General features: G+C 44.4%; 1 protein-coding gene across 4 annotated transcripts; it reads right to left on the bottom strand.

Annotated features, from left to right (window-relative positions):
- Positions 1-24,627: 24,627 nt before the first annotated feature.
- LOC137370309 (urea transporter 2-like) lies at positions 24,628-143,051 on the bottom strand. Of its 4 annotated transcripts, none has more exons than XM_068032691.1 (10): positions 142,884-143,051; positions 130,927-131,034; positions 120,908-121,052; positions 94,689-94,878; positions 91,491-91,619; positions 65,001-65,193; positions 57,407-57,554; positions 56,556-56,690; positions 49,496-49,545; positions 24,628-28,117 (listed from the first exon to the last, which is right to left on the bottom strand). In XM_068032691.1, exons 1-10 carry the CDS (start codon positions 142,887-142,889, stop codon positions 27,950-27,952), a joined length of 1,272 nt encoding a protein of 423 aa, XP_067888792.1. In that variant the 5' UTR covers positions 142,890-143,051; the 3' UTR covers positions 24,628-27,949. The 4 variants fall into 4 exon arrangements, with proteins under 4 accessions (XP_067888792.1, XP_067888796.1, XP_067888797.1 ...); XM_068032695.1 differs by having other exon boundaries at positions 120,908-121,046; XM_068032696.1 differs by lacking the exon at positions 142,884-143,051 and adding an exon at positions 121,241-121,298 and having other exon boundaries at positions 130,927-130,997.
- Positions 143,052-144,179: the final 1,128 nt, after the last annotated feature.

The following is a 144,179-nucleotide window of genomic DNA, read 5'->3' as shown; positions in this document are numbered from 1 at the left end:
GTATCCTGGTGGCAGGGTCTTGACATCCGGAGAAACCGACGCCGAGATCCTCGCGTTGCCTCTTCTACGAAAGGTACACCAAATTTAGTATCAATCATGTACTTAAGTAGACAGTGGGATCAAGGACCCTGTTGCCGGAAGTCCTCTTCTTGCAGAGCTACCAGCCAAACAGAAACCGGCAGCTGCAGCACTACCGGGGAAGCGGTAGCTGCTGCTCCAGGTGCACCTACTGGAGGCTGATGAACGTTGCTGGAACCAGGCCTCAGGTAGGTCAGGGTGGGAGGGTTCTCGCAGGGGTGGGGGCGGGGACAAGGCGGTCAGCAGCAAGAGCAGCGGGGTGGCCCTCAGCAGGCCCACCCCTTCCCAATGGCTGGTCCCTTGTTCAGGCACAAAGTGCATTTTAATGAGGGACACCCCACAACATGGAGCCAGGAAGCAGCCCACACTGTTTTCCATGCCGTGCTGTGACAGGGCCACCCACCGCACGTCTAATTGCGGCTGCGGTGGGAAGAGGCCCTTAATTGGGGATCAATTGCCCAGCAAAAGTCCTCATTTGGTGACGGGGTAGGAAGGCTGTTCACAGGCCTTCCCTTCCGGACTAATTTTTGGTGGAGGCGGGATGGTGGTGGGAACACCTCGCCACCATCCCATCCAATTTTATGCTGTCTCCGTCTCCAAACCCGCCACGGGGTAGAGCATAAAAGTACCCCCCCCACCCCCGAATGTCAGATGCCACAGAATTATTAAGCATAGACTAATTAAACATAGATTAACATCAGTAGTTAAGACAAAATCTTGAAGCCCTGGAAAAGGTCCAAAGGATGGCTATCATAATGATACCTATTTTTATGGCTGTTAGCTCTGAGGAGCAGGGTTTTTTTGAACTTGATAAGCATTGACTTTAAGATGACATGATTAAGATTTTAAAAATGCAATGGGGAACAGACCATGTTGAGATCGTTAGCTTATTTGAGATCACTTGGTAAAACATGTGTCATCAGTATAATATTACCAGCCCCTAGAGGTACCTTTTTTAGGCCTTGACTCAGCCTGAAGCCTAAACTGAATTGCCTCCATATCTCCTTACAGTGCTTCTGCTCACTTTAAGTAGACTCCTTCCTTTTGTGAACCACCTCAACTTCCTCCCCCAAGAGCAGCTGCAGGCCCCTCTTGCTGGTGGGGATCCTACTTGGAACTTTTTCTGCCTAGATAATCAGCCATGACATTGAAAAATGGGTAGGAGTCACAGAGGGGTTAATGTAGCGAGTGAAAATCCCAGCCTGACCCTCTTCTGGTGGTGAAACTGTCCTAGAGCAAATTTTACGCAGGGACATCTTGTCAGCCCCTGTTGTGTGCCTCCACTGTAATTAGATCTGGTTAGTGTGCTTAGATCCCTTTAACCGTCATATTTGTCTTTATGAATACTGAGAGCCAAACTTCCAGAGTGCCTGTTCTGTGGAGAAGGTGCTTGCAGCTACTGATGCTGTTTCTATCCTAAGTTTCAGTGACGGTACACATTAATACATTCAGGGCAGGAGCATTACATCTATAAGGGTGCATTGGTGGTGTTCATTCTGATGAAGAACCGAAATGTCGGGCTAGCTCAGAGCTATTCTGGTGTAGCAGGTAAGGTTTTAAAATAAAACAGCTGCAAATGTCTTCAGATTGCAAAAGAGCTGCTGGTCATCCATATGGGGGCTGGTTCTCTTTTCCATTAACCATTATGGGATCTTTACAGGGCCCATAATGAAACCTGTGACTGCTTGAGGAGATTGTTAATGGGCCGGGGAGGACGAGAAGGCAATTTTCAAAGCTGAGATCACTGCACCCGAGCAGTCTAGTGTACATGTGTCAGCTTCAGAGTGGGCAGAGGTTAAAGTTTTTTATTGATGTTGAAGAATTTCGGGAGCTGGGGGATCTTACCCCAGATCATGCACTTTACCTTCCATATGGATGTTGGTCATGTTTGTGCTCATTGAGGCAGTTGGCCCTCCGAGGTGCTGCCTGCTCTCTTCTGCCAGGCAGCGGCAGGCCCATCATCCCATCATGGCTGCTGTCTGCCTTTGCCACTCACGCTCTGCAGGCAGCTCCCGCCTCTCAAGTGCCACTAATTGGGTGCCGAGCTCACCTCCAGCCCAATTAGAGCATTTACATTCAAAGATAGTGTCGCGTGAGTGACGCAGTTGCAGTGCGGGGTTGGGACCCGAAAATGATCCAGGCGTCAGATTCCCAAACCCGTTTTGAAAATCAAGCCCCGGGTATAATTCTGATAAATTTACAGTGCACTGCCTCCAAGGTCAATATTTCCTTTCTAAGGTGTGGTGCCCAGAACTGTTCACAGTACTCCAGATGTGGTCTAAACAGGGCTCTGTATAACGAATGTCAAGAAAATATGATTTGCCAAATGAGAAATATTAATTCATCGGTTGGAAACTTACATTAGACTTTTAATGGAGAAAATCCTACAGTTAACTTTTAAAAAAACTGGCAGCCAAGATGGCCACTGTTACTAGGGGACATAGGTTTAGGGTGAGAGGGGCAAAGTTTAGAGGGGATGTGTGAGGCAAGTTCTTTACACAGAGGGTGGTGAGTGCCTGGAACCTGCTGCCAGGAGAGGTGGTGCAAGCAGGTACGATAATGACGTTTAAGAGGCATCTTGACAAATACATGAATAGGATGGGAATAGAGGGATATGGTCCCCGGAAGTGCAGAAGGTTTTAGTTTAGGCAGGCATCAAGATCGGCGCAAGCTTGGAGGGCCAAATGGCCTGTTCCTGTGCTGTACTGTTCTTTGCTCTTTGTAATTTGCATCTGAAATACCTCACATTCCAGAATATCGAAGTGGCGACAAAAGTCTAACAAGAAGCCCAGCCAGGACAATGCTTTGGCTAACTGAGTAGATTATCCAGATCACCCTCGTTAGCGGGATATTCAAAGCCATCTTGAGGCATTCATGACTGGAGACGTCCCTCCAGGGGATAAACACTGACAATACCACCTGAGAGAGGTTTTGGGCTTTTAGACTTTGGACTTCTTTAAAATAAAAGGATTGAGAGAACCATGTGACCGTCTCCCCAGCTGTGTAAAACTGGGAATTTTGTTACACACAAAGCGACAAGCAGTATCTGAGACTGCAGCAGCAGAGAAAGCTGTGTGCCTCCCTTTCTCTCTTTCTCCAGAAAACATTAGATTTGAAAACCGTCTGTGACTGTGGACCCTCCAAGCCTACAGATTGCTACAGAGACCAGGGGAAGAGACCCACCTACAAGATTGCCTCCAAGAAAACCCTGAGCCAAGTAGGCCAACCACAAAGTGCACTTTGACCGAGCAAAGACTTCAAGAATACAACTTCAGCCGGAAGACCACTAAATCATCCAACCTCAGACGGTGTATTTAACTTTCATTTATTCTAGACTTTAATCCAACCAAAAAACATACTTTCCACTTTGTAATCTATTCGTGTGTGTGTGATCCTCATGTGAATGTGTGCGTGAATGGGTAGCTTTTTTTTTATTATTTCAGAGAGGGTTTAGCTTGTTGAATACAATAAACGTACCTTTTTCTTGTTTAAACTACAAAAACCTTTCTGATTCGTTCTTTCATGAACGCACAAAGTTAACATGCAGGTGCGCCAGGCTCTTAGGAAGGCTAATGTCATGTTGGCCTTTATTGCAAGAGGATTAGAGTACAGGAATAAAGAAGTCTTACTAAAATTGTACAGGGCTTTGGTGAGACCGCACCTGGAATACCGTGTGCAGTTTTGGTCTCCACACTTAAGAAAAGATATACTTGCACTAGAGGCAGTGCAACGAAGATTTATTAAATTGGTCCCTGGGATGAAGGGGTTGACCTATGATGAGAGGCTGAGTAAATTGGACCGATATTCTCTGCTGTTTAGAAGAATGTGAGACAATCTAATTGAGACATACAAGATTCTGAAAGGGCTTGTTAGGGTAGCAGTTGAGAGATTGTTCCCACTGGTCAGGGAATCTAGAACATGGGGACACAGTCTCAGGATAAGGGTCAATCATTCAGGACTGAGATGAGGAGAAATTACTACACTCAAAGGATTGTGAATCTTTGGAATTCTCTACCCCAGAGGGTTGTGGATGCTCCAAAATTGAATACATTTAAGGCTGGATAGATAGATTTTTGGTTTTACAGGGAATCAAGGGATATGGGGAGCAGGCAAGAAAGTGTAATTGAAGCCCAAGATCAGCCATGATCATATTGAATGGCAAAGCAGGTTCGATGGGCCACATGGTCTACTTCTGCTCCAATTTCTTGTGTTCTAGTGTTCTTATGATCATATTAAAGGAAAAAAGGTAAAACACTCACTGAGGTGGTAAATACAACCACTGTTTAAAAAAAGAATAAACCCTGTTGTGGTCAAATAAGAGGAAGGGCAAGTGGGGCAACTGTGACCCCCTCTTCACCTGGCTGGAACACAAAGTATGACTTCTACCCCTTGTATTCTATTCTTCTGGATATAGGGGCCAACATTTCATTTGGAGAATATTACAATGACGGAGAGAGAGGATGTCTTGGAGGGGTCAACTCTATTTGGTTAGAGTGCAGACAATGTTCTAATAGCATCTTGCAGATCTTTAAATGTAAGTAACTCGATACAATGAGTTAATACTAATTTGCCTCCATTATTTTCACAGTAAACCAAGTACCCAGCTATTCAAATAGGTAAACAAATATAAAAGGAGCACAAACTTTAAAACCTACTGAATAATGAAACATAAAATTATCCATTTACTTTGTTTTTTTTACTTTTGTTGTCTTATATTACAATATGAACTTTCATGAACCTCTGTTTAAGAGACACAAATTGGAAATACACGAAACCTGAAAATTTTAAACAAGGCTTAAAAGTTAAAGATATAAAGTTTTTAATGTTGGTTTAGGATAGTTTCCCAGTCAGAAAGATCATGGATTAAAGAGATAAAAATCTTCATTTAAAACTGAAATAATAAAGTAAAAGTGAATTTAAATAACCAATAAAATTAACATCAACTAGCGTCCTCATACAAAAAAATCAACTTCGAGCGTGAGTCCCAAAGGCAGTGTTGCCTGCCCAGTGCCAGGGTTAAGAACATCTCCTCAGGGCTGGAGAGCAACTTGGTGTGGGATGGGAAGGATCCAGATGTCATGGTCCACGTAGGTACCAACAACACGTAGGACTTAGAAAGTGGTTTTGCTAAGGGAGTATGAGCAGCTAGGAGCTAAATTAAAAAGAAGAATCACAAAGGTAACAAATTCTGGATTAGAACAAAGAACAAAGAACAAAGAAAATTACAGCACAGGAACAGGCCCTTCGGCCCTCCAAGCCTACGCCGATCCAAATCCTCTATCTAAACCTGTCGCCTATTTTCTAAGGGTCTGTATCTCTTTACTTCCTGCCCATTCATGTATCTGTCTAGATACATCTTAAAAGACACTATCGTGCCCGCGTCTACCACCTCCGCTGGCAACGCGTTCCAGGCACCCACCACCCTCTGCGTAAAGAACTTTCCATGCATATCCCCCCTAAGCTTTTCCCCTTTCACTTTGAACTCGTGTCCCCTTGTAATTGAATCCCCCACTCTGGGAAAAAGCTTCTTGCTATCCACCCTGTCTATACCTCTCATGATTTTGTACACCTCAATCAGGTCCCCCCTCAACCTCCGTCTTTCTAATGAAAATAATCCTAATCTACTCAACCTCTCTTCATAGCTAGCGCCCTCCATACCAGGCAACATCCTGGTGAACCTCCTCTGCACCCTCTCCAAAGCATCCACATCCTTTTGGTAATGTGGCGACCAGAACTGCATGCAGTATTCCAAATGTGGCCGAACCAAAGTCCTATGCAACTGTAACATGACCTGCCAACTCTTGTACTCAATACCCCGTCCGATGAAGGAAAGCATGCCGTATGCCTTCTGGACCACTCTATTGACCTGCGTTGCCACCTTCAGGGAACAATGGACCTGAACACCCAAATCTCTCTGTACATCAATTTTCCCCAGGACTTTTCCATTTACTGTATAGTTCACTCTTGAATTGGATCTTCCAAAATGCATCACCTCGCATTTGCCCTGATTGAACTTCATCTGCCATTTCTCCGTCCAACTCTCCAGTCTATCTATATTCTGCTGTATTCTCTGACAGTCCCCTTCACTATCTGCTACTCCACCAATCTTAGTGTCGTCTGCAAACTTGCTAATCAGAACACCTATACTTTCCTCCAAATCATTTATGTATATCACAAACAACAGTGATCCCAGCACAGATCCCTGTGGAACATCACTGGTCACACGTCTCCATTTTGAGAAACTCCCTTCCACTGCTACTCTCTGTCTCCTGTTGCCCAGCCAGTTCTTTATCCATCTAGCTAGTACACCTTGGACCCCATGCGCCTTCACTTTCTCCATCAGCCTACCATGGGGAACCTTATCAAACGCCTTACTGATGTCCATGTATATGACATCTACAGCCCTGCCCTCATCAATCAACTTTGTCACTTCCTCAAAGAATTCTATTAAGTTGGTAAGACATGACCTTCCCTGCACAAAACCATGTTGCCTGTCACTGATAAGCCCATTTTCTTCCAAATGGGAATAGATCCTATCCCTCAGCATCTTCTCCAGCAGCTTCCCTACCACTGACGTCAGGCTCACCGGTCTATAATTACCTGGATTATCCCTGCTACCCTTCTTAAACAAGGGGACAACATTAGCAATTCTCCAGTCCTCCGGGACCTCACCCGTGTTTAAGGATGTTGCAAAGATATCTGTTAAGGCCCCAGCTATTTCCTCTCTCGCTTCCCACAGTAACCTGGGATAGATCCCATCCGGACCTGGGGACCTGTCCACCTTAATGCCTTTTAGAATACCCAACACTTCCTCCCTCCTTATGCCGACTTGACCGAGAGTAATCAAACATCTGTCCCTAACCTCAACATCCGTCATGTCCCTCTCCTCGGTGAATACCGATGCTAAGTACTCGTTTAGAATCTCACCCATTTTCTCTGACTCCATGCATAACTTTCCTCCTTTGTCCTTGAGTGGGCCAATCCTTTCTCTAGTTACCCTCTTGCTCCTTATATATGAATAAAAGGCTTTGGGATTTTCCTTAACCCTGTTTGCTAAAGATATTTCATGACCCCTTTTAGCCCTCTTAATTCCTCGTTTCAGATTGCGCCTACAATCCCGATATTCTTTCAAAGCTTTGTCTTTCTTCAGCCGCCTAGACCTTATGTATGCTTCCTTTTTCCTCTTAGCTAGTCTCACAATTTCACCTGTCATCCATGGTTCCCTAATCTTGCCATTTCTACCCCTCATTTTCACAGGAACATGTCTCTCCTGCACGCTAATCAACCTCTCTTTAAAAGCCTCCCACATACCAAATGTGGATTTACCTTCAAACAGCTGCTCCCAATCTACACCTCAGCCATGAGCAAACTGGACTCGGGTTTGTTACATGTTTGGTTCTGCCACCGTATAGAGTCTAGCCAGAGAGGTTCTTAGACTGTAGTATTTAAACATTAATATTTATTTCATAACAACTATATACACTCCACACTGGGCCTGTGTGACTCCTTCAAAAGCCAGCTTTGTCTATTCTTGAGTCACTCCCACATGATCGCTTACATCATCATGGTGGGCGGTATTCTTTACACTCTTTCAAGATTATCCCTTTTAGACCCTTATGCTACATCTCCCCACAAAGTCTTTATCCAAATATTTATTTACATACATTCACCTTTTTATTACATACTACCCCATCTCCCCATCGATTCAATCTATCAGGAGGCTTCACAATTCTCCCTGATCTTGTTTTCGTCAGATGTGGAAGATTGGTAATCTTTCTCTGAACTCTTGTGTCTTGACTTGGACGGCCTTGGTTGAGGTTTGCAGTATTCGGTGCTTTCTGAATTTCCAGTTCAACATCTGATTTGTTTAAATGTATGACTGATCGATGTCTTTGCTGTCAAGGAATAAGATTTCTTCTATTTCTTCTTATAGAACTGCCTTGAGTTCATAGTATATAAGGTCGCTGCTGATTTTCCTCTTTCTGGAGACTTGCTCCTTCTCTGTTTTGGTCCCGTACCCATACCTTTTGCCCTTCTGACAACTTCGGTAGGTTTCTGGTATGGTATTTCCTATTATAATTATGGGTTTGTTTCTTTCGATATGACTTTTCTTTGTCTTGTACTCTCTGATGATCCTTGCTTTTTAATCCTGGAAGTAATCGCTTGGGTAGAATTGGAAGTTGCGTTCAAAGTTTCCTTCCCATTAAGAGTTCGAATGGTACGAATCTGCACAATAATGGAATAGTCCTATCGGTCAGAAATGCTAACTGGAAGTCTTGGTTTTTCTTCAATATAGTTTTAATAGTTCTGACTGTTTGCTCAGCTTCTCTATTTGATTGTAGATACTTAGGAGAACTTATTAGATGAAAAAACCCACATTTTTCTGCAAAATGCATGAAGTAATCATTTGCAAATTGTGGTCCATTATCGGATACTATCTGATCATGTATACCATCTGTTGCAAAAACTTCTTGTAGAACGCCAATGACTGCTTCAATTGTTGTTGTGTCCATCTGTTTAACCTCGATCCATCTTGAGAAGTAATCAACTATAAGAAGATAGGCTCTCTCATCAAAGAAGAATAGATCCAGTGTCGACTGGTCAAGTTGGAATTGGGTTGAAATTAGAGGTTCTGTCTTATCCTGTCTGTGAACTGCACATAAGACACAATTCGAAATAAGTTCTTCAATATCCTTCAGGATTCCTGGCCACCACACGGATGCCTGGGCCTACATTTAGTTATGCCCGTGTGTCCCTGGTGTATTTTGTCCAAGATTCTCCTCTGAGTGACTCTGGAATCACCAGTCTCTTCTCATATTCAAATAAATCATCCAATATGGTAAACAGCCTTCTGTATTCGAAGAAAATTTTGATCCTCTTATCATTAGGACTCTGTTGTGGCCAACGTTGCTTGCAATTTTGGCGGACATAGATGCATTCTTCATCTTGTCTCGGCATCTGATGAATTTGTTGGACTTGCTTCTTCCTGAGTTATCTATCCATGTAGAATTCTTGCAGGAACTTACTGCATTTTTCTTTTTAGCTCTGGTAATCTTTGAGCGGCATTGCCAGGCTGTGCTGTGCTATGTGAGTTCACTGTCCGTTGGGCAGGCTGTCTGGCAGAATCTGGACTCTCTTCAGTGCTCAGGTTGGGGTGGGGTCTCTACCTAGACCAGTGAACAATTTCGAGAATTCCTCTTAAAAAAGACTCCTGGATTCTGTCGTTTAACTTCTTCTACTTTCTCTATAAGATGAAGATCAATACAAACTCTTCAACTTATGAGTGAAAACGTCTGATTTCTTCGGACAAACTGTGTTTCTAATATCTGCTTTCCCTTGTACTGAAGTGTTGCTTGTAACTTCTCCTTTACTTCAAGTTCAACCCCTCCTGGGCCATATAATTGAATTTTGTTGGTTGCAGAATGTGTGTGGAAAGCCACAGCTCTTTGTCCGTTAAGACACTTGCTCTGGTGTCGAGTTTGAAATTAGTGATATGTCCATTGACATATATGTCTGCTGACCAAAATGCTTGATTCGGAACATTGATCACGCTAAGAAAAGGTTTGGATTGGTTTGCTGCAGAAGGTTGTTTAACTTCATTAACCTCTCTGTTCTTAAATGCTTTTCCTTTAGAGCTTGAGGTAGTTGAGATTTTATTTTGACACATCTTACAGAAATGCCCTATTTTTCTGCAATAAAAGCATTCTGCTCTATTGGCAGGATATGGTTCGCACCTGTGGGTACTTTTGGTGCCACATCGCTGGCAGGGTTTAATGACGTCTTTTGCTCCTCCACCCCCACCCCCCCCCCCCCCCCCACCACCCCCACCAGTGTACCTTTTCTCCTGGTGCCTCTTTTTCAGTCCTCTGGTGAAGGAACAGAACCGTTGCAGGAGGTGTCCTGAACCAAGGTCTTGCTTCACCTTACAGGATTGGTCTGTTTTTCCTCCTGTCCTCAGCTTGCCTCACCAGCTGAATAGTTTTGTCCTGGGTGAGGTCTTCTTTAGACTGTAGAAGGTCTGATATGGAATAATCCACAACACCCACAACAATACCATCTCTTATCAATTCATCTTTAAGGTCACCATACTTACATTCCTCTGCATGCCTGTGAAGGTCATTGATAAAAGTATCAACCCTGTTGTCCTTTTGTTGAATTTTGTTCTTTCAAAAATCTTATTACTCTGTAAGTTGAAGTAGGAATCTCAAGCTTTTGAAAGGTCATCAAATTTGGCAGTTGTTTCATTAAGACCTTGTCTTGCAATTACGTCATCAGCTATAGCACCAACTGAATATAATAGTGTATTCACCTGTTCTGCTTCAGACTTGCTGTCTAATTTAGGTGCAATTCTATATCTGAGAAACCTTTTTATCTATAATGCCCTGTTTTGAATCTGATTGGGTCCTCGTGACTTTTGAAACTCTCCACGTTGTTCTTTTTTATAGACTTTTTTTTTTAGAGTGTTCCCCTTTAAGAACCTCTGTTTTCTTTTTATTCATGCTAGCTTGCTTTAATGGAGTGTAGCAGGTGCTTTTGAGTGGCCCCTGCTGTTTTTAAATAGGTGGTTCAAGGGTTTTTTCCATTTGCTTGAGCACTTCGCTTTATTTGTTTACGCAGCTTGCCTAATGGAGTTGACATAGCTGTTTGAGTGTTTCCTGCTGTTTTTAATAGATTGTTCTAGGGTTTTCCCCTTTCTATGAGAGCTGCAGGTTATTTGTTTTTCTTCTTCAGGCTTGGCTGTGTTAATGGAGTCTCCCTGCTGTGTTCGAAAGTTTCTTTTACTTTTCAGCAGTTCCTACGCTTTTTAGGGGTTTCCCACTCTTTGCCCTTGTGTTCAGCCTGAGTGAAGGATTTTGTTTTTCCCCTTTTTTCTCTAGCCCGATGCCTTCAGAAAATTACTTTAAGCTCTTCAAAGGCTTTTCTCCCCGCGATTCCATGATCGACAGCACTATAACTCACCCGATCAATGGAATCGGTTTTCAGACAGCCACACTTCCATTCTATGGAGCTTCTCTCAGCCTCTTAAACTCTGTAGGATTTTTTTCCCTTTTCAGCTAGTTGTTTTAAATTTTTTCTTCTGGCTGAAGGATGGTGGTTGTTTCAAACTTTTTCTTCTGGAACCCATCTCTGATCACCACCCCATCACTGTTCACCATATTATTTGTTTGGCTCTGTATGCTGCCACTGTATTGCGTCTAGCTTGAGAGGTTCTTAGACTGTAGTGTTTAAACATTAATATTTATTTCATAACAATAACATACACTCCACACTAGCCTCTGTGACTCCTTCAAAAGCCACAGCCACTCCCACATGATCTCTTACATCATCATAGTGGGTGGTATTCTTTACACTCTCCCAAGATTAACCCATTCAGACCCTTATTCTACATTGGTGTGGGAGAAATTGTTTTGATTCATGGGGCATTGGCACCAGTACTGGGGAAAGAGGGAGCAGTACCATTGGGACGGGCTTCACTTGAACCAGTGTCCTGGCGAATTGTATAACTAGGTATGTAGAGAGGGCTTTAAGCTAAATAGTGGGATGGGGGAGGTTCATGTGAGGGGAGATTTAGAAAGTTAATGAGAAAGGACAATGCAATAATATAGGGTAGCGGTGTGGGTAACGGTAACCAGAGTGTGACAGGAAGGAACAGAGCGTAAAATTATAAGAGTGCATCAGCAAATAAGGTCAGAGTAGGGAAAAATAATAAAAAGACAGAATTAAAGGCTCTTTTTTTGAATGTACACAGCACTTGTAACAAGATGCATGAACTGATTGCACAAATAGAAATATATGGGTATGATATGATAGCCATTACATAGATGTGGTTACAAAGGGATCAAGGCAGGGAATTGAATATTCAAGGGTAGTTGACATTTTGGATCGATAGGAAGAAAGGAACAGGTGGTGGCATAGCTCTGTTAATAAAGGATGAGATCAGTACAGGAGTGAGAAATGATCTTGGCTTGGAAAATCAAGATATAATCAGTTTGGGTGGAGATAAGAAATAGCAACGGAAAGAAGTCACTGGTGGGAGTAATTCACAGGCCACCTAACAGTAGCTACACTGTAGGACAGAGTATAAGTCAAGAAATAATGGGGCCTTGTAAGAAAGGTACTGCAATAATTGTGGGCGATGTTAATCTTCATATCGATTGGCAAAGCAAATTGGCAAATGTAGCCTTGAGAATGAGTTCACAGAGTGTATTCAGGACAGTTTATTAGAACAACACATCCTGGAACCAACCAGGGAGCAGGCTACTTTAGACCTGGTAATGTGTAATGAGACAGGATTAATTAACAATCTCATAGTAAAGGATCCTCTAGGGAAGCGTGATCACAATATGATAGAATTTCACTTTTAGTTTGAAGATGAGAAACTTGGGTCTGAAACAAGTATCTTAAACTTAAGTAAAGGCAATTACAAAGGTATGAAGACAGAAAGGTATGAGTTGGCTGCAGCAGACTGGGTAAATAGGTTAAAATGTAAGATGGTAGATAAACAGTGGCAGACATTAAAGGAGATATTTCATAACTCTCAACAAAGACATATTTCTTTTCAAAAGAAAGATTCTACGAGAAGGATGTACCATCCATGGCTAACTAAGAAAGGTAAGGATGGTATCAAATTGAAAGAAAAGGCGTACAATGTTGCAAAGATTATTGGTAGGCTGGAAGATGGGGAAAAGTTTAGAAATCTGTAAAGAATGTCCATAAAAAGAGGGAGAGATTAGAATATGAGAGTAAACTAGAAAGAAATATAAAAAACCAGACAATAAGAGCTTTTACAAGTATATGAAAACAAAGAGATTAGCTAAAGTAAATGCTGGTCCCTTAGAGGATGAGACTGGGGAATTAATAGTGGGAAACAAGGAGTTGGCAGACACTTTGAAAAAATATTTTGTATCAGTATTCATGGAAGATGGCAGACAAAGGCTGGATTCTATGAGCCTGCCACCGATCTTGGAGGCGAGCTCAAAAAACAAAGAGCCGCTGCGATCTTAAGCAGGCACCTCATTTAAATAGTTGGGGCAGCTTGCCCTCCCAATCATGTGGAGGGGACGGGCTGTCTGTCCCCAGCAATGGCGAGAGGTGCCTATGCGCAGGCGCTGGCGACGTTTTAAAAGGGCAGTCAGCCCTGTCGGCTTATTTAAATAAATATGCACCAAAATTCAATAAATACATTTATTTTGCCCGTTTCCCACTCCCCAATAACAACAATGATAACTATTTGCCCTTCTCCCCAAATTACTTAACTTTTACATCTGACCTTTCCCCCCCGCAAACTGCACAAAGATTAAGGATCAACCCTTCCCACCATCCCCTGCACCTATTATGTGTACTGGACCCTGTTTTCATCCCTCGCACTGACAAACTTACCTTCCCCCTCCTCACCAATGTTGCCCCTCGTTTCCCCAGACGGGGATCTGAAGGCGCAGGAGTGCCGGCCGTCACACCAAAGATCGTGGCGGGCCTGCAAGATCTAAGGTAAGTCATAGAGTCATAGAGTCATACAGCACAGAAACAGGCCCTTCGGCCCATCGTGTCTGTGCCGACCATCAAGCACCTACCTATTCTAATCCCATTTTCCAGCACTTGGCCCATAGCCTTGGATGCTGTGGTGTTTCAAGTGCTCATCTAAATACTTCTTAAATGTTGTGATGGTTCCTGCCTCTTCAGGCAGTGCGTTCCAGATTCCAACCACTCTCTGGGCGAAATGTTTTTTCCTCAAATCCCCGCTAAACCTCCTACCCTTTACCTTAAATCTATGCCCCCTGCTTATTGACACCTCCGCAAAGGGAAAAAGTTTCTTCCTATCTAATCTACCAATGCCCCTCATAATTTTGTATACCTCAATCATGTCCCCCCTCAGCCTTCTCTGCTCTAAGGAAAATGACCCCAGCCTTTTCAGTCTCTCTTCATAGTTGCAATGCTCCAGCCCAGGCAACATCCTGGCAAATCTCCTCTGCACCCTCTCCAGTGCAATCACATCCTTCCTACAGTGTGGTGTCCAGAACTGTACACAGTACTCCAGCTGTGGTCTAACTAGCATTTTATACAGCTCCATCATAACCTCCCTGCTCTTATATTCTATGCCTCGGCTAATAAAGGCAAGTATCTCATATGCCTTCTTAACCACCTTATCTACCTGTGCTGCTGCCTTCAGTGATCTATGAACAAGTACACCAAGGTCCCTCTGACCCTCTGTACTTCGTAGGGTCCTACCAGCCATTGTATATTCCCTTGCCTTCTTAGTCCTCCCAAAATGCATCACCTCACACTTCTCAGGATTAAATTCCATTTGCCACAGCTCGGCCCATCTTATCAGCCCATCTATATCGTCCTGTAATCTAAGGCTTTCCTCCTCACTATTTACAACGCCACCAATTTTCATGTCATCCGCGAACTTACTGATCATACCTCCTATATTCACGTCTAAATCATTAATGTAGACTAGAAATAGGGTCCCAGCGCTGATCCCTGCGGTACACCACTGGTCACAGGCTTCCACTCACAGAAACAACCCTCGACCATCACCCTCTGCCTTCTGCCACTAAGCCAATTTTGGATCCAATTTGCCAAATGCTCTGGATCCCATGAGTTCTTACCTTCTTAACCAATCTCCCATGCAAGGCCTTGTCAAAAGCAGTTGTGGGGTGTCCAGGAGTCACAACTGCAATGGTTTCACCAGAGAGCACTGCAAATGAGTCCATGGCAGCAATGCAGGCAGGGCTGGTTGGGCTTTAAATATGGCACCAGCACCTGCTCCAGAGTCATCCAATGCTGTGTTCGTTAGCTCACATCCTGGCCCCACCTTGTGATTGGTCGGGCCCTTCACCTCCATTATTATAATTGGCCACCTGCTCTGTGATTGCGATGGGCAGGCCACATGCATGTGCTTGGGGACAACACCCATTTCCTGGTCTGCTGCTGGGACCTGCTCATTAAATTCAGCCCAATAATTGGGGACAAAATTAACAGTCACTTGGACATGTGTCATATACATGGTCTTCTGTAAGGCGTTTGATAAGGTTCCCCATGGTAGGTTGATGGAGAAAGTGAAGTCGCATGGGGTCCAGGGTGTTCTAGCTAGATGGATAAAGAACTGGCTGGGCAACAGGAGTCAGAGTAGCAGTGGAAGGGAGTTTCTCAAAATGGAGACGTGTGACCAGTGGTGTTCCACTGGGATCCGTTCTGGGACCACTGTTGTTTGTGATATACATAAATGATTTGGAGGAAAGTATAGGTGGTCTGATTAGCAAGTTTTCAGATGACACTAAGATTGGTGGAGTAGCAGATAGTGAAGGGGACTGTCAGAGAATACAGCAGAATATAGATAGATTGGAGAGTTGGGCAGAGAAATGGCAGATGGAGTTCAATCCGGCAAATGCGAGGTGATGCATTTTGGAAGATCCAATTCAAGAGTGAACTATACAATAAATGGAAAAGTCCTGGGGAAAATTGATGTACAGAGAGATTTGGGTGTTCAGGTCCATTGTTCCCTGAAGGTGGCAACGCAGGTCAATAGAGTGGTCAAGAAGGCATACGGCATGCTTTCCTTCATCAGACGGGGTATTGAGTACAAGAGTTGGCAGGTCATGTTACAGTTGTATAGGACATTTGGAATACTGCGTGCAGTTCTGGTCGCCACATTACCAAAAGGATGTAGATGCTTTGGAGAGGGTGCAGAGGATGTTCACCAGGATGTTGCCTGGTATGGAGGGCGCTAGCTATGAAGAGAGGTTGAGAAGATTAGGATTATTTTCATTAGAAAGACAGAGGTTGAGGGAGGACCTGATTGAGGTGTACAAAATCATGAGAGGTATAGACAGGGTGGATAGCAAGAAGCTTTTTCCCAGAGTGGGGGATTCAATTACTAGGGGTCACGAGTTCAAAGTGAGAGGGGAAAAGTTTAGGGGGGATATGCGTGGAAAGTTCTTTACGCAGAGGGTGGTGGGTGCCTGGAACGCGTTGCCAGTGGAGGTGGTAGACGCGGGCACGATAGCATGTTTTAAGATGTATCTAGACAGATACATGAATGGGCAGGAAGCAAAGGGATACAGACCCTTAGAAAATAGACGACAGGTTTAGATAGAGGATCTGGATCGGCGCAGGCTTGGAGGGCTGAAGGGCCTGTTCCTGTGCTGTAATTTTCTTTGTTCTTTGTTCTTTGTTCTTAATTAAGGAGAACCCACATTTATTTGTAAAAGGCAAATCATGCTCAACTAACTTGATTGTTTTTTTTTGCTGAGGCAACAGATAGGCTAATTTGATGAGGCTAATAACAGTTGATGTGGTGTATATGAACTTCCAAAAGTCATTTGATAAAGTGCTACATAATAGGCTTGTCAGCAAAATTGAAGCCTGTGGAATAAGAGTCAGTGGAATAATGGCAGCATGGATACAAAGTTGGCTGAGTGACAGAAATTAGAGAGTACTGGTGAATGGTTGCTTCTCAGACTGCAGGAAGGTATATAGTCGGGTTCCTTGGAGATTGGTAATAGGACTACTGCCTTTCGTGATCTATAGTAATGACTCAGACTTGGGCGAACAGAGTACAATTTTAAAATTAGCAGATGACAAAACTTGAACTGTGAAGAGGATAGTGATAGACTTCAAGATGAAATAAACATGCTGGTGGAATGTGGCAAATGCAATTTAATACAGAGAAATGTGAAGTGACAAATTTTGGTAGAAACAACAAAAAGGCAATATAAAATAAAAAGTACAATTCTAAAGGGGGTGCAGGAGCAGAAAGACCTGGGTGTATATGTGCACAAAGCGTTGTAGGTGACAGAGCAGGTTTAGAAAGTGATTCAAAAGGCATACAGGATCCTGAGCTTTATAGATAGAGACATAGAGTACAAAAGCAAGGAAGAACATTACCATTACACCACCATACCCCCCCACCTCTATTAAATCTCCTCTTAACTTTCTCTGTTCTATGGAGAATAATCCCAGTCTTTCTTGTATCTGCACATAACTTAAGTCTTTCATTCAGGTTCCATTCTAGCAAATCTCCTTTGCACCCTCTCCAAGGCCTTGACATACTTGGATACAATACATCAGTTGAGGCCTAACCAGTGATTTGTAAAGATTTAGCATAACTTCATTACTTTGATACTGTACACCACTCTTTAGAAAGTCAAAGATCCTGTCTACATTTTATTAATAGCCTTATCAACCTGTCCTGCTAACCTCAAAGATTTGTCGAAATACACCTGCAGGTCTCTCTGTCCCTGCACCTCTTTAAAAACTGTACCATTAGTTTATACTGCCTCTTCTCATTTTTCCTTCCAAAATGACTTCCTTCACACTTCTCTGCATTAAATTTCATCTGCCATGTGTCTGCCCATTCCACCAGTCTGCATTCTCTTGCAGTTTGCTACTATCCTTCTCCCGTTCCCTACATTTCTGAGTTTTGTATCATCTGCAAAATTTTGACCTGTGTCCCCAAGTTAAAGTCATTATCAAAAAGAGTAATGACCTTAGTACCAACCCCTGGAGGACATCGCTGTATACTTCCCTCCAGTCTTAAAAACAACCGTTCACTAGTACGTACTGCTTTCTGTCCCATTGCAAATTTCATATCCACACTGCTGCTGCCCCTTTAATTCCATAGATTTAATTTTGCTAACTTGTCTATTAAATGGTGCTTTATCAAATTCTTTTCAAAGTCCTTATGCACAACATCACCAGCCCACCCATTATCAACTCCCTGTGTTACTTCATCTTTAACAAATCTGCCAGTTACATGAGCTACATTGATCTCAATTACCATTATGCTACTAATCACATCTGCAGGCCATGCCACACCTGATTGTTTGCGAACAAAGACATCTGCCTTTATAGGCTCAAACCAGGAGAAATTAAGTTGTAGAGCTTTTCCATCTGCTGCAAGGACAGATGTAGCCAACTTGCAACATAGGCATGGCACTGCCACTGGCAGTCAATGTCACTACTGCCCTCAACATTTTTGCTGCTAGCTCATTCCAGGAGAGTATTGTTTTATCAGCTAATGTGCTGACCACATGTATCAAGCAGATGACAGAAGCGATGATTACTATGGCTGCCATTTTCCTTTTCTTTCCTACTAATGATGCTTTGAATTTAAAATTCTTATCCTTGTGTTTATCTGTGGACTTGCCATTCAGAGAAAACCTGGCATGTTGTAAATTTGTTGCAATTAGTTTTTAACCGGATCTTACCATTTATGGAAATGTTTAACAGTTACAAATGAATAATCACAATTTAAAGTTAGTGTGTCTAGCAATTGCCTTGATCTTGAAGGCTATTATAGATTATTTGCCCTAGTTGGTAATTGCCAACTTGAGGGGGTATCACCAAAAGATTGAAGTGAGTGCTTAGGAGATTTTCTTTTCCGCAAAGTATTGTTAGGGCACGGCATGTCCTACAAGAGACAATGAAGAGGAATGCATATTGGCTTTTTAAAGGAGATGTGAATAAACACTTTAAAAGAGAAATTTAGAAGAGTGTACAGAAAGGGCAGAAGAATGGAATTAATTGGATAGTGATTAGAAAGCTGGCATAAACAAAATTCTAAGATTGTATCCATAAAAAGAGAATTAAGTTGAGTTTGGGTAGTCCCACACCAAAAAACAAACCTTAATTGTCACGAAATTGCAAACCTCATCAAAGAAAACTGGTGCGGGAAATTAATCAAGGTTACATTTTTATAGTGCACCTGTAGGGGTGGTGCTGAGATGAATCTTTTGCGTTACAGTAGCGGGAGATTTACTCTGCATTTAATTGAATCATACCTGAATTCACGATGCCCCGTGCTTACACTGGGTGCCTGAATTAGAAAGTGTGACATTGCACAACACTCATACCCCTTAACTTGGGGAGTACGAAATCCAAGAAAAAAAAGAGAAGGAATTTAACTAATGAGAAAAAGCTTTGTTTCGTCACCAGCTTTTGAAATGACATTTTTTTCATGCAATTCTTACTGTAGTATTCCCTAGGACCTGTTTAAACCTGAAACTTACCCCCAGAAATATAGAAATATCAATGATGTCCTGCAGATGGAAGACAGTGTGCATGATGAAATTTTACATTTTTACTATATCCTTTTGTAAGCAAGTGAAACCAACCATGTTAAAGGGCACAGTCTCCTTTCATACTTGATTTCAAAAATCACAATTAAACATATTTATGTGTCACTCGTATGTGTATCATGCTGAAAAGTGATGCTGTCTCTTCCAGTGCTTGCAAAAAAGGCCACTTTTTCATGACGATATTATGGCCCACGTAGTGGTGCAGTCTGATGTCAGTACTGATATGTGCCTGGTGGGAACCTCTGTTGTTGTCCTTGATGGGGTTTTTGGGATCAGGGGAGGTTCCCTACTTTGAATTGCAATGGCTCGCATCCAAATGAAGAAGTAGGTATTATTGGTGGAGATTGTTGGTTCTGGAATGTATATGGGGCCCTGAGAAGAAGTAATCGTTGCCAACAGTGGCCCCCTTTTTTAAAAAAAAATTACCTCAGGTGGGCCTCACTTCTGCCAATTGTCAGCAAGGAATGTCTGCCCACTCTGGAGGTGAGAAAAATGAGATCTCCCAAATGGGGTGAGTAACCAGCCCCAAACCCTTCACATTGTTGGCCTAGTTCAGGGTGCATGGAAGCTCTGCCCTAAGAAGACCATTCTGGAAACTATGGTGCAAGGCCAGGATCCAATGTATCTGGGTCCCAGCCTTTCTGGCTTTTCTGGCAGATTCTCTCCAAAGTTACAGCAGGAATGCACAGAGGTATTGCTGGTTTTTAGGGCCTGTGCCTTTAAATTTTATATTGTACCTTATACAGTTTTAAAGCCATAAGTGTAAATTGTTACTGCCAACATTTTTATATCAGTACAAATAAAACAGTATTGTATACAAGAACTTTTCATGATATGATGTAAAATGTCAGGATATTTTTTCTTTAATAAAATTTATGGATTATCTGGTACATTTGTGCCATCTACTGGTATAACAGAAGAACTGAAATTCTCGGTAGGAGTGATTTTTATAAGTTAGCACTCTTGATTTTTTGTCATTAAAATGATTAAGTGGAAAATTGGGTTGGCTGCAAATCAGGTGCAATGTCCTCTGTGCCCGGTTGACCAATCTGCCATCCTGTTGAGCGAGACTGAGTTGGGCACGCTATCTTGTTGGATTTGTCTGTATATCTTAAATAACGATATAAAATGCCACAAATGTTTCTCATATTGGGAATGTGTTAAAGTCCTGTTATACTCTTATTTCTCTGATTCATGTAGGGATACCTTATATCCTGTATGCAACAATTAGATTAGTGATTGCATTGTAAGTGTAAAGACCCATAATTTACACTTGCTTTTTTGCATAGAAAAGCCACACAGGTTGATGATGAAAAGAACTGAAAGAGTTCAAATTTGATCTTTTCTGGATATTTCATGAACTCTGTCGCTGAGAGAAACAGGGAGTAGAATACATTCAGCAGCTGCATCCATTTCTGCCTCTACCACAGATATCCCTTAGGTTTGCCACTCTTTCTGGCATTGAAGACAGTTTTGAATGCTTGGCTGGGACATCTTTAACCTATTTCTTAAAAATATAGGAAGCGCCAAAAATAAAGAGCAGGTTGGTAACCAGTCTTTCAAATGCTGATCATGCAGTACACATGGCATTTTCCATTTTTAGTGTTCATGGTTTTCTTTTAACCTTTATACTTTGTTATGTTTGATAAGAAATTAGAGCTATTGGGCTGGACTTTGGGACCTCGACGTCAGCACCAAATGGAGGACCCGAGCCTGCACGTGCCAGCAGCAAGACCGACTCAGCAATATTCCTGGAGGCGGCTTCCCAATTGGCCGCCTCTGCACTCGCTGTCCTATTAAGGAAAGCAGGCAGGATGTAGATGCTGCCGGCCCGATCAGAGAGCTGGCTGTTCTGAAGCCTCACCAGCCCCACCAAGAGCGGTGGATACTGCTGAGGCTGTTCGGAGAAAGTGAGGGCACCTCAAAATGGAGGTGCCCATGGAAGGGAAATTTTAATTTAAATATTCCAGATGACTGAGAGTCCAAGGCCCTGCGGGAAGGAAGGGAAACCCCTCCAGATGGAGTATCGGGACCGTGGGGGAGGGATGCCTTTCATCCCTGCAACCCCTTTTTTTGGGGCATGGAGACTCCTGCTGCAGTGGCCCCCTGGGCAGGCACAGGGAAGGCTGCCTCTATGAAGCTGGTGGCCTCCACACGCAACAGGGAACCATCCTGCTGCCAGGTGTCTTGACAAAATCGCCCCAATAGCGGAATTAATTATTTAAATTGGCTGCGTATCTCCATGTGGCAGGCAACCGATCTGGCTCCCAGCCCACTGCTGGGAAACATCCCCAGTGGTGGGAATATGTTGGGGAACCGTCCTGACACGGATCCCTGTGATTTATTGGCCCCTCCGCCTTTCAGCCCATCATCCTGGGGATAGTAAAAATTCTGCTCATTAGGCCCAATTTTTACAAAATTGACCTTCTGCTGTGGAACCTCATCTGCCAGGAGTGCACACTGGAAATGTGGGTGCATAGTCGCCATCATTTTCTGCTTATTGAAATGGATAAAGCTCCCTGATGCAAATGTAATTCATAAAACCAGATTTACTGTTTAACGTGGTTTAAAGTCCAGATAATGAACTGTTTATTAAAGAAACTGCAAGGTTGAGGTTATAATACAAATCAGTCCTGGTTGACCAATCTAACCTCAATGTCATGGACAGTAAGCATTGCCCAGAAAATAATGCAATTATCAATCAATCCTTCTCGACTGAGTTTATCATTCAGAACATGTGAACCGTGCTTTGATATCATGGAATTGTAGAGTCATACAGAAGGAGGCTATTTGGCATATTGTGCCTGAGCCGGTCTCCATACAGTCAGGTACACTGCTGTTGAGACGCAGACCAGAAGTACAAGCCTGGAAATGAATGCAATTCTAATGGACGCATGTGGAATAGATTCATATAATACCCCTCTCTCTGGTTCTTCAGTGGAGACATTAGGAACATAGGACCAAAATAGTCCATTTAGCCCCTTCAGCCTATTCCACCTCTCAATTAGATATGTATCTTAACTCCCTTTACTTGCCTGCTCCATAACTCTTGATACCCTTAACAAAGATATGTTGATCTCAGTTTTGAAAATTTCAGCTGACCCAGTATCCGTAGCCTTTTGCGGGGTAGGGATGGTTTTAGATTTTCACTGCACTGCTGACAACTTAGCTCATTTGAATTAAATATCTAAAACAGTGAACATATGAATGTCCTACGAATGCATTGAGGGCGGAATTTTCTCAACTTAGTCCCTGCCTAAATGACAGGACCATTAGTGGGTTGTGAACCTGTTGGAATCTCCAGAAGCCTTTTCTGAGGCTCTTTAACTGAGCCACGGCAGTAGCATCCCACTTCTGGGTTCCCGACCAATCGGGGTTGGGGGGGAGTAGGCGGGTGGAGCGGGCAAGATCACTCACCGGAACCGTCAAAGGAAGAATTTCTAATCAAAGGGACCCTGGCATGGGTTACAATGCCTCATCAGCACATGGATTTTGAAGCTGCAGCAACCACAGGAATGGAAAGGAGACCTGGGAAGGCTGCACCCGGAAATTCACTCTTACCTGGAGGCCCTATGCAGGAATTTATCAAGTGGCTTAGCACTATCCCCACTTCTGGAGAAAAGCTGCGGGATGTTTATATTTCTTTTGGGATGTGGGCAACCCAATAAATGTAATGCTTATTTGAGGGCCATTGTGTCAACTATATATTGTGGAATTGGAGTCACAGATATTCTGGACCACGTAGGGATGGCAGACTCCCTTCCCTGAAGGATATTATTGCACCAGTTGGAACTTACATGGTAATTTTCTGGTGCTAGTTGTTACGACCGAGGTGGAAAGAGTGCTTTGTCTTTTTTAGTTCCACTTCTCCACAGATCACAACATATATTTAAATGTTTACCCAGTTACCGATGCGTTCAATCATATGCTCTACTCTTTATCCCAGAATAAACAACAAAATTATCAATTATAAAACAAGATGTATCCATTAACACACAGATTGAAATATGAAAGTTCTCTTTTAAAATCCCTCCAACACAAACTCACACACATACTGAAAAAAATAAAGAAATTCTCTCTGCAGAGCTCTGTTACAAAAAGAAGACAAAAAAAGAATACTTTTGGCAAAATACTTGCTAATTCTTGAAGAAAAAAGAAGATTTTGAAGGGTATCAGTTGTCCCTTTTGATCTGGCATCTGGGTATATGGTGACGGATCACCATGATCTTTCCAGAAGCAGTTCGTTCTGGAGACGTCGAGAAATAGTATGGTCAGCTTTCCAGGAGAAATGCAGTATCAAAGGCTTCTGCTATCACACTCTGGTTTCACAGGGTTTTCTCCAAAGACAGAAGGAAAGAGGAGCTGACACAATGGCCCTCTCAGTGTCTCTTAGAGAGGTGCAGGAAAGAAGAGATGGGGTTTTTTTCTTGGAAGGTTGAGCTTCAACAACTTTTCAAACACGGTCCACACCCCAAATGAACCAAAACTATATCTCAGAAGTGAAACCAAACTGTAGGTCAGAACCTCCTGACCACTCATAAATCTTGACATGTCACTTCACTGTAAACAGCTTCTCCAGGTCAACAAGGTTTCTGTTGTTTATATATCGTTAAGACATGTGACATTCAGCAAAGTTTGTTTTCAAACATATCTCAATGTCCTTTCAGTGAACTGTCAACAACAAGACAAAGTCCAGCATCTATGAAATCTTCAGCCTTCCAAAATTGAATCCATTTCCACCATTTAAATCTGAGTCCTCAAAAAATTTAACAAAAAGTGGAGGCACTTTCATAACATAGTCCACTGCCGATACTGCAAGAGACCCAGGACTAGGAGCAGCCATGGAGTCCTGGACTGCAATTAAGTGGGGATGGGCTCACTGGGGAAGGGTTGGTTGTTGAGGGCAGGGGGTTGGTGTTGGTACAGGAGTGGCTTTTGCTGCTGGGGGCTTTCTGTGGACAACAGATTGCACAAGTAGGAGGACCCCCCCACTTATCACACCCCAGCCCACAGGGAGGCCACCTGGTTTTACTGGGCGGCCTGCACATGTGGGAGATGACCTCCTCCACCGCTGGTAAAATTAATTGGCCACTTAAGGGCCTCAATTGGCCACTGGGCAGGAAGGCTGTCCTCAGCCTTCCCCACCCCTGACAAAACTAAATTGCGCAGGAAAGTGACGGGTACTCCACCTCCCTCCCCGCCTTCCCTTGGTATTTTATGGCTATGCACCCCCCCCCACCTCCCTGCCCGTCCCTGGAGGACTGATAAAATTCAGACCAATGTGTGCAGTTTTACAATTTGCCATGGTGGAGTTTGAACTCACAGCATTTACTTTAATCGTCCAGTACCATAATTACTTGGCAGTTCCACCCAATAACGAAAAGAATGCCATCTTTAGTTCAGGGATAGAGTACACCTGAATTCCTGACACAAACTTCCAACAGGTGAAGACAAAAACATTACCCCGCTATTAATAGTGATTGTAATATTTTTAATGCAATGTGGATCCACTGCAGTCATACATTTGATTAGAACTGATGAAAAGGTACAGAAGATTTGTTTTCTTTCTCCAGTTTTCTCACCTGCTCTCCTGAAGGCACTGACTCACGCTGCAATTTGGTCTGGTCGGTGAGAGCAGCCATCTGGTATTTCACCCCATTGGTTGATAAGTTAAGATCCAGCAGTAAATCAACAAAGCTCAGAATGAAAGGAGTTAATCCATTCCAGCAAATCATCAAGCTTTCTTTAGAGCAACCACATTAGTTTCAAATTTCACAGCTTCCCTATCTTGGCTTACTATTTTGATGCACTTTCAACCTTGATTAGTTTGCAATTGTATAACTTTCAGCTTTATTCTATCTTACGCATTTTGGGACAGGATTCCCTCTGCTTCTCTATCTCCCATTCCTGTTTGAAGGCCCTCCCTAAAACTCAGCTCTTTGAACAAGCCTTCCTAATAACCCCTGCTTTGCCTTCTGACCCATTTTGTCTGCTTATGCCTCTGTGAAGTGCCTTGGGAAATTTTGTATGTTAAATGCAAGTTGTGATATTGCTGGATATATAATTTCTTTCGTTGCCTAATGTTGTTAAGGATCAGTCAATTTGGGTCTTGCATACACATTTACTCCAAATATATGCCATCCAATTTACTTTCCAACTTCAATAGATAGAACAGGAGCAGTTCATAAGAACTAGGAGCAGGAGTAGGCCGTCTGGCTCCTCGAGCCTGCTCCGCCATTCAATAAGATCATGGCTGATCTTTTCGTGGACCTTCCTAATTACTTGCTGTACCTGCAGACCAACCTTCTGCGATTCATGCACAAGGACACCTAGGTCCCTCCGCATAGCAGCATGCTGCAACTTTTTACCATTCAAGTAATAATCCTTTTTCCTGTTACTCCTACCGAAATGAATGACTTCACATTTATTAACATTGTATTCCATCTGCCAGACCTTTGCCCACTCACTCAATGTATCTATGTTCCTCTGCAAAGTTTCACAGTCATCTGCACACTTTGCTCTGCCACTCATCTTAGTGTCATCTGCAAACTTTGACACCCTACACGTGGTCCCCAACTCCAAATCATCTATATAAATTGTAAATAATTGCGGTTCCAACACCGATCCCTGAGGCACACCACTAGTGACTGATTGCCAACCAGAATAGCACTCATTTATCCCCACTCTCTGCTTCCTGTTAGTCAACCAATCCTCTATCCATGCTAATACTTTACCCCTGACGCCATGCATCCTTATCTTATGCAGCAGCCTCTTGTGCGGCACCTTGTCGAAGGCCTTTTGGAAATCTAGGTACACCACATCCATTGGGTCCCCATTGTCTACCTTGCTCGTAATGTCATCATAGAGTTCCAAAAGATTTGTCAAGCATGACCTGCCCTTCATGAACCCATGCTGCGTCTGCCCAACGGGACAATTTCTATCGAGATGCCCTGCTATTTCTTCCTTGATAATAGATTCAAGCATTTTCCCCACTACAGAGGTTAAGCTAATCGGTCTATAATTCCCCATCTTTTGTCTACCTCCCTTTTTAAACAGTGGCGTCACATCTGCTGTTTTCCAATCAACTGGGACTACCCCAGAGTCCAGCGAATTTTGGAAAATTACCGTCAGTGTGCACCTGCGATTTCTCCCGCCATCTCTTTTAGTACCCTGGGATGCATTCCATCAGGGCCAGGAGACTTATCAATCCTTAGCTCCATTAGCTTGCCCAACACTACCTCTTCCGTAATAATGATTGTTCCCAGGTCCTCACCTACGTTCGGCTCTTTGTCAATTACTGGCATGTTATTAATGTCCTCCACTGAGAAGACCGATACAAAATACCTGTTCAATGCCTTGGCCATTTCATCATATCCCATAACTAAATTCCCCTTCTCATCCTCTAAAGGACCAACGTTTACTTTAGCCACTCTTTTTCGTTTTATATATTTATAGAAACTTTTGCTATCTGTCTTTATATTCTGTGCTAGTTTTTTCTCATGTTCCATCTTACTTTTCTTTATGGCTCTTTTTGTAGCTTTCTGTTGACCTTTAAAGTTTTCCCAATCTTCTAGTTTCATGCTGCTTTTGGCCACTTTGTATGCCTTCTTTTTCAATTTGATAGCCTCCCTTATTTCCTTAGACACCCATGGCAGAATACCCCTTTTCTTCCAGTCCTTCCTTTTCACTGGAATATACTTTTGCTGAGCACTTTGAAAAATTGCTTTGTAAGTCCTCCACCGCTCGTCAACTGTCCCACCGTAAAATCTTTGTTTCCAGTCCACTTTAGCCAAGTCCTCCCTCATTCTATTGTAGTCCCCCTTGTTCAAGCACAGGACCCTGGTATTGGATTTTATCTTCACACTCTCCATCTGTATTCTAAATTCAACCATACTGTGATCACTCCTTCCAAGAGGATCCCTAACCATGAGGTCATTAATTATTCCTGTCTCATTACACAGGACTAGATCTAGGATAGCTTGCTCCCTCGTCGGTTCCATTACATACTGTTCAAGAAAACTATCACGGATACACTCAACGAATTCCTCCTCAAGGCTATCCTGACTGAGCTGGTTCGACCAATCTACATGTAGATTAAAATCCCCCATGATAATTGCCGTACCATTTTTACAGGCATTAGTTATTTCTTTGTTTATTGCCCGCCCCAATGTGATGTTATTATTTGGTGGCCTATAGACTACGCCTATCAATGACTTTTTCTTCTTAGAGTTTCTAATTTCCACCCAAATGGATTCAACCTCATTCTCCATAGAACCTATATCATCTCTCAGCAGCGCCCTGATGTCATCATTGAGTATCAGAGCTACACCACCTCCCTTACCTTCCTGTCTGTCCTTCTGAATAGTCTGGTACCCCTGGATATTTAACTCCCAGTCGTGACCAACCTGCAACCATGTCTCCGTAATGGCTACCAAATCATATTTATTCGCGATGATTTGTGCCGTTAACTCATCAACCTTGTTACGAATGCTACGAGCATTCAGGTAAAGTGCATTTATGCTAGCTTTCTTACCCTCATGATTCCCAACATCTCTAATAATAACAGTTCAAATACATGGGCAAGGATATGTGCAACATAATTTCAAGAATATTAACGTATTCTTTTAGAAGGGACACATTACATCTGTGGGGAAAAAAATAGGGCATTTGAGACATATATACAATATGTAGGTTATATAATTAACAATATGTGATTAAGAGGGAAATGTTGCATGTATATATATTGTATACACAGTTGTACTTTTCATGAAGATTTTTGTACCATGCTCTTTTCATTTACTTTGTTCAATTTTCTTCATTTCCTGGTAAATCCTTCTGTTCTCCTCAGGGTAGGTTACTTCACATAGAACTAATTTATAGATGGCTTTATTATTGGTGGTCATCAGCAGAAATAGAATTGTGGAAAGGCAGAAAGGCCAAGTGCATGCAGGTAATCCAAACTAGAAAACAACACAAAATGAAATAGTTACACAGCAACATCAGTTCTGGTTCAACAAAAACCTTTGAGGTAAGTAAGGCTGGGTTTATACTGAATGCTTTGGTAGGAGATATCCTCCTGGAGCGGATCTTGCAATTCAGCAGTTTAGTGTATTTTCTAGTCTCAAAATTACACTGTCATTTTTGTATTGATGTGCACTTGAAACCAGTTTGCATCAACAAGTCAAGTGTCAGTATAAATACAGCTTAACACACAGTGAAAATGCAAAGTTAATATCTCTTTATTCAACTTAGAACAGAAGAACAGAAGAAATAGGAGTAGGAGTCTGCTCCACCATTCAATTAGATTATGTCTGATAGATTGTGGCCTTAACTCCAATGAATATACACACAACCTGCTCAACCTTCACTCATAAGACAACCCCTTCATCTCAGGAATAAGCCCAGTGAACCTTTTCTGAACTGCGTCCAATACAAGTATATCCCTCCTTAAGTAAGGAGACCAAAACTGGACACAGGTGCGGTCTCACCAATGCCCTGTACAGTTATAGCAAGTCGTTCCTATTTTTATACTCCACCCCCCTTGCAAAAAATGCCGACATTCCATTTGCCTTCCTAATAATATAATGTACCTCCATGCTAACTTTTTGTGATTCATATACAAGGACACCCAGATCCCTCTGTACTGCAGCATTCTGCAGTCTCTCTCCATTTAAATAATGTTCTGATTTTCTATTCTTCCTGTCAAAGTGGACATCCTCCAAATTCCTCACATGATACTCCATCTGCCAAATCTTTGCCCACTCACTTAACCTGATCTCTTTGCAGACACTTTCTGTCCTCCTCACAACAGTGGCGCAGTGGTTAGCATTACAGCCTCACAGCTCCAGGGACCCGGGTTCGATTCTGGGTACTGCCTATGTGGAGTTTGCAGGTTCTCCCTGTGTCTGCGTGGGTTTTCTCCGGGTGCTCCGGTTTCCTCCCACAAGCCAAAAGACTTGCAGGTTGGTAGGTAAATTGGCCATTATAAATTGTCACTAGTATAGGTAGGTGGTAGGGAAATATAGGGACAGGTGGGGATGTTTGGTAGGAATATGGGATTAGTGTAGGATTAGTATAAATGGGTGGTTGATGGTCGGCACAGACTCGGTGGGCCGGAGGGCCTGTTTCAGTGCCGTATCTCTAATCTAATCTAACTTGCTTTCCTACCTATCTTTGTATTGTCTGCAAGTTTGGCAACAATATATGTGGTCTCTTCATCCTAGTCATTATTATAGACTGTAAATGGTTGAGGCCCCAGCACTGACCATGTGGCACTCCACTAGTTACAGTTTGCCAACCTGAAAATGGCCCATTTATCCTGACTCTCTGTTTCCTATTAGTTAGCCAATCCTCTATATAAGCTAATGCATTACCTTCAACACCATGAGCTCTTATCTGTGTCGGAAACTTTTATGTGGCACCTTATCTAATGCCTTTTGGCAATCCAAATACACTAGATCAACTGGTTCCCCTTTATCCACCCTGCTTGTTACATCCTCAAAGAACTCCAATAAATTTTTCAAACATGATATCCTTTTCATAAAACCATGTTGAGTCTGCCTGATTGCATTATGATTTTCTAAATGTCCTGCTACTACTTTCTTAATAATGGATTCTAGAATTTTTCCAACTATAGGCTAACTGGCCTATAGCTTCCTGCTTTCTGTTACCAACCACCACCACCACCCCCACCCTCCACCCCACAACCCCCGACCCACCCCTTTTCTTGAATAGAGGTGTTACATTTTTGGTTTTCCAATCCACTGGGACTTTTCCAGAATCTAGGGAATTTTGGGAGATTACACCAATGTATCTACTATCTCTGCTGCCACTTCTTTTAAGACCCAAGGATGGAGGCCATCAGGTCCAGGGGACTTGTCAACCTTTAGTCCCAATAGTTTTCCTTGTACTTTTTCTCTACCGATTGTGATTGTTTTAAGTTCCTCCCTCCCTTTTGCCTCTTGATTTTCTGGTATTCTTGAGATGCTTTTTATGTCTTCTACTGTGAAGGCAGATACAAAATACTTGTTCAAAGTCTCTGACATCCTTGTTTCCCATTATTAATTCCAGTCTCATTCTCTAAGGGATCAACACTTACTTTAAGCTACTCTCTTCCTTTTTATATACTTGCAGAAGCTTTTATTGTCTGTTTTTATATTTCTTGCTAGTTTACTGTCATACTTTAATTTTTCCCTCTTTATTTGTTTTAGTCATTCTTTGCAGGTTTCTAAAATATCCCCAATCTGCTGGCCTACGACTAATTTTTGCAGCATTGTATGCCTTTTCTTTCAATTTGACACCATCCTTAACTTCGTTAGTTAATCATGGATGCTGCATTCTTCTCATAGTCTTTCTTTCTGAGTGGAATATATCGTTGTTGAGAGTTATGAAATATCTTCTTAAATGTCTGTCACTGCTTCTCTACCTTCTTACCTTTTAATTTATTTCCCCAGTCCACTGTAGCTAACTCTTCATATGCTTGTAATTACCTTTATTTAAGTTTAAGACACTAGTTTCAAGTCCAGACTTCTCACTCTCAAACTGAATGTGAAATTCTATCATGTTATGATCACTCTTGACTAGAGGATCTTTTACTCTGAGATCATTAATTAATCCTGTCTCATAAGACATTCCCAGGTCTAAAACAACGTGCTCCCAGATTGGCTCCAGAATGTGTTCTAAGAAACTGTCCCAAATACACTCTATGAGCTCATCCTCGAGGCTATCTTTGCCAATTTGATTAGTCCAATCTACATGAAGATTAAAATCACCCATGATTATTGCAGTACTTTTCCCACAAGTTCCCATTATTTCTTAGAACCATAGAAAAATTACAGCACAGAAGGAGGCCATTCAGCCCATTGTGTCCGTGCCAGCTGAACAAACTAGCCGCCCAATCTAATCCCACCTTGCAGCACCTTGTCCATAGCCTTGCAGGTTACAGCACTTCTGGTGCATGTCCAGGTACCTTTTAAAAGAATTAAGGGTTTCTGCCTCCACCACCATTCCTGGCAGTGAATTCCAGGATATTCTCTTCTTGATTTATATTCTGTCCTACGTGTAGCTACTGCTAAGGGGCTTATAAACTACTCCCACCAATGATTTCTTTCCTTTGCTATTTCTTATCTCCACCCAAACTGATTCCACATCTTGATCTTCTGAGCCAAGATTATTTCTCACTACTGTACTGATCTCATCCTTTATTAACAGAACTACCCCACCTCCTTTTCCTTTCTTCCTATCCTTCCACAGGGCTACAGGGAATTTGAGCATTCTTGTCAGTTTTTGCTCTTTGTACTATGCATACATAACATAATTCTAGTCAAAATCACTTAAAAATGCTTTTGTTTCTTTCCACTTAAAGAAAATAATTTTTATGACACTGTAAAATGGATAATGTTACTGAGCGTCTTCACTGTGGGAAGGGAGCTCTGTGCATGTATCCATGTTATGGCTGTGAATTGGTAATATAATCCCGGACTATGTAGGTACCAGCATCTTTTTTTTAATCAGCATTAACCAGGAACTGTAGCATGACAGTAACCATTAATGTAAATTGACACTGTCATTATATGGCCTCTTTAACATTACAAAGTGATTCATGACAACGCTTGCCAGCACTGACGTCATCAGGCTGCGCCGCAGTGCGCACATGCGCAGACGGTCTCCTGCTCTCTGCGCATGCGCTGCGGTCTGGCTTGCCAGGACCAGTTTGCGCATGCACAGATGACGTCATCGCGTAACGTCGTCTTCCTCGGGCAACACGCCAGGTTGGCCTCTGTGCATGCGCTTCTTGCAATCTTCCGATATTCACGCATACATCAATCTTCCGATATTCACGCATGCGTCAATCTTCCGATATTCACGCATGCGTTAAAGCTTCGGCGCGAGTTTTTGAAAGTGGAAGGAGGAGAGGTTTCATCGGGCATTTTCTCGCATTTTATCTCAATTATTTAGTCGTTTTGGAGATTTGCTTCATTTTTATTAGACAGAGGAGATTGTTCCAAGGTAAGTTGCTCTGAAAATATTTCCATTGGCTGGGGCACTGCATGTGCTCCAGTCCCTGTTGTAAGTTGCTGTGTGCAGGCAGTACATGTGCTGCAGCCCAGCGAACAACCTTCCATCTAAACGGTCACTTTAGTTTTTGTAACGTTTCAATGGAGTGCATTTTGTATTTCTTATCTCATCTCATGTGTCCCGTGTGGTCCCTTAATAGCCTTCCTGAACTTCCTAAACATATGCCTGCCTGTTCAAAGCTCCACTTCCCCCACCTGCGGTACCCTCTCCTTGCTGTTCAGTTACACAGTCACCTGTTCCTGCACCCATCCGAGCAGTGCACATGGACACACAGCCACCTCATGCCGTGTCCAGTGGTAGCACAAATGTGAATGCTCTTGCTGCGTACTCAACTGGTGAGGTGGGAATGCAGCCACACCATTCTCCATCCTCAGTGTTGCTTTAAGGCAAATGTAGGTAAGAGTGAAAGAAATGGAAGGTGATGCTGATAGTAGTAGGCAGGATTAAATGGGAATGGATGGGAAGACGCACGAGTAGCATAACCACTAGCAGGGAACAGCTGGGCTAAATGCTCTGCTTTATGTTCATAGTCCAAAAGAAATGTGCTTCTTTTTCCAGCACCCTCACATCATTCATGTTTTCCCTGAGAGCAGCATTGGACCATCACGAGATAGGGGCAGTTACATCATCCTGACTCCTACAGCTGAGGTGGGTACTAAGTAATTCATTGGCGGTGTTATCAGTACATGCCTATACTGCAGAGCATAAAGCATGTGCAACAGTAATTTCATTGGAGGGAGAGAAGCTCTGACACTGATGTTCTTTCCTTATTTCCTTTCATGTAAAACGTGCCCTTGAGAAAACAATCCTTGACACTTAAGGACGGCATTCAAGCAAAGGAGGCAGTGCAGGAGAGGACGCAAGGATGTGCTGATCCCTGCATCTGAGGTGTCTAATAAGTGCTTCATTGGCGACGTTATCAATTGGTGCCTTCACTGCAGAACTTAAAAAGGTGTGCACAACAGTAATTTCAGTGGATGGAGGGAGGCAAGCTCTGACTCTGATTTGCTTTATTTCTTTTCATGTAAAACATGCCGTCGAGAAAACAATCCTTGAGACTTAAGGTCAGCATTCAAGCAACGAAGGCAACTGGATCATGCTGCGGAGCTCGTCACAATGTGGAAAGGAACACTGCATTTATAGATGAATGGGAGCGCACATTGGGATGCGCTTGGGGAACATTCACCAAGAATTGACTGAGCTCAGACTCTTGTGACTTTGCCTTCTTCACATGGACAATACAGTAGTGGAATAGAGAGCCAAGCGTTCATTCACCACAAGGCTCTCCAGGAACAATCTCATTAGCTGTGCATAGCAGAGACTCGGCCTGTCTGTCTCACGGGAATGCTGGACACAACACTCATGTATCCATGCACAGCAGTTCCTCAGATGTTTAATGAACTTAATAAAACTTCTCAATAATTAAACCCAGAATTGTTGAGGTTTTGTTTTGTATGCTATTTCCCCGACTTTGCAACTGCACTTCAGATATTCAACTGTGGTGGAGGGGGTGGATGTAGGGGGGTAGAGGGAGGGGTGGAGGTAGGGGGGTGGAGGTAGGGGGGTAGAAGAGGGGGATAGAGGGGTGGGTGAAGAGGGGGGAGGGAGGGGTGGGTGAAGAGGGGGAGGTGAAGATGGAGAGGGGGGACGGGTGGGGAGAGCAGGGAGGGGTGGGGAGAGGGAGCATGCAAAATGCAGGGACCAGACAGTTGCAATGCCTGAAGTACTGTGGAGAAGTAGGGGAGAAAGCAACTGGGTAGGGGAGAAAGCAACTGGATTGGGCATCCGCAGCTGGAGGGAACAGCTGAATGGAGAGGGCCGGAAGCGAGAGGCTGGAGAGAGCTGCGGGGAGCGAGCGTGAGAAGACCTTGGTGTCGCCGGGTCAAGGGACTGGCTGGTAAGTCTTTTGCTGTTGTGTTTATGGCGCATGCACAGAAAAAGGCACTCCTCTTCCGCTCCGCTGCTCCCCCCCCCACTCTCCCCCACCCTCCCCCACCCCACTCTCTCCCTCTCCCCCCCTCCCCCCCACTCTCTCCCCTCCCCTCGAATTCCTCCCTCTACCTCCCCTCCTCCCTCTCCCCCTCCTCCCCCAGCTCTCCCCCCCTCCTCCCCCAGCTCTCCCCCCCTTCCCCCAGCTCTCCCCCCTTCTCCCAGCTCTCCCCCTCCCTCCCTCTTCCCCCCTCTCCCTCCCTCTTTCCCCCCTCTCCCTCCATCTTTCCCCCCTCTCCCTCCCTCTTCCCCCCCCCTTTTGAACCCCTCCCTCTTTCCCCCTCCCTCTTTCCCCCCTCCCTCTTTCCCCTCCCTCTTCCCCCCCTCCCTCCCTCTTTCCCCCCTCCCTCTTTCACCCCCTCTCCCTCCCTCTTCCCCCTCCCTCCCTCTCTCCCCCTCTCCATCCCTCTTTCCCTCCCCTCTCCCTCTTTCCCCCCTCCCTCTTCCCCCCTCCCTCTTCCCCCCCTCCCTCTTACCCCCCTCTCCCTCCCGCTTTCCCCCACCCTCTCCCTCCCTCTTCCCCCTCCCTCTTTCCCCCCTCCCTCTTTCCCCCCTCTCCCTCTTTCCCCCCCTCCCTCCCCCTCTTCCCCACCCTCCCTCCCTCTTTCCCCCCCTCTTCCCCACCTCCCTCCCTCCCTCCCTCTTTCCCCCCTCCCCCCCTCTTCCCCCCTCCCTCTTTCCTCCCCCCCTCCCTCCCTCTTTCCTCCTCCCCCTCTTTCCTCCCCCCTCCCTCCCTCTTTCCTCCCCCCTCCCTCTTTCCTCCCACCCTCTCCCTCTTTCCTCCCCCGCTCTTTCCCCTCCCTCTTTTCCCCGCCGCCGCCGCCGTCACCGCTGCTCTCCCCGGCCCGCGCTGCTCTCTCACTCCGGCCATTGTATGCTGCCACATGTTTGTTAGGTTTCATCTGTGTGGTTCTTTGAGCAGCGCCATCTTTAATCCTGGCAGCTGCTACAATCGCAAGCTGTGACGTTTTAGTGGCACATGCTGTATTTGCGCATGTGCCAAAACAGCGCCACCTACCGATCGCGTTGTCAACAATTGCAGTCTTAACATTAATGTGAAGTACTCAGCATGTCCGTTAACGTGATTGCAATCATTTAACTTTGGAGTCAGCTTGTCTGTTGGAATTACTTTCAATTTTATTTTATACCTTATGGAGTCATTATATAATTTGTCTGGAACCTTATTGTTAGGGGAACACCCATGCTGCTGCTGGCTTCCTTCCAGCATCAAAATTTACTCCCCTGGAAACAAAGTTTTGTAGATGTATCTAAGCACTGATCGCATTAAAATTTGTCGTGAGGTGAGACTAGCAGTGCAAATTGGGTTTGTCGGCTATTTCTCGCACATAAATAGATGGAAGATCGTGGGCAGCACAAATCTGTATTTTCAATATTGGTGCTGGAGGATAAAGTTACCCTTCATTAGCCAAGCTTGTAAAATTCTATCTTTTATGGTCGGACGTCTATGGTTTAACAGATTCTATGTTGTTAATACCACTCCTTTCTCCCTGATTTACTTTGCCTTGTTGCACATTAATAAGTTTGTACAAATTCTAGCTTGATCTATAAACTCATAGGGCATGCAAGGGCAGTGGAGCAGTAAAGTATCCATAAACTTGATCTCATGTAAAACTCTGCTGCCCACATCCTAACTCACATCAAGTCCCATTCACTCACCACCCTGTGCTTGCTGACCTATATTAGTGCCCTGTTCACCAATGTTTCAAATTTAAAATTCTAATCCTTGGTGGGAATTTTATGCTGGCGGCGGGAGTCTCGACATCAGGGGAAACCGACGCCGAGATCCCCACGTCACCTCTTTTCTGGAAGGTCCGCTGAATTTAATGCCAATCAGCACTTAAGTGGACAGTGGTGGGCCTTCCATAGGATTTAGAACCCCATTGCCGGAGTGCTGCTGGCCAATCAGAGGACGGCAGCTGCAGTGCCACTGTGGAGGCGGTGGCTGCTGCTCAAGGTGACTGTTCTGGAGTCTGAGGGTCATCACTGGATCCAGGCCTCAGGTAGGTCAGGGCGGGTGGGGTCTTGCGGGGTGGAGGCCGTGGGAGAGGAGGGGAGGGGTGGTGGGGGTCGGCAGCAAGGGTAGCAGGTTGCCTTCAGCGGGCCCCACCTTTCCGATGCTGAGTCCCTTGTTGAGGCACTAAGTGCCTTTGAATGAGGGAACCCCCCTGCCCCCACCCCCCCGGATCCGGGAAGCAGCCTGCATGGTTTTTCATGCAGTGTTTCCAATGCAGCGACAGGCTCGCTCGCCACACAGGTAATTGTGGCTGCAACAGAAAGAGGCCTTTAATTGGGGGTTAATTACCCAGTTAAGGGCTTCAATTGGTGCAGGGTGGGAAGGCTGGTCACAGGCATTCCTGCTCAGGACTAAATTTCAGCAGAAATGGGAAGGTTGTGGGAACTGCCTCCCCCACCACCGCCCCATCCAATCAGATTTTATGCTCTCCCTACCTCCAAACCCGCCGTGGGGGAAAGCACAAAATTCCACCCCTTGTGTTCAAATCCCTTCATGATTTCACTCCTCTCTATCTCTGTAATCCCCAGCCCTACAACTCTCCAAAAGTTATGCTTTCCTTCAATGCTGGCTTCTTGTATATCCTCGATTTCCTTGGCCCTATCATTGGCAATAGTGCTGTCAAGGGCCTAAGCTCTCGAATTCCCTCCCTAAATCTCTTCACCCTTCTCTCCTTTAATATACCTGTTAAATTCTACCTCTTTCACCAAGCTTTTAGTCACCTATCCTAATGTTTCCTTCTTTAACACAGTATTAATTTATTTGTCTTATTATGCTTATGTGAAACATCTTGGGATGCTTTGCTATGCTAAAGGCACTATATAAATGCAAGTTGTTGTTATAGTGTACACTTTTAATGGTGCTGAATTGGGCAGGCTATGTAACAGTGGTAGGATCCTCAGTATACATACTGCTAAAACTGATAAAGATATCACCATTCCTGGGAGAAACCTCATACTGATCATTGTACAGATTCACTACATAAACACTTTTCTGATCATGTCAAAGCAGCATTTCCTAAATGCCAGTGAGATTCATACTTCAGACCAGAACAACAGTAGAAATATATCATTTAGGTCAGTGAAGTCTTGAAAGTTTGCAGCTTTGACAAGACACGGTACAGTCAGGATTGTTAAATTTCAATAAGTCATTCATTTGTTAGGATTTTAACCGTGTGGAATCTGTATGAAAGAAGGGAAGCGGCAACAGTCAGATTTACTTTCTTCTGAGTGCTCCTCGTTCTTCCAAAAACCTTTGGAAAATGCTTGTAAAATTTGAGAGCTGCAAAATACTTTCAGAAAATACTCATAGAATCATAGAAATGTAGCATGATACAGGACTGAAGAAGTCTGGTTGACCAATCTCTGCCTGATGGACTCGCTCACAGCTGCGGGGCCAGCACTGAGTTGAGAACCCAATAATTCATGGAGCGGGCTTTGCCATGGCTGTTTAACTCAGCCACGGCATTAGCATCCCTCTGCAGGCTTCCCGACCAGAGAGTACAGGCGTGATGACGACTATTTAAATGGACTCTGGCAAAGGTCAGAATGGCTCCATTGCAGATCTGTCACAGGGCAAGCATTAGAATGGAAGTGCAACCCCCCACATCCCACCCCCACCTCCGGTTCTCTGATGCTTCTTATGCTGCGGGCTGTGCGTGCCCAAAGAGAATTATTCTTCCTCTTGGATGAAAGGAAGAGGCTAGCCTCGCAAACAAAACAGGCGTGACTCAAGGTTGCTGAGGAAGTGAGCAGCAGGAGTCTTTTTTTTATTGGTTCATGGGATGTGGGCATCACTGACTAGGCCAGCATTAATTGCCCTTGAGAAGGCGGTGGTGAGCTGCCATCTTGAACCGTTGCAGTCCATGTGGGAAAGATACACCAACTGTGCTGTGAGGGAGTTCCAGGATTTTGACCCAGCGACAGTGAAGGAACGGCGATATAGTTCCAGGTCAGGATGGTATGTGGCTTGGAAGGGAACTTGCAGGTGGTGGTGGTGTTCCCATGCATGTGCTGCCCTTGTCCTTCTAGGTGGTAGAGGTCGCAGGTTTGGAAGGTGCTGTCGAAGGAGCCTTGATGTGTTGCTGCAGTGCATCTTTTTTTTAAATTTGTTTGTGGGATGTGGGCATCACTGGTAGGTCCAGCATTTATTGCCCATCCCCAATTGCCCTTAAACTGAATGGCTTGCCAGGCCATTTCAGAGGGCATTTTAAGAGTCAACCACATTGCTGTGGGTTTGGAGTCACATGCAGGCCTGCACTCTTCATTGAAACAGGGTTGGTCCCCCAGCTTGATGGTAATGGTAGAATGGGGATATGCCGGGCCATGAGGTTACAGATTGTGGTTGAATACAATTCTGCTGCTGCTGATGGCCCACAGTGCCTCATGAATGCCCAGTTTTGAGTTGCTAGATCTGTTTGAAATTTATCCCATTTAGCACAGTGCTGGTGCCACACAACATGATAGTGGGTACCCTCAGTGTGAAGACGGGACTTTGTTTCCAGAAGGACTGTGCGATGGTCACTCCCTATCAATACTGTCATGGACAGATGCATCTGCGACAGATTGGTGAGGACGAAGTCAAGTATGTTTTTCCTTCTTGTTGGTTCCCTCAGCACCTGCCGCAGACTCAGTTTGGCAGCTATGTCCTTTAGGACACGACCAGTAGTGGTGCTACCGAGCCACTCTTGGGAATGGAGATTGAAGTCCCCTACCCAGAGTACATTTTGTGCCTTTGCTACCCTTAGTGCTTCTTCCAGTTGGTGTTCAACATGGCAATGCACTGATTCATCAGCCAATGGGGGGCAGTAGGTGGTAATCAGCAGGAGGCTTCCTTGCCCATGTTTGACCTGATGCCATGAGAGTTCATAGGGTCTGGAATCAATGTTGTGGACTCCCAGGGCAACTCCCTCCTGACTGTATACCACTGTGCCGCCACCTCTGGTGGGTCTGTCCTGCTGGTGGGACTGGTCGTATCCAGAGATGCTGATGTCTGGGACATTGCAAGGTATGATTCCGTGCGTATGACTATGCCAGGCTGTTGCTTGACTAGTCTGTGGGACAGCTCTCCTAATTTTGGCACAAGTCCACAGATGTTAGTAAGGAGGACTTTGCAGGGTCGACAGGGCCGAGTTTTCTGTTGTCATTTCCGATGGCTTGGTCAATGCCGCGTGGTCTGTCCAGTTTCATTCCTTTTCTTGGATTATATAGCAGTTTGATACAACTGAGTTGCTTGCTATGCCATTTCAGAGGGCATTTAAGAGTCAACCACATTGCTGAGGTTCTGGAGTCACATGTAGGCCAGACCACATAAGGACAGCAGATTTCATTCCCTAAAGGACATTAGTGAACCAGATGGGTTTTTACAACAATCAGCAATGGCTTCATGGCCACCACTAGACTAGCTTTTAATTCCAGATTTTTATTAATTGAATTCAAATTCCACTATCTACCATGGTGGGATTTGAAACTATGTCCCCAGAGCATCATCCTGGGTCTCTGGGTTACTAGTCCAGTGGCATTATCACTATGCCACTGCCTCCCCAGACTTCAGTGGGGACTCCAAGGGAGATAGGTAGGTTGTCACATGTTGAGGTGCATATTACTATAAGTGAGCAGGAGCAGGTTCTGGAAACAGGGACAGCAGTGGAGAGCCCCCAGTGGAGGGTGCAGGACACTCCAAACTTTGCTCAGCTGGACCCTCAAGGGTCATCCACAAAGTGGACAATCCTGGGAAAGCAACAGAAGATGTGTGAGATTCTGTCAGAATTTCCAGAGGTACCTTGCACCCTTGGAGAGAGATTAGAAAAGTTCATCTCCAGCATTAATGTCATGACAGCTCAGGCCTTTGCGCTGATGTCCATCTTCATGGAAAGAGTGGCCATCTGCATGGGGAGTCAGATGCGGCAGGCAACCAAACGCATGCTGGCCCTGATCAATGGCCTTCAGTCTGCCTCTTTATGCAGGATGGAAGAAAGCCTAGCCTTGGCCATTCAGTGCTTCACTGAAGTGCAACAAAATTCTCTCCGGCTCTTGGCCAGCAGTGACTTGAAGATGGGCCACGAGAAGTAAGAAAAAGGCACATGGAAGTGAGGACTCTGCTCCTACTTCTTATCCCTTGCCCCCCACCCTCCCCTCAGTCAAAGCTTCACATGCTGCCTCCTGCCCTGATGACTGAGTCTGCTCCTGCACAGGTGCAGGTGAGGCAGCCTTTGGCGGAGACCTCGGGTCCTAAAACCCAGAGGACAACTGCCACCAGCATCTCAGATGTCAGAGCAGGGGAATGAGTAGCCTGCCTCCAGTTCTTCTGCCACTGTATTAATGTTTTTGAGAATGTCAATGAGGCATAAACTTTATTTCAGGTCCCCATTGTCTTGTCATCTTGTTGTTGCCTCTCACTTGTCGAATGGAAAATGGTCTGACCAGAGTGGAAGATGTGCAAAGGATCTGGATGAGATGGAGGGATTACTGACTGTGGGAATGATTTATGTTGGGGGAGGGGCTGTGGGTTTAGCATTTAGCATAGACCATAAGTCTTCACACACTCAGGTTACCTGAACGGTGTTTGGATCAGTCCATCATGGACTTCTCTGACAGCCAATGAGTGGCTCCAGGGAACCTGGTGACATCAAGCTCCTCCTCATTCTGCTTCTCCTCCACTGAGGATGCAAAGCAGTCATCATCTTCCTGCTCCCGCAGCTCCGGTCCTCTCTGCAGTGCTATGTTGTGCAAGGCACAGCAGGCCACGACCATTCTGGACACCTTTGCTAGGATATACTGAAGGGTGCTCTAAATCTGTCCAGACACCTGAATTGCATCTTCACCAACACAATCAATTGCTCAAGTGGAATCACTTTCAATTGGCAAATGCCAAGGAGAGGCCAGTTAAGGTGTGGGTGAGGTTAAATCCAGCGTGCTGGAAACTCGATATGATCCCGCTCACTTCTTGGTTTTACTGGGATGCATTTTTGTAGGTGTGTGGGAAACCCCCATAGAGATGTCGGGTCTGTAATTCCAAAATGTAAATATCTAATTAGTTGTGTCTTTAACCCAGTATTCAGGCTTTAACAGCCAGCGCATGGGTTTTCCGAGCTGTGTGGTACTCACCAGGGTCAACAAGTTGAGGACATAGCGGGGAATCAATGATCAATGAAACGGACAGGGTGGAAAGCCTTTAAAGAGTGAAACTACATAGCTGTTGGCCTGTCTATGTGAAAGGCTTGTGCTCATAGCACTTGTTCTGAGAGTGTGCTTTCACTGCTTTGCAGGTGATTTTCAACTTTTTGGGAGTCATTCTCCTACCTTGGACCTTGCCCATTTTTATTTGCACTTCCCTACCATCAGTCTTCACTGCAGCATGGGAGTAGCTTATGCAGCTATAGCGTTGTCCTCTGATAAGAAACAAAGGGACCAGCACTGTAGGTGTACCTACACCACATGGACTGTAGTGGTTCAAGAAGGTGGCTCACCACTACCTTCTCAAGGGCAATTAGGGATGGGCAGTAAATGCTAGCCTTGCCAATGACACTCACGTCACAAGAATGAATTAAAAAAAAGAGCAGCAACACCAACAACACCAATACCAGCAGCAGCAGGAGCAACAACAACAGCAGTTGCTTTCTCTGCAGCCACCTGTCGCTCCACAGGATAGAGGGGATGAACACAGGGCTCCAGTTTGAAGGAGGCGATACTCCCAGCACAGGGTATACAGGCAGAGGATCAGCTTTCGCAGCATGATAGAGCAACAGTGCCTCAGGAGGCTCAGGCTTTCAAGGCAGGTTGTTGCTGATATCTGCAGCCTCCTGGAACAAGACCTCCTTCCAAGAGGGCCAGATGTACACGCATTGCCAGTGTTGGTCAAGGTCACCACAGCCCTGAATTTCTTCGCCTTTAGCTTCTTCCAGGGATCTGCTGGTGATAGCTGCAGGATTTCACAATCTGCTGTGCACACGTGTATCTCCCAGGTGATCAGTGCCATGTTTGCCAAGCCTGCCACATGTCCACTTTGCTACTGATGAAGCCAGTCAGACACAAAGGACTCTCGAATTTGCTGCTATAGGAGTCATAGACTGTACACATGTAGAAATCAAGGCATCATTAGATCAGCCTAGAGTATTTATTAATTGGAAGGGAGTCCGCTCCATCAATGTTCAACTGGCATGTGACCACCGGAAGGTTATCATGCATGATTATGCAAGATATCCTGGAAACTGCTATGATTCCTTCATTCTGCGACATCTCCCACAGGTCTTCGCACCTCCAAACAGAGTGAGGGGGTGACTCCTTGGAGATAAGAGCTACCCGCTGAGGAGCTGGCTCATGACTCCTGTGAGGAGTCCTACTACTGATAAGAACATAGGAAATAGGAGGAGATGCAGAGGAAAGGGACAACAGGAGTCACATGAGCACACAGGCAGTCATTGAGAAAGCCATTAGGAGTGGGCCGTCACCCCACCCGTACCCTGTGATTGGTTGGGAAATCCGAAAGCAGAATGCTAATGCCATGGCTGAATTAAACAGCAACAACTGAGTTCACAACCCACTGCTGGCAGCCCCCCACAACCACCCCACTAGCCACCCACCACCACCATCCCCCCCCACCGCCCGCACTGCTGCGAGAGGATTGATTCCATTAAAATTCTGCCCATTGTGTCAGTAAAAGAGCTATCCAATTAGTTTCACTCTCCTACTCATTTCCCACAGCACTGCTATTTTTTCACTTCAAGTATTTATCCAATTCCCATTTGAAAGTTATTACTGAATCTGTTTCCACCACTCTTTCAGTTAGTGTATTCAAGATCATAACAACTCGCTGCATAAAAGAAATCATCTCATTGCACCCTGGAGATTTTGCCAATTATCTTAAATCTGTGTCCATTGGTTACCAACTCTGTTGTCAGTAGAAACAGTTTCTTCCTATCTACTGTATTGAAACCCCTCATCATTTTGAACACCTCTATTAAATCTCCCCTATACGTTCTCTTCTAAGAAGAACAATCCCAGTTTGTCTAGTCTCTCCACATAGCTGAAGTCCCTCATCCCTGTCACCATTTTCAAAAGTCTCCTCTGCACCCTCTCCAAAGTCTTCACATCCTTCCTAAAGTGTTGTGCCCAGAGTTGGATACAATACTGTAGCTGAGGTCTAACCAGTGATTTATATTGGTTTAGCATAACTTCCTCATTTTTGTCCTCTACGCCATTATTTATAAAGCTAAGGATCCTGGATGTTTTTTAACAGACTGATCACTTATCCTTCCAACTTCAAAGAATTATGTATGTCAAATTCCAGATCTCTGTTCCTACACCCCATTTAAATGTTACTATTTTTAATTTATACTGCCTTTCCTAACTTTTTCTTCCAAAATGTAGCACTTCACAATTCTCCGCATTAAATTTCATCTGTCATCTACATGCTCATTTCACTAGTCTATCTATGCCCTCCTGAGGTTTACTGGTATCATTCTCATTTTTACTATATTTCCAACTTTGTACCATCTGCATATTTTCAAACAATCATTCATTATGACTCTCTCCACTGTTCCTTAGCCAATTCCATACTGACGTTGCCACTGTCTCTTTAATCCATAGGCTTCGATTTTGTTAACAAGTCTGTTATGTGATACTTTAATAAACCCCCACTGAAAATCCATATGCATAACATCAACTGCACTATGTTCACGAATGCTGTCCGTTATTTCATTGAAGAATTCAATTAGGTTTGTCAGACACAATTTGCAGTTAACAAATTCATTATGGTTGTCATTTATTAACTCTTGTTCTTCCAAGACACAAGTAATTTTTTCCTGCATTCTGTCAAAGTTCCCTCACCACAGACATCATATTGACTGGCCTATAGTTTCTTAGTTTATCTCTCCCTCCTTTTTTGAACTTATATTCCTTCAGTCCTTTGGCACCTCTCCCATATCCAAGGAGGATTGAAAGATTGTAGCCAAAGCCTCTGTTATTTCCACCATTACTTCCTCAGCAATCTAGGATACATCCCAACTGGAATGGGTAATTTTTCTACTTGGAGAACTGCCAGTCATTTAAGTATCTACTATTTCTATCTTATCCAATTTCTTTACCCCATTCTCCTTTACTATAATATTAGCAGCATCCACTTCTTCAGTAAAGATATTTAGCATTCATTTAGCACCTCAGTCCCATCCTCTGCCTCCACAAGAAGATTTTCTTTTTGGTTCCTAATCAGCCCTTTGATTATCCAATTAAGAACATAAGAAAGAAATATAAGCAGGAGTAGGCCATACGGCCCCGCAAGCCTGCTCTGCCATTTAATCAGATCATGGCTGATCATCAACCTCAATTCCACTTTCCCGCCCAATCCCCATATCCCTTGATTCACTGAGAGATCAAAAATCTGTCGATCTCAGCCTTGAATATACTCAACGACTGAGCATCCACAGCCTATAGAGATTTCCAAAGATTCACAACCCTCCGAGTGAAGACATTTCTTCTCCTCTCAGTTCAGAATGGCCATCCCCTTATCCCTATGCCCTTAGTTCTAGACTCTCCAGCCAGGGGAAACAACCTCTGAGCACCATGATTCCTTCATTCCCCACAAGTCCAGGGTGCTGCAGCTTTTCACTCCACCCACCCCCCACACCCCCAAACTCACTGGATGGATTCTAGGGGACAAGGGATATCTCTTGAAGAGATTGCTGATGACCTCTTTACAATGGCCAGAGACAGAGGCACAGAGGCACTACATCTGCCATCTGCTCACTAGGACAACTATTGGGCTTCCAAAGATGTGGTTCTGGCACCTGGACCAGTCAGGTGGCACTCTGCAACACACTCCTGCAAGGCTCTAGGTCTTTGTGGTGGTCTGCTCTGCTCTCCGGAATATGATTCTCCAGAGAGGTGTGCACCTTGAAGAGGATGAGGCCCTGGAAGGACACAGTTCATTGGAGGAAGAGGAGGAAGAGGAGGTGGAGAGGGAAGATGCAGAACACTGAGCTGCCCAGGCTGCACGGAGATGGTTGAGCCTGGTGTGGGATCGAGGGTCTCATCAGGATGCCATTAATGGCAGGGATCATCTGATCAGGATGAACGATATGGTATGGAACTCATTCTGCGTTGCCTGTGCTAACACTTCTATTGAAGACACAGTCTGGAACATGTAAACTTTTACCGACAATGAAGGATGCACATTTTCCCAGAGGTTGCACCATCATCATTATCTTCACTACGTCATACATCTATTCTTGTCCCATCATTAATAAAAGGAGGCTCACATGAATGGCTTCATGTAGCAATATTTACATGCTTTTCATAAAGGAAACAGTGCAATTACAGCTAGAAGACACCTAATGACCCACTCAGAGCTCTCTCCAACACACTGGCCTGCACATTTGGCCACTTTTACGTGGTACTCCCCTCGTGGGCTCGGAGGAGATGGAGGCAGCCTGCTCACTTGTCTCTGCTCGCGGCTGAGATGCAGTCATCCTTGTTGTCGAGATGGGAGCCCCTCCAGAGGCTGCTGTACCGGCGATATTTTAGGAGCAGCCTACATCATAGGGCCCTGCTGTACAGATGCTGTCCTGCACCAGATTCTAGGCCTCTGGCTCTCCTCAGACATTCTATGATTCTATGATCTTCCAAGCAGTGAAATGGCAGCCTCAGAAATGACTGCCATGACTGTTGTCTGTTTAAATCAGGCCTGCATTTGAGCAGTCCCATCTCCTGTTCCACCCACAGCCACTAATTGGCTGCCAAACCTGTCTCCAGGCCAGTTAAGGGGGCGCCCCCGTGAAACTGGTGATTGTTTCCCTCTGGGGGCAAGTCCATAACCCGGAACAGTCCCAACATCTGTTTCCCACCCCCGGAAGAAAAATCCTGCCCTTTGTGTCCTCCTCACAGCTTACTTTCCCACTGAACTTTGTATCATCAGCAAACATTATATTGGATACATTACACTCAGTTCCTTCATCCAAGTCATTAATATAGATTGTAAATAGCTGTGGCCCCAACACTGATCCTTACAGCACCCCACTAGTTACACCCTGCCAACCTGAAAATGACCCATTTATTCCTGCGCTCTGTTTCCTCTCTCCATGCTTAATATATTGCCCCCAAACCCATGAACCCATAGCTTGTGCAACAACCTTTTGTTTACTCTTTATATGTTCACAAAAAGACTTCAGTGACAGCTATGGCCCAATTGATAGTACTTTTGCTTTGAGTTAAAAGGTTGTGGGTTTAAGTACCACTCCAGGACTTCAGCACAAAAAATCAAGACTAACATTCCAGTGCAGTACTGAGGGAGTCAGAGGTGCCATCTTTCAGATAAGATGTTAAACTGAGGCCCCGTCTGCCCTCTCAGGTGGACGCAAAAGATCCCAATGCACTATTTCGAAGAAGAGCAAAGGAGTTATCCCTGGTGTCCCGGCCAATATTTATCCCTCAATCAGCATTATAAAAACAGATTATCTGGTCATTATCACATTCCTACTTGTGGGAGTTTGCTGTCCAAAAATTTGCTGTCGTGATTCCTACATTACAACAGCAACTACACTTCCAAAGTACTTCCTTGACTGTAAAGTGCTTTGAGACATCCTGTGGTCGCGAAAGGTGCTATATCAATGCAAGCCTTTCTTTCAGTGCTCTATTTTATGTTACCTTCTAATCTTTTCTCATACATTCTCTTTACTCCTCTTATGCTTTTTTATTTCTCCACTACACTTTCTGTATTCTACTTGGACTCTGCTTCAAGGACCTTTTATGGCCATCACCTCCCATTGTAATCAAAACTAAAAAGGAAGTCCTATGCAGCCTATGTAACGACTGAACATCTTTGATCCACAACCAACTGGACATGTTTGCAGGGGAAGTGTAAGAGTTCCAGATCCTTTGTGACAGGTCAGTGTGTGCCTATTTGAACTTGAATGCATAACTGGAGCACAATTCTGGCAGAGGGTATAAGTTGTCATGGAACTCAGCTCCACTGGGTGATTGTCATTGGGCAATTTTGTTTGTAGGCATTTCCAGTCCTGTGGTGAGCCTAAAGATTCAAGGTGAATGGTAACCAATCCCACGAGGACTGATTACCCTTCCCAAGTGGCCCGTTACCCTCACACCGCACCCCCAACACCCCTCCCCCCACCTAACAGCAGCATTCAAAAATTGTGCAGTTTTTTCTTCAGCCTGAATTCCAGCTGTTCAGTAGGGTAAGTACCCCTGTTGCGCTGTGACATGGTCAAGCACCGGCCACAAATATTTAAATGGCTATGGAGCCTGGATTTGGGATGGGGTTAATGGCTTTTCACAACAGTGGATGGAAGTCCATTCCAAACATTCCGCTGGATTTCTACCTTATGGCTCTTGCCTGTTATACACTTCACTGTGTTCTTAATTTTTACTTTAATTGGGATGCCACAGCAATTACAAATAGTGATTTTGGACCAGATCTTGTTGTCCCACCGCCGGGAGCAGCGGCGGGTGCAGAAAATGGTGGCCTCCCCACATGTGACTCACATGGCCATGCTGCTGCAATTCCACAGTGGGTGGCCACTTAACATAACTGATGGTGGCTGCCCCCCCATCAATCACGTGGCGGGGGCGGTATCGACAATACCGTGAATGGCATCACCTGATGCATAAGCTGATGCTAACACCATTTTTAAAAGGCTGCCAGCCTTGCAAGCAAAATTCAGAGTTGCCCCCATTCTCCTCACTCCATAAAATAATGCAGAGTTGACCAATCCCCCCGTTATCCATACACAAAATGCAGAGTTGACCCCTTCCCCCCGTTATCCATACAGATAATGCAGAGTTGACCCCTTCATCCTTCTTATCCATACACAAAATGCAGAGTTGATCCCTTCCCCCCTTTCCATAAAATAATGCAGGGGTGACCCCTTCCCTGCCTCAGTGGTGCCAGCCTCTCGTGGACGAGAAAGTTGAGCTCAAGTTAGGGAACGGATGGGAAGATCGAGGAGCATTACATTGAGATGTATGCAAAGAGGTATTTAACATATTTAAACTAGGGTCCTGTGGCAGAGCTGCAGAGGTGCCGCCACAGAGCTTACCCGCCCCTGAGAAGATAAGGTCTGGCAATCCTGTCGCCAGGTTCCATGGCGGCTGCTGCTGCTCTGCTTCTCCAACCCCCATGTCACGGAACCCGCCATCGGGATAAGCACAAGATCTGGCCCGTCTTTTGGACCTGTTATATTTGTTTTTCTGTGAGTATAGCTTCCTCTGCCAACACATTAGTTAACACGGTTGTATAATATTCCTTGTTGCACTATTTCAACAAAATCATTAACCTGTTTATTTTAAATGGATTAATGACTGCATTCAAATAGAGCACATTTAACCAGTACACTACAAGAGGAAATTATTCCCTTGGCTGGTATACTCATTTCACACATTCTAACATAACCATCTTGAACAGGATAATAATTGAACTGCATATGCATGGTACATTAATATACTATCAGGGTTGAAGAGCAAGCAATTCATCTATTTATAAAGACATAGATGATCCTATTTCAGTAGCAATCAATTGTATTTTTAAAAAAGCTCTGAAACTTGTTCAGTGTTGAAGTGAATGAAAAAATTAACAAACAAAAGAGAAAATAATTGAATTCATTGCTCTTGTCATAGTGGTAGCACTTTCACTTGAGTCAGAAGATTGTGGGTTCATGTCCCACTCCAGAGACTTGAGTGCATAATGTAGGCAGGTACTTCAGTATAGTACCGAGGGAGTAATACATTGTCTGAGGTGACACCTTTTAGATGAGATGTTAAACCAAAATGCCTCTGTAAAAGATCTCATGGCACACTTCAAAGAAGAGCAAGGACATTTTCCTGGTTGTCTGGCCAATATGTATTCCTTCATCAACACCACTAAAAGAGATTATCTGATCAATTATCGCACTCCTATTTGTGGGTTCTTGCTGTATGCCAATTGATAGCTGTGTTTCCGACATTACAACAGTAACTAAGGGCCGATTTTAACTCTGTGCGAGTGGATGGGTTTTGAGTTGGTGAAAACTCCCCCTAAATTTCAAAAGTGCTTCATTGGCTGTGAAGCGCTTTGAGAATCTTAGGTTATAAAAGGCACTATATAAATGCAAGTTTGTTCTTCCTCTGTTTTCTGTAACCAAAACCTGTCCATTTTGTAAAATTGTGCTTAATTCCAGACTAGGTTAATGCAACACAGTATTTTCATTTTCAAGGTAAATGCATCTAAGTTTTGACAATTAATACTGGTGACTTACCGCAGACATTATGTTCATGAGTGCTTCTCCTAAGTATGCGCAGAAAATTGCTATCGGAGAGGATAGAAAAATATTGTGCTTACTAATCATGAGAAACATTGGCTAGTTTTTTATATAAGTAAATTACAACAATTCTTTATCTACTGCCCATTAATCTTCAGGTTGAAAACATATTGTGATTGTTTCCTCTAAAGAAAAGGAAATTTAAGGGTCAGGATGGGGTTAACCAAAAACATAACTGCGAGATAGATTTTGAAGAGCTTTTGAAAGCATGGAAGCAGGGACACACTGTCTGAAACATACGTTTCTAATGGTGGAGCAACAGTTGAGAGTTAAGTAGTAATTCACAGTCAAAGGAATAAAAGATTTGAATGGTGACGTACTTCTCGAAAAAAGTTCCCAAACATGGTTAGGGAAAGCTTTGGAGGAATATGAAGACAAAGATGGGGATCTTCAAGCTGATTCACTGGTATGAAAGGAACCAGTGGAGCTCGGCAAAGATGGGTGTTGTGTATGCAAGACTTTGTATGTGAAAGGACTTGGGCCACAGAGTTCTGAATCACTTGGGAGTTTATGAAATATGTCCACTTAGTAGTCAAAAAGGTGAGTAAAGGAATAAAAACATGAAATCATATTTCAGCACTGAAGAAGTGAGGTAGGTTTGTAATCCTCTGGAAATGGAAGAAGATGGATAGTCCTGGTGATGGAGCAGGTCTGGGATGGAAAGATTAGCTCATATTTGAAGATAAAAACAACTTGTATCTATATAGCACCTTAACGTAATAAAGCATCCCAAGGCATTTCACAGGCGCATTATAAAACAAAATATGACACTGTCGACACTGTCCCAGACACTGCCATCACTATCCCCGGGTATGTCCTGTCCCACTGGCAGGACAGACTCAGCAGAGGTGGTGGGCACAGTGGTATAGTGGTATACAGTCGGGAGGGAGTTGCCCTGGGAGTCCTCAACATCGACTTTGGACCCCATGAAGTCTCATGGCATCAGGTCAAACATAGGCAAGGAGACCTCCCGCTGATTACAACCTACCGCCCTCCCTCAGCTGATGAATCAGTACTCCTCCATGTTGAACAAGGGCGCAGAATGTAATCTGGATGGGGGACTTCAAAGTCTATCAACAAAAGTGGCTCGGTAGCACCACTACTGATCAAGCTGGCTGAGTATACCTACTAGACTGGGTCTGCAGCAGGTGGTGAGGGAACCAACAAGAGGGGAAAACATACTTGACCTCGTCCTCACCAATCCCGCAGATGCATCTGTCCATGACAGTATTGGTAGGCGTGACCACCACACAGTCCTTGTGAAGATGAAATCCCGCCTTCACATTGAGAATACTGTCCATCATGTTGTGTGGCACTATCACCGTGCTAAATGGGATAGATTTCGAACAGATCTAGCAATGCAAAACTGGGCATCCATGAGGTGCTGTGGGCCATCAGCAGCAGCCGAATTGTACTCAACCACAATCTATGACCTCATGGCCCGGCATGTCCCCAAATCTACCATTACCATCAACCCTGGTTCAATGAAGAGTGCCGGAGGGCATGCCAGGAGCAGCATCAGACATACCTCAAAATGAAGTGTCAACCTGGTGAAGCTACAACAGAGGACTACTTGCATGCGAAACTGCGTAAACAGCATGCGATAGACAGAGCTAAGCGATCCCATAACCAACGGATGAGATCTAAACTCTGCAGTCCTGCCACAACCAGCCGTGAACGGTGGTGGACACTTAAAAAACTAACTGGAGGAGGTGGCTCCACAAATATCCCCATCCTCAATGATGGGGGAGCCCAGCACATCAGTGCGAAAGATAAGGCTGAAGCATTTGCAACAATCTTCAGCCAGAACTGCCAAGTTGATGATCCATCTCGGCCTCCTCCTGAAGTCCCCAGCATCACAGATGCCAGACTTCTGCCAATTCGATTCACTCCACGTAATATCAAGAAACGACTGAAGGCACTGGATACTGCAAAAGCTATGAGCCCTGACAATATTCCGGCAATAGTACTGAAGACCTGTGCTCCAGAACTTGCCGCGCCCCCTAGCCAAGCTGTTCCAGTACAGCTACAACACTTGCATCTACCTTGCAATGTGGAAAATTGCCCAGGTATGTCCTGTACACAAAAAGCAGGACAAGTCCAACCCAGCCAATTACTGCCCCATCAGCCTACTCTCAATCATCAGTAAAGTGATGGAAGGTGTCATCAACAGTGCCATCAAGCGGCACTTGCTTCGCAATAACCTGCTCAGTGACGCTCAGTTTTGGTTCTGCCAGGACCACTCAGCTCCTGACCTCATTACAGCCTTGGTTCAAACATGGACAAAAGAGCTGAACTCAAGAGGTGAGGTGAGAGTGCCCTTGACATCAAGGCAGCATTTGACTGAGTATGGCATCAAGGAGCCCTAGCAAAACTGAGGTCAATGGGAATCAGGGGGAAAACCCTCCGCTGGCTGGAGTCATACCTAGCGCAAAGGAAGATGGTTGTTGGAGGTCAATCATCTGAGCTCCAGGACTCCAGGACGTCACTGCAGGAGTTCCTCAGGGTAGTGTCCTAGGCCCAACCATCCTCAGCTGCTTCATCAATGACCTTCCTTCAATCATAAGGTCAGAAGTAGGGATGTTCGCTGATGATTGCACAATGTTCAGCACCATTCGTGACTCCTCAGATACTGAAGCAGTCCGTGAACAAATGCAGCAAGACCTGGACAATATCCTGGCTTGGGCTAATAAGTGGCAAGTAATATTCACGCCACACAATTGCCAGGCAATGACCATCTCCAACAAGAGAGAATCTAACCATCTTCCCTATGGCATTAACATCGCTGAATCTCCCACTATCAACATCCTAGGGGCTACCATTGACCAGGAACTGAACTGGAGTAGCCATATAAATACCGTGGCTACAAGAGCAGGTCAGAGGCTAGGAATCCTACGGCGAGTAACTCACCTCCTGACTCCCCAAAGCCTGTCCACCATCTACAAGGCACAAGTCAGGAGTGTAATGGAATACTCTCCACTTGCCTGGATGGGTGCAGTTCCAACAACACTCAAGAAGCTCAACATCATCCAGGACAAAGCAGCCCTCTTGATTGGCACCCCATCTACAAATATTCACTCCCTCCACCACCGACGCGCAGTGGCAGCAGTGTATACCATTTACAAGATGCACTGCAGCAACGGACCAAGGCTCCTTCGACAGCACCTTCCAAACCCGCGACCTCTACCAACTAGAAGGACAAGGGCAGCAAATGCATGGGAACACCACTACCTGCATGTTCCCCTCCAAGTCAGACACCATCCTGATTTGGAACTATATCGCCTTTCCTTCACTGTCACTGGGTCAAAATCCTGGAACTCCCTTCCTAACAACACTGTGGGTGTACCTACCTCACATGGACTGCAGCGGTTCAAGAAGTCAGCTCACCACCACCTTCTCAAGGGCAATTAGGAATGGGCAATAAATGGTGGCCTGGCCACCGATGTCCACATCCTATGAATGAATAAAAAAAACTGAGCCACATAAGCAGACATTAGGATAGATGACCAAAAGCTTGGTCAAAGAGCTAGGCTTTAAGGAGTGTCTTAAAGGAGGAGAGAGAGGTAGTAGGTAGAGAGGTGTAGGGAAGGAATTCCAGAGTTTATGGCCTAGGTATGAGTGCTGCTACATCTCTGGCATGTGAACAGATGGCTCCCTCCATCAAGAGGCTGGCAACCCTCATTGAGAGCCAGATCATATTGAGGGGACCCACCGACGTGTTGTGTGGCACTACCACCGTGCTAAGTGGGATAGATTTTGAATGGGATGGATCTAGCAACTTAAAACTGGGCGTCCATGAGGCGCTGTGGGCCATCAGCAGCAGCAGAACTGTATTCAACCACAATCTGTAACCTCATGGCCTGGCATATCTCCCGTTCTACCATTACCATCAAGCCTGGGGACCAACCCTGGTTCAATGAAGAGTGTAGGAGTGCATGCCAGGAGCAGCACCTGGCATACCTCAAAATGAGGGGTTAGCCTGGTGAAGCTACAACACAGGACTACTTGCATGCCAAACAGCGGAAGCAGCATGCAATAGACAGAGCTAAGCAATCCCACAACCAACAGATCAGATCTAAGCTCTGCGGTCCTGCCACATACAGAGTCATGAATGGTGGTGGACAATTAAAAAACTGACAGGAGGAGGCGGCTCCACATATATCCCCCATCCTCAACAAAGGGGGATCCCCGCACATCAGTGCAAAAGAAAAAGCCTGAAGCAGTCGCATCCGTCTTCAGTCAGAAATGCCGAGTGGATGATCCATCTCAGCCTCCTCCTGAAGTTCCCAGCATCACAGATGCCAGTCTTCAGCTGATCTGATTCACTCCGCGTGATATCAAGAAATGGCTGAAGACACTGGATACAGCAAAGGCCATGGTCCTTGACAACATTCTGGCAATAGTACTGAAGACTTGTGCTCCAGAACTTGCCGCACCCCTAGCCAAGCTGTTCCAGTACAGCTACAACACTGGCATCTACCCGGCAATGCGGAAAATTGCCCAGGTATATCCTGTGCACAAAAAGCAGGACAAATCCAACCCGATCAATTATCGCCCTATCAGTCTACTCCCGACATCAGCAAAGTGATGGAAGGGGCCGTCGACTGAGCTATCAAGTGGAACTTGTTTAGCAATAACCTGCTCAGTGACGCTCAGTTTGGGTTCCGCCAGGGCCACTCAGCTCCTGACCTCATTTCAGCCTTGGTCCAAACATGGACAAAAGAGCTGAACTCAAGAGGTGAGGTGAGCGTGATTGTCCTTGACATCAAGGCAGCATTTGAATGAGAATGACATCAAGGAACCCTAGCAAAACTGAGGTCAATGGGAATCAGGGGGAAAACTCTCCGCTGGTTGGAGTCATACCTGGCACTGTGGAAGTCATTGTTGGAGGTCAATCATCTCAGCTCCAGGACATCACTGCAGGAGCTCCTCAGGGTATTGTCCTAGGCCTAACCATCTTCAGCTGCTTCATCAATGATCTTCCCTCCATCATAAGGTCAGAAGTGGGGATGTTCGCTGATGATTGTACCATGTTCAGCATCATTCGTTACTCCTCAGATACTGAAGCAGCCCATGTCCATATGCAGCAAGACCTGGACAACATTCAGGCTTGGGCTGATAAGTGGCAAGTAATATTTGTGCCACACAAGTGCTAGGTAATGACCTTCTCAAACAAGAGAGAATCTAACCATCTCCCCTTGATGTTCAATGGCATTACCATCACTGAATTCCCTACTATCAACATCCTGGGGGTCACTATTGACCGGAAACTGAACACCAACAGCCACATAGCTGTGGCTACAAGAACAGGTCAGAGGCTGGGAATTCAGCGACGTGTAACTCACCTCCTATCTCCCCAAAGCCTGTCCACCATCTACAAGGCACAAGTCAGAATTGTGATGGAATACTCTCCACTTGACCTTTGAGTCAGCTATGTGGCCTTGTCCAATCTACACCTTCTCCTTTGTTATCGCTTGCCCCAACCCCACCTCACTTGCTTATAACCTGTGACATTTTTAATATTTGTCAGTTCCGAAGAAGGGTCACTGACCCGAAACGTTAACTCTACTTCTCTTTCCACAGATGCTGCCAGACCTGCTGAGTGGTTCCAGCATTTCTTGTTTTTATTTCAGATTTCCAGCAACCGCAGTATTTTGCTTTTATATAAGAGTCATGGTGTTGTGGGTAATATATCGGCATGGATAGAGGATTTGCTAACTAACAGGAAACAGAGAGTTGGGATAAATGGGGCATTTTCAGGTTGGCAAACTAATTAGTGGAGTACCACAGGAATCTGTGTTGGGCCCTCAACTGTTTATAATCTATGTTAATAACTTGGATGAAGGGACCAAATTTCAGTCAAATTTGCGGACGATACAAAAATATATAGGAAGGCAAGTTGTGAGGAGGGCACTAGGTGCCTGCAAAGAGATATGGATAGGTTAAGTGAGTGGGCAAAAATTTGGCAGATAGAGTATCATGTGGGAAAATGTGAGGTTGTCCATTTTGGTGGGAAGAATAGAAAAGCAGAATATTATTTAAATTGAGAGAGACTACAGTATGCTCTGTCCTCATACATTAATCACAAAAAGTTAGCATCAAGAACAGCAGGTAATTAGGAAGGCGAATGGAATGTTGGTATTTATTGTAAGGGGAATGGAGTATAAAAGTTGAGAAGTCTTGCTACAACTGTACAAGGCATTGGTGAGACCGCACCTAGAGTACTGTGTACAGTTTTGCTCTCCTTACTTAAGGAGGGATATACTTGCATTGAAAGCAGTTCCGAGGATGTTCACAAGGCTGATTCCTGGGATGAAGGGGCTGTCTTATGAGAAAAGGTTGAGCAGGTTGGTCCTATACTCATTGGAGTTTAGAAGAATGAGATGTGATCTTATTGAAACATGTAAGACCTTTATGGGGCTGGACAGGGTAGATGCTGAGAGAACTAGTGGGCACTGTTTCAAAATAAGGGGTCTCCTATTTGCTGGAGATGACGAGGAACTTCTTCTCTCAGAGGGTCGTTAATCTTTGGAATTCTCTACCCCAGAGATCAGTGGAGGCAGAGTCATTGAATAAATTCAAGGCTGAGTAAGACACATTTTTGATTGACAAGAGAGTCAAGGGTTACAGGGACAGGCAGAAAAGTGGAGTTAAGGCCACAATCAGATAAGCTATGCTGTTATTAAATTGTGGAGCAGGCTCAAGGGGCTGAATGGCCAACTCCTGCTCCTATTTCTTATGATTTTATGTGTAGGTTTGTGTCAGGTAGGAGTGATACCATAACTGTACTTTACCACAGAGGTGGTCATGAAAGAGAAAGGGTGGAAAATGGTGATCAAATGTGTTATGAAAAATTGCCTGGAAGAGTGATGTGGTTATTTGCAAGGGCTATTTTTCCCTTTACTTGTATTTAATCTTTATTTTGCAGTGAAACAATTTTAATAGACTGTGACAACAAATATTCATATGGTGCCAACAAAGATTTTTTTCTACTTACAGCATGTTATTGCCAAGATGTGAGTCTGCCATGTCAGGGCATAGAACATTCCTCCCACTGCACTACAGGCCAGAACACAGTTGTAGCTCCATAATCCATCATAAATTTTCTGGAATGGTGAAGCCAGGGATAATCCTGTAAGGTAAATTTGTAAACAGAGTAAAATATGTAATGCTTGGCCCCTTACAGGTTGCTAGTTACTTTGATCCTGTTTCAGTACAAGTATATCTAATGTATAATTATTAGTTTACAACACCAAAAACTAACTGACTTTGAATTTTCAATTTTACACAATGAACAAGTGAAACAAATAGTAGGATGCAATTTCATGTCAGAAAGTAGGCCAAAAACCTCCCAAACATTAACCAACAATCTAACTGGACAAACATCTATGTAGTGAATGCGCCCTTTAAATTGCACTGCTGTAAGGCCCTTCCTGCCTGTTCGCACTATGAGATGCTCAGTGAGTTTATCACAGGGTGAGTCAGGCTGTGGGACCAATATCTCAAATGGGTCCTACCACAAGTGGAAAATGCTTACTTAAATATTTCACTAATTGTTTTACATACTTCTGGCAAGCACTCAGGATGTCTCTGGGGTAGCCTGATCCAATATAGTATGATACACTTTTGGCAAGCAATGAGCACGCACACACCACTTGTCTTGTTGGATGTTTAGGTGCCCGTTTTGTGCCTGAAAAACTGTCAAGCTCCCAACTCCCCTCTGAAGTGGTCTAACAATCTACAGTTGTTAGGAACAAATGCTGTTCTTGCCCAATAAAGAATAAAAAGAAACATTTAAAACAGACCTCTTGCAGACTTTCATCTCAGGCAGCAGTGATATAATCATACCTGCCATTATACCCACACAGGATCCAATTGCAGCATGCAGACATATAACTGGAGATGAGATAACTAATGCAACAAGGAAAATACCACCAGTCCAGGGATTGTCACAGCCATACACCTGCCCAACACCCACTGGGATAGCTCTCAGAAGCTGAATAAAAATGAAACAAAGAGACATTAAGTGATTTTTAAGGAATGTGAACATTGTTTTAGTAAGTTGTTGGTGAAATAGACAATCAAGGCAAAACTGATGACCAACAATGGAAAATTCTGTGCATAGCTCATGTTTGCACCAATGCAGCTATTTAAAGTTCATCATATCCACATCTATCCACATAACTGAAGTTTCTCATCCCTGGAACCATTCTCGTAAATCCTTTCTGCAATCTTGCTAAAGCCTTCACATCCTTCTAAAGTGTACTTAGGAAGGATGTGAAGGCTTTAGCGAGGTTGCAGAATTGGTCATAGTACACCAGTTGAGGCTGAACTAGTGTTTTGTAAAGATTCACTATATATTCCTTTCTTTTGTACTCTATGTCTCTACTTATAAAGCCCAAGATCCCGTATGCCTTCTTTACCAGCTTCTCAACTGACCCTGCCACTTTCAACAATTTGTGCACATATACCCCCAGGTCCCTCTGCTCCTGCAACTCCTTTAGAATTGTATCCTTTATTTTATATTGTTTCTGCTCATTCTTTCTCCCAAAATGTATCACTTCACACTTCTCTGTATTAAATTTCATCTGCCACATTCAAAATTTCAAAATTGTGCCCTGCACACCCAAGTCTAGGTCATTAATATGGATCAAGAAAAGCAGTGGTCCTAATACCGACTGCTGGGGAACCCCACTATATAACTTCCTCCAGTATGGTAAACAACTATTCACCTCTACTCCCTATTTCCTGTCACTCAGCCAACTTCATATCCATGCTGCCACTGTCCCTTTTATTCTGTGAGCTTCAGCTTTGCTGACAAGCCTATTGTGTGGCACTTTATTAAATGTCTTTTGGAAGTTGATGTACACCACATTAACTCCATTTATCTCATCAACCCTCTCTGTTACCTCATTCAAAAACTCAATCAAATGAGTTGAACGTGATCTGTCCTTTTCAAATCCATGCTGGCTTTCCTTAATTAATCCATATTTGTCCAAGTGACTGTTAATTTTCTCCTGCATTATCGTTTTTAAAAGCTTTCCCACCAATGAGGTTAAACCGACTGGCCTGTAATTGCTGGATTTATCCTTACACCCTTTTTTGAACATGAGTGTAACATTTGCAATTCTCCAGTCCTTTGGCACCAAACCTGTATCTAAAGAGGATTGGAAGATTATGGCTGGTGCCTCTGCAATTTTCACCCTAACTTCCCTCAGTATCCTTGGATGCGTCGCATCCAATCTGGTCCTGGTGACTTATCAACTTTAAGTGCAGCCAGCCTTTCTAAAACCTCCTCTTTATCAATTTTTAGCCCATCCAGTTTCTCAACCAGCTTCTCTTTCTCTACATCTTTGACAGCATATTCTTCCTTGATAAAGACAGATGCAAAGTATTCATTTAGCACCTCAGCCAAGCACCCTGTTTCCATGTATAAATCCCCTTTTTGGTCCCTAATTGGCCCTACTCCTTCTTTTACCTCGCCTTTACTATTTATATGCCTATAGAAGACATTTGATTCCCTTTTATGTTGGCTTCCAGCCTCTTCTCAGACACTCTCTTTGCTGCTGTTATTTCTTTTTTCACTTCCTGTCTGAACTTTCTATATTCAGCCTAGTTCCCACTTGCATTATGAACCTGACATCTGTCATAGGCGCTCTTTTTCTGCTTCATCTTACTCTCTATTTTGTCATCCAGGGAGCCCTGGCTTTATTTGTCCTATGTTTGGGAATGTACCTCTATATTCCCCATTAGTTGGAGGCTGCTTTGTAATGGCACCTCTATTGTTTCTTAGCTCTAACAAAATAGATTCTGTCCTTGACCCCTCTAGAACATATTCTCTCTCCAGAACTGTAATATTATTCTTATCAATACTGCCACCCTCCTCCTTTTTTTTCTTCCCTATCTTTCCTGAACACCTTGTATTATGAATATTTAGTACCCAGCCCTGCCTTTTTTTGAGCCAGGTCTCCATTATTGCCACAACATCATACTCCCACTTGTCTACCTGCACCTGCAGCTCACCAGCCTTATTTACCACACTCCATGTGATCACATACCATGCACTGTAAACCTAATTTAGTCCTTATTGTATTCCCTCTTACTCTAAGTCCACCTAATACCTTACTATTTCTTATTCAAGTGTTATATGTCTCTCTCAATTCTTTGTGTACCTTGTTTTTCCCCTTTATTATTACTTGCTGGTTCCCGGACTCCTGCCAAGTTAGTTTCAACCCTTCCAATTAGTAGCAAACCACCCTGCAAGGGCATTGGTCCTGGCTCTGTTAGGTGCAACTTGTCCGGCTTGTACAGGTCCCATCTCCCCAGGAACTAGGCCCAATGTCCCTAAAATCTAAAGCCCTCCCTCCTGCACCATTTCTCCAGCAATGCATTCATCTGCTCTAACCTCCTCTTTTTATACTCACTAGTGCCTGGCACCGGGAATAATCCAGAGATTAGTAACGCTGAGGACCTGCTTGCTAGCTACATTCCTAGCTCCGTAAAACCTGCCTGCAGGACCTCATCCCTTTTTCTATTGTTGGTACTGATATCGACCACAACCGCTGGCTGCTCACCCTCCCCCCCTCAGTGTGCTCTGTAGCAACGCAGTGGCATCCTTGACCCTGGCACCAGGGAGTAAATGTACCATCTGGAATTCATGCCTGTGGCCACAGAAAACCTGTCTGTTCCCCTAAGTATAGAATCCCCTATCACTATTGCTTTCTGAATCTTCCTCTTGCAGCCCCTCCCCATCATCACCCTGTTCCCCCACCCCATGCAGCTGAACCAGACATGGTGCTGTGGACTTGGCTTTGGCTGCACGCCCCAGAGGAGCCATCACTCTCACCAGTAAATACTGGTTGGAGAGTGAGAGGCACTCCGAGGCTCCGACACTACTTACCTGGCCCTCTTTGATTGCCTGGCAGTCAGCCATTGCCTCTCTGCCTGTAAACCCCTAAGTTGTGGGGTGACCTCATCCAGAAACATGAAACTCACAACTTTGAGGATGCATCACAGTGATGCCAGCTGTGTCTCCAGCTCTGAAACGCAGATCTGAAGCTGCTGACCCTTTCTGTACATGTGGTTATCCAGGTTATGAGAAAAAAAAGAAAGACTTGCATTTATATTGTTATGATGCTGTAGTTTTTTTTGCAGGAAGAATGCTGTGTGCCTTTAAGGCTGGGAAAAGGAGCTGTACTGCTTTAAGGCAGCAGGCTCCAGAAGCTGAGTCAAAGAATGCATTTTCGTTGCCCCGGGATACAGCCATTCTGAGACTGCGATTCAAAGGGTACATTCTCATTGCCTTGGATACAGCCACATGGACTGAGCATTGGGAGATACATTTGTTACAATTTAAGTTTGAACTGTCTTATAAGTACAAACAGCCTGTTCTAACAGAGGACACAGACAGACAGCTGCGTGTTAGCACCTGAAAGGGGAGCTCTCAGACCATTTAAACTGAAGGAAGAGAGAGAATTTAGTCTGTTTATTTATCATTCTCTCTCAAAATTCGAAAACGTCAAGCCAAAACAGAGATCTTTGATAATTTAAACTGAGGGAAGAGAAGTTAGGCTGTGACAATCTTTTATTCCTCAAAAATTCTAAAGCCAAATTGATTCATTAAAAAGTGTATGCAAGCTGTTAATTGTAGAAATTCATCGCTGGAGAAGGAAAGCAACAATTTCAACTTCTGGATTAGACTACGGACTGTTCTACTGTTGAAGAACCTTTTTTCTCCATCGGACAGCTGTGAGGACTTCAAGCAACCTTGGACTGTTTCACATCTAATTTTTTCTAGTTTAAATGTTGTTTATATCTTCATAGTGTTTAAGAATTTCGTTTTTCTAATTAAACAGTTAATTTCTTGATTTAAAGACACCTGGTTTGGTTAGCCTCATTCGGGGGTTAATAGAGGGTACAATTTGGCTGGGTCTTACTTTAATTTGGAAAGTTTAAAATGATATGTTAGGTGATCTGTGGAGAGATGGGATTGAATTAACAGTGTGTTTCTCCCACCACAATCAGAATTGTATATTTTGATTGGCGGCTTTGACTGGAGCAGTCAGTCGTAACAATATAGTGCCTTTCATGACCACTGGATGTCTCAAAGCACTTTACAACCAATTAAGTACTTTTTTGAAGTATAGCCACTGTTGTAATGCAGGAGACGTGGCAGCCAGTATGCACACAGCAAACTCTCGCAAACAGAAATGTGATAATGACCGGATAATCTGTTTTTGTGATGTTGATTGAGGAGTTTTGGGGGGAAGAGGGCCAATGTTGAATTTATTGTTATTGTGGGGGTATGGGGGGATAGATTTATCAGCAGTACATTGGGGGAACAGTAGCCCTTTAAAAATTTCAATGACCCGGCAGGGTTGGCTGCACTTTAAAAATGGCGGCAACACCTGGGCACAGGCAGCTGACGCCATTGCCGGTGTTGGTGAGCCTACCCCCTCCACATGACTGTGGGGGTTGGGGAGGGGCGGTGGCCGACCATCTCATTATTCTGGGTCGCTGTGAGGAAGATCGTGGCGGCATGGTGGATGTGCGGGCCACCATTTTTGCCGCCCGGTGGAAGAAAATCCAACCCATGGAACTGAATTTTAATAGCGTGCCGCACAAATCTGCCTGTACAGATCCGCCGACGCTGAGCCCCCGTGATATTTCACGCGAGGGCTCATTTAAATGGAGGCGGCAGGATGGCTGCCCCCGCTGACGTAGAGGAGGTGGCTGCTCCGTCCCCAGCAATGGCGTCTAGTGCCGCCACACAGGCGCCAGCGCCATTTTTAAAGGGCTTCAAGCTCTGAGAGATTATTTGAATTTTTAAAGCCACCATCACTTTTAATTTGAATAAAATCAGTTCATTACACATCAAAGCCCCTATTCCACCCCCGCAATGATGAAACAATGTACTTATTCCCTCTCACCCCGATAAACCATTTTTGCCGTTCGTGACCTTTCAACCCCGAACTTTGCACTCTTTGCCCTTCAACCCCTTCCCACCATCCCCTCAGCCAATTGAATCAGTTTTCACTGCTCCCACCCCCCCCCCCCCCATTCTGCCCTGAGAATTTCACTGTTCTCCCCTCCTCACCAGTGTCATGCCTCGGATGTCCATGCGGACATCTGAAAGCGCGGGAATTCCGGCCAGCGGGCGGAATATCGGCGTGGGACAGCCATCAGGACCAGGTAAGTTTATTTGCATGTTTTTAAATTCATTTCAATGTTAAAATGAACTGCACCAAGGCCTCGCCACTGCCGGTAAAATGCGGTGCGGCCTTCTCGGTGTCGGGGTCATGGCGGGCCTCTCACGGAAGAATTTTCTGGGCCCCCCCCACTCCCCTGCCACAACACCCGATGCCGGAGAGCTAGTCAAATTCAGTCCATGATGTGTAAATCCTTCCGTAAAATATATGATTGCATATATAAAGAAAGATAATGATAATTGCAAATTAATTGCTATTCAAATGAGAATATAAGCTTATTCAAAATTCATTAGATTTGAATAGATATATTTTGCTGTGTATTTAATTCCAGGGAAGTGGTACTGAACAAATTGTTGGAGCTGCGGGCTGACAAGTCCCCGGTTCCTGATGGACTTCATCCTAGGGTATTAAAAGAAGTGGCTAATGAGATTGTTGATGCGTTAGTTTTAATTTTCCAAAATTCCCTACATTTGGGGAAGGTTCCATTAGATTGGAAAATAGTGAATGTAACTCCTTTATTCAAAAAGGGAGACAGATAGCAGGAAACTTCAGGCCAGTTAGCTTAACATCTGTCATAGGGAAATGTTAGAAACTGTTATTAAAGATGTTAGAACAGGGCACTTAGAAAATTTCAAGGTAATCAAGTAGAGTGACATGGTTTTGTGAAAGGGAAATCATGTTTAACCAATTTATTGGAGTTCTTTGAGGGAGTTACATGTGCTTTGGGTAAAGGGGAACTGGTGGATGTATTGTACTTAAATATCCAGAAGGCATTTGATAAGGTACCACATCAAAGGTTATTGCAGAAAATAAAAGCTCATGGTGTAGGGGGTAACATATTGGCATGGATAGAAGATTGGCTAGCTAACAGGAAACAAAAAGTAGGCATAAATGGGTCAATTTCTGGTTGGCAAGATTTAATGAGTGGTGTGCCACAGGGATCTGTGCTGGGGCTCAACTTTTTACAATTTATATAAATGACTTAGATGAAGCGACCAAAGGTATAGTTGTTAAATTTGCTGATGACACAAAGTTAGGTAGGAAGTAACTTGTGAAGAGGACATAAGTGGGGTACAAAGGGATATAGATAGGTTAAGTGAGTGGGCAAAGACCTGGCAAATGGAGTATAATGTGGGAAAGTGGGAAATTGTCCACTTTGGCAGGAAGAATAAAAAAGAAGCGTATTATCTAAATGATGAGAGATTGCAGAGCTCTGAGATGCAGAGGGATCTGGGTGTCCGAGTACATCAATTGCAAAAGGTTAGTATGCAGGTACAGCACATAATTAGGAAAGCTAATAGAATGTTATTGTTTATCGCGAGAGGAATTGAACACAAAAGTAGGGAGGTTATGCTTCAGCTATGCAGGGCATTGGTGAGATCACATCTGGAGTACTGTGTACAGTATTGATCTCCTTATTTAAGGAAGGATGTAAATGCGTTGGATGCAGTTCAGAGAAGGTTTACTAGACTAATATCTGGAATGGGTGGACTGTCTTATGAGGAAAGATTGGACAGGCTAGGCTTGTATCCGCTGGAATTTAAAAGAGTAAGAGGCGACTTGATTGAAACATATAAGATCCTGAGGGGTCTTGACAGGGTGGATGTGGAAAGGATGTTTCCCTTTGTGGAAGAATCTAGAACTAGGGGTCACTATTTAAAAATAAGGGGTCGCCCATTTAAGACAGAGTTTAGTTTAGTTTAGAGATACAGCACTGAAACAGGCCCTTCGGCCCACCGAGTCTGTGCCGACCATCAACCACCCATTTATACTAATCCTACACTAATCCCATATTCCTACCACATCCCCACCTGTCCCTATATTTCCCTACCACCTACCTATACTAGGGGCAATTTATAATGGCCAATTTACCTACCAATCTGCAAGTCTTTTAGAGATGAGGAGAAATTTTTTCTCTCAGAGGGTTGTGAGTCTTTAGAATTCTCTTCCTCAAAAGGCAGTGGAAGCAGAGTCTTTGAACATTTTTAAGGCAGAGGTAGATAGATTCTTGATAAGCAAGAAGGTGAAAGGTTATCGGGGATAGGTGGAAATATGGAGTAATCAGTTCAGCCATGAGCTTATTGAATGGTGGAGCAGGCTCGATGCGCTGAGTGGCCTACTCCTGCTCCTAATTCGTATGTGTGTATGTTCGTATGTTCTACCTCTACCAGTTTAATATGCTTACTATCTTAACAATGCTTAAGGACTATAAAATGACACATAATATTCCTTACCATTGAAACACTGAGATCAGGCCATGTAATATTTTGTGATGAAGTCACAGGTTCAATAAGAACCTGAGGGAAATGCTGGTTGTAGTGTCCTGTTGCAGCCATGAACAAGCCAACAGCTATATTAAAAGGCAAAGTGAAAACAGGTAGATCCCATTTTTCCATCACAGCTGCCAAGGCACTTGAAATGACAGGGCTGCAAAAATAAACTGCTTTTAGTATAAATATATAACAAAGATATATTCATTTATTAAAGGATATTATTTCCCTCTTACAATAACTATTTGCTATTCATTAATATACTTTCAGTGGCGGGAATATGAAAAACCCAATTATAACACATCTATGATAATGATTATCATTTCAAGCAGCTAATAAGCCAGCCAATCAAAAGAATTTTAAAAATCAATCCAGCTGTGGAACACACCATATAACACAGTAAAATAGCTGTCTGACCATAAAGTGAAGCCATCTCGTCCCCCAAATTTTCTTACACAGAAGTCTGAGCTGTGGAGAAATGGCAGCACCTTTTTGAAGGGGCTCCAAGCATGCTTTGGAGAAAGCAACCATAGCAATACGAAGATAAATATTTACAAGGCTGTAGGAAGTGAGGCATAACAGGTAAGAATAACAAGGTTTTATGTAAATTGTATTACACACTGCCATGATGGCAATGATAATGTACACAGGCCAAATTTTACATATACCAAATCACCTGTCTGGGCCCATATTCTGCTTATACTTAAGGACAAAACGTTCACATAACAGCAGGGTACAATGTTGAACCATTAGTGGGACCCAATCGCTAGAAACCTCTTTTTGAATATGAGAAGAATATGGATTTATTTAGGAGGAACATTCTGAAAGACTTTGGGAGTGCAAATGTTGGCGGGCCTCACAGATCAGTGGGTGCACCATATTAACCATACATTTTTTAATTTACACAATGTTAATGTTTGCACAATGGGAAAGTCCTGGAAAATGAGATCCCAGGTCCGGATACCAATGCCATCCCACCCTTTTCTGGCTTTCCTGGGGTAGTTTCCAAGTCCTGTAGCGAACCCCTGTGGGTCTGGCAGGAAAGCAATTGAGGTGATTAAAAAGGCAGTTAAGAGCCTTTTTAATCATGAATTCAATTTTTTCCAACAGAGTACGGCCTCCACGCTGTGTCTGGACTTCACCAGGGTCATTGAGGTGAGTGCATTGTGGGAAGAGCTATTCCAGTGAAAATGACAAGCTGTGAACAAGTAGTTCCAGCCATGGCCATTGCGAGACTGCTGCTCAAGGCACTTCTTCTCTCTGAGAGTGTTTCGCTGCTTGACAGGTCATTGCCAACGTCTTGGAAGGCACTTCACCTGTCGAGCACTTCACTCACCTTCTGCTGCACTTCACTGCTTCCAGCTTATGCAGCTGCACCTTTCACCTCTGCTGAGGGGCAAGAGCAGAAGCAACAGCAGCAGGAGCAATACCAACAGTAGCACCAGCTACCTTCTCCTCAACCACATGCCCTTCCACAGGGCAGATGGGATGGACACCGAGTTCAGCTGGAAGCAGCAGTGACCCCGAACAAAGGATCTACGGACAGAGGATCAGCTCTCCCAATATGTCTGAGCACCAGTCCCTCAGGAAACTCAGGCTGTCACAGCAGGTTGCTGCTGACATCTGCAGCCCCCAGGAACAAGACCTCCTTCCCAGTGGAGCTGGTAGGCATGCATTGCCACTGACCATCAAGGTGCCTGTCACTGCAGGGCGACTCCCACCCCACCCCAGGTCTCTGCCTCTTGCCAAGTATTGTGCTCTCTTCTCCTGCAAGGGAGAACACCATTTGTAGAGGGTCACTGTGAGGCATGGGTGTGAGAGGGCAATAGGCTGAGGGCAAGTGTGAATGTTGGCTGCTCAAATGGGGATTTAAAGTGCCTGCAGGGAGAGGAATGAGCGGAACTGCAAGCTCTGTTGACCTGAGGAGTGCTGTGCAGGAGAATGATGGGCAAGTCAGAGTGTGGGAATTGGCACCTGAAAGTGTTATGCCAGTCACCTGCCACACCCTCCCAGATCTTCCTAATGCACTGTTTCCAGGTTGGTGGGACCACAGTTCTGCTGCTGACTTCCTCTGCCATCGATCTACACTTGTTTGGTTGGAGCAGTTGTCCTTTTCCTCCTGTCCTTGGGAGAGGTCATCTCACTGCAGCTCCTCAGATCCTGCAGCAGGACCTCCAGGTAAGAGTGAGAGACCTAGGGTGGCAGGGGGTGGGATGGGGTGGTGGGGGTTGCGGGGGGCAGTGGGGGTGGCAGCCTTTCCAGGTCTCCTCTACAGTCCTGTGATTGCTGCAGCCTGAAAGATCCAAGTGATTTGTGAGCCCATGTAACCCATGCTGTGGTGCCTTTAATTACTTCATTTGAAGCGTCATCTGCCTGCTTTCCCTAATTGGTCAGGGAGTCCGGACGCTGGATGCTAATGTTGTTGCTCTGAGAGAGCCTCGGCAAAGTTCACCCATTAGGAAATCGAGTTCCTGACCTGAAAATGGTCCCACCCTTCCAGCACAGACTAAGTGGACAAGATTCTGCCCATCAATTGTGTATAAACACGTGATGGAGAATTTTATGAAGATTTTAGTAGCCAGATAGATAGATGCAATTAGTTGAAAATGTCCCCCTGTTACCTTCACAGAGCAAGGAGAACCAGTTGCAGCTCTTTCACCACTGAGTCAGGAGGTTGTGGGTTCAAGCCCTACTCTAAAGGCTTGAACACATAAACTGTTCTTGCAGATTTTAGGCATACCTCAATCACAGTCTCCCTGTGGAGGCTGAGCCTTTGCATCTACTGCTTCTCTGTCATGCCCAGGTAGAAAGGTACAAAGAAACATCACATACTATTAGATGCTGCTTGGGTGATTGATTTTATCTAATCATTTTCCTAATCCACATTAACATAGGGTACAAGTGGAACATATTGTGGAGAGCGATAGGATATGATTTATATGAAACCTGCAATGATTTTTTAAAAATTTGTTTCATGGGATGCGGCATCGCTGGTTAGGCTGGCATTTATTGCCCATCTCTAATTGTCCTTGAGAAGGTGGTGGTGAGCTGCCTTCTTGAACCACTGCAGTCCATCTGGTGTGGGTACAGCCATTGTGCTGTTAAGGAGGGAGTTCTAGGATTTTGATCCTGTGACAGTGAAGCCAGGATGGTGTGTGGCTAGGGGGGTTACTTGCAGATGGTGGTGTTCCCATGCATCTGCTGCCTTTGTCCTTCTAGGTGGTAGAGGTCGTGGGTTTGGAAGGTGCTGTCAAAGGAGGTGGTGCGTTGTTGCAGTACATCTTGTATATGATACATACTGCTGCCACTGTGTTTCGGTGGTGGAGGGAGTGAATGTTTAAGGTGGTGGATGGGGTGCCCATCAAGCGGGCTGCTTTGTCCTGGATGGGGTCAAGCTTCCTGAGTATTGCTGGAGATGCATTCATCCAGGCAAGTGGAGAGTATTCCATCACACTCCTGACTCGTGCCTTGTAGATGGTGGACAGGCTTTGGAGAGAAATGAGGTGGGTTATTCAGTGCAGAATTCCCAGCCTCTTACCTGCTCTTGTAGCCACAGTATTTATGAGATTGTCCCAGTTACGTTTCTGGTCAATGGTAACCCCAGGATGTTGATGGTGGAAGATTCAGCTATGGTAATGCCTTTCAATGTCAAGAGGAGATGGTTAGATTCCCTCCTGTTGGAAATCGTCATTGCCTGGCACTTGTGTGGCATAAATATTACTTGCCATTTATGAGCCCAAGCCTGAATGTTGTCCAGGTCTTGTTGCATATAGACACAGATTGCTTCAGTATCTGACGAGTCGCGAATGGTGCTGAACATTGTGCAATCATCAGCGAACATCCCCACTTCTGACCTTATGATGTAGGAAAGGTCATTGATGAAGCAGCTGAAGTTGGTTGAGCCTAGGACACTGCCCTGAGGAACTCCTGCAGTGATGTCCTGGAGCTCAGATGATTGACCTCCAACAACCACAACCATCTTCCTTTGCGCTAGGTATGACTCCACCAGTGGAGAGTTTTCCCCCTGATTCCCATTGACTTCAATTTTGCTAGGGCTCCTTGATGCCATACTCGGTCAAATGCTGCTTTGATATATCTATCAAAATGATATTGGATTTTTGGTTATGAGGTAATGTGAATTGTAGAATGTAATTGCAGTCCCGACCACTTAAACTACTCACTTTTAAATCAGGTAATTGTTTAAGCTGGCCCAAAAATACTAACCAATTTTAGATTCCATTATCCTCAATTACAAAGTTGTCACTTCCAGTGTGTTATGCACCCCAGGCATTTTGGGCAGAAACAGTTGTTTAAACCTCAGTAAGATTACCTTCTATACCTTGTATACTTCCTCATTTCATACCAGTGCTTGAACATAAGAAGGTATTAAATTTAAACAGGAGTATACAATATGGCCCTCGAGCCTGCTCCACTATTCAGTTTGATCATGGCTAATCTTCTGCCTGAACTCTGCTCACTTTCCCACCCTCTCCCCATATCGCTTAATTCCCTTGGAGATCAAAAATCTGTCCATCTCAGCATTGAATATATTCAATGATGAAGCATCCAGCATCCTCTGGGGAAGAGAATTCCAAAGATTCACAGCCCTTTGAGTGAAGAAATTTCTCCTCACTACAGTCCTAAATGATCGGCACTTTATCCTGAGACTCTACCCCCACATTCTAGTTTCCCCAGCTAGGGGAAACAACGTCTCAGTGTCTACCCTGTCAAGACCCTTCAGAATATTGTACGTTTCAATAAAATGGCCTTTCATTTTTCTAAACTTCAGAGAGTATAGGCCCAATTGATTTAGCCTCTCATCATAGGAGAACCCTCTCATCCCAGGAACCAATCTAGTGAACCTTCGCTGTACCACCTCCAGTGCAAACATATCCTTCCTTAAATATGGAGACCAACACTACACACAGTAGTCCAGGTGTAGTCTCACCAATACAATTGTAGCAAGACTTTCTTATTCTTGTACTCCAATTCCCTTGCAATAAAGGCCAACATGCCACTTGCCTTCCTAATTGCTTGCTGTACCTATCTGCTAACTCTCTGCGTTCCTTCTGCAAGTACACCCAAGTTTGTGAATATCAACATTTAAAAGTTTCGCAATTAAAAAAAAAATTCTGCTTTTCTATTTTTACTAGCAAAATGATTAACCTCACATTTCCCCACATTATACTCCATCTGCCATCTTAACCTGTCCATATCTCTTTGCAGTGTCTTTGTGTCCTCCTCACAGCTTACATTTGCACCTAGCTTTGTATCATTGGGCTACAACTTGAAATACTCAGCATTGACTGCAATAACTAAGTAAATTGTACCTCCAATGTATAAAGTAATTGATGGGTTATTTCTGCTGTAGTGTGACGGCCATTGCCTTTCCTTACAACTGTCCTTCACTTATTTTTTTTCAGCATTCTGACTACATGTACCTAACAAATATACTAAAATATCCAAAATTATTGTGCACTTCTACCAAGGAATAGCTGAATCTTGATCTTTTTTGTGCATAGCTGTTGACATTTTAGCATTAATCTATGTCATAGATATTTCAATTCTTTCTTCTGAGCATGCAGATGGAAGGGAGAAACCATGAAACGTGCATAATGGGCAAATCGTGTTCGCACCAACTTGCCTGCTATAAACAGTGGAGACTGTAATACATTGGTGTTGAATGTGTATAATACAGGTACATATAATAGTTTAATTGTTCTTTACACCAAAAAACATAGGCGAAAGACCAAGTTCAAAATGAGCAGAAGGAAACAAGGTAAAGTAAGGAAGTAATGATTAAGTGACACCAAGCTTAGATTTTAAAGACCTCATTATTGTTGGAGGAAGGGAAGACTGAGACGGATTGGGGAGTTCATCGTTTTGAACTGTAGGAGATGATGTGATAACTGTTGATTTCAACACACTGAAGATGCAGGAATGAGGAAGAGCGTGCATCATAGCATATAACAATATTTAGCATAGCAAAAAAAGTTTGGAATGCACCGATCATGTCGGGAGAGATAAGAAAACTCAGGACAGGAAGAAAAAAGGTTAGGGCTAGAGAGCTGTTTTTCATCAGATGACTGATTAGCTTTTTTGCATCCTCTTCAGGAGTGGAGCTTTGGCAATGGGTGAAATGTGGAAGTTCCACTTAAGATCAAATGAGACAGAAAGGCCAAAAATGTCAGTAGATGGAGAAGGATTAATGATCGAGCAATTAAAGGTAAGAGTTGGTAATTGAAACAAAAACAAAAAATGCAGGAAACAATCAGGTGAGGCACTCTTACTCCCACTGGATCCACATAAGTTTCTGCAGGTTCCAGCAGTACTTTGAAGGACTATTGGTTAGATCACTATAGAACTGGAGAAGTTAGTTGGAGCAGGAACAATGCATGCTCTGCCTAGATTTTGACGAATATTGCAGAAGGGTCCTGTAACAGACATTGAGCCCTTCTAGCATGCTTAAGTTGGGCCAATGCTGCATTCAGGTGGCTGCTAGGGATGTATAAAAAAGCACGGACCAATATGGTGGCAAGCATGGTGGCAGAGCAAATGGAACTCAGGACCGCATGATCAGTAATTGGCATACACTACACCACTTTTAGACCTGAAAACAGGTGCTATGCATTCCAATTTTTCCTCCACCATTCTTCTGGTGATTCCTAATCTCTACCATGAAGGTTAACTAGAAACCAAAAATACAACTGCCAAAGCCATTTCGGACTATCATTTGCATTTGCTAATGCCTGCACACAGTTAGGTCACTCACATACCCTGCCACTCAATCACTTCCCAAATCGAGTAAGTCATTTTCATAAAGTGTATGATTTATTTTATCATAATCCTGCTGTCTTTCTTCTACAAGAACATGTTGGCTTTATTCCCATAAAATAAGTCCTATCTCTATAAATGTCCTAATCATTCCTCTGTTAATCCCCTCTAAAGACGAGAAATTAGTTTAAATATTGCTATCAACAATCTCCTGCGGTTGTTTAAACTGTTGTTATTTTTGTGGTCAGGCCATTTTCAGGTTGAATGATTATACTGTTTCCCTTTATTTTGCGATTTGATTGTATCTCAATTGGTTATACATTCCACTGCTTTTAGTCAGCAGATAATTCATTCTCCAGTTCTATGCTGTTTCATCCAGACTGTTAGCGAAAACTCAAGACCTTTCCAAACCATGTCACCTCCAATGATGCCTGAATTCACATTTACCTCTTATATTATTATTTTCCTAAAATTATTGCAATCGACTGTTTTTATTTTTATGAAATGGATCACAATTTTAATCAGCTACACTTCTGAAAGGAATTAACTTTGCATATCATTTTAAATTTATCTGAACCAAATATAAAATTTAAATGGTAATCTTGTGCTCCTGGCAGGGAGCTTGATCATTGTACATATGGGATAATTGGGCACACCACCTACAATTTTCTTACCAGATTTGCTCAGAAAATTGCATTTAGTATGCATCAGACTTTCTGATACGTGCTCCCAGTGGATGAGAATCCATACAATTTGAGAAAATATCTCCTATAGAATTAGTCAACATATTTGGCCATTTTAAATCAATTACTATGAAATTCTCCAATCTATAGTGTCAACATTATGTAGCAATATTAATCCCATTTAACCCCATTTTTGAACCCAAACTCAGCACTGGCCAAGTAGCACACACCCAACTAGAGAGGCCCGAGGCCATTCTGACATCTCTGGGACAAGCTGCTATCTCCTGTCACAGCTCCACAATGGCCCTTAGGTCATTTCCAGGAGGGGGTGGGAGGTGGGGGGGGTTGAATTAGACAACAGAAGAGCTGATTACTAGGACTGCGGAGTTGGGGAAAGCACTTCTCCTGGCTTCAGAGAAATGTTAAAAAAAGTTACTTGTAGCTGGCAACCACGGGAACCACTGAAGACTCCTGAGTGAGATGGGCCCGGCGTCTGCTCTGTTCATCAGGAACACATTTTGTGAATGTTTAAGGGCTTAATGGATGCAATAGAACATAAAAATGGACCCCACAAGTTTAGCAATGAGATTAATGTCTACACAGATTGGGTGCAAGGTGTTCCACTACAAAATTAGTAAGCTTTGTGCAACACATACTCTCTTCAACTCTTTTTTATTTAATGAATCTATCTCTAGGCTACTACTGTAACTACACTAAGGGATAAGTCTGTTCAAAATTTTGACATTAATTTTTCCTTTTCTAATAACTTTTCAGTACCGGAATTTTTTGTATCTTTTCCTAAGGAGATATTACCGACTGATGATTTATTTGCCTCCAGGCACAACCTGAAGTCCTTGGGCAGAATCTTCCTGGTCCCACAGAGATGGGTTTGGAGGCGGGGCCGAGGGAAAACTCAGACAATAGCGCGTCAGGTCACCTCCCTGATGCGTTCCCATGTCCGAGCGATCTTGCCAGAGGTGGGGTCAAACTGGCACCAGCTACCCACCCAGTATTAACGGGTAGCCAATTACGACAATTAAGTGCCCACTTGGGGAAAATGATGAACCTCTGGGATATTGTCGAAGTCAGACTAGTCCCCTGCTGAGGTTGAAGCCGGGCAGGTGCCTGGAGGCGGCCTCCCAGCAGCAGGTCAGGGGGTTATCGACACTTTCTATGACATGCCCATCATGGAGCTAAGGTGATCAAAGGACCACAGCCACAGCCACAACCAATCCTGTTTGGTTTCCATTTTGAAGCATCCTCATGCTCCCCTACCTGCCTCAGTAGTGTCCACCTCTCCAGGTGGGGCTGCTGACTGTCAACAGCTTTAGGCCCTCTGACTGGGCCTCCCACCTTGGGAACCCACCTGCTGTCCTTAATTGGACGGCAAATGTGAAGCCTGCCTGTTAATTGGCCATCTCCGGAAGATCGCGCCAGAGGACACACCTCTGACTCGTGCGGGGTGGGACCCGGATATGGTGCTGACACCTGAAATCTTTCAACAGGTATAAGATTCTGCCTTTTATTTCAGCACAACGGCATCTGACCTGTGTGTTCACTATGTTCTCCTTCCATGAGCTAACGTTGTACCATTGTTTTAAAAGGGAGAAAGGGGTAGAGCGAGTAATTACAGGCCAGTCAGCCTAACTTTGGTGGTGGGAAAAGAATTAGAAAAAATTCGGAGGGACAGGATATATCTTCATTTAGAAAGATATGAATTAATAAAATATGGATTTGTTTAGGGAAGTTTGTGAATGACTAACGTGATGGAATTTTTCGAGGTGGTAACAAGGAGGGTTGATGAGGGTTGTCTATATAGATTTTAGGAAAGCTTTTGATAAGGTCCCAGGTGGCAGACTGATCATGAAAGTAAAAGCTGATTGGACCTAGGCAAAATGGCAAGTTTGATCCAAAACTGGCTCAGGGGCAGGAAGCAAATGGTAGTGGTTGATGGATGTTTTTGTGACTGGAAGGCTGTTTCCATTGGGGTTCTACAGGGCTCAGTACTTTTTTGTGCTAGATATCAATGATCTGGACTTGAATGTAAGGGGTATGATTAAGAAGTTTGCAGACGATACAAAAATTTGTCATGTGGTTGATAATGAAAAAGAAAGCTGTAGACTGCAGGAAGCTATCAACAGACTAGTCAGGTGGGCGGAACAGTGACAAATGGAGTTCAGTCCGGAGAAGTGTGAGGTAATGCATTTGGGGAAGGCTAACAAGACAAGAAAATACACAATTAATGTTAGGATACTGAGAAGAGTAGAGAAACAAAAGGACCTTGGAGTGCATGTCCACAGATTCCTGAAGGTGGTTGGACAGATAGATAAGGTGGTCAACATGGCTTACGCGATACTTGCCTTTATTAACTGAGGCATAGAATATAAGAGCTGGGAGGTTATGCTGGAACTGTATGAAACACTGGTTAGGCCACATTTGGAGTACTGTGTGCAGTTCTGGACACCCCACTATAGGAAAGATGTGATTGCACTAAAGAGGGTAGAGGAGATTTACGAGGACGTTGCCAAGACTGGAGAATTTTAGTTATGAGGAAAGATTGAATAGGCTAGGGTTGTTTTCTTTGGAACAGAGGAGACTGAAGGGAGACCTAATTGAAGTGTAGAAAATTACGAGGGGTCTAGATAGAGTGGACAGGAAGGCCCTATTCCCCTTGGTTGAGAGGGCCATAACTAACGGGCATTGATTTATGGTAACAGGTAGGGGGTTTAGAGGGGATTTGAGGGAAAAACTTTTCACCCAGAGGGTGGTGGGGATCTGGAACTCACTTCCTGAAAGGGTGATAGAGGCAGAAACCCTCAAACTATTTAAAAAGTACTTGGATATACACTTGAAGTGCCGTAAACTATAAGGCTATGGACCAAGAGCTGGAAAGTGGGATTACACTGTCTGGTTCCTTGTTGGCTGATGTGGACACAGTGGGCCGAATGGCCTCCTTCCATGCTGTAAATTTCTATGATTCTATAATTTGATGATTCAACTTCTTAAACATATCACAAAACAACAAACATTCTGAGCTGGATTTTCATTACAGAGGCAGGAAACAAGATTGGATTTGGTTTTGGGTCAGAAACCCACCTCCGGTGGGAAATGTATTCAGATTCAGCTTTTCAAAGGGTAAGCCCTTAATTGGATGGAGATGCGTTTTCTGTCCACTTAGAGCCAGTGGGGCCAGGAATTGAGGTGAGCCAGATCAAGTGTGGGACTCACATAGACTCCTACGGCAACCATCGCTGAGGCTGCTACTTGTCCTGAGGGAGAGATATGCCTTCCACAGCACCAGAGGGAAGTGGGATGTCACATGGGAGCTGGAGGCCTGGCACTAGGGGCAGGGCAGACCCTCGCTTCATTGATAATGGGTGAAATGTCGAAGCTCCACTTAAGATCATGGGAACATCACCACCTTCAAGTTTCCCTCGAAACCACACACCACCCTGACTTGGAAATGTATCGCCGTTTCTTCACTGTCCCTGGGTCAATATCCTGGAACTCCCTTCCTAATAGCACTGTGAGAGAAACTGCACCAGATGGACTGCAACAGTTCCAAGACAGCAGCTCACCACCACCTTCTGAAGGACAATTAGAGGTGGGCAACAAATACTGGCCTTGCCAGCGGCGCCCACGTCCCATGAAAGAAAAAAAACCCAAGGCCTCTGTGCCTATGCTGGCCCATTGTGTCAAAGTGGATGTTGTCCTCCACCCTCCTGAATATGGCATGCATCACCTGCTGATGGCATGATGAGCTGCTGATTGTGAGTTGCCACCTAGGTTCACAGCTGATGCCTGGAATGATCTGGTTGCATAGCAATTCAGGGTGACGGTGACCTTGAGGGCTGCAGGTATGGGACTGCCATGGGGCCGCTCAGGTCATTGTGGGTTAGAGCACACAGGCCCGAGACCATCTGCCTGGATAGGCGCAGCCACTACAGCATCGATGCTCCATCATTTGCAGGTAGTTGACTCTTGGGTGGTAGACCCGATGTCTAGGGTAGCGCCTTCTTCTCCTTGCAGACCGCCCCCCCCCCCCCACTGTGCTCCTTTGTGTAGTATAAGGGTCTGGAAGGATTAATGTTGAGAGAGTGTACCATGATGATGTAAGAGATCACACGTGAGAGAGACTTGAAGATAAATGTAGCATGGCTTTGGAGAGAGTTACACAGAGTAGTGTGAAGCTGTATATGCTTAAAAAATAATAAAGGTTTAATGTTCTAAGTACCCAAGATTAAATAATCTTTCTAAACTAGACTCACTAAGGTGGCAGCATACCAAACAAACATACAATATAGTGGCAGTGGTGGGATCCAGAACAACAGGGGTTCTTACCATGCTACATCCAGAAGAATAATTTGAAGCAATTATTTCAAAAATGCTGACCTGAAAAAAAGTGCCAAAACTGCAGAATTTGAGAAGAGCATGTGGAAAAGCTCCAGAGCTCCAGACACAGAGAGTCGGGGAATCAGCGGTAGAAATCCGGTCCGGCGAGCACAGGCTTCAAGTCAGAGAACCAAGCAAAGTTTGAGGATCTTGTGAGTGGCCCTGAAAGAGGGTAAAAAAATTCATCCCTAATGGCAGCACCGGGAAAATGAAACATTCTTAGCGAGGGCAGATCCGAGGTCGGCGACATTACACGAGGCAACTGGAGTGGGCAAAAAAAAGGCTGCAAATGCTTGATTCTCTATGAGAAGGGAGTTCAAGGAGTATAGCAGTAACACTATCAAACAGAGTTTAACACAAGGAGGAAATTAATCCTTGGTCCAGCGGTGATATTTCAAAGGCAGAAATGGTGGCCATAGTGGGAGTCAGCGCAGGACTGAAAAAGCCTGGAAACTTCAGATACTGGAGGGAAAAACGTAAAAGTGAAAGCAAAACAAATTGAAGCAATGGAGCTTTTTAAGTTCACAATTCCAGTGAGGTTTGGACACGTGAAAGGATAAAATCAAACCCAAAATTGTTCACTCTGGTGAAAAAGGTTTCTCAGATACCTTGCCCATTGCGAACAACAGAAGGGACAGCCTATCACACAAATGAGTAATGTGATATATGAATTTCAATGCCAAAGTGATGCTAGATATATAGGCCGTACGTCCCAAAGACTGGCAGATTGTATCAAATGACATGTCCCTTCTGCTGTTCACAATGGGCAAGGTACAAGCCGTACCCAATCAGCCGTGCTTGCAAAATTCAAAACACAGTGTCCAATATTAGATGTGATTCCGTGATTGGACAACATTTGCTAAATAATCCTCAGTGTGCTAAGAATTACGCTGACAACCAATTTAAGATTGTCAGTCGGGCTCGCAGTGTGGTGCATTTGTGTGTACTGGAAGCTACATATATTAATACACAGAGTCCTGTTCTTTGCAGACAGAAAGAACATGTACAAACATTGCACCTGTTTCAGCTAAACAAATAAGTGACAGCCATTCGCTGGTTCATTCCTCAGAGCAATGCCTTGACCAATCAGAATCAAGCTGCCTGGTTTAAATTTCAAACGAAGCTTGGAAGTTAACTGTCAGTCACTATAAACTGGTGCATTCTCCATGGCAAAGCCTCTACCAATTAGAGTTCACTTGCCAACCAATCAGCACTCTCTTCTCATACAGTATAAAGTTGTTGTTTACCCTTACATTGCCATTCTTGCAGATTGTCCTGATGAGTGCAAGACAAAAAGCTTTGACAACATGTCTCTATTTTCAGCAATGCTTGAATGCTAAGGTATTAGTAAATGGTATCAGGGAAGGTATATGCCCATACTTTTATACCGGTGCACCTGGAGTGCGACCTTATTTCAGGACCAGTAACCATGGGGATGGTCACAAGTTTACCTGTGGATGGGGTCGACCTGCTCCTTGGTAATGATCTGGTGGGGGCGTAGGTGGTAACTTCGCCAGTGGTCTTAGAGAGGCCGAACGAGGTCAGGGAGACAGAGCAGTTACAGGAAAAGGTCCCTGGCATTTTCCCTGAACGTGTGGTGACCCAGTCCATGGCCAAACAAGCTCTGTCGGAGTAGGCTAAACTGGCACAGCAGATGGATGACCCTATTGTCTGGTTAACTGGAACCTTCTTCGAGAATTTAGGGGAACCAAACGAAGTGTTCAGCAGATCTTCCTTGATTGAGGCTCAGCACGTCGACCCAGGGCTAAAAAGTTAGCACAGGCTGCCGAAACTGAAGTTGAAGCAGAGGCAGATGAAGAGTGAACAGTGGTTCACTAGGTAGAGGTGCCGTCGAGGTACCTTATGAAAATATTGAGATAACCCGCAAGATTCCAATGGCTGGACAGGTCAGTATCAGAAAAACTGAAGCCTTCATAAGGCAGCATTTTCACTGGCCACAACTCCACAAAGATGTAGTGGAGCTCTGTAAGATTTGCCACATGTACCAGGTTGTGGGGAAGCCTCAACCTGCAATAAAAACTGCACCCCGAATTCCCAAACTGGCTTTTGGGGAACCATTAATCAGAGCGCTGGTAGATTGTGTGTGGCCCCTGCCAAAAACAAAATGGGGCTACCAGTATCTTCTCATCACCACGGATGCGGCTACCCAATTTCCAGAAGCTATCCCTCTAAGAACTATCTCTGCCAAGGTAGTGGTGGAGGGGTTAACCCAATTCTTCACCCAATATGGGCTGCCTGCTGAGATCCAGTCGGATGAGGGCACAAATTTTATGTCCTGTATTTTTCAGAGGGTCATGGGTAATCTGGGCATAACCCAACTAAAGTCCTCAGCCTACCACCCACAGACACAAGGGGCTTTGCGGCAGTACCACCAGACTCTAAAGACATACTGCTATGAGTAGCCCCATGACTGGGACAAAGGGCTGGGTTTCTTTTGTTTGCTATCAGGGACTCACCCAATGAGTCCACTGGCTTTAGTCTCTTTGAATTAGTTTAGTGGCATGAAGAGAGAGGTCCTCTAAAACTACTCAAGGAGAGGTTTTTAGGACACAGGAATGAACCTTCCGTGTTAGACTACATCTCCATGTTCCAAGAATGGCTCACCAGAGCCTGGAAGGTGGCTCAGGAATGCCTAAAAACCTCCCAGACAGCAATGAAAAGGCAAGCGGATAAACATGCCAAGGCCAGAAATTTTCAGCCCGGAGACCATATGTTAATGCTACGACCAATACAGGGTGAACCATTGAAAGCCCGGTTCAGTGGCCTGTACAGAGTAATAAAGAGAATTAGCAAGGTGAATAATATAATTGACACCCCAGATCGTAGAAAAAAGCAAAGGCCATGCCACACAGGTGGTGGCGCAGTGGTAATGTCAGCAGATTAGTAGTCCACAGGCCTAGACTTGTGCTCTGGGGGCATGGATTCGAATCCCACTACAGCAGATGGTGAAATTTGAATTCAATTAATAAATCTGGAATTGAAAAGCTAGTCTAATGATGGCCATGAAACCATTGTCGATCGTTGTTAAAAACCCATCTGGTTCACTAATGTTCTTTAGGGAAGGAAGTCTGCCATCTTTACCTGGTTTGGCCTACATGTGATTCCAGATCCACAGCAATGTATTGATTCTTATATGGCCTAGCAAGTCACTCAGTTCAAGGGCAATTAAGGATGGGCAATGCAGGCTGGTCTCACCAGCGACGCCCACATCCCATAAACTACAAAAAAATTAATATGTTAAAACAATATCACAGCCGGAAAGGGGATAAACAAGCACAAGTCAGGCAGTCAGGAAAGAGAAGGGTGAAAGGGACTGTGAGGACAAGTTAAAAGGAGGTCTGGAGGATTCCCTAATTGAATCCCCTATACTGTCTGGTTAGCTAACACTGAAATGTTAGGGAAATTAGACACTGTCCTCTCCTATTTAAATGCAGAACAGAGAGGAGACCTAACAAGGCTGCTCACAGCATTTAAAGGGATAAACCAGGGTGCACAACCCTAACCCTACTCCATGTGGATGTGAGAGAGACCCCTCCATAAAACAAAATCCTTATTGCCTGGGTCCCAGGAAACAGACCCAGATTTGGGAAGAAATTCAGTATATGCTGGAACACAAGCTGATTGAGCCCAGTCAGAGCAGTTGGAGTTCCCCAGTTGTACTTGTGCCCAAATCGATGGCTCAACAAGGCTCTGCATTGGTTACAGAAAGATTAATGCAATGACCAGTGCTGACTCCTACCCAATTCCCCACCTGGAAGACTGTATAGATAGAATAGGAAATACCACCTACATAACCAAACTAGACTTGTTAAAAGGGTAATGGCAGGTTCCCTTAACTACCCGAGCTAAAGAGATCTCAGCTTTTGTTACCCCAGATGGCTTATTCCAGTGCCAGATGATGCCCTTGGATTAGGAAATGCCCCAGCCACCTTCCAAAGGCTGATGAGCCAGGTAGTGGCTGGCCTGCCCGACGATGTAGTATACCTGGATGCTCTGTTAGTGTACAGTGACACCTGGGGGGGACTACCTGCACCAGTTTGACTCCCTCTTCCAAAGGTTAGTCGGCTGACCTCATGGTAAATCTTGCAAAGAGCGAGTTCGCTAAAGCTCAAGTAACCTACTGAGGGCATATTGTGGGTCAAGGGTGAATGCTGCCCAGAGAAGGTGCTGACAGACTTTCCCTTCCCCACGACCAAATGATAAATAATGCAATTTTTGGGGATGTGTGGGTTTTACCTCAAGTTTGTCCCAAGCTTCAGCACTATAGCCGCCCCACTGACAGACTTGTTACAGAAAAGAGCAAAGGTAGTGTGGTCAGGGAGGTGCCAAACAGCTTTCGAGAGGCTGAAAGCCATCTTAACCAATGAATCGGTGCTGGCAGCTCCACACTTTAACAAACCATTTAAAGTAGCAGTTGCTGCTCGTGACCTAGAGGTAGGCATCGTCTATTGACTTAGAAGGCCTTTTCAACCGTAGGTGGCTTCAGGCTCTCACAAAGACACAAGAAAAACTCATCCATGAACTTCTTTTCGCCGATGACTACACTCTCCTGGCCTGCAGTCAGTCAGACCTGCAATGTATAACAACACATTTTTCCGAGATGGTACAACTCTTCAGACTAAAAATCAGTTTAAAGAAAACTGAAGACCTGCATCAACCTGCATCCCAAGAAGAATATAGACCACCAAGCATTGTCATTGAGGCAACCGAGCTGAATGATATCAAGCAATTTACCTATTTGGGGAGCGTCATCTCGTTTGATGCCACCATAGACAATGAAGTGGACAACAGGCTTTCAAAAGCAAACAGTGCATTGGGCAGACTCTACAAATGAGTGTGGAGCAACCACAGCTTCAGAGCACAGACCAAACTCAAACTGTACAAAGCCATATTCCTCCACACTCTTCTGTATGGCACCGAGACATGGATCCTATACCGCTGTCATGTATGCCTTCTAGAGCAGATCTATCAACGCTGCCTCTGCAGCATCCTCAAGATCTGCTGGCAGGACCACATCACAAACATTGAAGTCCTGGAAACAGCCAACATCACCAGCATCAAGGCCATCCTCCTGCAAAGCCAACTGCGTTGATCGGGTAACATTGCCTGCCCAAGATCGTGTTGTATGGAGAGCTGACCACTGGCAAATGGACAAGAGGGGCCCCATGCAAACATTTCAAGGACTCCCTGTAGAAGTCCCTCTCTGTGTTCCACATCAACCATCGTCAGTGAGAATCGCAGGCCATAGATTGTGATGCCTGGATATGCTACATTGAGAGTGTTACATAAACCTTTGAGACTGAGTGAAGAACCAGCATGAAAGAGAAAAGGAGGAGAAGGACAGATCCAATTGCCCCCAGCAGCGACTACACCTTCACCTGCAGCACTGTGGGAGAATCTGTCGGTCATGGATAGGCCTGGCTAACCACCAGCGGGCCTGCAACTGATGAGTACAGTCTTCTCAAAATCTTCTTCCGAGAAGAAATGCCAAGAGAGGGGTAGTTGCCGTCTTGCTCCAAAATGATCAGTGAGTGTTTGAGGATAAGTGTGTGTGTGCAGTTTCTTGCTAATTTGCAATCTCATAATGAAATGCTCCTGTCATCACATTTCATTTTGGGTGGTGTGCAGTTGTCACACCAACCTGCTTTGTTGAAAGCTAATCTTCTTTAATCCACTAACTGGAAACCTGAATTTATATTTTTAAAAATAAATTTAAAAAGAACAGATTAAAGATGACTTTGCTAGCAGCTTAAGATGGCCACCTAATTCACAACACTGTATCCGACATTGTCAGCCCTATGAGGTGGAGACGAAATGTCTGCTCATCCAAACAAGGACCAAGATCCAGTAAGTTTAAGGGAATTGCCTGCTCTCTTTAACAAGAAGAAATACACTGCTAACTACCATGCTTGAATCACTGGGTGACTGTCATGTGACAACCCCCCCCCCCACCCACCCCATCTGTGGTTTTAAGCTGGTGTTTCTCTGCAGCAGGTGGAGAAGCATCTGGACTCTAACATGTGCAGACCCAAGTGGGGGTCCCTCTCTCTCTCCACTCTAGCTTGCAAGCTTCGAACCCTGCCTGCTGACTGACTACCTCTGCATACTCTGGCTACAATCAGAGACCCCTTTGGAGGAAATCATCTGCATCACTGTCTCCAAGAGACCCACTGAATCAGCCATCTATCGCTTCAAACTAAAAGGCTCAGGACCACTGAAGTCAGCTAGAGGCCAGCCAAATCACCAAACTCCACAGACTGTACACCTTTTTTTCTGTGGGCTCTAACTCGACCAATCTACCCTTCCCCACTCTGTAACCTATTTGTGTGTGTGTGAACCTCTAGTGTGTGTGTGAAAGTTGGTGTGTAGTTCATTATTTCACTTAGTATGTTTTAAGTACAATAAAGCTAACCTCTTTGTTTGTTAAACTCAAGAAAACCTGCCCAATTAGTTCTTGTTATGATCATAGCAAGTAAGTAATCAAACACCTACTGAATTGGTCAGTACATCCACTTTAAAAAAGAGTTAAACCTGTTGTGGTCAAACAAGAAGCGGGAAAAGAGGGAAGCCCTTTGACCATTCCTCACCTGACCTTAACACTTTACATGAAAGACATCAATCGGTCTGGAAGAACCAGATGTTGAACTTGAAATTCGGAAAGCACCGGATCCTACAAACCTTAATGAAGACGGTCCAAGTCAAGAAAAGAGAGTTCAGAGAAAGACCACCAACTTTCCACATCTGATGACAACAAGATCAGGGAGAGTCTTGAAGCCCCCTGACAGATTGAATCTATGAAGGCAGAAACTTGGGGGGAGATGGGGTAGTATGTAAATAAGAAGTGAATGTATGTAAATATATATATATATATTTGGATAAAGACTTGGGGGGAGATGTAGTATAAGGGTCTGAAGGGGTTAATGTTGAGAGAGTGTAAAGAATACCTCCTATCATGATGATGTAAGAGATCACATGTGAGAGAGACTTGAAGATAGATGCAGGTGGCTTTGGAGAGAATCACACTGTCTAGTGTGAAGTTATACACAGTTATAATGTAATAGAGGTTATTGTTCTAAGTACCCAAGATTAAAATCTCTCTAAGATAGACTAACTAAGGTGGCAGCGTACCAATCAAACATACAAAACTATGGCCTCCTGCTGTCCAGGAAGTTGTATCTACTGAAGCACATCCAGGCTGTTCTGTTCAATGTCTGTTCCCATATCAACTGCCTCAGCTGGGCTTTGCGTCCTCACCAGACCTTCCCCTGTCAACCCCAGGTGCCCCAATGATGCTAGCAGGGTCACGTCCCTCTCTGGATTCCTGCCACTCACCACTGAGAAAAACAAGTCTTACAGCTCCAGCAATGGCTACTCTGTGGCACTTTTGAAAAAGCTGAGCTTTATTTTGTGCCTCTGAATTATCTTAATCAGCCCTTTCCACAGCTCTCATGGCACCCCGCAGTGTTCACAACTTGTACCCCCTGCCATGTTGCAGACATGGCACCCTCCACGTTCCCTCCCTTTAAAAATTGAAAATTGCTGCTGACAAGCCAGATAATGAGCTCATCAATGAGCTCAACAGGCACCTAATTGGAGATGTGCAGGTTTGCCATTCCCTTCCCCCGGCATCCCTTTCAAAATAGCTTTACATTCTGGAGGTGGCAGGACCCAGTGCTGAACTCCAAGAAAGCGATCTTCAAATTTTGCTCGCACGCGCTTCTGCCCCCAGCAGACTTTAAAAATCCGGGGGAAGGGAGTGAGCCAGAAATTGTGGTACATGTAGGTACCAACGACATAGCAAGGGTGGGTATTGAGGTCCTACGGTCAGATTTTCAGGAGCTCGGGAGGAAGTTAAAGGGTAGGACCTTGAGGGTAGTAATCTCTATTACTCCCAGTGCCACATGCTAGCGAGAGTAGAGATAAGATAATCGGGAAGATCAGTGTGTGGCTTGAAGCATGGTGCAGGAGCGATGGCTTCAGATTCTTGGGGCACTGGGAGCAGTTCTGGGGTAGAAGGCGCCTATTCAAAAGGCATTGGTTGCACCTCAACAGGACTGGGACCAATGTCCTCTTAGGGATATTCACCAGTGTGGTTGGGGAGGGTTTAAACTAAATTGGCAGGGGATAGGCACCAGCATATAGAAGCTACCAGAGGATTGGTGAGTGACAAATGTGACACCCTTATTCAAGAAAGGGTGTAAGGACAGTCCTAGAAACTACAGGCCAGTTAGTTTAAAATCAGTGGTGGGCAAGGTTTTAGAAACAATAATCAGGGAAAAAAAATCAACCGACACTTGGAGAGGTTCGAGTTAATTAAGGAGAGGCAGAATGGATCTGTAAAATGGAAATCATACTTGACTAATTGTTTTGAATTTTTTGATGAAGTAACAGAGAAGATTGATGAAGGGAATGCAGAGGATGTTGTTTATATGGATTTTAAGAACGTGTTTCAGAAGGTTATATGATTGCCTTGAAGAGTGATGTCCCTTTAAGATCTTAGTATGCTAATGAGCTGAGGACGAGGACATACTCATGTGACTACTGGCCAGTCTCACTCTGCTACTGTAACACCAAGAGGCAAGTTCTCTAAATAGTTAACTCTGCACTGTATGTACTTGTTAGCTATTAATAAATCTGTTTGAGATTTTCAACAACCCGGACTCCATGCATCTCATTTATGCTGCATCAGACAACATAAAAACAACTCATTACAGGTACCACCTAAAAGGGTGGTAGAACTGAGGCTTATGGAATAGCAGGGTCAGTGTCCAATTGGATAAAAGATTGGCTTAAGTACAGAAAACAGCGAGTCGCAGTAAATCATTGCTTTTCAGACTGGAGGATGGTAGACAGTGGTGTTCCCCAAGGCTCAGTGCTGGGATGACTGTTTTTTTGCTACATATAAATGACTTGTATCTTGCAATACAGAGTATAATTTCAAAATTTACTGATGACAGCGAACTTGGACAAGTGGAAAATAGTGAGGATGACACGAACTGCCTGCAACAGGACACAGATAGGATAGCAGCATTGGAGGCAGGTGGCAGATAGGATTGAATACTGACAAGTATGAGGTGATACATTTTGGCAGAGGAATATGGAGAGGCAATGTAGACTTAATGGCACTGTTCCAAAGAGTGTGCAGGAACAGAGGGACCTGAGGGTGCATGTGTATAGATCTTTGAAGGTGACAGGACATATTGAGAGAGTAGGTAGTAAAGCATCTGGGATCTTGGGCTTCATAAATAGAGGCATTGAGTACAAAAGTAGGGAAGTTTTGCTGAACCTTTATAAAGCAGTGGTTCGGACCCAACTGGAGTATTGCATGCAGTTCTGGTCACCGCACTTTAGTAAGGATGCCCTTGAGAGGGTGCAGAGGAGATTTACCAGAATGGTCCCAGGGGTGGGGGATTTTAGCTACAAGGTTAGGTTGGAAAAGTTGGGTTTGTTCTCCTTAGAACAAAGGAGATTGAGGGGAGATTTAATACGTGTACAAAGAACAAAGAACAAAGAACAGTACAGCACAGGAACAGGCCATTCGACCCTCCAAGCCTGCGCCAATCTTGATGCCTGCCTAAACTAAAACCTTCTGCACTTTCGGGGACCATATCCCTCTATTCCTATCCTATTCATGTATTTGTCAAGATGCCTCTTAAACGTCATTATCGTACCTGCTTCCACCACCTCCCCCGGCAGCAAGTTCCAGGCACTCACCACCTTCTGTGTAAAGAACTTGCCTCGCACATCCCCTCTAAACTTTGCCCCTCTCACCTTAAACCTATGTCACCTAGTAACTGACTCTTCCACCCTGGGAAAAAGCTTCTGACTATCCACTCTGTCCATGCCGTTCATAACTTTGTAAACCTCCATCATGTCACCCCTCCACCTCCGTCGTTCTAGAGAAAACAATCCGAGTTTATCCAACCTCTCCTCATAGCTAATGCCCTCCAGACCAGGCAACATCCTGGTAAACCTCTTCTGTACCCTCTCCAAAGCCTCCACATCCTTCTGGTAGTGTGGTGACCAGAATTGCACGCAATATTCTAAGTGTGGCCTAACTAAAGTTCTGTACAGCTGCAGCATGACTTGCCTATTTTTATACTCTATACCCTGACCGATGAAGGCAAGCATGCTGTATGCCTTCTTGACTACCTTATCCACCTGCGTTGCCACTTTTAGTGACCTGTGGACCTGTATGCCCAGATCTCTCTGCCTGTCAATACTCCTAAGCGTTCTGCCATTTACTTTATACTCCTCCAACCTTTGTGTCGTCCGCAAACTTACCAATCAGACCAGCTACATTTTCCTCCAAATCATTTATATATACTACAAAGAGCAAAGGTCCCAGCACTGATCCCTTCAGAACACCATTAGTCACATCCCTCCATTCAGAAAAGCACCCTTCCAGTGCTACCCTCTGTCTTCTATGACAGAGCCAGTTCTGTATCCATCTTGCTACCTCACCTCTGATTCCGTGTGACTTCACCTTTTGTACCAGTCTGCCATGAGGGACCTTGTCAAAGGCTTTACTGAAGCCCATATAGATAACATCCACTGCCCTTCCTTCATCAATCATCTTTGTCACTTCCTCAAAAAACTCAATCAAATTAGTGAGACACGACCTCCCCTTCACAAAACCATGCTGCCTCTCGCTAATAAGTTTGTTTGTTTCCAAATGGGAGTAAATCCTGTCCCGAAGAATCCTCTCTAATAATTTCCCTACCACTGATGTAAGGCTCACCGGCCTATAATTTCCTGGATTATCCTTGCTACCCTTCTTAAACAAAGGAACAACATTGGCTATTCTCCAGTCCTCTGGGACCTCACCTGTAGCCAATGAGGATGCAAAGATTTCTGTCAAGGCCCCAGCAATTTCTTCCCTTGCCTCCCTTTGTATTCTGGGGTAGATCCCATCAGGCCCTGGAGACTTATCTACCTAGACTATGATAGGCATAGATAAGTTAGCCAAGGAAAAACTGTTCCCATTAACTCAGGGTACAAGGACTAGGGGACACAGATTGAAGGTTTTGGGCAAGAGATGCAGGGGGAATATGAGGAAGAACTTTTTTATGCAGCGGGTGGTAATGACCTAGAACTCGCTCCCCATAAGGATGGTGGAAGCAGAGGCAATGTCTTCAAAAGGAATTGGGATGGGCTCTTGAAGGAACTAAACTTGGAAGGCTAGGGGGATCGAGTGGGGGAGTGTGACAGACAGGATGGCTCTGTGGAGAGCCGGCATGGACTCAATGGGCTGAATGGCCTCCTGTGCCATAGATCACTCTATAACTATCAGTCTATGTCAGTTTTAAAGAACGTTAAGGAGGAAGTTTCAATATATATTAGCACAGAGATAACTGCTGACAGCATTAGTGGACAAACATTCAACATTTCTTCCTTTGCTTTTTTTTAACACAGAGATATGCCATGATTGTACCCATGACTGAACAGTGCTGCTGACCCTGCTTTAATTCTTGGGGTCAGGTGAAGGGACTTTCAGCAGTTCGTGGGTGCATCTCCAGCCTTCTCCATCTTGATTGAAGATGCTGTAAATGTGAGCCAGCTGGCAAGGAGAATATCAAGTTTTCCACCCCCACTGGAAAGGTGATAAACCTCCTGTGTCACAAGTGGCTTTAAAAAATTTTTTAAATCAATTTTGCTATGATCTATGATTTTATAATTTGGATCCCCAACTTCTGGCAGCTGTTGACTGGCAGTGGTGGTACTTGCCTAGATTGCATATGCCTTAAACTGGCTCCACATAAGAGCTTCTGCATGTTTTTTAGTTCTTCTAATCAGACTTTAGTGGTTCAGACTGCTATGGATACCTCTGCACCTTTCTTAAATAATAGTGATTTTCTACCTTCTCCTGTTTGCCAGTGCCTTGGTTTTTATATATCCCAGATTTTAATGGTATTCTTCAGATTCAAGTTCTGAGTTCATTTCTAGGTTGGACAAGACCTCTTCCAGCCCCACGAAGAAAAAGCATTCTTGTTCTTTAGGTGCAACACATGCTTGGAAAACTGGATACATCGAACATAAAATACTTTGACCTGGGTAGTATCATGGATGGGTTATGTAAGTGGGTGTAAATTTCGGATGGGAACCTCAGAAGTCTGGGTTTCCCAGCTTGCTGTCATTTTAACTCCACAGCATGTCTCTTTTGGCCCTGAAAAGTTCTTGGAAGTCAGTCTGATGGACAGACTTGGCTTCCAGTTGGGTGTGGTGCACTCTGGAGAGGGCCGTAGGACCAGGTGGGTCTGACCATGATCCCGGGGTGGGGGATGTCTGATCTGGAGGAGGGCTGGTGGTTTCCAATACCCAACTCCAGCAGCCTTTGTATGTGGGTGTGTCTGATGAAGGGAGGAAGACTGGAGGGGGCTCGTGCTTCCCCGGCCTACAGGAAGTGCTGTGAAGGCACTTACCTTTCCCGAAAGCTGTCCTTGCTTCAGCTGTCAGGTTTTCCGAGGCCTGTGAAACCTGGCCGCCCACTGTAAAACCAGCAAAGCTGAGGCTGCTAGCCTCATTAGCATATTTAAAATGCCAACCTGGCTCCTGGACATAGGTTGCCTGTCCACTCCTTGGCCTACCTCTGCAAAACCCGGAAGTCAGGAGGTTAGAGTCGGCTTTTGACACTCTTGGAATTTTTCCCAAATATGCTTCCCACCCTCACCCAATCCCATGCGCTTACCCAGGTTTCAAATTTCCCCCCTTTACAGTTGTGGAACCCAACAAGCCCTCACCCCCCAATTCAATCCTTTGCCAAAGAGTTCTTCTGAAATTATGAAGGGTAAGGTTCTGATTCCACACTGCTTTTTAAAAAAATTATTCGTTCTTGGGATGTGAGCATCGCTGGAAAGGCCAAAATTTATTGCTCATTCCTAATTGCCCTTGAGAAGGTGGTGGTGAACCACCTTCTTGAACCACTGCCGTCCATCTGGTGTTGTTAGGAAGGGAGTTCCAGGTTTTTGACCCAGCGACAGTGAAGTAGCGGCAATATAGTTCCAAATCAGGATGGTGTGTGACTTGGAGGGGGAGTTGCAGGTGGTGGTGTTCCCAGGCATCTGCTGCCCTTGTCTTTCTAAGTGGTAGAGGTTGCAGGTTTGGAAGGAGCTTTGGCAAGTTACTGCAGTGCATCTTGGAAATGGTACACACTTCTGCCAGTGTGCACCAATTGTGGAGGGAGTGAATGTTGAAGGTAGCAGATGGGGTGCTGATCAAGTGAGCTGCTTTGTCCTGGATGGTGTCGAGATTCTTGAGTGTTGTTGGAGCTGCATCCATCCAGGCAAGTTGAGAGTATTCCATCACACTCCTGACTTGTGCCTTGCTTTAGTTTCTGAGGATTCACGAATGGTGCTGTACATTGTACAATTATTAGTGAACATCCCCACTTCTGACCTTATGTTGGATGGAAGGTCATTGATGAAGCAGCTGAAGGTGGTTGGGCCTAGGATAACTACCCTAAGGAATTCTTGCAGTGATGTCCTGGGGTTGAGATGATTGGCCTTCAACAACCACAATCATCTTCCTTTGCATTAGGTATGACTCTAACCAGTGGAGAGTTTTCCCTCCGATTCCCATTGACTTCAGTTTTACTCTGGCTCCTTGATCAAATGCTGCCTTGATGTCAAGGGCAGTCACTTTCACTTCACCTCCGGAATTAAGCTCTTTTGTTTGGACCAAGGTTGCAATGAGGTCTGGAACTGAATGGCCCTGGCAGAACCCAAACTGAGCATTGGTGAGCAGGTTATTGCTTAGTAAGTGCCGCTTGATAGCACTGTCAACGACATTTTCCATCATTTTGTTGGTGATTTACAGTAGACTGATTGGGTGGTAATTGGCAGGATTGGATTTGTCCTGCTTTTTGTGGACAGGACATACCTGGTCTATTATCCATATTATGTTGTAGATGTCAGTGTTGTAGCTGTACTAGAACAGCTCGGCTAGGGACGCAGCTAGTTCTGGAGACAAGTCTTCAGTACTACAGCTGGGATGTTGTATTCAGTGCCTTCAGCTGTTTCTTGATATCGCGTGAAGTGAATTGAATTGGCTGAAGACTGGTATCTGTGAGGCTGGGGATCTCAGGAGGAAGCTGAGATGGATCATCCACTCTGCACTTCTGGCCGTTTGGAAGAAAGACTTACCTTCTGGATGGCCTCTTCATGCCACCTAGACCTGTAATCTTAGTATTTGTTTAATAAAACACCCTAGTGTAATTAAAAATAATAAAGCTGTGACATTCTCTTATGCCTTCATTGCATGTTAAAATATTAGTATACCATATTTTTTGAAAATCTTCCAAAATCTGGTTATATTCTCAGAATGTGATTCCTATATTTAAATATTTCAACAACAATATTTAAGTAGAATGACAGATGAATTCTTGAATTAGAGACTTCCTGTTCATTAATCATCTTGCAATAGAATCCAACAAAACATTTTTAAAATTCCAACATTATAGATAACAAGTCATTCCATTAGTTGCAAAACACACTTGGAAGATTTAAAAACTTGATTGTAGAATGTAGTTACTGTAAATAGTGTTAATGTAACGCCAATAAGAGTCCAAATAGATTTTTAAACATACCATGTCATCGACATGATGATCACAGCTGGCAACAACCACCAGTACCAATCTCCTTTGTCACAAAACACAGCCATCAAAAGACCAACCAGGATGCCGTTGTATCCGTAAAGCCCTGCTGCAATCGCAGACCTAAAATGTTGTAAGTAAAGAACAGTAACATTTCGGAACTGAACATGTTTCCATATACATTTAAAGTATTAGCAAAATTATTTTGTTTGCTTTGGGAAGAGTCATGGCAAATAAATGCAACTATAAAATTAAAAAAAATTAAATACCATAACACGGACAGGAATCATTTTGATTTCTGCCCATTAGTAGCACCAAGATATATTACATATTGACTTCAAGTTACACAAGTATTCTTGATTCAGTATTAAGATGGTCATCAGTAGGCAGGTTTTTTTCAAGATAAAAATTAGTTTCTTATTTACAAATCTTATCAAATAGTTTTTAATTTTGGCATTTATATTGAAGCTTTGAGCAGATTTTTGTTCTTCTGAGGAGTTCATTTTCTTTTATTGTTCATTAGAACAACACTGCTATTCATAAGGAGCATCAAAATAAGATATTATCATAGAATAGTACAGCACAAAAGGAAGCCATTCGGCCCATCGAGTCTGCAGCAGCACACTTCGGCAGAGGATAGACTGCAGCTCTTGGGATAGTCAAATAATGTAATCTAGTGCAAATCCTATCAACTTGTCATTATTAATTTGAGGTCTAATGTATTTTGATGATCTAAATCAGTGTGCTGAAAGCTCTTTCAAGCTTCAGTGGAAATTCAAAGTACAGCTCCTTTTCACTTGGGACCAGGTTTTGCAAAAAGCCAATTGTACCTGCCCATCTCTGGACTGGAGCTAGTAATTATTAAATCCTATGGTTCTCATATAAATTCTTTGTGTTGTCAACTAAACTGGGGATATCAGCTGTCTCTTTAACTTTAGCTGTATTGTATCACACAATTTAGGCTGGATTTTGACCTTGCTGCGGGGGTCCGGGCGCTGAGCCAGAAAGCTGGGGGCAACCAGCATTGGCTGTTTGGGGAACAGCTGCATCTTTCAGCATTCAGGCAAATAACTGCCTGACATTAGGGTTCTCGTTGCTTCAAAAGACAGGAGCCCACCTCCAAGAGCTGCCTGCCATTTGGAGGGCTGGGGGCTCTTCAGACTCAGCAGCACCAATGAGAGCAGGTTGGCGAACTGTAACTAGTTGAGTGCCACAGATGTGTTTTTTTAGGCAGAGGTATTAAGGGTTATGAACCAAGACTGGTAAATGGAGTTAAGATACACATCAGCCAGGACCTAGATGAATGACGGAATAGCTCGAGGTGCTGAATGGCCTATTCTTGTTTCTGTGTTTCTAATAAAATTCACCCCAAATTCCTAATTTAGGAGAAGTGTACATGCTGTTGATTTTGGCACACTGAATCTACATTTTTTTCTGATGAAAGTCACTGACCTGAACCATTAACTCTGTTTCTCTCTCCACAGATGCTGCCAGACCTGTTGAGTATTTCCAGCACTTTCTGTTTTTCTTTCAGATTTCCAGCATCTGCAGTATTTTGCTTTTATCTACCATTTTTTCTAATGTGCGTGCATCCATGCCATTACAGAAATAAAGTTCTAGACTTAATAGTTTTTTGCTGCAGCAACTATTAAATACATTGAACAAGTATGCTAGACTTCAAGTCGAGAATATTTTAAATGCTGCATAATTGTTAATCGCGTGATGCAGTGGCCAGATTAGTAGAGGAGTAGCCACAATTATAGGGTAATGTTGAGGCTGAAGTCACCATAGGCCTGAACTGGCAATTGTAAGTGGGGAATTTAGCCGGGGGATGACTCCTGGCTAAAGAAGTGGGCACGGAGGCGGAGGCGACGGAAGAAGAGCTCAGCATCATGCCGAGCTCGAAATTTATTGAGGTGGGGGCGTAAATGGATGAAAGTGAGGTCTTTGCTGAGGACAGTTCAGAGTCAGAGAGGGGAAGGTGAGAGGGTATCGTGCTTACATGGCAAGGGGGTAATATTAGAAAAACAGATGGGGTCAGAGAGAAGGGAAGTGGAAGAAGGATCCAGTGGGATGTTGGTACCCATGAGTTGTTAAAGCTTGTGATCCTTCACACCTGAAAAGAAGATAAAGATTTTTGCTAAAGCGCCAGATGAGGCAAAGGATGAAATGAAACGGTGGACTAGAACAGCTTTGAGATGAAGTGAGTCTGTGTTTAAGAGAGGTTGACAGTGTGCATGTGGCGGCACATGGCACTAAGAGTGGATCTTAGGATGCGGTGAGAACAGCAGTTCGAGGAATGCTGAATGCTTTCACCATCCACGGCCCTAAACACTCCTTCCAAGTGAAACAGCGATTTACTTGAGCTTCTTTCAATTTAGTATACCATATTTGCTGCTCAGTCTGTTATTCTACAATGGGGAGACGAAACACATACTGGGTGATCGCTTTGCGGAACACCTCCATTCAGTCCTCAAGTACAACCCCGTGCTTCCTGTTGCTTGTCATTTCAATTCTCCCCTTGCTCCCACTCTGACCTTTCTGTCCTTGGCCTGCTACAGTGTTCCAACGCAAGCTCGAGGAACAGCACCTCATCTTTCAACTGGGCACTTCTGGACTCAACATTGAGTTCAACAATTTTAGATCATAACCTCTGACCCCATTTTTTTTCTTTTTTAGTGTTTTTTTACTGGTTCCCTTTTTGTCCCTCTCCTTGTTTCTTTCTTAATCCCTTTACTTTGTGTTCAGACTGCTGCTATCCTGTCACTTACACCTCATCCAGACACATCTTTTGTTTCTTCACTTGTCCCATTACTACCTGCGTTGGCTTTGTACCATGAAAACTTTTGTTATTTAATCCACCCTATCACAAACTTTCCCCCCTCCCACCTTTCACTTGCTCAAAACCATTCTAAATTTTCCCAGTTTTGATGATAGGTCACACAGACCTGAAACATTAACTCTCTTCCTCTTTCCACAAATTTTGCCTGACCTGCTGAGCATTTCCAGCATTTTCTGTTTTTGTTGCTGTAATAGAGTAGCCTTTGTGACTATGCTGTTCCAGAAATTTAATATATTTTGAAATATAAATATAGTGTCTGATGGCACAGATAAAAATGTTCAGAATGCCATTTTCACTATTTTTGCAAGAAAACTTTGAAAATCAAAAGCATATCACTACAGCACATTTACCTGTTCTGACTGAGCAAAAGTGCTGCCAGAGTTGAGAACACGGTTCCCACGAAGCCATTCAGTGCCCACCATGGATTCTGTACAATCAGCCCAGCTAAAATAATGATCCCACTCAGAGGGTTGTTGACAAACATCACCTGAGCGGTACCACGTAAGATCCAGTCAATAAATTGAAAGATAATGTTCTGCGCTGCAATGTTGTCAGAAGAAAAGTATATAACTGTTAAAGAATCTGATATGCATGCTTTCCATCTAATCCTAAAATTAGATCATAACCTTATTATTCAAGAGCAGACATTTAGCACAATAACAGACTTTAATTTGATTTATTTTTATGAAGTGGATATCCAAAGCATTGCTTATGGTAAATCAGATGATCCACTGTTTTATAACAAAAAATTTACACAATGTTATGTACAATCTGTTGCTAAAGGCCAGAAAGTCTAAATGTTATTGTAGTATAAAGGTCTGAAAGGATTAATGTTTGAGACTGCGTGAGTAACACCTCGTACTGTGATGATGTCAGAGATCACATGAGGTAGAGACGCAAGAAGGAGAAACAGCATCATGTCAGCAGTCAGTTAGACCTGCTTAAGAGAAAGTGTAAATAGTTCATGAAATGTAATAAATGACTTATTGTTTTAAGCCTTACAAAGACTCAGTAATTTCTGCAAGCTAGAGGAATCAAACCTATCTCTTAGTATCAACAATATACAACATAGTGGCAATGGTGAATAACAGAAAATGTAAAGAAAACTACTCACCTGCAAAAGTAGCGCCAAAAGACGACAGAAAGAACTTGTGAAGATGCTGGGAAGAGCTACAGAGCAGCTCCATGGATGAAGCGAAGGCACGGAGAGTTGGGGAGTTGGTGTCCAGAGGCATTCAGGCTGCACCACAAAGGTGTGGTGTTCTGTGAGGGAATTCCTGGTCCAGCGATTGTAGACTTCTCGTTGGAAAACAAAGCAATGGTTGGGGATCTGGTGAGCAATCCTTGGAAAGGGTACAAAATTGATTTCAGGGCGCACCATATAGGCAGCATTGTCAAAGCCGAGTCCTTAGAAAGGGCGAATCTGAAGTCGGCAGACATTACATGAGAGGTCCGTGAGGCTGAAAAGTGCAGGAAAACTCCAGAAAATGTGGGAAAACTCCCAAAAAGCATGGGATGACTGCTATTACAGGAAGGAAAATTTAAAAAATAAAGTAAAATACCTAAAAGCTTAGGAAAGCTATGGAGCCTCAATTTAAGTTACTAGAGAGATTTGAAAACATAGAAGGAACAAATCACATTCAAAATTGGTCTCTGTGGAGGAAAAGATTTCTGAGATTCTGAATTGCTTCGCAATTAAACAGCAAGTCAGAAGCAGAACAAGTAAATGCATTACTGTACTCCATAGGAGCAATAGCAGACGATGTTATTGCTAGACAAGGCATTAATGAAACATCGACAAATTTGATGAAGTTTTAAAAGCCTTCAATAAGTATTTTAACCTGAGGAGCAATAAGATATTACAGAGGAGCGAATTTAACAGAAGAGTCCGAAACCAGGTAAATCGATAGATTCTTTTATTAATGACCCTTTACAGGCTAGTTGTAGGATGTGAAAATGGAGATCTCAAGTCAGAATTGATAGAAGACTGCATTGTAGTAGGTATTGCTGATGATTCCTTATTAGATTTATTGCAGTCTAATGGAGACCTAACCCTAAAAAAAGCAATACAGCTGGTGAGACAAGCAAAGGTCCATAAGAACAAAGCAATCTTGACAGATGAAGAAAAACCTTGAGTCAGAAAACCTCCAATGACCGTACAGTTCCTGAAGTGCAGGCTTGTAAAAAAAGCACCAGAAAAGAAGGTGCAAGATGCCATTAATCTCTACCAGCGCAGTGGCGCCAAAAAGGCCCACAGGGGCAAACAGTGTCCTGCAAACAAAGCAGAATGCTTTCACTGTAAGAAAGCTGGCCATTTTGGGAAGATGTGTCGAAGTATAACCTCTACTTTAAAAAGTTCCAAAGATAAAGCCTTTACACATAGTGCCATTAATGAAGTGGAAGAATCTCCTTTGCAAGAGAAATCAGAAAACTTTATTGGTGAGATCAATGACCCTAATCATATATTCTGGACTGCAGATATTTATGTCAATGGAAATATCACCAACTTTAAACTGAACACTGGAGCTAGTGTGACAGTCTTATCAGACAATGAACCATGGTTATCGACGCATTGCCGACAACCAACAGATACTCAGTTACACGGTCCAAGAGGGATTGAACTGAAAGTCAAGGGAAAGTTACAGGCAACACTCCAGGACAAGGAAAAGCAAATATTGGAAACACTGTATGTCTTACAAAATCAAGAATTTTCTCTTTTGTGCAGTAAAGCTTGTATAGACCTTCATCTTATCAAGAAGGTGGAAGACATGAAGTGGGAAGAATCTGGGAGTCACTTCCAAAAAGACTTTCTGAAATTAATTACTGGTCGAGGAAGACTTAAGACCGATTGCAGCATTACATTGAGAAAAGATGCCAAATCGGTGTGTCATACCCAAGAATGAAGCAAATCCAGCTTCAGCTAGAAGAGATGACCAAGCCAACAGAGTGGTGCTCAGGAATGGTTCGAGTTCCTAAACTGAATGGTACTCTTCACATTTGTGCAGACCTAACTCAACTTAATAAGGTTGTCGCAAGGGGAAGTGTAAATAGTTCCTGAAATGTAATAAATGAGTTATTGATTTAAACCTTACAAAGATCAGGAATCTACAAGCGAGAGGAATCAAACCTACCTCCTGGTAGCAACAATATACAAAAGAACAAAGAACAAAGAATAGTACAGCACAGGAACAGGCCATTCGGCCCTCCAAGCCTGCGCCAATCTTGATGCCTGCCTAAACTAAAACCTTCTGCACTTCCGGGGACCATATCCCTCTATTCCCATCGATTCATGTATTTGTCAAGATGCCTCTTAAACGTCGCTATTGTACCTGCTTCCACCACCTCCCCCGGCAGCAAGTTCCAGGCACTCACCACCTTCTGTGTAAAGAACTTGCCTCGCACATCCCCTCTAAACATTGCCCCTCACACCTTAAACTTATGTCCCCTAGTAACTGACTCTTCCACCCTGGGAAAAAGCTTCTGACTACCCACTCTGTCCATGCCGCTCATAACTTTGTAAACCTCCATCATGTCACCCCTCCACCTCTGTCGTTCTAATGAAAACAATCCGAGTTTATCCAACCTCTCCTCATAGCTAATGCCCTCCAGACCAGGCAACATCCTGGTAAACCTCTTCTGTACCCTCTCCAAAGCCTCCACGTCCTTCTGGTAGTGTGGCGACCAGAATTGCACGCAATATTCTAAGTGTGGCCGAACTAAAGTTCTGTACAGCTGCAGCATGACTTGCCAATTTTTATACTTTATGCCCAGACCGATGAAGGCAAGCATGCCGTATGCGTTCTTGACTACCTTATCCACCTGCGTTGCCACTTTCAGTGACCTGTGGACCTGTACGCCCAGATCTCTCTGCCTGTCAATACTCCTAAGGGTTCTGCCATTTACTGTATACCTCCCACCTGCATTAGACCTTCCAAAATGCATTACCTCACATTTGTCCGGATTAAAATCCATCTGTCATTTCTCCGCCCAAGTCTCCAACCGATCTATATCCTGCTGTATCCTCTGACAATCCTCATCATTATCCGCAACTCCTCCAACCTTTGTGTCGTCCGCAAACTTACCAATCAGACCAGCTACATTTTCCTCCAAATCATTTATATATACTACAAACAGCAAAGGTCCCAGCACTGATCCCTGCGGAACACCATTAGTCACATCCCTCCATTCAGAAAAGCACCCTTCCACTGCTACCCTCTGTCTTCTATGACAGAGCCAGTTCTGTATCCATCTTGCCAGCTCACCTCTGATCCCGTGTGACTTCACCTTTTGTACCAGACTGCCATGAGGGACCTTGTCAAAGGCTTTACTGAAGCCCATATAGATAACATCCACTGCCGTTCCTTCATCAATCATCTTTGTCACTTCCTCAAAAAACTCAATCAAATTAGTAAGACACGACCTCGCCTTCACAAAACCATGCTGCCTCTCGCCAATAAGTTCGTTTGTTTCCAAATGGGAGTAAATCCTGTCCCTAAGAATCCTCTCTAATAATTTCCCTACCACTGACGTAAGGCTCACCGGCCTATAATTTCCTGGATTATCCTTGCTACCCTTCTTAAATAAAGGAACAACATTGGCTATTCTCCAGTCCTCTGGGACCTCACCTGTAGCCAATGAGGATGCAAAGATTTCTGTTACGGCCCCAGCAATTTCTTCCCTTGCCTCCCTCAGTATTCTGGGGTATATCCCATCAGGCCCTGGGGACTTATCTACCTTAATGCTTTGCAAGACACCCAACACCTCCTCCTTTTTGATAATGAGATGACTGAGACTATCTACACTCCCTTCCCTAGGCTCATCATCCACCAAGTCCTTCTCTTTGGTGAATACTGAAGCAAAGTACTCATTTAGTACCTCGCCCATTTCCTGTGGCTCCAAACATAGATTCCCTTCTCTGTCCTTGAGTGGGCCAACCCTTTCCTTAGTTATCCTCTTGCTCTTTATATACGTATAAAAAGCCTTGGGATTTTCCTTAATCCAGTTTGCCAATGACTTTTCATGACCCCTTTTAGAACTCTTGACTCCTTGCGTAAGTTCCTTCCTACTGTCTTTATATTCCTCAAGGGATTCGTCTGTTCCTAGCCTTCCAGCCTTTACGAATGCTTCCTTTTTCCTTTTGACTAGGCTCACAATATCCCACGTTATCTAAGGTTCCTGAAACTTGCCAAACTTATCCTTCTTCCTCACAGGAACATGCCAGTCCTGGATTCCAATCAACTGATGTTTGAAAGACTCCCACATGTCAGATGTTGATTTACCCTCAAACAGCCGCCCCCAATCTAAATTCTCCAGTTCCTGCCTAATATTGTTATAATTAGCCTTCACCCAATTTAGCACCTTTACCCGAGGACTACTCTTATCCTTATCCACAAGTACCTTAAAACTTATGGAATTGTGGTCACTGTTCCTGAAATGCTCCCCTGCTGAAACTTCGACCACCTGGCCGGGCTAATTCCCCAATACCAGGTCCAGTACGGCCCCATCCCTAGTTGGACTATCTATATATTGTTTCAAGAAGCCCTCCTGGATGCTCCTTACAAATTCTGCCCCATCTAAGCCCTGAGCACTAAGTGAGTCCCAGTCAATATAGGGGAAGTTAAAATCACCCACCACTACAACCCTGTTACCTTTACATCTTTCCAAAATCTGTCAACATACCTGCTCCTCTACCTCCCGCTGGCTGTTGGGAGGCCTGTAGAAAACCCCCAACATCGTGACTGCACCCTTCCTATTCCTGAGCTCCACCCATATTGTCCTTTTAGATAGCTGGCACAAGCACAACAGGCTGAATGGCCTCCTTTTGTGGTGGATGATTTTATGGGTGAAATTTTACCAGTCAGATGGTGACAGGCTTGTGGGGTGGGGTGGTCGGTAAAATGACAGGGGAACATGTCTGGAGTCGTACAGCATGGAAACAGGCCCTTCGGCCCACCGCGTCCTTGCCGACCATAATGCCAATCTATACTAATCCGACCTGCCTGCATTAATTCCATATCCCTCTATGTCTTGCTCATTCAAGTACCTGTCCAGATGCCTCTTAAATGTTGTTACTGTTCCTGCCTCCACCACCTCCTCAGGCAGCTCATTCCAGATACCCACTATTCTTTGTGTGATAAATTTACCTCTTTGATCCCCTTTAAACCTCCTCCCTCTCACCTTAAATCTATGCCCTCTAGTTTTAGTCACCCCTACCATGGGAAACAGACTCTGACTATCTACCCTCTCATAATTTTACATACCTATATCATGTCCCCTTTCAGCCTCCTTCGCTCCAGGGAAAACAGACCCAGCCTATCCAATCTCTCTTTATAACTCAAGCCCTCCAAACCAGGCAACATCCTTGTGAATCTTTTCTGCACCCTCTCTAGCTTAATCACATCTTTCCTGTAGTGCGGCGACCAGAACTGCACACAGTACTCCAAATGCGGCCTAACCAACGTTATGTACAACTGTAACATGACGTCCCAACTCTTGTACTCAATACCTCGGTCGATGAAGGCAAGCATGCCATACGCCTTCTTCACCACCCTGTCTACCTTTGTTACCATTTCAGGGAAATATGTACTTGCACCCCAAGGTCTCTCTGCTCAACAACACTCCCCAGGGCCCTGCCATTCACTGTATATGTGCTGCCCTGGTTTAACTTCCCAAAATGCATCACTTCACACTTGTCTGCATTAAATTTAATTTGCCACTCCCTTGCCCGCTTTCCCAGTTGATCTCTATCCTGTTGTAACCTTAGACAACCTTCTTCACTGTCCACTTTACCACCAATTTTGGTGTCATCTGCAAACTTACTAATCATGCCCCCTACATTCACATCCAAGTCATTAATAAATATGACAAACAACAGAGGGCCCAGCACCGATCCCTGCGGCACACCACTGGTCACCAGCCTCCAATCTGAAAAACAACCCTCCACTACCACCTCCTATCACCATGCCAATTTTGTATCCAATTTGCTAGCTCATCCTGGATCCCATGTGTTAGAACCTTCTGGACCAGCCTATCATGCGGGACCTTGTCAAAGGCCTTGCTAAAGTCCATGTAGACAACGTCCATCGCCCTGCCCTCATCAATCCTCTTGGTCACCTCCTCGAAAAACTCAATCAAATTCGTGAGACATGATTTCCCACGCACAAAGCCATGCTGACTATCCCTAATCAGACCATGCCTTTCCAGATGCATATAAATCCTGTCTCTCAGAATCCCTTCCAATAACTTCCCCGCCACTGATGTAAGGCTCACCGGCCTGTAGTTTCCTGGCATATCCCTGCTGCCCTTCTTAAATAAAGGCACAACATTAGCTGTCCTCCAGTCTTCTGGTACCTCATCCGTGGCTAATGACGATACAAAAATCTCTGCCAGGGCCCCAGCAATCTCCTCCCTTGCTTCCCAGAGCATCCTAGGATACACCTGGTTAGGCCCTGGGGATTTATCCACCTTTATGCGCTTCAAAACCTCCAACACCTCCTCCTTTGTAATGTTGATATGCTCCAGGATATCGGTGTTCCTTCCCTTGGACCCATTAGCTTCCATGACCTTCTCCATGGTAAATATGGACGGGAAATATTCATTTAAGACCTCGCCCATTTCCCGTGGCTCCACACATAGATTGCCTCACTGATCCTTAAGGGGACCTACTCTCTCCCTAGCTACCCTTTTACTCTTCATATACTTATAGAATCTTTTAGGATTCTCCTTTATCTTATCTGCCAGGGAAATCTCATGGCCCCTTTTCGCCCTCCTAATTTCCTTCTTAAGTGTAGTCCTACATCCCCTATACTCCTCGAGGGACTCACTCGATCCCAGCTGCTTATACCTGACATATGCCTCCTTCTTTTTCCTGACCAGACCCTCAATATCCCTCGTCAACCAAGGTTCCTTAAACTTGCCAGCCTTGCCCTTCCATTTAACAGGAACAGGCCGGCGGCCCTGAACTCTTCCTATCTCAGTTTTAAAAGCCTCCCACTTGCCAGACGTCCCTTTACCTGTAAACAGCCTCTCCCATTCCAACTTTTGAGAGTTCCTGTCTGATGCCATCGAAATTAGCCTTCCCCCAATTTAAGTCTTCGACCTGAGGACCAGTCCTATCCTTTTCCATAACTATCTTGAAGCTAATAGAGTTATGGTCACTGGTCCCAAAGTGCTCCCCCACTGACACATCAACCACCTGCCCATTCTCATTTCCTAGGAGGAGGTCAAGTGTAGCCCCTTCTCTAGTCGGGCCATCCACATACTGCTTCAGAAAACTATCCTGGACACACTTAACAAATTGTTCCCCATCTGATCCTTTAGCACTAAGGCAGTCCCAGTCAATATTAGGGAAGTTGAAATCAGCTACTATTACAACCCTATAATTCCTACACCTATCTGTGATTTCCCTACATATATGCTCCTCCACTTCCCTCTGACTATTGGGGGGCCTATAGTATAATCCCATCAAAGTGATCACCCCTTTCTTTCGGAGCAGAACGCTGACGTTTTCCTGCTGCTGGGCAAATTTCTCAGAGACAGTCGGGCAATGGGATTGTGATCCCACACAACAACGGAGGGCAGACAATTGAGGCTGTTAAGCAGCCAATTGTCTGTAATTTTGAGGTGTATTTTAAATTTTCCCTGGGACGAACAGGTTTCACGGAGCATTAGTGGCTCGCCAGCTAAAAGGAGGCAAGAGCTCAGCGGCAGGTGAGTGGTGCCGGGAAGTGGCAGCCATTGAGTACAGCTGCATTGTCAAACAGGCAGGCTGAGGTTCAGTTAAGCAAGGGGGTGAAAGTTGGAGGGATTACACGTGTGAGCCTATATCAGAGGGCACTGATTGGCAGGGTCTCTGCCATTTCCATTCATCTAGTGCAGGCAGAACTGGGAGTTTGAGAGACTTGGAGCCTTGAGGGTTCCAATTCTCAATGGGTGGTATACACTCAGAGTTTGACTCCTCCAGTGAGGAAGAGAGTGAGAGAGAGAGAGAGAGAGACAGGCTCTGCCACATGAAGTGGGGCTGCAACAGCCAGAGAAGCACCAGGGAAGAGGGTGCGAGGGGTCACGAATGAGGAGGGAGCACGTGGCCAATAATGCAGGCTGATGTTCGCAGAAGACGCTAAAAGGATTTACAGACAGAGGCTCTGCTGCATGGTGATGTTGGAGCACCAGTGTCTCTGAGGACTGCCTCTGTCTAGGCAGGTGGTAGCGGACCACTGAGGAATGCTGGAGGAGGAGTTGAGGCCAATGGGATATGGTGGTCACCGGCTCCTGTGGTGGTGAAGGTGACTTTGGCGCTCAACTTCAGGATCATTCCAGGGATCATCAGGACACACCTATGGGATCTCCCAGTTAATGGTCCATTGGTGCATCAAGCAGGTGACGGATACCGTGTTCAAGAGTGCAGGGCAGTAAATCAGTTATCGCACCAATCAGGCCGAGAGGGCAATAGGATTCGGGTCCATCACTGGATTCCCTCAGGTTCAGGGTAATCAACTGTACTCATGTGGCCATCAAGGGTGCAGCAGAGCAGCTAGGAGACTTGGTGAACAGGAACTGATTCCACTCGCTGGATGTTCCATTAGCCTGCGACCACCGCAAAAGGATCCTGTGGGTGTATGCAAGGATCCCAGGAAACTTCATCAACTCAAACATCCTGAGACAGTCCCAGCCATCTCAGCAATTCGGGCTACCCGAGCACCTTTGTGGATGGATACTGGGTGACAAGGGGTGCGCGCTAAAGACATGGCTGCTTACTCTTTTGTGGAACCCCAACACAGAGGCAGGGGGCATGTACAACCATGTAACTACAAGGGCAACCATTGAACAGGCCATAGGCCTTCTGAAAATGAGGTTGGATAGATCTGGGGAACCCTCAAAGGTCTCATGCATCATAATAATAAAAGCAATCCACCATGTATCAGGGTGATTTGCTGCCCTCTACACAGCCTGATGCTCCAGAGAGGAGTAGCATTGGATAATGATGACCACATGTAACTACCCCAAATGGACTGCAGCAGTTCAAGAAGGCAGCTCACCACCACCTTCTCAAGGCCAATTAGGGATGGGCAATAAATGCTGGCCTGGCCAGCGATGCCCAAAATCCCATGAATGAATTTAAAAAAACATTGAGCACACTGCCTCTTCCATCTTCAAGGAAGACTTGGGGGCGAGGTGGTGTCGTGACCAGGTGGACAATGAAATGCAACTATGGGACCAATGTGAAGGGCATTAGCATGCATGCCAGGGAGATATGACTCACTCATAAACACATGTTTCTCCTGAGGTTCTGTTAAAGGCCCTGGAAATGCCTTGGTCGCCTTTCATTAAATGACCTTACCATCCCACTGGCCCCACCATTACATTAACCCAAGGGATACATTTACCATTGACCTCATTCTGTGCATACCTTTCCATGCCCTCTCTCTCAAGTGCTCACCATCTGGTGATAGCCCAATGGTGCAGAAAAGAACAGACCAATCATTACATAATGCAATACAAGAATTTTAAAGTGGCACATAAATCTAATACTTTAGCATTCAGCATAAAACTATCACCTAGTGAGCCCCCAAGTTCAATCTAGGTGGATTTACATGAACGCTTCTGGGTGCTGTTATGAAGATGTTTCTGTATTTTGTGTTAAGCATTTTTTTTGAGGACTCATATTTAAATTATGGAGATGGATTCATTGGAAGGCTGAAGATTTCATAAATGCTGGACTTTGCTTTGCTGTTGACAGTACATTGAAAGGACACTGAGATGTTTTTTGAAAACAACCTGTGCTGGAAATCATGTGCTTTAAGCTCAGTAAACAACAGAAACCTTGGTGACCTGAGGAAGATGTTTACAGAGAAGACACATGTCAAGGTTTATGGAAGTCAGGGGGTTGACCTTCTGTTTTGAGGTTTGAATATTGTGTTCAAGTCAGTTGATGTGTGAACTGTTTTGAAGACAGTTCGTGTTTTGCCTGCCAAGGAAAAAGAAACCACCCAGCTCACCTATTTCTCTACCTCTTTGATGAAACCCTGAAAAGATCCAGTGTGGGAGAGCTAAAATCCCTGGTGCTGCATCTCTCCTAAGCAGCTGGAAAAAACCTGCCAGATTAATTCTCAACGTCACCTGAAAAGGACTGCTTTAGAAAAGATCCCAGTGGCGCGTCTCCGGACACCAGACCAAAAGGGACAACTGACTTCCTTCCATATCTCCTCTTTTTTCTTCAAGAATTAAGTATTTGGCCAAATTACTCTGTTTTTGTCTTTTTTTGTAACAGACCTCCGCAGAGAGAAATTCTGTATTTTTTTCAGTGTGTGGGGGAATTTTAAAAGGGAACTTTCATATTTCAATCTGTGTGTTAATGCTTGGTTCATTACTGGATAAGTCTTGTTTGATAATAAACTGATAATTTATTGTTTATTAAAGAAACCTGGGTGGTGTATTTATTCTGGGATAAAGAGTAGAATGTATGATTGACCACATTGGTAACCAGGTAAACATTTAAATATATGTTGTAACCTGTGGAGAAGTGGAACTAGAAAAGACAATGCACTCCTCCCACGTCGGTCGTAACAGTGCTCCTACATTGAGCTCTACCGGCACCCGTAGTTAAAGTGGAGGCAAGCTGCTGCCTTTTTTGCTCCGGTGCATGCGATGGCCAAGGTGGATGGCCTCTGGGTGCCTGAGCCCTGGAGGGGCCTGGCATATTTGGGGCCACCTGCATCTTTGCAGAGGCATCTCTGTCACTGACGGTCATGAAGCGGTTGTATCACTGTCAAAGGGGCTGAGGAACCATTGTTAATGCAAGGAGCGCCTTGAGAAGAGCCCGATAGACTTCAGGCAGCTGATTCTGGACCCTTTCAAGGCCCACCTGCCCTTCCCTGCTTACCTGGAGTGGTTGAAAACCTGGCAATGGGTCCATGCATCTGGGGGACATCTCACCTACCGATTGCTCAATACAGCTCATGGATGAGGCCATACTGTGGAGGCAGGCATACACCTCCTGCATCCACTTGGTGGTATGTCATGTGTGGCTTTCCATGAGGTTTGCCACTCTGTCAATAGAGGAGGCCATGTGCTCACACCCCAGAGATATGGTGCAACTCATGGCATGGATGGAACCCTCCATCATATGTGCATGGGAGCGACAGCTTCTGGGAACTGTGAGACCCATCCACACATTTCTCACTGCTGCTCCAGCAACTGCCACTTTGATGATGACTCCTGAGGTTCGCCTTCTGTGTGGAGCTGAGCATCACTGGGCCCTTCCTCAATCCTCTGATGGGGAGTGACCGCAGCTGTCATTGCTTCCATTACCTGCTTGTGCATGTCTGCGCCGTGCTCACCAGCTGGTGCCACACTTTCTAACTGCATGTCAATGCCCACCAACATGAGAGTATCTGCACAGGTGCAGAATGTGCTAGGCTGTTGTGACGCTGTCTCCGCTGATGGGGACTCCTCCTCATTTGGTCCTGGACCCTCGTGCTGGTCCCACGTCTGCTGCTGGACCTGCGGAAGAGACAAGAGTGAAAGGAGGGTGCGGGAGATTTAGATGAAGTATATAAAATTATGAGGGGTCAAGATAGAGTGGATAGGAAGTTCCTATTCTCCTTGGTTGAGGGGTCCATAACCAGAGGGCATAGGTTTAGGGTAAGAGGTAGGAGGTTTAGAAGGGATTCGAGGGGAGTTTTTTTATCCAGAGGTTGATGGTGTCTGGAACTCTCTGCCTGACAGGGTGGTAGAGGCAGAAACCCTCATAACATTTAAAAAGTATTTGGATATGCACTTGAAGTGCCGTAACCTACATGGCTACAGAACAAGAGTTGAAAAGTGGTATTAGGCTGGATTTTGTTTTATTCATTTCATGGGATATGGGCATTGCTGGCGAGGACAGCATTTGTTGCCCGTCCCTAATTGCCCTTGAGAAGGTTGTGGTGAGCTGCCTTCTTGAACCGCTGCTGTCCATGTGGTGTGGGTACACCCACAGTGCTGATAGGAAGGGAGTTCCAGGATTTTGATCTGGTGACAGTGAAGGAACAGTGACATATTTCCAAGTCAGGATGGCTTGGAGGGGAACCTGCAGGCGGTGGTGCTCTCACGCATCTACTGCCCTATTCCTCCTAGGTGGTAGTGGTCGCAGGTTTGGAAGGTGCTGTTGAAGGAGACTTGGTGAGTTGCTGCAGTACATCTTGCAGATGGTACACACTGATGCCACTGTGCATTGGTGGTGGAGGGAGTGAATGTTTAAGGTGGTGGATGGAGTCAGGCAGGCTGTTTTGTCCCGGATGGTGCCAAGCTTCCTGAGTGTTGTTGGAGCTGCACTCATCCAGGAAAGTGGTTGGAGTCGCACTCCTGACTTGTGCCTTGTAGATGGTGGACAAGCTTTGGAGAGTCGGGAAGTGAGTTACTCGCCGCAGAATTCCCAGCCTCTGACCTACTCTTGTAGCTACAGTATTTATATTGCTGGTCAAGTTACCTTTCTGGTCAATGGTAACCCCCAGGATGTTGATAGTGCAGGAATCAGTGATGGTAATGCCATTGAATGTCAAGGGGAGATGGTTAGATTCTTTTTTATTGGAGATTGTCATTGCCTGGCACTTGTGTGGCATGAATGTCAGTTGCCACTTATCAGCCCAAGCCTGAATGCTGTCCAGGTCTTGCAGAATATAGCCAGCGGCTGCTTCAGTATCTGAGGAGTTGCGAATGATACTGAACATCGTACGATCATCAGCAAAATCCCCACATCTGACCTTATGATTGAAGGAAGGTCATTGATGAAGCAGCTGAAGATGGTTGGGCCTAGGACATTACACTGAGGAACGTCTGCAATTATATCCTGAGACTGAGATGATTGACCTCCGACAACCACAGTCATCTTTCTTTGTACTAGGTACGACTCCAACCAGTGAACAGTTCTCCCCGTGATTCCTGTTGACTTCAATTTTTCTAGGGCTCCTTGATGCTACACTTGGTCAAATGCTGCTTTGATATCCAGGGCAGTCACTCTCACCTCACCTATTTGTTGGGCGGTGTAGACACAATTGCCGAATGGCCTCCTTCAGTGCTGTAAATTTCTGTGAGTGATGTTAACATGTTGTGCTTTCAATCAACAACTGTTGCCTGTCCTTGACCTGGAGCTTCCTGTGTTCATTAGGGCCCAGAAGAGTGTCATAGTTCGTACTCGTCAGGGGATTGATACCCACATCCATCGTGTTACTCACTCTCTATGGGATCCCGATTGCTTCCTCCTCCATCGGGGTCGCTCCGGCTATGAATGCCACACCACCTCCAGTTCTTCCCTGCTCCCTTGCATTGTGAGTGTGCTTCTATTGCAAACACATACATACACAGTGTCACTCATCTCACATAGGCCCGCAGCATTCATCATCCCATGCCAGCCTCCATGTGGAGCACCGCATCACTGGGAGGTCCTTTGCAAGCAGCCATTCAGTCTTGGCAATGCAGTATTCAACTTTGACTGAGCATGGGCCTCCTGTGTGAGGCTGCTCTGTGTCTCACTGTGCCCGATGCATGGGTTGACGACATGGACTCTCATCTCATGGGTGCCATTTATGACCCACAGGGACGTGAATATGCAATGAAGAATGCCACTCACCTTGCCAGACCACACTAGGTCATTGAAATGCTTGCAGCACTGCAACCATGTACAAGTGACAACCTTGTGGCTACTTCTTCAGCCACCTCCAGCCATACCCTCTTTGTGAGGCTTGCTGGCCTCCTCCTCCCGTCCAATGGGAAGAGCACCTCTCTCCGTTCCCTCGCTGCCTGCAGGAGCACTTCCAGGGAGGGATCACTGAACCTCCTCGAGAACCGCGTTAGGGAACTGGAGCTGGAGCTGGATGAACTTCGGATCATTCGGGAGGCGGAGGAGGTTATTGAGAGGAGTTATGGGGAGGTAGTCACACCTCAGGTAAAAGAAGTAGGTAGATGGGTTACCGTCAGGGGAAGGAGAGGGAACCAGCAGGCAGTGCAGGGATCCCCTGTGGCCGTTTCCCTCAACAACAGGTATACCGTTTTGGATACTGTTGCGGGGGACGACTTACCAGGGGTAAGCAATGGGGTACAGGTATCTGGCACAGAGTCTGTCCCTGTTGCTCAGAAGGGAAGGGGGAAGAGGAGCAGAGCATTAATCATTGGGGACTCCATAGTTAGGGGAACAGATAGGAGGTTCTGTGGGAACGAGAGAGACTCACGGTTGGTATGTTGCCTCCCAGGTGCCAGGGTTCGTGATGTCTCGGATCGTGTTTTTGGGATCCTTAAAGGGGAGGGGGAGCAGCCCCAAGTCGTGGTCCACATAGGCACCAACAACATAGGTAGGAAGAGATATGGGGATTTAAGACAGAAATTCAGGGTGGAAGCTTAGAGCAAGAACAAACACAGTTGTTATCTCTGGGTTGTTGCCCGTGCCACGTGATAGCGAAGCGAGGAATAGGGAGAGAGAGGAGTTGAACACGTGGCTGCAGGGATGGTGCAGGAGGGAGGGTTTTGGTTTCCTGGATAATTGGGGCTCTTTCTGGGGTAGGTGGGACCTCTACAAACAGGATAGTCTTCACCTGAACCAGAGGGGTACCAATATCCTGGGGGGGAGATTTGCTAGTGCTCTTCGGGGGGGTTTAAACTAATTCAGCAGGGGAATGGAAACCTAAATTGTAGTGCCAGTGTACAGGATGTTGAGAGTAGTGAGGTCAGGGATATGGTTACAAGGACGCAAGAGGGCACTGGCAAGCAAGAACCTGGTTTAAAGTGTGTCTACTTCAACGCCAGGAGCATCCGGAATAAGGTGGGTGAGCTTGCAGCATGGGTTGGTACCTGGGATCTCGATGCAGTGGCCATTTCGGAGACATGGGTAGAGCAGGGGCAGGAATGGATGTTGCAGGTTCCGGGATTTAGATGTTTCAGTAAGAACAGAGAAGATGGTAAAAGAGGGGGGGGTGTGGCATTGTTAATCAAGGAGAGTATTACAGCGACAGAAAGGACGTTTGAGGACTCGTCTACTGAGGTAGTATGGGCCGAGGTTAGAAACAGGAGAGGTGAGGTTACCCTGTTGGGAGTCTTTTATAGACCTCCAAACAGTTCCAGAGATGTAGAGGAAAGGATAGCGAAGATGATTCTCGACAGGGGCGAGAGTAACAGGGTAGTTGTTATGGGGGACTTTAACTTTCCAAATATCGACTGGAAATACTATAGTTCGAGTACTTTAGATGGGGAGGTAGTCACACCTCAGGTAAAAGAAGTAGGTAGATGGGTTACCGTCCAGTTTTTGTCCAGTGTGTGCAGGAGGGTTTTCTGACACAGTATGTAGACAGGCCAACCAGGGGTGATGCCACATTGGATTTGGTACTGGGAAACAGGTGTTAGATTTAGATGTAGGTGAGCACTTTGGTGATAGTGATCACAATTCGGTTAGGTTTACCTTAGCGATGGGCAGGGACAGGTATATACCGCAGGGCAAAAATTATTGCTGGGGGAAAGGAAATTATGATGCGATTAGGCAAGATTTAGGATGCGTAGGATGGGGAAGGAAACTGCAGGGGATGGGAACAATCGAAATGTGGAGTTTATTCAAGGAGCAGCTACTGCGTGTCCTTGATAAGTATGTACCTGTGAGGCAGGGAGGAAGTTGTCGAGCGAGGGAGCCGTGGTTTACTAAAGAAGTTGAAGCGCTTGTCAAGAGGAAGAAGAAGGCTTATGTTAGGATGAGACGTGAAGGCTCAGTTAGGGCGCTTGAGAGCTACAAGCTGGCCAGGAAGGATCTAAAGGGAGAGCTAAGAAGAGCAAGGAGAGGACACGAGAAGTCATTGGCGGATAGGATCAGGGAAAACCCTAAGGCTTTCTATAGGTATATCAGGAATAAAAGAATGACGAGAGTTAGATTAGGGCCAATCAAGGATAGTAGTGGGAAGTTGTGTGTGGAATCAGAGGAGATAGGGGAAGTGTTAAATGAATATTTTGCGTCAGTATTTACAGTAGAGAAAGAAAATGTTGTTGAGGAGAATACTGAGATTCAGGCTACTAGGCTAGATGGGATCGAGGTTCACAAGGAGGAGGTGTTATCAATTTTGGAAAGTGTGAAAATAGATAAGTCCCCTGGGCCAGATGGGATTTACCCTAGGATTCTCTGGGAAGCCAGGGAGGTGATTGCAGAGCCTTTGTCCTTGATCTTTATGTCGTCATTGTCGACAGGAATAGTGCTGGAAGACTGGAGGATAGCAAATGTCCCCTTGTTCAAGAAGGGGAGTAGAGACAGCCCTGGTAATTATAGACCTGTGAGCCTTACTTCGGTTGTGGGTAAAATGTTGGAAAAGGTTATAAGAGACAGGATTTATAATCATCTTGAAAAGAATAAGTTCATTAGCGATAGTCAGCACAGTTTTGTGACGGGTAGGTCGTGCCTCACAAACCTTATTGAGTTTTTCGAGAAGGTGACCAAACAGGTGGATGAGGGCAAAGCAGTGGATGTGGTGTATATGGATTTCAGTAAGGCGTTTGATAAGGTTCCCCACGGTAGGCTATTGCAGAAAATACGGAAGTATGGGGTTGAAGGTGATTTAGAGCTTTGGATCAGAAATTGGCGAGCTGAAAGAAGACAGAGGGTGGTGGTTGATGGCAAATGTTCATCTTGGAGTTTAGTTACTAGTGGCGTACCGCAAGGATCTGTTTTGGGGCCACTGCTGTTTGTCATTTTTATAAATGACTTGGAAGAGGGTGTAGAAGGGTGGGTTAGTAAATTTGCGGATGACACGAAGGTCGGTGGAGTTGTGGATAGTGCCGAAGGATGTTGTAGGGTACAGAGGGACATAGATAGGCTGCAGAGCTGGGCTGAGAGATGGCAAATGGAGTTTAATGCGGAAAAATGCGAGGTGATTCACTTTGGAAGGAGTAACAGGAATGCAGAGTACTGGGCTAATGGGAAGATTCTTGGTAGTGTAGATGAACAGAGAGATCTTGGTGTCCAGGTGCATAAATCCCTGAAGGTTGCTACCCAGGTTAATAGGGCTGTCAAGAAGGCATATGGTGTGTTAGCTTTTATTAGTAGGGGGATCGAGTTTCGGAGCCACGAGGTCATGCTGCAGCTGTACAAAACTCTGGTGAGACCGCACCTGGAGTATTGCGTGCAGTTCTGGTCACCGCATTATAGGAAGGATGTGGAAGCTATGGAAAGGGTGCAGAGGAGATTTACTAGGATGTTGCCTGGTATGGAGGGAAGGTCTTACGAGGAAAGGCTGAGGGACTTGAGGTTGTTTTCGTTGGAGAGAAGGAGGAGGAGAGGTGACTTAATAGAGACATATAAGATAATCAGAGGGTTAGATAGGGTGGATAGTGAGCGTCTTTTTCCTCGGATGGTGATGGCAAACACGAGGGGACATAGCTTCAAGTTGAGAGGTGATAGATATAGGACAGATGTCAGAGGTAGTTTCTTTACTCAGAGAGTAGTAAGGGCGTGGAACGCCCTGCCTGCAGCAGTAGTAGACTCGCCAACTTTAAGGGCATTTAAATGGTCATTGGATAGACATATGGATGAAAATGGAATAGTGTAGGTCAGATGGTTTCACAGGTCGGCGCAACATCGAGGGCCGAAGGGCCTGTACTGCGCTGTAATGTTCTAATTCTAAAAAAACCTCGGTGTAGCCCTTCCTCTGACTCCAACCATTCCTGCTCAGCCTCCCTTGTTCTGCACCCCTTTCAATGCCCTTTTTGTGTGCAACCTGTAGGAAGGCTGCTGAGTTCCCTTAAAATATAACGCCTGCCTTTGAACTGCCGGAACTTCCTCCCACCTGCTACTTGTTATTGGCCGGGTTTCCCCCTGCCTGTTGTTAATTGGCTGCAGACAGCAAAATCCCTGTGTATGCCCAGTCACCCACCCATGTGGCCGCTCGACCCTAATTGAGCCCCGACCCTGGGACTTCATCTGTTCTGATAAAATTTGGCCCTATTATTCTATGATCGGGGCTTCTCCAAAAACATCTGTCCTCACTCTTTCATTGTTTAATTTTGGCTGGTGAGTTTCCATAGTCCCAGTATTATCAAAATATGTGTGGATGCAAGGACTTCAATGAGACAAATAGATTAATGGCAGATTTAGATATGATGGGAAAATTGGCTCAGTAGATATTATTCAATGCAGATAAATAGAGTATTGTTCACAGGGTAGGGCCAACTCGAAGCATATGTACATGATGCAACAGGGCATAGATAGGCTAGCAGAATGGGCAGGCAAGTGTGGATGGAATTTAACAGAGAGAAGTGTGAGGTGATGCATTTTGTCAGAAGGGATAGAGAGAGGCCATATAGATGTAATGGCACAGTTCTAAAGAGTGCACAGAGACAGAGAGACCTGGGGTTCATGTGCACAGATCTTTGAAGGTGGCAGGACATATTGAAAGAGTAGTTGGCCAAACATACGGGATCTTGGGCTTCATAAATAGAGACGTTGAGTATAAAAGCAGGGAAGTTATGCTGAACCTTTATAAAGCTGTGGTTAGGTCCCAACTGGAGTATTGCATCAGTTTTGGTCACCACACTTTAGGAAGGATGTGAGGGTCCTTGAGAGTGTGCAGAGGAGATTTACCAGAATTATTCCAGAGATAAAGGATTTTTGCTGCAAGGTTAGGTTGGAGAAGCTGGGGTTGTTCTTCTTGGATTGAGGGGAGATTTGATAGTGGTGTATAAGATTATGACAGGTTTAGCTAGGGTAGATAAAGATAAGCTGTTCACATTAGCTGTTTGTACAAGGACTAGAGGACACAGATTTAAAGTTTTGGGCAAGAGATGCAGAGGGGATGTGAGGAAGGACTTTTTTTACCCAGCGAGTGGTGATGACCTGGAACTCGATGCCTACAAGAGTGGTGGAAGCGGAGACTATCAATGATTTCTAAAGGAAGTTACATGGGCACTTGAGGGAAATAAACTTGCAAGGCTATGGGGTTAGGATGGGGGAATGGGACCGACTGGATTGCTTTACAGAGAGCCGGCATGAACTCGATAGGCCGAATGGCCTCCTCTGTCATAAGGACTCCATGACTCTATCTAATTTTAGCCAGAGAATCACCTACAATAGCTTATCTTCCCGCTGCCACACCATTACCTGTGGAGTCTCCAATCCTTGGTCTCCTATTTCTCATCTACATGCTGCCTCTCGGTGACATCATCCAAAAACTCAGCGCCAGTTTCTACATGTACGCTAACGACACTCAGCTCTACCTCACCACCAGCTCTCTTGATTCTGCCACTGTTTCTAAATTACCAGACTGCTTGTCTGACATCCAGTACTGAAGGAGCAGAAGTTTCCTACAGTTAAATATTGTAAGACCAAAGCCATTTAATAAAGTGCTACATAACAGGTTTGTTAGCAAAGCTAGAGCCCATGGAATAAATGGGATGATAACAGCATGGATACAAAATTGGCTGAGTGGCAGGAAACAGAGAATAACTGTGAATGGTTATTTTCCAGACTGGAGGAAAGTATACAGTTGGGTTCCCCAGGGGTCGGTCTTGGGACCTCTGCTTTTCGTGATATTACTGACCTAGAGTTGGGTGTACAGGGCACAATTTCAAAATTTGCAGATGACACAAAACTTGGAAATATTGGAAACTGTGAGGAGGATAGTGATAAACTTCAAGAGGACATAGACAGGCTAGTGGAATGGGTGGACAAGTGGCAGATGAAATTTAATGCAGAAATGCATGAAGTGATTCATTTTGGTAGGAAGAATGAGGAGAGGCAATATAAAATATAGGGTTCTATTCTAAAGGGGGTGCAGGAGCAGAGGGACCTGGGGGTATACGTGCACAAATCATTGAAGGTTGCAGGGCAGGTTGAGAAAGTGGTTAAGAAAACATATGGGATCCTTGGCTATATAAATAGGGGCATAGAGTACAAAAACAAGGAGGTTATGATAAACCTGTATAAAACACTGGTTCGGTCTCAACTGGAATATTGTGTCCAGTTCTGGGCCCACACTTTCAGAAAGATGGGAAGGCATTAGAGAGGGTGCAGAAAAGATTCACGAGAATGGTTCCAGGGATGAGGAACTTCAGTTACATGGATAGGGTGGAGAATCTCCTAGGAGAAGAGAAGATTAAGAGGAGATTTGACAGAAGTGTTCAAAATCATGAGGGGTCTGGACAGAGTCGATAGGGAGAAACTGTTCCCATTGGCCGAAGGGTCCAGAACCAGAGGACACCAATTTAAGGTAATGGGCAAAAGAAGCAACAGCAACATGAAGGAAAAGTTTTTAATGGAGCAAATGGTTCGGATCTAGAGTGCACTGCCTGAGAATGTGATGGAGGTAGATTCAATTGAGGCCTTTAAAAGAGAATTGGATAATTATCTGAAGAGAAAAAATTTGCACGGCTATGGGCGAAGGGCAGGGGAGTGGGACTAGGTGAGTTGCTGTTGCTGAGAGCTGGCACAGACACGACGGGCTGATAGCCCCCTCTGTGCTCTAATCATTCTATGATTTTATGATTCATTGTTTTTAGTCCCTGCTCCAAACTGCAATCACTAGCCATCAACTCCATACCGCTCCCTGGCAACTGTCTGAGTCTAAACCAGAATGTAAACAAACCTTGGTGTCATACGCAACCCCAAGATTAGCTTCCGACCACATATTCACGCCATCACTAAGACCGCCTATTTCAAACTCTGTAACATCTCCCAACTCCATCCTTGCCTCAGCTCATCTCTTGCTGAAGACTTTGTTACTTCTAGACTTGACGAATCCAATGCACCCTGACTGACCTCCCAGGTTCTACCCTCCATAAACCTGAAGCCATCCAAAACTCTATGACTAGTGTCCTAACTTGCACCGAGTCCTCTTCACCCATCACCCCTGTGCTCTCTGAGCTACACTGGTGCCCAGTTAAGCAATGCCTTGATTTCAACATTCTCATCCTTGCTTTCAAATCCCTCCATGGCCATACCCTCCATACTTCTGTAATTTCCCCCAGCTGAACAGCCTTCCGAGATCTCTACACTCCTCCAAATCTGGCCTCTTGAGCATCCCTAATTTTAATTGCTCCACCATTGGCAGCCATGCTTCAGCTGCCTTGGCCATAAGCTCTGGAATTTACCCCCTAAACCTCTCTGCTTCCCTACCTCTCTTAAGATGGTTGTTAAAACCTATGTCTTTGACCAAACTCTAGGTTACCTGTCCTAATATGTCCTTCGTGGCTTGGTGTCAAATTTTGCTTTGTAACACTCCTGTGAAGCGCCTTGGGACTTTTTTTATTCTTTCATGGGATGTGAGCATTGCTGGCAAGGTCAACATTTTTTGCCCATCCCTAATTGCCTTTGAGAAGGTGGTGGTGAGCTGCCTTCTTGAACCAATGCAGTCTATGTGGTGTAGGTACACCCACAGTGCTGTTAGGGAGGGTTTTCCAAGTTTTTGACCCAGCGACAGTGAAGGAATGGTGATGTGGTTCCAAGTCAGGATGGTGTGTGGCTTAAGGGAGAACCTGCAGGTGGTGGTGTCCCCATGCCTCCGTTGCCTTCGTCCTTTTAAGTGGTAGAGGTCGCGGGTTTGGAAGATGCTGTCAAAGGAGCCTTGATGCGTTACTGGAGTGCATCTTGTAGATGGTACGCAATGCTGCCACTGTGCACTGGTGGTGGAGGGAGTGAATGTTTAAGGTGGTGGATGGGGGGGAGCCGATCAAGTGGGCTGCTTTGTCCTGGATGGTGTTGAGCTGCCTGAGTGTTGTTGGAGCTGCACCCATCCAGGTAAGTGGAGAGTATTCCATTACATTCCTGACTTGTGCCTTGTAGATGGTGGGAAATTTTATTACATTAAATGTGCTCTATAAATGTAAGTTGGAGTTGTAAATTGGCTTCGGGGTTTTTTTATTTTACTTTGCCTCGTGCAGGAGATTGCATGACTGTGAGTTTGTGGAGTGGGTGGAATGGGGATCATTGTGTCATCTGCTCCCACCTATGTAACATCGCCTGTATCTGTCCCTGCCTCTGTCCCTGCCTCAGCTTAGCTACTGCAGAAATAATCTTCCATTCTTTTGCTACCTCCAGTCTCAACTATTCCAGTGATCTCCTGGGTTGGCTTCACATCTTTCACCTGTAATGTTGTGTAGTGGTGACCTCGCCTTAAAGTAACTTTACCCTTAAGATACCAGGCCACTGATGTAACTGATGATGTCATCATATATACTCACATACATATATATATATACATATATATATATATATATATAAAATATTTATATGCAGGAGACACCATCTTGAGAGCGACACTGAGCACGTGGCCTGCAGACAGAGCATACACAGCAGAATGGACAAGACCGGACCTAAGTAACGTGTAGAGTTCATACTGTGTAAATAGTTAAGGCAATAAAGAGTATTGTGTTGAACCTGAATATCAAGCCTGCATTTATCCCTATGAAGGCTCACTGATTTGCTTAACAACTCTACATAAAAAGTAGCACAGCACAACACTACACCACCTTCCATAGATTTGAGCTTATCCAAACTCTGCTGCCCATATTCTAACCAGCAGCAAGTCCCATTCACCCATCGCTCCTACATTGCCTCCTGCTCCACCAACACCTCAATTTTAAAATTCTCATGCTTGTGTTTAAATCTGTCTGTGGCCTTGTGCTTCCCTATCTCTATAACCTCCTTCAGCCCTACAATCCTCCAAGAATCTGCAATTATCCAAGTGGATTCTTGAACATCCCCATTTCCTTTGCCACACCATTGGTGGCTGTGCCTTCAGCCATCTGGGCCTTCAGCTCTGTAATTTCCTCCAAAACCTTTTTATCTCCTCCTCCAAAACTTTCCTTAAAATCTACCTCTTTGACCAAATGTTTAGTCACCTGTCCTAATATCTCCCTCTTTGACTTGCTGGCAATTTTTGGTTTATTATGCTCTGTGAAGCATCTTGGGACATTTTTATTTAAAGATACAGCACTGAAACAGGCCCTTTGGCCCACCAAGTTTGTGCCAACCATCAACTACCCATTTATACTAATCCTACATTAATCCCATGTTCCTACCACATCCCCACCTTCCCTTAATTCCCCTACCTATACTGGGAGCAATTTACAATGGCTAATTTACCTATCAACCTGCAAGTTTTTGGCTATGGAAGGAAACCGGAGCACCCGGCAGAAACCCACACGGTCACAGGGAGAACTTGCAAACTCCACACAGGCAGTACCCAGAATCGAACTCAGGTCACTGGAGCTGTGAGGCTGCGGTGCTAACCACTGCGCCACTGTGCCAGCCCTAAATAAAGGACGATCAGTATTATGCAATGAGAAAGGGCTAATTAATAATCTTGTTGTAAAAGAACTTTTAGGGATGAGTGATCATAATATGATAGAATTTTACATTATGTTTGAAAGTGAGGTAGTTTAACAAACGAAATTATGAAGGGAAAATTGGCTGAGTTGGATTGGGAAAATACAATAAAAGGTATGAGAGTGCATAGACAATGGAGAGTCTTCAAATAATTATTACATAGTTTTACAGTAACTATACATTCCTTAAAGGCACAAAAACTCCAAAGATAAAGGCAGTCAACCGTGGATAACAAAGAAAGTTAAGGATAGTATAAGATTAAAAGAAAAGGCCTATAAAGTTGCCAGAGATAGTAGTAAAGCTGAGGATTGGGAGGATTTTAGAATACAACAAAGTAGGATGAAGAAACTGATAAAGAAAGGGAGAATAGAATATGAATGTCACTGAGCAAAAAACATAAAAACAGACTGTACAAGCTTCTATAGGTATATAAAAATGAAACGTTTGGTTAAGACAAATGGGGGCCCATTACAGGCAGAGTCAGGAGACTTTATAATGGGGAATAGCGAAATGGCATAGAAGCTAAATGATTACTTTGTGTCTGTCTTCGCTGAGGAAGATACAAAAAAGCTCCCAGAATTAGAGATCCAAGGGATGAGCAGGAATGAGGAATTGAATCCTACCTTAAAGATGCTATATAAATGTAAGTTGTTGTTGTTAGTATGGAAGACTGATAAACGTTGAACTGAAAATTTATAGACAGCAAAATGAAAGAGCAGAAGAAAGTCTGGAGCAAGAAATGTCATTTAGTTCATCAAGCACTTTCCACACATCATGTGCAATCTGTTTATCTTTGATTCTATCCAAATCATTTCATCTCTGGAAAAACAATTCTGTAAAGTCTCCCTGTTCCTAAGCAAAACTGTGGACTGATCTAACTATCATCCTAAATTATTTATTTGTGACCATGTCCATGGCCTGACATTTCCAACTCTCAGCAGTTCAGGCACTAACACATTCTACATAACATTCAATAATCACCAAATGTACTTACCCCTAACACGCTCAATCCTGTTTCTAACCAGATAGCCTTCAAACTATTCTGAAGATGTTTATTGACAAGGTAATAACTGCTTTTTTTAGCATATCTATTGTGCATATACAAATATATATTAATATGGTTTACTGGTCCCTCTTTGCTGACGATGCTGCATTAACATCTCACACTGAAGAATGTCTGCAGAGACTCATCGACAGGATTGCGGCTGCCTGCCGCAACGAATTTGGCCTAACCATCAGCCTCAAGAAAACGAACATCATGGGACAGGACATCAGAAATGCTCCATCCATCAATATCGGCGACCACGCTCTGGAAGTGGTTCAAGAGTTCACCTACCTAGGCTCAACTATCACCAGTAACCTGTCTCTCGATACATAAATCAACAAGCGCATGGGAAAGGCTTCCACTGCGATGTCCAGACTGGCCAAGAGAGTGTGGGAAGATGGCGCACTGACATGGAACACAAAGTTCGAGTGTATCAAGCCTGTGTCCTCAGTACCTTGCTCTATGGCAGCGAGGCCTGGACAACGTATGTCAGCCAAGAGCAACGTCTCAATTCATTCCATCTTCGCTGCCTCTGGAGAATCCTTGGCATCAGGTGGCAGGACCGTATCTCCAACACAGAAGTCCTCGAGGCGGCCAACATCCCCAGCTTATACACACTACTGAGATAGCGGCGCTTGAGATGGCTTGGCCATGTGAGCCGCATGGAAGATGGCAGGATCCCCAAGGACACATTGCATAGCGAGCTCGTCACTGGTATCAGACCCACCGGCCGTCCATGTCTCCGCTTTAAAGACGTCTGCAAACGCGACATGCAATCCTCTGACATTGATCACAAGTCATGGGAGTCAGTTGCCAGTGATCGCCAGAGCTGGCGGACAGTCATAAAGGCGGGCCTAAAGTGTGGCAAGTTGAAGAGACTTAGCTGTTGGCAGGAAAAAAGACAGAAGCGCAAGGGGAGAGCCAACTATGTAACAGCCCCGACAAGCAATTTTATCTGCAGCGCCTGTGGAAGACTCTATCACTCTAGAATTGGCCTTTATAGCCACTCCAGGCGCTGCTTCACAAACCACTGACCACCTCCAGGCGCTTACCCATTGTCTCTCGAGACAAAGAGGCCAAAGAAGAAGAAGAAGTCCCTCTGATGTGATTCACTGTTTTCTTTCACCCACCAGCTATTTGAAAATATTTTTTTACCATGTTGACATGTTTCACTTTAAATAAGTTTACACATATTCACTTACCTTTGAGCCAGGAACCAAACTCTCTCATATCACCAGACAAATAGCCAATTCTTTTGAAAAAAGTTTCCTTGAGATTATCTGGTTTCAGAGTTGATATTTCTTCAACCATTCCTGTTTTCTTCTGCTCCATGAATGGATTCTGCTCCTCATAGAATTAAAAGAAAATCAAGCTGCTTTTCGTTCTTTGAAATCAAAATCAAAACTAAACCATGATTGCATTTTGATGTTTCTGTACATATCAAGTATTTGCTTCATAACAAAAGCCTAGAAATAAATCTGACTCAAATAAATCCATCTACTTTAAATGCAAGGCAGATGCAAAGTTACACATACCTGTGTAGTTTCAGATTCAAACATTCAAAATGTACTTCTCTTCACTGGTTGAAGTAAACTGCAAGAAAAGGACTAATGCTTTTATGTTGCAGAAGTGCATTATATGTAAGATTTGAAAGCAGATTATAATCAAGATTGTCATGCTGGTTTGAACAATTTTATTTAATGAGCTTGTAATTGCATTGCCTAGGGGATTCTGCACATGTACTGAATATTTTACTTTCCTATCGATCAATAAATTACTTATGAAAAATTTACTGAAATTAGTTATTTGGGACAATGGAAAGTTACGGTGGCTTTGGTCCAGGGACCAACTAAATGTTTGCTTTATTTCCAAGTCCCTGATAGATCATCAGAAACCTTCACCTTATCAATTAGATAAACTACTTAGCAGGTTTAACCCATCACCTTAGTAGTAATCCATTTTTCCTGATAGACCAGAAATAACTTGCATTTATCTCGTACCTTTCATGTCCTCAAGGCATTCTAAAGTTCTCCATAGCCAATGGAGTGCTTTTGAAGTGTAATCACCATTATAAAGTAAGCAAGCAATCAATTTGCCCACAATGGTGGGTGAATTTTTCTTTGGCAAAAGTGCAAAATGGACGATTTTACACCGCACCTGATTTTAATTTCACCAACTTAGCTTCAAAAGGGTTCTACAATCACCAATGAGATTAATGACCACGTAATATATTTTAGTGGTGGTGGCTGAGGTATAAATGTTGGTTAGGACAGCTCTGCTGCTCTTCTTCAAATAACGGCTCTTTTACATCCATCTGAGAAGGCAGACGGGATCAGAGTTTAACACCTCTGATAATACAGCATTCCTCAGTACTACACTGAAGTATCAGCATAGATTAGGTGCTCATGTTTTTGGTGTGGCACTTGAATCTACAATATTCTGACTCAGAGAGCGAGAGATAAGAGTGCTCCCACTGAGACCAGGCTAACAATGACCTAGAATTTCGTTTGACTTTCTATCATGGTACCAACATAATTTCACTGGAAGTGTGGTGGAAACCCCTTATACACACATAAACAGCAAAGTTACTGCAGCGCAGTGGTTGAAAGTTTGAGGAACTTCAGGGCCTAGGAGCAGCAAGATCATGACTGATAATAGCCAATAATCACTTGCCAGATGCATATCCTATCCTCCTCAATGTGATAATTCATTTAGGTTACCTGCAGCCAAACAATAAAGGCCCTTGGCACTGAAGTCACCCTGTCTTTATCATTTCTGTTATTTATCTTTATTTGTAAATTTTGTCATCTTCTTAATCTCACTGCTGTTTGTTATCATTTCTTCATTCCCTGCAGTTATTTACTCTCAATTAGTGTTCTAAGTATTCTAAACTACTTATGAATATTTTGACAAATGTCGATATTTGAGCTGCAATTTTGATGTTTACTTTGATGGATTGAGATTGTTGGGTTTGCATAATGAGTGTCAGATTGGCTCAGTTTTTACCACCTATGCCTTTATGTCAGAATGTTGAGAGTTCAAGCCTATTCTAGGATCTGCAAGTATAATTACGCTGAAACTACAGGGTAGTACTGAAGGTGCAATCTTTCAAATGAGATAGTAAATGCTGGACCTGCTCACAGCAAGGAGGCCAACAACAGGTGGAGAAACAGAAAGTTTGAAAAGTCTTTGGTGGGGTCCTCACAGCCTCCCAAACCCAGAGGACAACTGCCACAGGTATCTCAGCTGTCAGAACAGGGGAATCAGCAGCCAACCTCTAGCTCCACTGAAGCCAGAGGGGTAGAACCATGACAGGGTAATAGGAAAAGCATTTGTATTTGAACAAGGATGTTTAACTTGGGTGTTCAACATTGTGTTAAATTTTCATTTCTATGCTCAATGTTCACCAATCATAAACTTTTTTTCAAAGCTCCATTGTCCCGTCCTCCCCATTGTTATTTGACGCCTGCCAAATGGCCTTCAGCCTTGAGGAAAATGGTATGACAAGATTAGAAGATGAGCAATGGGTGTCAGTGAGAGGGATGAATCAGTGACTTTGGGACTGCTTTGTGCTGGGGCAGGGGGTGAGCACAGTCGGTTCAGAATTGATGTGCCAGGTGGCTTGACTTTCTTCGATTAGATAACACATGCCTGAATGAGTCCATCCTGGGCAACCCATCAGCTAAGTGAGTGGCTGTAGGTACCCTGGCTCTTCCTCCTGTTGCTCCTCCTCTTCGTCCTCCTCCTCCGATGATGCAGAGCAGTCATCACCTTCCTCCTCCTGCATCTCTAGTCCTCTGTTGCTAAGCTATGTTGTGCAGGGTGCAACACATCACTATCATTCTGGAAACTCTTACTGATGCATGGCCCCAGATCTGTTCAGGCATTGGAATTACATGTGTAGCATCCTGATGGCTTGCTCAATGACCACTCTTGTGCTCATGTGGCTCTGCTGTACCTTTCCTTTCCAACAATGATGGGGTTGTTCACAGGCATCATCAGCCACATCCTTGGAGGGTAGTCCTTGTCTCCAAGGAACCAACCTTTGACTCTGCTTAGAGGTGCAAATATCTGTGGGATACTTGGCTGGTGCAGAATGAAGGCTACATGGCAGCTTTCTGGGTACCTCATGCAGACATGGATAATAATCTTTCGGTGGTTGCAGACCAGTTAATTATTAATGGAGTGGAATCCCTTTTGGTTGATGAATACTGATGCTTCACCTGAGGGCTTCTTGATTGTGCACTCCCTGGTGTTATGAACATGTTTATATTTTTAAAAGTTTAAGATGGAGTCTGAGAAGTCAGGTGACCTCACATCAACTTGGCTTAAGGACAAGACAGAAATTTTGGTTACCAGGACAAAAGAGAACACAAAACAAAGACTTTTTTTTGACAAACAGAGACTTCAGGGGGTAACACCTGAAGAACAATGGGTTTCACCCTCCCAGACTTTCAAACAGCTGAGCAGAAACCACAGAGGTGAAAGTATCTGCCCTGGTGGAAGGTGCAGGAGAGTCATGGAATGATGCATCCTATGGCTGCAGTTCCTCCTCAGAGATTGACAGCTGTCCTTCTACTGTGTCTCCTGCAGATGCTGACCTGCATGAGAGAACACAAACATTTGTGTGTTAGGCTGTGCAGATCTCGTTATGCCAACCATACGTGATGTGGGTCTCCAGAGTTGAGCTGTATGTCAGTGGAAGATAATCCTCACTCTCTTGCGCAGAGACTCCAGTCTCTCCATCTGATATTGAGCGGCTGCCCTGGGTCCCTTCCAATTCTAATGCCTCTTCCTCTGCTGTGAAGAGAGGCTGAAGATCTGGGCTGTCACTGCCAGTCTGGGCTGTCTCCTCCAGTTATGGTCCCTCTTGTCCTGTAAGTGGAAAAGGGGAGATAGTCATACCGCGCAGAGAGATCAACATGACAGGTCCGCTAGTGTTAGCCCCTCGTCCCCTACTAGGGTATCACATATAATTCATGCTCCTGTCCGTTCTCAGGGAAGTTAATGAAAGTTGTGAAAGGAGGTGGCCTGTGGCTGAGATACAGCCATGCATCTGTCAGGATGTGGTAATGCCTAGCCCCCTCTGTCAGCACCATTGTAGTGCCTCCCTCCCCATGTCCCGCTTCCTCCTGCTTAGCCACTTGCAATCACTGAAAAAGAGCAGTCACCTTGGCAGAATGAAGTAGGTCGTTGATCCTCTTGTGGCACTGCACCCATGTCTCGGGGGGTGACCCCACGGTTGCTGACCTGCTCAGCGATCTCCATCCACGCTTGCTTGGTCAGGCAGGAGACCTCTTCTTGCCATCGCTGAGGAGGAGGACTTCCCTCCTTTCCCTTGCAGCCTGGAGGAGAATCTGAAGCGAGGTATCATCAAATCATGGGGCCACCCTGTGTCTTGCTTCTTCCATCCTGCAGGGTCCACTTCTGGGTGGGGGGGTGGGGGGTGGTGTAGGTGTTGGAGGTCCAGAGTCACTGCAACACGGGTCTCAGTTGTGAAGAGCTAGCAGTAAATGAGTCCAAGGCATCAATGGAAGCAGGGCTGGCAGGGCTTTAAATATGGTGCCAGCACCTGCTTTGGAGTCATTCGACGCCATATTCAGCATCTTGCATCCCGCCATGCCACATGATTGAACTGGTTCCATGACTCATTATGCAAAGTGGCAGCCCGCCGCGTGATCACAGTCGGCCAGCCGCCCAAGTGACTAGCGGGAACACTTCCAGGTCTGCCGCTGGGACCTGCGATGGGCTCACTAAATCCAGCCCCCATACCTGTAGACATAGTCAGAGCAGCAAATTCAAGGGCCCTCCCATTCCGACTGGCTTCATCAGTAGCGAAGCGAACGCAAATGGTGACCCTGGCAAACATGGCATCGGTCACCTGGGAGATGCACTCATTGGGAGATGATTGGGAATTCTACAGATGTCACCAGCAGATCCCTGGAATGAGCCAGAGGCAAAGAAATTCAGGGCTGAGATGACCTTGACCACCACTGGCAATGCGTGCTCACCTGGTCCACTTGGCAGGAGACCTTTTTTCAGGAGGTTGTAAATGTCACCAATGACCTGACATTAACATCTGAGCCTCCTGAGGCACTGCTGCTCAACCATGTCCAGAAGGCTAATCCTCTGCCTGTATACCCTCTGTATTGGGATATCACCTCCTGTGAGCTGGAGATCTGTGCTCATCCCCTCTGTCCTGTGGAGCAGCAGGTGGCTGAGGAGAAGACTACTGCTGCTGCTCCTGCTGGTACTGCACCTACTGTTGGTGTTGCTGGTGCTGCTCCTCTCGTTTCTTATCAGAGGTTCAAGGTAGAGGTGCAGAAGCGACTGTTGTGCAGGCTGACAGCTGGCAAAAAATTCCAAGGTCGCAGAAATGACTTCCCGAGTCTTGGAAATCACCTCCAAAGCAGTGAAAGCACACACTCAGAACAAGTTCTGTGAGCCAAAGCCTTTCACTTCGGCAAATAAGCAGCTGTCAGATCTTTGTACTTAAAGGTGTTCCAGCCTGTCAGTTGCTCGGCCCAGTCAATCCCCGTTGTTCTCTTGTCTTGTTTTACCTGACGAGTTCCAGGAAATCTGGGAAACCTGTGCACTGACAGTTAAAGCCACAATCCAGGGTTAGAAATTGTGCTCAATTGCCTTTTAGAATATGGTAATCGCAGACCTGCCTGTCCTGGGGTTTCCCAGGCGCTACCAAATATGTTTACATTAAATGTGTAAGTCGATAAGTTCCTGCCAGCTTCCCGACACACTGGCATTTTTTGCTCTTGTAAGCTGCTATTCACACAGACACCCACCCATCCTGGCAGGGTAAACACCCCCCAATAAAAGAATAACAATATATGTACAAGCAAGGATGATGTGTGACCAAGAGAGGGTAAGTGTTGGTGTTCCCTTGACATTACTGCTTTTGTCTTTATTGATTTTAGAGTTTGTGGGGATTGGAGGTTGTATTGCAGTAAATAAGGGGATGAAATGCGATATAAATGCAAGTTCTTAATTTGAAGTGGAGTGACTCTTGTTCTGTCAGTAAACATGACAGATATTTTGTAAGCAGCAAGAATGCAAACAGTAATGAGATGAAAGACCAATGATTGTTTGTGGTGGTGTTTTCCCATGAAAGAATGTTGCACAAACATGCTAACAATGACCTACTATTCTTCAATTAGTGCCATGAATCTTTCATGATGCAGCAGTCCAGCAAACACAGAATTTAATAACAGTCATAGGGTGCAAAGAGGAATTATTTTCTTATGTAGTTTAAGAAGCAAATGATGCAGTCAAACTCAAATACCCTAAAAATAAGCAGTTTATGGAATAATGGATGAATAGTCTTGGTTGTAGTACAGTAAGGATGTGTTGAGGAATAATAATATATAGGCTGGTGTATTTGCGGCTTTGAGGAATAAGCACCATCAGAAGTGTAATGATTATAGCAGCATTGATAAAATAAATCAGAAAGAATGTTTCAGGAACAGAAGGGCTGGAGACTAGAGGTGAGAGAAGCATTACATATTAGATGCAAAGCTGGTGGTTTTGATGCTGAACTAGTAATTTTGTGGTGCGGGTTCAAACCCAACCATGGCAATGTTTGAAAACCCCATTTAATAAGTCTGGTCATTCACAGAATCACAGAATCGTTACAGTGCAGAAGGAGGCCATTCGGCCCATCGTGTCCACACCAGCTCTCTGAAAGAGCAACTTCTTCAGTTCAATTCCCCTGCCTTCTCCCCATAACCCTGCTCATTCTTCCTTTTCATAAAACTGTCTAATTCCCTTTTGAATACTTCAATTGAACCTGCCTCCACCACATTCTCAGGCAGCACATTCCAGACCTGTGTGCAAAAGTTTTTCCGCATGTCACTTTTGCTTCTCTTACCAAATGCTTTAAATCTGTGCCCTCTCGTTCTCGATCCTTTCATGAGTGGGAACAGTTTCTCTCTATCTATTCTGTCCATACCCCTCGGGCTTTCAAAATGGTGTAAAAACCCCATTGGACACTAATGTCTTTTAGGGAAGGGATTCCAATCTCTCCTACATAGGCTTCCAGTCCCACATTATGGTTGACTCTTAATGACCTCTGAGGTGGCCTAGTGTGCCACTCAGTTGTAAAGCAACCACCACAGAACAAAATAGAGATATCAGATAGATCTATTAGCTGTGATCCAATTATTATATCCGGGACATGACCTGGGCAGTCTAAGCCCAGTCAACCATACAATGTCCTGTTCACCCAGTTCCAGGTGCACAGGCTGGGAGGGATAGTTTACAGATCAACACAACATAGCTTTATTGACAAAATAATATCTATCAGATACCGTCCCAGTCTCGCCCATCACCATCCCTTGGCATGTCATGTCCCACAAACAGGATAGACCCATCATATGTGGGGCACAATGGTATACAGTTGGATGATGTGACCTCAATATTGATTCTGGATCCCATGAAGTCTCATTGATTCAGGTAAAGAAAGGCCAAGGAAACCTGTTGACTACCATCGACTGTTGCCTCACCTCAACTGATGAATCAGTATTCCTCCATGTTGCACTTGAAGGAATCACTGAATGTACTCTGGGTGAAGGACTTCAATGCCCACTAACAAAAGTGGCTTGGCAGTACCATTGTTGGTTGAGTTCTGAAGGACACAGGTGCAGACTGGGCACATGCCAAGTGATGAGGGAACCAACATGAAGGAATGACATACTTGACCTTGTCCTGAGCGGAGTGATCACTGCAGAGTCATTGTGAAGTCCTGCCTTCACAGTAAACATACTTTTATCATGTAGTATAGCACTAAAACCATTCTAAGTGTGACAGTTTAGGACAGATCGAGCACACAAAGTCTTTCATTATGCTCCAAGAGCCATCTGCATCAGAATTGTATACTGCTCATGGTCCAATGCACATCCATTACTCCATCAAGGTGGCAGATCAATCCTTTTACAATGTGAAGTGTAGAAGGGTGTAGCAGGAGTAGCAAAAGGCGTACCTTAGAATGAGGCACTAACCTAATGAAGCTACAACATCGGGCTACTTGTATGCTAAACACTAAAAACAGCAGGCTATTGACAGAGCTAGGTGATCCCACAAGCCAGTGTTATGGTGGATAATCAGACTAATACTATATCATTATTCAAGAAAGATGAGAGGGATAAATTAGGAAACCACAAGCCAGTCAGCCTAATATCAGTGGTGGGGACATTATTGGTAATCATTATAAGGAAAAATAAACCTTCATTTGGAAAGGCTTGGGTTAATCAAGGAGAGCCAATGTGAATTTGTTAAGGCAAATTGTGTTTGAGTAACTTAATTGAATTCTTTGATGAGTTAACAGAGAAGGTCGATCAAGGTAATGAAGTAAATGTTTTATATATGGACTTTTGGAAGGCATTTGACAAATTGCCACACAAGAGGCTATTAAGAAGATGGAAGCCCATGAAATTAAGGGGTAATTGACGATATGGATCTAGAATGGATCAGTGACAGGAACAGAGGGTGGTGTGGATGTGTGTTTTATCAGACTGGGAGGTGGTTTGCAGTAGTCAGTTTTGGGTCCATTACTTTTTAAAATTTATATAAATGACCTAGACTCAAGTGTAGGGAGCATCATTATAAAGTTTACAAATGATACAAAATTTGGCATGTTGAGAGTAACTGCCATTGACAGACAGGAAGACAGTAATGGTTATTAAAAACCAATCAACCAATCATTGCATCCTCAGGGCATTGCCTCCAGAGTTTCACAGGGCTGAGTCCTCAGCTCAACCATCTCCAACTACTTGGTCAGGAATGAAGCTGTTTGCTGACTGATTCTTCAGTATCAGCTCCATGCATTAATTCTCAGATAATGAAGCATGCCATACTCACCTGGATCAGGACAGTATTCAGGCTAGTGCTGCCGAGTGGCAGGTAGCATTCACACACATAATTGCCCAACCACACCTCACGCCATGACTCTGACCTTGTATCCATGTCCCCCACCATCAACATCCTGAGGGTCACAAGTGACCTCACCTCCAGACTCCTCAAAGGCTCCCCACAATCTACAAATCTCAGTTCTGGAGTTTGATGGAATATTTATCACATTCCTGGATGGGTGCAGCTGCAACAACATCCAAGAAATTCAGCATCATCCAAGACAAAGCAGTGTGATGGATTAGTACCCCTGCCACTGAACTCAATATGCACCCACTCTATCACCAGTGTCCTGTAGCTTCAATATTTAGTAACTAGAGGATGCATTGTAAGAACATGCCAAGCTTATTTCTACAGCATCTTCAAGTCCCGCAACCACCAACAATGAGAAGGCCAAGAATAGCAATATTATGGGAACACTATCACTTCCAAGTTACTTTCCAAGTTGCACGCTATCCTGACGTGGAAATAAAATGCCTTACCATTACCGGGTCAAAATCCTGTGTTTATTAACTTAACAACATTGTGAGAATATCATCACCGCCATCAGCCCAAGGACTACATTGCCCTTCTCAGGGCAACTAGAAATGGGCAATCAATGCAGCCTAGCCAGAGTTGCCCGTATCCTGAGAAGTAAAAAGAAATAGAAAAAGATTGCCCCAACATAAGAGGAATATTCTAGTTTTGGACAGACTTGAGCTTTATGAAGAGTTACAAGTTGTAGAAAGCAAATGAAATGTTTGGCACAAACAAGGAAACTGAGCCTTTTGGAAGCAATTTTCACAATATAAGACATGTGGGAACTCTATTTGAAGCCACAAGACAAAGTAAAACCAATCATATTTACAAACAACAAAAGATCAATTTTTATACCAGATCTATAGGAAATAGGCTTTAACCCAGTCTATTAGCTGCCTGACCATAGGAAATTACATTATCTCAAATATACAATTGTTTCAAAATGATAGGAAATGCTCTTAGCAGACAAAGTTATGGATTGCAGTGAAAATGACCATAGATCATTTTTAACTGTTTCTTATATGCTCAACAACACTTGTGGAGACATTTATCGTATCTCCCTGCAGGCTGTAATGTTACATCTATTCATGCTGTCTGGAAGGTAAATGGTGAAATTACTGAGATACAGTGAAATTTGTTCAAAGTGGTAAAAGTATGCACATATTATTTATCTTGCCTTTCTAGTCTCTGACGTGAATCTGTGACCTCTCTCACCCCCGCCAATCATTCTCAAAATTTTTGACCCAGCCCTCATTGAAAATAAGTGAACAATAAAATTTCATACCTTTGAGCCAATTCTTTCACCGAGATCTGTTCTGATATCATCTTGTTTAATTGTTGTTTTCTCCTGTATGATTTCTGTTTTCTGATAATCCATGATTGGAACTGTTTCCTGAAAAAATTAGAAGTTCACTTGCCGTTGAGATTTGAAATATGCGAACTTGTTAAAATGAATTAGATTTTTTTTCTTTATTGTCTTAATCCAATCATTTCCATAGCAAATGTATGCAAATTAGCTTCACTCAAATATTAAAAAAATAGGTTTAATATGTAATGCAATAGAAAAGTACATATAGCGGGGCCAGGTCTGAGTCAAGATCTTAATGTTGTTGCTTGGTTAAAGAAAATTGGTCAGAAAGAATTTATGGTTTTATTTTTATTTCACTTTTTTCAATCAATAATTTACTTTGAAAAAAATTGTTGAATAAATAATGTACTACAGAGAAAAGTTTGGACACCTCTTATCCAGGAACCTACTAGTTTGCTGAATCGATCCCATGTTTGTAGCATATCAGATATCAGATAACCTTGTTAAACTGGAAACAAAGCCATTCAGAGGGTGTGGGTGAAGGGGAGGGTGGTGTTGTGTGTGTTGTGAGGAAGGGGTGGGGGGGGGGGGGTCTGAAATTATCATTATGATACAAATCTTTCTTTAAATATGCACTATGCAAAAATTGAAATAGATCCCAATCAAGATTACAACTCTGGCTTTAACAACTTTGTTTAATGAGTTGTTATCATAACATACATAATATTTTACGCATGTGAGCAAACATTTCACTTTTTTTGTCAATCAATAAATTACTTATAAAAATATTACTGAAATAAATGATTTACTACAGTGAAAGGTTTGGACACCTCTGTTCCAGGAACCTACTAGTTTGCCGAATCAATCCCATGTTTGTGGCATATCAGATATCATCACCTTGTCAAACTGGAAACAAAGCCATTCAGGAGGTGTGGGTGGAGGGGATGGTGTTGTGGGGTGGGGTGGGGGGGGGGGTCTCAAGTTATCATTGTGATACAAATCGTTCTTTTTATTGCAGAGAAGACGTGACAGTGATATAATTCATGGAGTGAAAAGCCGTGAAGGGGAGGTCAGAGAGAGAGTGAAGCATGGGAGCAGAGTAGTCAGAAAGAGCAAGACCAGGGAGTGGGATGGTCAGAGAGACTGAGGCCCAGGAGCGGAATGGTCGAAGAGAGCGAGGCCTGGGAGCAGAGCCATCAGAGAAAGCAAAGAGGGGAGCAGAGTGGTCAGAGAGAGTGAGGCCCAGGAACAGAGCAGCCAGAGAGTGCGCGACCGGGAGCAGAGCGGTCAGAGAGTGTGCGACTGGGAGCAGAGCAGTCAGAGAGTGCGCAGCTGGGAGCAGAGTGGTCAGAGAGAGCAAGGTTGGGAGCAGAGCAGTTAGAGAGGGTGAGGCTGGGAGCAGAGCGGTCAGTGCGCAACCGGGAGCTGAGCGGTCAGAGAGAGTGAGGCCAGGAGCAGAGTGGTCAGAGAGAGTGAGGCCCAGGAACAGAGCAGCCAGAGAGTGCGCGACTGGGAGCCGAGCGGTCAGAGAGAGCGAGGCTGGGAGCAGGGCGGTCAGAGAGAGTGAGGCCGGGAGCAGAGCGGTCAGAGAGAGCGAGGCCGGGAGCAGAGCGGTCAGAGAGAGCGAGGCCGGGAGCAGAGCGGTCAGAGAGAGCGAGGCCGGGAGCAGAGCGGTCAGAGAGAGCGAGGCCGGGAGCAGAGCGGTCAGAGAGAGTGAGGCCGGGAGCAGAGCGGTCAGAGAGTGCGCGACTGGGAGCCGAGCGGTCAGAGAGAGCGAGGCTGGGAGCAGGGCGGTCAGAGAGAGCGAGGCTGGGAGCAGGGCGGTCAGAGAGAGTGAGGCCGGAAGCAGAGTGGTCAGAGAGAGCGAGGCTGGGAGTGGAACGGTCAGAGAGAGCGAAGCCCGGATATGGAGCAGCCAGAGAGTGTGCGACCGGGAGTGGAACGGTCAGAGAGAGCAAGGCCCGGGAGCTGAGTTGTCAGAAAGTGAGGCCTGGAGTGGAGCAGTGATCTCTGTCTCCCTCTCTGTCTGTGAGACATTGAACCAAACGGGAGAACTAAAAAAATTATGCAGTCATGTCTCAGCACAAGGAAATGCGTGGGGTGAGTCTACAGGTAAGAATCTAATTTAACTAAATCCACCTATAGTTACTAAATTAATTAAATAGTGTAAAAACTAAAAGTAAGCCATTTTGATTAAGTACATAAACTTTAACTTATATTTGATGCATTGTATATTGGATAATTTATCATATAATCATGATCAGTGTTTAATTAATTAATCAGATCTAGGGGGATAAAAATGAAGAGGGATTGTAACATGAAAGAATTCCTATTTTTTCAGTAAATTTAAATCTGTGGTAGTTGGATAATAAGAGTTAAGTAAAAACATTTAAGTAAACCTCCCTATAAAATAAAGTGACGACAGCACAAGGAAAGGAGCTGATTGATGAGTAGCTGGTGAATGGTTATTTAAGTCATAAGTATATTTCACTTAATTTAACTGATAGTCTAATAAATAGAGGTATGACAGGGCCCCTCAGTCCCATGGAATACACAACCTGTTCTATGTGGGAACTGCAGGACTCTTCTCATGTCCAGAGTAACCACATGTGCAGGAAGTATCGTCAGCTGGAGGAGCTCGAGCTCCAGGTTTTGTAGCTTGAGCAACAGCTGGTGTCATTGTGATATATCTACGAGGCTGAGAGCTACGTGGTGGCACATTTCTAGAGGTGGTCACTCTGTAGCTTAAGGGTGTGCAAGCAAAAAGGGAATGGTTGACCGCCAGACAGACAAAGAGGACCAGGCAGGTAGTGCAGGAGCCCCCTGAGCACATCATACTCTCCAACCGGTATCCAGTTCTGAATGGTTCTTCTGGGAAGTGCAGCCAGAGCCACGTCCACAGCGCCATGGATGGCTCAGCTGTAATGCAGAGCAGGAGGAAGATTGGGAATGCAATAGTGATAGGGGATTCTATGGTTTGGGGAACAGACAGACATTTCTGCAGCCCCGGATATGATTCCTGGATGGTGTGTTGCCTCTCTGGTGCCAGGGCCAAGGATGTCACTGAACAGCTGCAGAGCACTCTGAGAGAGGAGGGTGAACAGTCAGAGGTCGTTGTCCATATCGGTATCAATGACATAGGTAGAAAGAGGGATGAGGTCCTCCAGGCAGATTTAAGGGAGCAAGGAAAGAGACTAGCAAGCAGGACCTCAAAGGTAGTAATTTCCCAATTACTCCTTGTGCCATGCACTAGTAAGTATAGAACTAGGAGGATAGAGCAGGTAAATGTGTGGCTGTAGAGATAGTGCAGTGGAAGGAGGGAATTAGATTCCTGGGACATTGGGACCAGTTCCGGGGAGGTGGGACTTGGACAGGCCGGACAGGTTATGCGTCAACAGGGCTGGGACCAATGTCTTCACGGGGTGGTTTGCGAGTGCTTTTGGAGAGGATTTAAACTAGCCTGGCAAGGGGATGGGAACCAGAATGTAGCATTAGAAAGAAGAAACAAGGTCCACAAAGAATTGGAAGAGACAGCACTAGAGTAAGAAATAGTATGTTATTATTTGGGATCAGAGTAAGAGGGAATGCAATAACTTCTAAATTAGGTTTGCAGTGTATGTATGTAAATGCATGAAGCATGGTAAATAAGATTGGTGAGCTGCAGGAGCAGATAGTCATATGGGAATACGATGTTGTGGTGATAACGGAGACCTGGCTCAAAGAAGGACAAGATTGGGTACTAAATATTCTTGGATACAAGGTGTTTGGGAATGGTAGGACAGGAAAGAAAGAGGAAGGGTGGCAATATTGGTTAAAGAGAATATTGCAGTACTGGAGAGAGAGGATGTCCTAGATGGGTCAAGGACAGAACCTATTTGGCTAGAGCTCGGAAACAATAGAGATGCCATTACATGACCAGGTGCATTCTATAGGCCACCAACTAATGGAAAAGGTATCGAGGAGCAAATTTGCAGGGAAATTACAGAGTACTGCAAAAATTTAATTATCCTAATATAAATTGGGACAGTAATGGAGTTAAAGGCAGAGAAAGGGAAGAGTTTCTGAAGTAGGTTCAGGATCATTTTCTTGACCAGTACATTTCTAGCCCAACAAGGAAGGAGGCATTGCTGGATCTGGTTCTGGGGAATGAGGTGGGTGAAGTGGGCTAAGTGTCAGTTGGGGAACATTAAGGGGACAGCGATCACAGTATCATAAGGTTTAGGTTAGCTGTGGAAAAGGACAAGGAGCAATCCATAGTAAAATTACTTAATTGGAGGAGGAACAATTTCAATGCGGTGAGAATGGATCTGGCCCAGGTAAATTGGAATCAAAGACTGGCAGGCAAAACTGGAATGGAACAATTTCAATGGGGTGAGAATGGATCTGGCCCAGGTAAATTGGAATCAAAGACTGGCAGGCAAAACTGTAATGGAACAATAGGCTGCCTTTAAAGAGGGCATAGTTTGGGAAAAGTTGAGGTACATTCCCACGAGGGGGGAAGGTAGGACAAACAAAGCCAGAGCTCCCTGGATGGCAAAAGAGATAGACAGTAAGATGAAGTGGAAAAATGGTGCCAGCTGCCTTTAGGTAAAAATTAGTTAGTTGAACAATAAATGTGTTTGTGTAATAGGTGTCCTTGCACACGCTAGGCTGACTCCAGCAAAATTCCTGACCCCCCCTTTTGTTACTTAGGATGGAGTGCTTGAAAACAAAAGCTTATTTTGTAAAGCATTGCATGGACTTTCTTTGGAGCTGATCCAGTTCCACTGCCCTAACATAATTGAAATTGTAGTGGAAACCAAGGTTTCAGCTGCACCTCTGGCATGTTGGTAGTGAGAACAGCTTGAAGGAAACTAAGCCAATGTTATTTCTGACAGTGCAGGTCAGGACTGGCATAGTAGCAGAACAGAGTTGAGTGGCTAAATAGTCTACTCCTGTTCCTATGTTCCCAGGTCACAGACTAATCCAATATTCTTGGTGGAAAGAGACTGAAAAATATACATCATTAGGCCTATTTTAACATAATTTAATCTTAATACAACTTTGTTTACTGAATAAACTATTGCACCATGCTGAGTATTTTTCACACAAGTACACACACTTCGAAAGCAGAATTGTCACAGGGGTTAGAAATGAGAAAAAGCTATTTATTTCATAGGTTATTGAAGAGTTCAGAGAAGTTGTTTATTAGAGTCAATTGGTGCTTTTAAAAAGAAGTTGTGCTGATATTTGTTGAGAAGAAGGATTGACAGTTCTAGCAATATTTAACAGCCGTGTTTGATGTTTTCCAGGGGAAGTCAGAAGGAAATTAGTGTTCTTTAAAGTATGAGTTGGTATAGGAAAGAAGTCCAAGATACATAGAATCTGGATTTTTTCATTATTCTTTCATGGGATGTTAGCGTCGCTGGCAAGGCCAGCATTTGTTGCCCATCCCCAATTGCCCTTGACAACAGAGTGACTTGCTAGGCCATGTCAGAGGACACTTAAGAGTCAACCACATTGCAGTGGATCTGGAGTCACATGTAGGCCAGACCAGGTAAGGACAGCAGATTTCCTTCCATAAAGGGCACTAGTGAACCAGATTGTTTTTCACGAAAAATCAATGGTAGTTTCGTGGTCACCATTACTGAGACAAGCTTTCAAATCTAGATTTTTATTCATTATTTGAATTTAAATTCCACCAGCTGCCATAGTGGGATTTGAATCCATGTCCCCAGGCATTAGCCTAGGTGTCTGGATTACTAGCTCAGTGACATTACCACTACACCACCGCATTAATGAGCAGGATAGTCTTTTCACTCTGGTTTTCATATGTTTTCAATAAAAATTGTTTTCAAAAATGATTTTCTCCACATTACTTTTCCAAATGTCCATTGCCATGGAAAAACTGTCTGAAAGTCCTCTGATTCATTATTCATCTAGACTACCTATATCTGCTGCAGTCTTCTCCAGTTTAGAGGAAAGTGATGTACGAGGTCTAAAGGAATTGCAAACTAAGGGAACTGGGACATTATGGAAGGATTATTGAGACTTTCAGGGGTTGCCAACTTTGGGGACATATTTGAGAGCTCCCTGAGCTTTGTCAGGAATTGGGTTCTGTGACTTCTTTAGGCCCAGGGGAAGCATACCTGATGTGGGTAGGCACACTTTCTAATTAAGACCTCTAAAATACAAAGGGTGAAAGGTAATTGATGCGAGAGATAATTGATTACTTTCTGAATGTAGGTTCTGGTTTCCCTGTAGGGGAACAATGTGCTTTTCAATTGCAATCTTCAACCAGTTAAGTGTCTCTAGCTCTCCACATCGGAGTGATTGTGACACTTCTTTGGGGCAGGCACCTTCTACAAGTACAAACATCCAGCCCCAATTATTAAAATGACACCATTCCTGGGATTTGGCATACATCAATGTCATTCCCAGTTGTTGGCTGGGAATCCTGCCCCACTATAATTCTGCCAGTGGAGCAGAAATCCTAGAATCTTGGACCCCATGGATGTGTTAAAAGGCCTTGTTATTTGTTTCTACATTAGTTGGTACCTCATGGGATGCATCCAACAGTCAATCTTTGGAATGCTGTACTTCCTAAATGAGGAGCTATTTAAAAAGAGGCCAAGGAAAATAATATATGGAAAGTCGATGTTTGAAAGTTGCAGATTTCAGCAATTCCCCCAATGTTGCTCCTGAGCTCCAAAGAAATAGTTAGAATTTGACCTAATTAGGTGCTATCTGGTTTACATAACCTGATGTACATTCAGGAAATACAACAGAAGAACTCTGTAAACAGCAAGCTGCAAATAGCAGTCCTCAATATGTGCTTTATTACACATGAAGACAAGGAGCTGCATTAAAAGTGCAGGAGGACATGTGCAGATGATAACTTAAGTTGCAGGTCTGTCCAACGTTTTCTTGTGGTAGACAAATTCTGAAATGTATAAAAGCACAGTTTGCATCAATGGTAAATATGGAAATCACTCAAGAAGAATAGCAGGACTGAATGTATGAAATCTGTTGACTAGGGAGATCTGGGATATGCTTTTCTGAGAAAATGTTTTATTTTTGGCACTTTATTTTGGAACCAATTATAATTCTGCTTTTCAGCCAAATGCAAGTTTTCCTGGAAGGATTAGGGATGAAAATGCAAGTAATTGTATAGGCTTCCATACAAGCTCTGGAATATCAATAATAACTAAATAATAATGTTATATTCTTTTCAAAATGTTGAATTTTTAAATATTTATTGAAATGAAGAATGTCAGTACCGGAGATCTGAATACATTTTCACTCTGGCACCCAGTGGAAGCATTGAGTGCTTGGAAGTGATCTCACACTTGCAGAAAATGTATCTCCAAAAATCATTTGATTTTCTGCCCACTGATTTTAATCAAAGGAAAATCATGGGCTATGTATTCACACATTTCCATTATGTGAGCACCACTTTCATTTTGGAATGCCAGATCATGGAATCACACTTTACAGGTTGCCTGTTGTATCGTACAATGGCAGTGTAAAATTTCTTCTACCCAACCCAAAAATGTGCTTTATGTCTAAATTCAGAAGAACATGCACGACTGATTCAGGGTGAATTTTTCAGCTTCTAATTTAATGTCACTCAGTAGCACAATATGGACAGGATTGTTTTGTGTGCTTGGGGGCTATTCAGCAACAGGTCTAAAAATGCCCAAACACATTTCACATGCAGAACTGTGAGGACCTTGAGTTCATCCTTTCAGTATGTATTAGACTGAAAACAGGTCACTGAAGTGAAAGCACAGTGTTAAAGTCCCCAAATATATTTCAAGGAGTATAGTGACTAAAATATACAGCTCATTCAAGGGCTGCTTGCAAGTGTATAGTAATAAGGAGGTAGAAAGATTGAAAGTGGTTAAAGCGGTCTACTGATTTGGAAAGGCAAAAAAAGAGGAAAGTTTGCAAAGCTAAGAGAATTTAAAATCGACTTTTAGTACACAGATACTGAATTTTCATGTCGAAGGGGTAATTTTGATTTTGCGTGATAATGTAAAATGGGTGATAGTGAAATTGGCTTCAATGGAAATAAAAATGGGGAGAGATGTAAAATGAGCTGCTGATTCCTACGACCTGACTTACACGATCAGAGAAATTCAAAATTTGGCTTTGAGCTGCACTGCTAATATGTCAATGAGAGAAGAGATGTGCCGCGAGTGGTCTGCAGAGGTAATTACATATGGATTTCCTGGGTCAGTGCCAAAATAGCTCTAATCAAAGTCAACATTACAAAGGAGGAGGTGTGGGAGGTTTTGAAGCTCATTAAGGTGGATAAATCCCCAGGGCCTGACCAGGTGTATCCTAGGATGCTATGGGAAGCAAGGGAGGAGATTGCTGGGGCCCTGGCAGAGATTTTTGTATCATCGTTAGCCACAGGTGAGGTACCGGAAGACTGGAGGATAACTAATGCTGTGCCTTTATTTAAGAAGGGCAGCAGGGATAAGCCAGGGAACTACAGGCCGGTGAGCCTTACATCAGTGGCGGGGAAGTTATTGGAAGGGATTCTGAGAGACAGGATTTATATGCATCTGGAAAGGCATGATCTGATTAGGGATAGTCAGCATGGCTTTGTGCGTGGGAAATCATGTCTCACGAATTTGATTGAGTTTTTCGAGGAGGTGACCAAGAGGATTGACAAGGCCAGGGCGATGGACGTTGTCTACATGGACTTTAGCAAGGCCTTTGACAAGGTCCCGCATGGCAGGCTGGTCCAGAAGGTTCTAACACATGGGATCCAGGGTGAGCTCGCAAATTGGATACAAAATTGGCTTGGTGATAGGAGGCAGAGGGTGGTAGTGGAGGGTTGTTTTTCATATTGGAGGCCGATGACCAGTGGTGTGCCGCAGGGTTCGGTGCTGGGCCCTCTGTTGTTTGTCACATATATTAACGACTTGTATGTGAATGTAGGGGACATGATTAGTAAGTTTGCAGATGACACCAAAATGGTGGTATAGTGGACAGTGAAGATGATTGCCTAAGGTTACAACAGGATATAGATAAACTGGGAAAGTGGGCAAGGGATTGGCAAATGAAATTTAATGCAGACAAATGCGAAGTGATGCATTTTGGGAAGTTAAACCAGGACATATACAGTGAATGGCTGGGCCCTGGGGAGTGTTGTTGAGCAGAGAGACCTTGGGGTGCAAGTACATAGTTCCCTGAAAGTGGCAACACAGGTAGACAGGGTGGTGAAGAAGGCGTATGGCATGCTTGCCTTCATTGGCCGAGGCATTGAGTACAAGAGTTGAGACGTCATGTTACAGTTGTACATAATGTTGGTTAGGCCGCATTTGGAGTACTGTGTGCAGTTCTGGTCGCCGCACTACAGGAAAGATGAGATTAAGCTAGAGAGGGTGCAGAAAAGATTCACAAGGATGTTGCCTGGTTTGGAGGGCTTGGGTTATAAAGAGAGATTGGATAGGCTGGGTCTGTTTTCCCTGGAGCGAAGGAGGTTGAGAGGGGACATGATAGAGGTATATAAAATTATGAGAGGCATAGATAGGGTATGGTAGGGCTGACTAAAACTAGAGGGCGTAGATTTAAGGTGAGAGGGAGGAGGTTTAAAGGGGATCAAAGGGGTAAATTTTTCACACAAAGAATAGTGGGTATCTTGAATGAGCTGCCTGAGGAGGTGGTGGAGGCAGGAACACAAGCAACATTTAAGAGGCATCTGGACAGGTACTTGAATGAGCAAGGCATAGAGTGATATGGAATTAATGCAGGCAGGTCGGATTAGCATAGATTGGCATTATGGTCGGCATGGACGCGGTGGGCCGAAGGGCCTGTTTCTATGCTGTACAACTCTATGACTCTATGACTCTATGACTCTAAAGTCATAAATGCCACCTTCAGCTACTGTGACTGTGGTGCAGTATCGATCCTCATACCTCTTGACTTTGCTGCAGTTTTTGTTGACGCAGTTGGTTATATAATCCTTTACTCCGTTGTCCAGCTGAATGGGACTGCACCTGTCCTGGTTACACTCTTACCAATCCAGACATAGCCAGAAAATCTCCTGCAATGGCTTCTCTTCACAACCTGGTACCATCATCTCTGCAGTACCCCTCCAAGGATCTATCCTTGGTGCCTTCCTATTTCTCATCTATATGTCTCATCAAAGACATCACATCAGGTTCCACATGTCTGCTGATGATACCCAGCTCTAAACAACCACTACCTCGCTCAACACCTCCACTGTCTCTGTGATGTCTGATTGCTTGGAACTGTTCTCCAATATCCTGTTATGGATGATCTCAATTTCATTGTTAAATCTTGGGAAGAATGAAACTATCATCTTTGGCTCCTGTCATTTACTCTGTGAGCTTTTCCAGCAATTCTAACCTCCCTGCCCAGCCATTGTCTCAGACTGAACATACTGTTCCCAATATTGCTGCTCTACTCGACACTGAGTTGAGCTTCTGGCCCTATACATATCCTGTCTATCATAATGACAGTCTGTTTTCACTGTTAGAACATTGCCCACCTCTTCCCCAGCCCTGGATACACCAAGATCATCTGGCTCAGATATTGGTTAAGGAATCCTGGAGAGGGAGGAGGCAATTGGGAGCAGTGGGAACAGGGGGTGGGTGGGAGGTGGTAGTGGGGAGGATGTTGACTAGAAGCAGACCGCAAACGTAATTAGACCTGCAAAATGAGCCCAGCAATACTCAATTTCCAGACCTATATGTTTATCATTCAGTACTGATAAAAATTATGGAGAGATTTTCCATGTCCTTGCACATGCTGAATACTTCACATTCTATCAGCACACATAGGATCTGTGATTCATTGATGTGCACTCACAGCACGTAAGGTGCCTTAAAACAGGCAAGAAATTATTTAATTAAGACCTCGAACGATGCACCATCACGTGCACAACTGAACACAGTTTTGTCATTATTGGCATACCACAAACAATAGAGGATTTGCAAATTACAGTGACCATGTAAGTGAAATGGTGCGTAGCTGGCACTTTAAAATTGTTCTATTGGGCTGCATTTTAAGACTCCACCGAAGTAGGCACTGCGATTTCAAACGGGACGGCTCATTTGCTTGGCTGTGGAGCCCGCCTCCCGCAATGATGTGGAGGGGCAGGCAAGCTGATGCTGGCAATGGCATCCGGCGCCGTTTTTAAAGGGCTTATAGCCCTCAATGTGCATTTTAAAATTAAAGGGACAGGTAATGTCAAGTTTAGTGAAGCTGAATAAAATAACCTAACCATGCACTCTCCCACGCATCCAATGGCATACCGCAACATTTCTGCTCTTTTCCCCCCAGAATACAGATTTTTAAAATGTGACCTCTTTCCCCCACCCCACAAAACTCGTCAACTTTGTCCTTTACCCCTTCCCACCACACCCCTCAACCAATCCGCAGGATTGTAACCCTGCTCCCCCCACCCGCTCCGCACAGTGAAAATTACCTCCTCCCCCCTCCCCACAGTATTTACGCCTTGTTTCCCCGAATGGGGATTTGAAGGCGCTGCATTGTCAGCCCCCCGAATGAAGATTGGTGTGGTGAATAAGAAGGCGACAGGACCTTCATTAAATCAGGTATGTAAATTAATTTACATTTAGAAATCGTGGTCCCATTGCTGCCATGACACCTTGCCGCCACCGCCGATATCGGTACGGCGCTTGCCACCATCGGGATCGGTGGCGGCCCTCCGCCGTACCGATCTTCGCTGCCGCCCGCTACCGTTCCCAACGGAGGTGCTTTAAAATCCAGCCCATTAAATTAAAACATTATGAGTTATTGACCTGTAGTCTATTGAAACGGGAAAACATAACTCTTAATGAGAAAACCATTTTTAAATTAATGATACTATATGCACACATACAATTGATTGAATGCTTTTGAAACAATGATATTATTCATAAGAGAAAGGATGCAGTTTCTGTATAGCTTACCATCATTCCATTGTAAAATAGGCTTCCATACTTCACCTTAATGTTGCCTTTCTAGTCTTCTTTCACTGAACTCTTACTCAACCATCAGTGTAACCATTTAATCTTAATTGTTGCACACGAGTTCTTGTCAATGTAATTCTCACTTAAGTTATTTAGCTATGATGCTTTGCTAACTATTCATTCCTATTTATAGTTTTAGAGTACATTTATCATTTGGCTGAATGCAATCCTCCCACATTACAGACCCGAAGTCTGGTTTTCATTTGCTGCTTTGCTAATCAAGCCTCCAGCTTTGCCCAATAACTGTGATGCAATGTTTTTACTATAGCCAATACGAACACTAGAATGCTGGACTGTGCTTTCATTAGCATTAATGAGTATTGGTGATAAGTATGCATTTACTGAAAGGCATTGTGCCCATCCTGGCTAACTCCCTCCCTGTCAGTCTATGATTGGCAAAAGTAAAGGTAAAGAAGACTGTGTTAAATGCTGAAAACTCTGATGTATAAAGATTCCACCACTTTTATTATAAAACATAAGCCAATGGGGAGAATGGAAACTTTTAGCAAAGTGTGTTGGGTGCTAATCAGTTTCCTGGGAACATATCCAAAATAACTGTTGGCAAGGTGGCAATTACAAAGAATCCTATTGTTGAAGCTGATTAAGGGTACATTTACATAACAGGCTGAATCTTAATGCTCAAAAGCGGATGGGTTAGGGTCAGGCGAGAGGTTAAAATGCATAAAATCTGAAACAGGAACCCAATCTGCCTCGAACCCATCCAGTTCTAGGCTTAACAGAGGCAGAATGAGGGTTGGGCAACCAATTCACTTGCAGGAGGTGGGTTGGCCATTTAAATATTTTAATAAGGCTATGTGCCTTAATTTTAATAGTGATTCTATTTTTAACCACAGGCGGCTGGGTTTCCCAAGCATTGGGAAATCAGGCAGGGAAAGGAGGCGAGAAGGGCAGAATCCATGCATAAGTGCCTTTTTTAGCACTACTTGTGGGTCAGGAGGAGCAGGAGTGTTTCTGTAGGCCCAACAAGCTACCCAGTAAACCCCATCTGCCCCTGGCAATAAAAATATGATTGGATCTACGTGCCCCAAACTGACCCCCACCACCCTCCCACTAGACCTACCTGGGGTATCTCCCACCAGTCCCCACGCCCCCCACTAGACCTACCTGGCCAGGAAACCGACGGGGAAAAAACAGAAGTTTCAGGAAATCTCAAAAACAGCCCCCATGCATGGAAAGCTCCTCTGAGATAAAATCCAGGCCTACGCCAGAACTTCA

This window comes from Heterodontus francisci, chromosome 1 (assembly GCF_036365525.1).
Source record: "Heterodontus francisci isolate sHetFra1 chromosome 1, sHetFra1.hap1, whole genome shotgun sequence".
Classification (NCBI taxonomy): Eukaryota; Metazoa; Chordata; class Chondrichthyes; order Heterodontiformes; family Heterodontidae; genus Heterodontus; species Heterodontus francisci.
Note: the sequence above shows the minus strand (reverse complement) of the source record. Positions and strands in the feature narration are given on the sequence as shown.

Coding starts and splice junctions, on each gene's coding strand:
- LOC137370309 (XM_068032691.1), bottom strand. Junction 121,053..130,926: donor GTGAAAGAATTGGCTCAAAG/GTATGAAATTTT, acceptor TAATTCTATGAG/GAGCAGAATCCATTCATGGA. Junction 57,555..65,000: donor CTGATCTCAGTGTTTCAATG/GTAAGGAATATT, acceptor ATTTTTATTCAG/CTTCTGAGAGCTATCCCAGT.